The 144,179-nt window shown below is 42.2% G+C and overlaps 4 protein-coding genes across 14 annotated transcripts; 2 read left to right on the top strand and 2 right to left on the bottom strand.

The window, feature by feature from the left end:
* Nucleotides 1-16,767: 16,767 nt before the first annotated feature.
* On the bottom strand, nucleotides 16,768-42,968 carry KEL (Kell metallo-endopeptidase (Kell blood group)). 5 transcript variants are annotated; one of them, XM_051643284.1, is made up of 20 exons: nucleotides 42,764-42,968; nucleotides 42,512-42,664; nucleotides 36,947-37,296; nucleotides 34,724-34,865; nucleotides 33,751-33,954; nucleotides 33,009-33,133; nucleotides 31,959-32,105; nucleotides 30,854-30,916; nucleotides 29,720-29,908; nucleotides 29,164-29,309; nucleotides 27,874-27,997; nucleotides 26,854-26,964; nucleotides 25,706-25,804; nucleotides 25,170-25,247; nucleotides 24,680-24,783; nucleotides 23,199-23,309; nucleotides 21,083-21,150; nucleotides 20,686-20,843; nucleotides 19,743-19,835; nucleotides 16,768-18,482 (listed from the first exon to the last, which is right to left on the bottom strand). In XM_051643284.1, the coding sequence occupies exons 4-20, from the start codon at nucleotides 34,740-34,742 to the stop codon at nucleotides 18,306-18,308; spliced, it is 2,016 nt and encodes a 671-aa protein (XP_051499244.1). In that variant the 5' UTR covers nucleotides 34,743-34,865; nucleotides 36,947-37,296; nucleotides 42,512-42,664; nucleotides 42,764-42,968; the 3' UTR covers nucleotides 16,768-18,305. The 5 variants fall into 5 exon arrangements, with proteins under 5 accessions (XP_051499244.1, XP_051499235.1, XP_051499252.1 ...); XM_051643275.1 differs by lacking the exon at nucleotides 36,947-37,296; XM_051643292.1 differs by lacking the exons at nucleotides 36,947-37,296; nucleotides 42,512-42,664; nucleotides 42,764-42,968 and adding an exon at nucleotides 39,369-39,466.
* An 18,957-nt stretch (nucleotides 42,969-61,925) lies between these two features.
* Nucleotides 61,926-87,400, top strand: LOC127383458 (antigen WC1.1-like). Its single transcript, XM_051616416.1, is given in 16 exon segments — nucleotides 61,926-61,995; nucleotides 67,461-67,775; nucleotides 70,191-70,499; nucleotides 72,061-72,372; nucleotides 73,180-73,491; nucleotides 73,916-74,233; nucleotides 74,954-75,268; nucleotides 77,608-77,922; nucleotides 78,659-78,721; nucleotides 78,808-79,122; nucleotides 79,323-79,358; nucleotides 79,651-79,792; nucleotides 80,265-80,361; nucleotides 80,933-81,002; nucleotides 83,284-83,514; nucleotides 87,294-87,400. Coding segments are annotated over 16 exon segments (3,327 nt in total).
* A 6,072-nt stretch (nucleotides 87,401-93,472) lies between these two features.
* Nucleotides 93,473-100,414, top strand: GSTK1 (glutathione S-transferase kappa 1). The gene is made up of 8 exons (XM_051643694.1): nucleotides 93,473-93,661; nucleotides 94,297-94,378; nucleotides 95,264-95,392; nucleotides 95,782-95,882; nucleotides 96,294-96,329; nucleotides 98,093-98,209; nucleotides 98,718-98,811; nucleotides 100,106-100,414. The coding sequence occupies exons 1-8, from the start codon at nucleotides 93,596-93,598 to the stop codon at nucleotides 100,153-100,155; spliced, it is 675 nt and encodes a 224-aa protein (XP_051499654.1). The 5' UTR covers nucleotides 93,473-93,595; the 3' UTR covers nucleotides 100,156-100,414.
* On the bottom strand, nucleotides 94,152-143,923 carry LOC127395860 (rap1 GTPase-activating protein 1-like). 7 transcript variants are annotated; one of them, XM_051643331.1, is made up of 23 exons: nucleotides 143,817-143,923; nucleotides 142,135-142,228; nucleotides 141,655-141,690; nucleotides 135,037-135,084; nucleotides 133,933-133,971; nucleotides 133,628-133,819; nucleotides 126,872-126,975; nucleotides 125,347-125,425; nucleotides 125,014-125,067; nucleotides 124,839-124,922; nucleotides 124,509-124,609; nucleotides 123,737-123,866; nucleotides 123,327-123,482; nucleotides 120,256-120,327; nucleotides 119,983-120,069; nucleotides 119,217-119,351; nucleotides 117,721-117,867; nucleotides 116,337-116,440; nucleotides 112,674-112,787; nucleotides 108,013-108,136; nucleotides 107,822-107,924; nucleotides 104,020-104,105; nucleotides 94,152-94,176 (listed from the first exon to the last, which is right to left on the bottom strand). In XM_051643331.1, the coding sequence occupies exons 1-23, from the start codon at nucleotides 143,858-143,860 to the stop codon at nucleotides 94,174-94,176; spliced, it is 2,136 nt and encodes a 711-aa protein (XP_051499291.1). In that variant the 5' UTR covers nucleotides 143,861-143,923; the 3' UTR covers nucleotides 94,152-94,173. The 7 variants fall into 7 exon arrangements, 6 of the variants coding, with proteins under 6 accessions (XP_051499291.1, XP_051499284.1, XP_051499303.1 ...); XM_051643324.1 differs by lacking the exon at nucleotides 94,152-94,176 and adding an exon at nucleotides 100,496-101,776; XM_051643343.1 differs by lacking the exons at nucleotides 94,152-94,176; nucleotides 104,020-104,105; nucleotides 107,822-107,924; nucleotides 108,013-108,136 and adding exons at nucleotides 109,127-109,910; nucleotides 110,033-110,101; nucleotides 112,276-112,322 and having other exon boundaries at nucleotides 143,817-143,920.
* Between the last annotated feature and the right edge of the window lie 256 nt (nucleotides 143,924-144,179).

Raw genomic sequence — 144,179 nt, 5'->3', positions numbered from 1 at the left:
GAGATGGTGGAAATTAGGATCTTGTGTAGTAGGAACAGAATACTGAACAGGATCACAACCCTGGACTTCAGAGGGCCACTCTGGCCTTTTCAAGCAAGTGCTTCGGGAAATCCCATGGGACTGGGTGCTAGAAGGTAAAGAGGCCCAAGACAGTTGGTTAACATTCAAGGGCCACTTCTTCCAAGCTCAAGATCAGAGCATCCCAATAGGTAGGAAAACAAGAAAGGGAGCCATGCATGGTTAAAAGGGAACTGCTGGGCAATCTCAAGTGGAAGAAGACAGTCTGGAGATCATGAAAGGGAGGGGCTGGCCACTTGGGAGGAATATAAGACTGTTGTCAGACAATGTAAAGAGGCAACTAGGAAAGCTAAGGCCTCCTTGGAATTAAATTTTGCAAGATAAGCCAAGGACAACAGAAAGGGTTTCTTCAAATACATTGCAGACATAATTAACACTAGAGGCAATATAGGCCCCCTGCTGAATGAGGTGGGTGCCCTAGTGACAGAGGATACAAAGCAGGCAGAATTACTGAATGCCTTCTTTGTCTCCATCTGTACTGCTGGAGACTGTCCTAAGGAACCCTAGACCCCTGAGGCCTCAGAGAAGTCAGGATAAAGGGGGAGTTTGCCTTGGTTGATGAGGGCTGGGTTAGGGATCAGTTTAAGTTAAGCAATCTGGACATCCATAAATCCATGGGTCCTGATGGGATGGATCCGTGGTGCTGAGGTAGCAGGCAGAAGTCATTGCTAGGCCACTCTCCATCATCTTTGATAAGTTTTGGCTACAGGATAGGTGCCTGAGGCCTGGAGGAAAGCAAATGACACTCCAATCTACAAAAAGGGCAAGAAGGAGGACCCAAGTAACTATAGACCAGTCAGCCTCACCTCCACCCCTGGAAGGGTGATGGAACAACTTATCTTTGGTGCTGTCTCCAGGCATATCAAGGATAAGAGGGTCATTAGAAGTCAACATGGTTTTACCAAGGGGAAATCATGTTTAACCAGCCTGATAGCTTTTATGAGGACATAAACAGGTGGATAGATGATGGTAGACGAGTACCAGTGGATGTGGTTTATCTTGATTTCAGTAAAGAATTTCACACCATCTCCCACAGCATCCTCACAGCTAAACTGAGGAAGTGTGGTCTGGATGACTGGGTGTGGATTGTGAACTGGTTGAAGGAAAGAAGTCAGAGACTTGTGGTCAGTGGGACAGAGTCTAGTTGGAGGCCTGTATCTAGGGGAGTCCCTCAGGGGTTGGTACTGGGACCAGCACTATTCAATATATTCATCAACAGTCTGGATGAGGGAACAGAGGGCACTGTCAGCGAGTTTGCTAATGACACAAAACTGGGAGGAGTGGCTGACACACCAGAAGACTGTGCTGCCATTCAGCAAAACCTAGTCAGGCTGGAGAGCTGGTCAGGGAGAAATTTAATTAAATACAAGGGCAAGTGTAGAGTCTTGGCTCTGGGAAAGAACAACTCAGGTACTAGTATAGGTTTGGGACTGACCTGCTGGAGAGCAGCACAGGGGAAAGGGACCTGTGGGTCCTGGTGGACAGAAGGATGACCATGAGCCAGCAATGTGCCCTTGTGCCCAAGAAGGCCAATGGCATCCTGGGGTGTATTAGAAGGGGTGTCGTTAGTAGATCGAGAGAGGTTCTCCTCCCCCTCTACTCTGGCCTGATGCAGCTGCATCTGGAATATTGTGTCCAGGTTTAGGTCCCCCAGATCAGGAAGGAGAGGGAACTGCTTGAAAGAGTCCAGCACAGACCTACAGAGATGATTAAGGGAGTAAAACAAGGAAAGGCTGAGGGAGCTGGGTCTCTTTAGCTTGGAGAAGCAGAGACTGAGGGCCAGCCTCATTAATGTTTACAAATATGTAAAGGACAAGTGTCAGGAGGACAGAGTCAGGCTTTTTTCAGGGATGTCCGATGATAAGACAAGGGGCAACAGGTGCAAGCTGGAGCATAGAAGATTCCACGTAAACATGAAGAAAACCTTTATCACTGTGAGGGTAATAGAACATTGGAACAGGCTGCCCAGAGAGGTTGTGGAGTGTCCTTCTCTGGAGACATTCAAAACCCGCCTGGACACATTCCTATGTAACCTACTCTAGGTGATCCTGCTCTGACAGGATGGTTGCACTAGATGATCTTCAGAAGTCCCTTCCAACCCCTAGCATTCTGAGATTCTGTGATTATTCCCTTACATTTCAGAGGGATTAAGCTGCATATAAGAAACTGCATTCAGGACTGGGTCCCCCAGTGCAGGAGAGATACTAGCAAACTGGAACATGTCAAACAGAGGGCCACTAAGATAGACAACACTAATTAACGACACACAAAGGGAGCTGGGTTTCTTTATTATAGAGACAGCTAAGGGGTGGGTGGGTGAAGGCACAGGTCTCAATTGCAGTGTGTGACTTCAAGGTCATAGAGAAGAAGGAGCCAGATTCTTTTCAGAGGTACCACGGACAAAAATCAACAACTTTCAAACACTGCAGTGACGATGATTCAGCAGTGGACAAGGTTGTCACGAGAGGCCATGAAATCTTCATTCTTTGAACTTTTCAAAAGCTGAACGAGACTGAGCAAGCAGATGTAGTTTTGATGTTGGCACTGCTTGAATAAAGGAGAGTGTACAGCCTTTAAAAAGGCTATGAATCTAGAGAAATTATTTTAAGAACTAAAAATGTAAAAGCTCTTTAAAATTCGTATTTTGTTGATCAACATATGATCTTTCTGTATCTGATCATTACCATGTTAGTCCATGCTAGATCTGTACAGCTATCACAGTTACATCACTGTCATTCTTCTTCAAACATTAGCCAAAGCAGATACTGGAGGTGAACAAATATCCAATAAATGTGACTGCTCTCCTTCAGAGTTTTTTTGTGTGAAGCAGTTCTATTTGTATTTTCATCACTTGCTGAGACATGAATAATGCTTACAAGCACTTCAATTTGTGATATAGTCATGAATTGTAACTAAATCAAGGAATTGTACTTACAAGTAGCAAAGAACTAAAGCTGCATCTCTTATTTCTGCTAAAAAATAATGTTTAAAGGCTGACCTTAGGAAACAAGACAAAATTCACTTTGTAGTATTGATTTTTTAAATTATTTTCTGAACCAAAATGTATTAAGTTTGGAGGATTTGAACTTTGATAACATATACATTCAAGATCTCAATTTGCAGTGAAAGGAGAATTTGCCTTTTATAACACACAGAAACCAACTGTCTTCTCAAGATGACCAAATAATTTTAATCTTGACCTATTTGGAATATATACACACCAAGGGTGAAAACACATCGTAGACATTACGTACATGTACATCTCTGTGTACCAGCAAAAGTATTTTGGATGAGGAAGTGTCACCAAGCAGGCACAGCAGTTGAGAATTCTTTGTAAACTGATATTGCAGTTAGTTAACTTAGAGCTAGCTTGGGTATCTCAACACTACAGACTGCAGGGTAAACCTGCTTCAACAAATACCTTTTAGCTTTCTCTGCTCACTGAGCCATTCTGCTTCTTAATCTGGTATCTCTTGAAACATGAAATAATTTTGCATTTATGGTTAGGAAGAAGAAATTTCACATCTGCTCCTCCCAATTTCAGACTCAAATTGCTGGAGATTCAAAGCCATCATTGTTCAAAACCGTAAAATGGTAATACCACATTTTTTGGGAAAATATCACTTGATGTTTGCAGTGTAACCTCTCACTTAGAGTGGGACCTTCACAAAGACTAAATCAGATCAGCTGAAGCACTGACGTAGATGATTTCCCATTAGTACAGCAGAGTAATAAGCATTAGGGTTCAAGTCTTTGTCCATCTTCTGATTTTAAGCCTGTAAGATCAGAGGTCAAGTCTCTAGAACTGCTGTAAGAACACTGTATCTGAGTGACCTTCATCCAAACCCTGGGGAAATGACCACAAAGTGTTTTTCCATCTGAACATCCCCTGTGCACCCACGGCATTTTTCCATAATTTGCCTTTTGGAGTCACCAAGTTTACTGAAAAAGAAAGGCTAACCAAATAATTATTCCATTTGGCTTCTTCTATATGTGGGATTGACAAGGAAACTTGTTATGCATTAAAGCCTTCTCTGCCTCTTCAGTTCTTTCTGAAGTCAACTATAAATATTGACTCCCAACCTATTTTCAGGTGATGCCATATACAAGCTGTATCTGAACACTGATTATTTATATTCCAGACCAGATTATCAGTTGAATGTTCTGGTTATAGTTTTTAAAAGTGTAATGTCATCTGTTGCTCTTTTCTTCTTTATGCTATGTAGTGTTTTTAATCCTCCCTCATTTGGAAATTTTCTTTTCCCAACAGTTAGAGACATTTTTACTTTGACGATCCAATAACAAAACTCTGATACCTGCTTCTTTTTCAGAAATATTGAAATCAGAACCTGGGGGCATGGGAAATGTTGATTACATAATCAATACAGCAATGTCTATATAATCTGTAGGAAGTATTTTGCCACCTCATTTCCACAGTTCACAGAACACTGCTGATTTGCAGACCCATGAGTGCTCTGCAGCTCTAAGAGTATATCATGGACACTTTTAGTTCCATAACATTTTCTATTAAAAGTGTGTTTGGAAAGGATACATTACTGTCAGGGAGAAGTTGAGGACTGACAGTTACTTATTATTGAAAAAAAATTAAAGATGGAAGCAACAATACTGACAATATACATTGAAACTGTATTATTAAGCTTTTAATCATAAATGGTAGCTCCTTCAGTGACTGCATCTATGTCTGGAACTACCTATACTGATTTATTTGCCATGGTATGATGAAAAAGAACTCTGAGCTGCATTTTTAGTTCACATGCTGACATACAGGGAGTGTTACATAAAGGCATCTTGGTGATGACTATGAATTGGGGCAATCATTCAGCTCCTGGTGCTTTTTTGCATTACCTGTGGGAGACAAATTTTGTAATAACAGAGAAATTATAATCTGATGATAAATTATAATATAATTTAATACTATATAATATATAACATATATTATAATAGTATATAAATACTATGTATTTTAAGCTGTCTGCCCTAGGGGAGTGATATACATTGGAACATTGAAGAAGTAATTTACTATTGGGCTATTAAAAGATAATTTTGCAATTTTAAGAATGCTTCTCAGTACCAGGAGGCAAATAAAATTTCTACTGTTTATCTTTTGTGTCAGTTCTTTAATATTGCTTATGCTCTGTGTAATATCTTTTCCAATTAAGCTATTTAAAATATTATTTGTATTAATAGCATATTAATTATGTTATGTAGAAACAGCAAATATTCCAAGACATGACTCAGAAATCAGGGATAAAACCCTAAGAATATAGTTTTTAACTAAGCCATTTCAAAAGAAAAGGAACTCAGAAGGCACTCACATAAGTTATTAAACATAGGGAATTTGAATTTTCCCACCTTTGAGGTTCATCTTCACAAAAACATGAATCTGCTATCTGTGCAAAGGAGGAACAACAACAAACAACAGCGGCCATCTCACCATGGGCTCCACGGCAACTTCTGTTCGGGAACCTCCTTCCCCTTCCTTCTCACCAACCTCGGGATCTTCACCGAAGCACTGCTATCACTTCTCCAGCACAGCCCTTTCTCCTGCTTGTTCTTCTCAGGTCTTATCTCACTTCTTTCATATGTTAATGGCAGAGGTGCATGTCTTGTCCCTCTAATGGCTCCTTGGCTGGGTTTGGAGCAGGGGCAGCTTCTCAGCTTCTTACCCCAGCCACCCCTGAGGCCCTTCCCCGTGCTACCAAAAAATCTGCCAAATGAAACCAGCACATGATACTAGGGAGTACTCCTGCCACAACCATGCTTGCAGAACATGCTCACCTGCATTATAAGCAGGAAATGTCATTTGTGGCAGTATCATTGTATTTCCATTTTGGAAGGAATATCTGTAAAAGGGAGTGACCCAGGTTTAAAAGAGCTTTATCCAGTAATAAAGAAAAGGTCACACATACAGAATCACCAAGGCTGGAAAAGACCTTTAAGATTATCAAGTCCAGCCTATGACCTAACAGTCATGCACATTACAGAAGCTGTAGATAATACAAAGCATCAGAGATCACAGCTTTGCAGCTGCAGCCATAACTTGCCCAGTGTGTCAAATACTTCTCTCTTCCTCTCTGGACAACTCTTCTTACACAATACAAATAATGTACCAAGACATAACATTGAAACATTCAATTTTGGGTTGACTAATTTTGTTTCAGCACACTGACAGACCAAAAAAAAAACAAAGGCAAAAAAGTGTGCACTAAAACTCCTAGAGTGCTGTGTTGTGTAACTACCTACCTCAGGCTCCTTGAAGACTATTTGTAATACTCCCACTTAGCTAGTATGCATACAGATACTACTAAAGCAAAAACTTGGCTTCAAATAAAGCCATTGTTGTTTTGCTACTGACTTTTCAAAATCAGAATAGAGCTGTATTTAAAGGGGCAGTGCAATCTCTTACATCTGCCGGTTTCATTGCAGCAAGTCAGTATCGCAAATCCGGGGTTAAAAATACCAAAGGAAGAAACAGTGAGACTGGGAAGAGCAAAGCTCCTCTGAACAGAGAGAAACTGGAATAAAATCTATCCCATGGAAAATTCAGAAATGACAGTCACTGAGGTTAATATACAGTGTTCCATGTTTATGTAGAAAACACAACTTCTGAAGAATCACGTTTAATTGTTTAAACACGATTATTCATTTAATTCTTTTAATACTAAACGCTCATCCTTGCTAGTAAGAGTGACTGAAATATATCAGATGACACAGATTGTTCAGCTTCAGGGGTAGTTCATAGTAATACCTCTGACTGCAGTGACCTATCACAGCCTTTCTTACAAACTACCTAATTATCTTGGATTTCCATCTTATCATTGTACTGCCCTCATTTACCCCAAACCAAATTACAGCCTGGAAGGAGACTGCAGCAGTGATTTGTGTACCTTATCTAATGAAGAGTTAGATCATATGGTGAACTCTGGAGCAGGTTCAAGAGAAATTAAGACAGAAATTTGTATAAATGTCCATTCATAAAGAAAACATGTCAGAACAATGTCACTGACATTTTGCCTGGGGAGAAAAGGATTCAAGGCCCTGAGAATGCACCTAATGACTTCTGCATTCCCATGATAGCTAAACCATTCCTCTTCCCTGTACTTTCAACAAGTACATGGAGAGTTGCCTCACATTCTTATTTGTAAGAACCTCGAGTATTTTACCTTTGGGTATTTCCATACAATTGGAAGTCTCACTCTATTGGCATAATGATATGTATTCCTTTACTAAACAATAATGGCTATTTAATTAAGTAATATATAATAAAATGTATATTTTTGCACATAGGCCTTAGAGCACTTCACAAATCAAGAAAAACATTAGTATCTACATCATAAAATTTCAATAACAACCAAAGGGATGCATATATGCAGATGCCATGGGAAATGAACATAAGTGGCATTGTACAAACACTACAACGCCTTCTGCAGAAAGACTTTCAAAGCCTACAGTGCATATCGGACTGAGTCCCTAAATTTTGCCAGCATTTTGAAAAATGACTTCCTAGATTTCACTACTAAAAAAGGAACCCAAAAATATTAAGAAAACATATTCAGAGAGCAGAAGGCAAAAAAAATTTCCTGTATTTTGTTTTTCATTATCTTAAAGATAGATTATTAATTTTCTTATTTTTTAACTTGTTTAATAACTGTGACTTTCTGAACTAATAACTATAAGACATGGAAACTCTTTTGAAGTCATCTGTGTTTTATCTTGTGTCTAAATTTGGCCAGGATAGACTGAAGTAAATTAGAGAAAAAAAAAAAACTTTAAAATGTTTTGAACAAAACATACTAAGACTATTGTAAAGGAGATCCCGACATTTATTGAATACATAGGGAGCTGGTTGATGATTGCCACAAAAAGATATTTGGATAAATCAGGTGAGGCTTTACAGGCCAGACAGAAAGGTGCTTCAACAGTTAAAGCTTCTAAGCTAACTGACACCTCTGCTGTTGCTGAAGGCATCAGGTTCTTCATACATTTAAAAGGGTCCTGGTAATGGAGTAGTCTGATTTAAGAGCTCCCAGCTTCTAACTCACTCCTTTATCTGAATTCACTTTCCTCACAATTACAAGCAGAAATGCTTACCTCACTTAAGGCTAGTAATTTAAAATTAGTTAAGTCTTAGTGTATAATGTAAATTATCACATCAGTTCAGCGGTTTGAGCTGGTTGGGAAGGATTGCCTCCTGGAGGTGACTGTCTTTTACTATTAAGGACGACTAGGTTTAATCCAAGTTTGAACAACTAACAATTAAGCATCTACATTTCAGTGAGATAGCTTAGGCTACAGCCCACCATCTGCTAAAGCATGTACAATTCTAAGTCAAATTATCTTAATATCTTTTAAACATATTTCTAAGTACCCAAGTCACTTTTGACTTAGCATTTCCATAGCCTCCAAACTACTTTTCTTCAGCTCATGTTATAAATGTTATATAAATTTCAAAGTTGCTATAACTCTCAAGAGGCAGACCCAAGACTGAAGCTGTGCAGACAGTCTGATTTCCTTTTCCAAAATCCACACTTTATAACTTGCATATGCTTCCACTTAGTTTTGAAAAACTAATAGCAATTAAGACAAGAATAGATGAAAACAGAAATGGCACAAGAGAGAATGAAAAGAGAAAGTGGCAATTCAGTCCATGCTTCAGTGGAAATCCAAGTCACACTGTTTTTTAAAAAAATCAGCCATTGTAATCATCACTCCCTGCTCAGTAGCTTTTACTTTTTTCTTACTGTGTCATGGTGAGAAATATGAAATATCTGGGATAAGGACATTATCCTCATCTCTTGCATGGGATTATGCCACATGCCTGCTGTTACCTGCTCTTAGAAGAACCAAGATATTTTCATTTCTGGGATCCAGTATTAGTTTTCTGTGTACTGATGACCTTAGAAGCTGTGACTTCTGCATGAGAAAGCAAAGAGGTACAGAGCCTTGCTGTGTAATGCATGTGACAGTCATGAAAAACAGAGTCAATCTGACTACTTACCATTCTGATAATAAGCATGACAGAAAAGTGGAAAGAACTATCTGCCAGCAGAGAACTAGTTTCTCAGAATTTTCAGTGCACTTTTTGACTCCATGCAGCAGCAGATCATCAACAATAATTTAGAACTGTCTGTAGTCACTTCACCACAACTGTGTGTTGTCTTACTTCATTCACTGACATTCATTCACTCCATTCATTCACCTGCTCGCTCACACTCATCTCAAACCTAGAACTTCCAACATCCATTATTCCTGTCTTGCAGCTGCCCACTCATTCCTACCCAATGGTCCCAAAAAGCTCTGCCAATTCCTTCTGTCCCCCCTGCATGGCTCCACTCATTTCTGTTCTGGGATCTTCACATAGTTCTGCTTGTGCCATTCACCTCCACCCTATTCCCTAGCTTTTGTAGTTCTGGTCACTCCCAAGGGGACCTGCTCTGACTCATGTTCTGGAGTCCCTGATTACAGAGTGGAGTATCCCCAACTTCTCCATCTCTATCAGTTTTTTGATCCAGGCATCGAAATTAGCCAGTGGGTGTGCTTTTATTTGCCTGGTACTATCCTGTTCTCTGAGGAATACAGCCTTGGGGTAGGATGCAGAAATTCACTGATTATGATCTTTTGGACCATTTCCTTTCTTCCCTCCATTGGCTTTTTGCCTCAAGGCCCTCACTGCTCCATCTTGGCAATGACTTTACAGTCTCCCTAACCTCCTCATTACAAATCCAATGGGGTTTTGACCTCACATAGGAGAGTCATCTGATGCAGACAGTGATAACCTTTCTGGTGCTGCCAATTGTCCTGTGCTTCACTGGACCGGAGAACTGCTTTACTAGGTTTTGGTGCACCTTTCAACCTGAGAAGGGAGAAAGCATACATTAACTAGTTTGTCTTATCCCCCTCCCCCAGCCCAATCTGAGAGCAGCAGCCAATGTGCTGTACTGGCTTGGATATTTTGATTGTCTTTTCACTTCACACTGGATGATGTTTGAGAATTAGTTAACAGAGGAAAGCATTACATACTGAGTCAAAATCCCTAGAAAGAGAAATTGTTGCTATGACTCTAGTTTATTGAATTTTTTCAGCTTATCTCTCTCATAGGCTGCTAATTCCTCACCACTCTGGTGGTGTTCTTCTGGCAGAGGACTTTGGATCCACTGTGCTTTTCTACCTTGGAGCCTCTACTTCAGAGGAGTCCAGGGGCAGTCCATTGGACTACACCAAGAATCCATTCCATTGGCTACAGACATGCACCTGTTATCTCTTGTTCCTATTAGGAAAGCACAGCTTTAGGCAGGAATCTCTTGTCCTGTGCAGTCAGTGTGACAAAAAGCAGAAACACCGGTGAGGATTCCAGAAAAGGACAAAGACACCTGGAGTCAGATTTTTGAATGGAAGTCTGTCATCTTCAGAAGCAGGAAACGATGTCAATCTACAAGCCAGGGGAGTCCAAGCGCAAAAAGTCTCAGATCAAAATAGGTCCAACTTAGGCACAATATCCAGCAACTTTTTAAACATTTTAATTAACCTATTGAAGATAGATTTGTATAAGGTAGAGCAACCTTTGCCCCCACGTGGGGTGGCAGTGCTGACAAAAGCGTGATGTAATTCTGGGAACAGAGGTAAAGTGGGGAAAAAAGTCAATATTACTTTAATTGTTTAAATATTTTTTTGCTCTTTTTTTCTTGTGCTGAATGCATACAAATACAAATCTTCACACATACTTGTACCTGCCCATGCAAAACACTGTAACAGGGAACACCCAGAGAAATATGCATGCAAGGTCTGAGATGGGCAGCTGAATATCCTACTATTGTCAGCCACACTGAGTAAAATCCCATTTGATAGAAAACCTGGTTCTGTTCTCAATCTTTTTTCATTTTTTAGAAAATAATTTTGCATGTTGATGTTATGGACTCATAACGGAGCTGTGTTTAAGGAGCACTTAAATCTTTTTTGTATCATGTTTCATTTTATGACATCCTTTTCCTATTTTCGTTAGACATATCCTTTGCTGGTGAACATATATAACCACAAATGAAAGAAAAGTCAGAATTCTCTTAACTCAAGCAAGGATTACAGTCACCCTGTCACTTTTTAAAGCTATGGCTTCTATTGAATTTGTAGTGTCCAGCCCTTTACTCTCACTGAAGAGCAGTCTAGACCTCCTCTGTCGCATCCTAGTACTTTGGCCCAGCTGCTGGGCTCCAGACTAGTGTTTGTGTGACAGTTAGCTGGATCCAAAATTCAACCATTAGAAAAGTCATCTAATATGCCTTATTAACTGAGACACCAACACTAGTTGCAGAACACCAGGAAAAATCTTGTGGGCAGGATCCCTTTCTGAGGCAGGAACATGTACTTATGCCAGAATGTCACCATGACCTCAGTAGTCGTATGAGTTTCCACATCTAGCATCTGTTTGCTTCCCTACTTTAGAATTTCAGAGGTGCAGGTGAGGACTTGAAAGTATTCCACATTCCCTGTGAGGAATGCAGAACACCTTTGATATACAATCTTACACTGAATTTTATACAGATTCCTTTAGATCCAGAGACTTCAGTAGGGAACATGCCCCATGAAGCTGCTTTACTAGTTGCACTGCAGGACTGAAAATGCCATGTTCCAATGCCCCTTCCTCTTACTGTCTGATGCACTCTGTCTTCAGATCTTTTGAAGCTTCTGTCCTTTTCCTGTGTTAGAGTACATAGCTACTGATACCTGATAAATTGATCTCACTCTTTATTACATACAATTCAGTAGGAGACAGTATATAAGAAATTCATACAACCATGTATTATTCAAACATTCAACTTAATATTTCTGAAAAAAATTATTTTCTAAGTTTCTGAACTCTGCTTCTAATCAGCACTTTCTGAGCTGAGTGTTAAACCTTTTGAAGACTAGAAATCCTTTGATGTTTTGGACAGCAAACTGATTAACCAAGACCACCACCTGGTGTAGAATTCTCAGTGTCTATAAATCAGGGTATATATATCCTTGCATGTGCTTACTTCTGTAGTGACTTTCATAGGCCTAGGGTAATTATTATCGTGATCTGACAAGCCTAAATTCCAGACATGTTTTTGGAAGAAATGTAAAGATCTTGCATAAGAGGACCATTATTAATAGTAGAAAAACAAACAAACAAACAAACATACAAAAAGAAACCAAAGGAAAAGCCAATGGTAACATAAAACTGTATATAAATTCAAGAAGCGTGGAAGATATTTGCTACAGCAAATGATAGCTGCAGGTAAATGTGAGTTTAAAAATAATTACAAAATTGACTCCCAGACTGCATGGTGGAAAGTCAGCATTTGAGTCCAAATATGTAGTCTGGACAGAGACACAATTAGAGTGGGCGATTTAGTCCAGCAAAGTGAATCTCAAGGGCTAATAAGACATGACTTTTTTGTTGGGATGTTTGTTTTGTTTTTTGTGGGTTTTTTTTTCTGTAGAATAGGTGCTGTTTCTGCATTGATGTTGTTAGATCACCATCTAGAGGACATTAAAAAAAACGTTCTTGCCATTCTACTGCTGATTTTTTAAAATTGTTTCTATTCACAGAGGCTATCTGAGGTAAATTCTTCAGTGTAAGGGTGGTGAAACACTGAAACAAGCTGCACAGAGATGTTGTGGGGGCTCCATTCCTGGAGATGTTAAGGGCAGGTTGGATGGGGCTCTGAGCAGCCTGGTCTAGTGGAAGGTGCTGCTCATGCAGGGGAGTTGGAACCCGATGATTTTTAAGGTCCAAACTTCTAACTCCAAAAATTCTGTGATTCTGTGATTCTGGGAGTTGGTAAAGTCATTACATTTTCCTTTTCCCTCCACTTGCACCAGTCTTATAAAACATTAGTTGTCTATTTTCAGTCAGTGACTTGTGAGCACTACTTGTAAGGGGGAGCTACAAAAACACGATTAAGTGTGATTTTTCACATCAGGTGGTGTCCTATTGTTATGAATGATGCTATCCTTCTCATTTTATTTTTTTTAACTTTGAGCAGAGACATACTCTTGCTGCTTCCCAAAATTTCTCATACTTTTTTCAGGCTTTAAGGTGTTGCTAGCATCCTAGGATGTGAAGTCCACAGTGTTTCTGTGTAATAGCATATGACACCTTGGTATGTCAGAAGAACCCAGTGATGTCACAACGTGCCCCAAGTAACGCTGTGGTCCTCAGGAAGTCCTGACTCCATTAGCTGAAAAGGGGTGAGGAGCAAAAGTGTCTTCTGCTGGACAGGAGAATCAGATGGGGAGTAATCCAACCCTGATAGTTTTCCTGGGACTTACCATCTATCTGATGGCTATGTTCCCAGTCACTTACTCCCTAAGCTTCTTTAATGCTTTCCTGCCACTGAAAAGCCAGACCGTGACTGACACAGCCGAAAATGGACCGCAAGAGGGAAACAGTACACCAACAGGTAAGAGTATGGGTTGAAGTGAGAGGAGAAAGAGGAGGCTTGGAGAGCAAAAAAATGCAGAAAATTAGATGGGGAATGGACACAGGATTATTTATTTATTTATTTATTTATTTATTTATTTATTTTTTATTTGCAAAGACAAAAGCGGAAGAATTAAAAGATAAGTGCCAAGGGGCAGTGGAGGTCAAATGATCCCTAAGGAATAGGGAGCCAGCAACTGAGTGCTATAACAACACCAGCAAGGTAGAGGGCTCACCTGTCAGGGCCCAGACCCCACAGCCCTTAGCAGGATAAGCAGGACAGGGGACGGTAGTCAGGGTCACCAGGGGAGTCCATGGTGATGAGACAGGTATGAGTTCCAGGAGGAATGCAAGTCAGCCTGAGAATCGGACACAGTGACAGTAACCAGGGTCAGACAGACTAGTAACTGCCCAGGCCTCCACTTAGACAAGGCAGAGGATGTGGGAGGAGGCATAAGTGCAAGTTGGTCAGGGCTTCTTAGTGCACTCATGGCCCTGAGTGCAGCGCCTCCTTGCAGGAGGCCCCCCTCACACCCTAGAGAGATCTGGGTTAAGAACAGACATGCTGTAGAGTGATGTAATTGCTATGCCACAGGGTACTTTCCAAGGGTAAAGAGCCAGGAAATGGACAAGAAACTGGGAAATAGGCATGGAATATGGGAGGGCTTGGAGCCTGGGGAAGGGGGGCAGGATGTGCATCACATTGCCCATGAGGAGCTTTGGAGGCTCAGTGGACTTGAGAAAAAAGATCCAGGCCACCCCTGGGGAGCACCAGGGGCTGGGCAGCTGGGAGGGCGGTGGGCTTCACTCAGCATCTCCAGGGCAGCATATAAGGCCAGGCTGGTCTCTCAGAAGGGAGACCCTGCTCAGTGGTGGGCCAAGCTTCATAGTGATCACCTCAGTGCTCAAGAAAGCCCAAGTTAACTTTCCAGGAACAGAGTTCCAGCTCCTTTCTAAGAAACAGGAAAACAGCAGACAAGTGTCCACTCAGCAGGGTTGGCAGGGCAGGGGCTTCACCAGCCAGGGCCCAGTCCCCACGGCCCCTGAGCAAGGCAAGCAAGACAGGCCTGGGGGGAGTTCTAAGTAGGGATAGGTAGTTATTCTCTCAAGAATACAGAATATTGGGGAAATCCATAATCATGAGGCAGGCTCAAAGTCAAGCCAGGAGTAAAAGTCAGCAAGCCACGGTCAGGATCCAGTGCAAGAAACGAGGATCAGACACAGCCCTGTGACTGCCAGGTGAGACCACAGTGATCAAGCCATATCCAAGGCCAAACCAGAAAGTCAATTTGTAGGTCAAGACTAACAGGGTCCATGGCCAGGCACAGCTGTGATGGAGCTGGAGCTGAGAGAGAAGTGGAATCAGGAAGCCAGAAATCCTGTAAGAATCTTGGAGGCAGAAGTTAAAACTTTCTACAGAGAAGATAAATTCTTCAAAGATCCTACCTGCAGTAAGTGGCAAGAGTCTGAAAGTCTCTAAGACTACTGCTTGAGAGAACAGTATCTAAAATAACTTAAATTGCCCTGTGGCAAGTCAGTAATCACTATTCCTAATTCCTGAAAAAATCTTACTGGCCATGCACTGGAAAAGGCAATGGCTTTTGACTTTGATCTGCTGTCTTTGAAGCTGTGGCTCTCTCAAGATCTGACACCTTTTCTGAAGTGATCAGAACCTGGTCAGAACCTGACAGTAGGTTCCTCTGTCACAGTAGGTTCCATGTCACAGCTAGTGACATGCTGGCCACTCAAGTACTGTTTTCTGTGGAGTATCTGAACCATGCTTCTTGTTCCTCTTCCCTCTTTCTCTCTCTTTGCTCTACTGTATGCTTTTCTGTCATGCAGCAATTAAGGAAGAAAAATGAGACATTGTCACATCACACAGCATACTCAGGAAACAACTAAATCAATGGAAGAAAGACACACTTGTAACCAATGGATGGGAAAGACCGTGTTGAGAGAAGAAAAGAAGGGAAAAATCTTGCAAGTGTCAAACCACAAGGTCCAGAGTGGTCCACATTCCAGTCCCTCGTTCTTCTAATGCCTTGCTTCTCTGTACCTCAGTTCCCCTTGAAAAAGAGCAATAATGATGTCTCCTCTTTGTGATTGAAGCTTTATGGATTACCCTGCTGCAATTATATGCACTTGGCATGGTAAAGTGAGAGAAATTTAGGCCAGGTTTGCACACTCACAACCATACACATCAAGAAACTACACTTGGGAATTATGAGAATGCTATGGGGAGCATAGAGGAATATATACTGAATGAGGAAGAGTAGAAAGAAGAAAAGGACAAAGGAGGCAGAGAATGGGAGTGGGCATGAATTCAAAACTGCTTAGTATGAAGGAGAAAATGGACACATAGTAAGAGTGAAATGGAGCTGAAAGTTTAGAAAGCAGGAAGAAAAAAGTGGGAGGGAAGCAGGGGTGAAAAGGATCCAAGTATGAAATAAGGGAACAAGAGAAGGCTTATGTTTTCCCTTCCCACTCCTGTTGCAGGCAAGGAGCAAATGGAGGAAACATTTGTGGCCTCATCAACAGGAGAAGGAATGGAGGTGATCAACATGGTGCAGTACGACGACTCACAGAAACTGAGTAGCTCAGCAGTGAAGAATTTGTTAGATCTGGCTCTTTCCCTGACCACTGGCAGCATTGTGCTCTTCTTTTTTTTTTTTTTTAAATGTGTGACATAAAGCATGAAGCAATTTATGTGGTCATGGATGATAATTTGAACACCTACCTGTCTTTCATGATCAACTACGTGGCAGCATGGCTTCTCTTCAGCATCCACATCCCAGGAACCTTGCAACACAGAGGTCAAAGGCAGAGACCTTGTGCACATTTTGAAAGTGTGTCCTTTTCTCCTTGAGAAACACAGTAAGTTCTCAGTCCAAGACTTGTGACATTTTTTTCTAAGCCAGACCTTCCTGCTTGCACTGCCCATGAAGATTTTTTTGGGGTAAAAACTTCATAGTTAGTAACAAACAGTAATAAACAAATATTGATTCAACTCACCAACTTCACGGGTGATCCTGTCTTTTACCCAGAATATTCATTAATTTGTCACACGTTGTAAGAACAAGAAAAAAATTGCATACTGCAGGAAACTGCATCACTCTATACACTTAACAGGATAGGTACAAGAAAAGTTAAATACTCCTCAAAATGCAGACTGTCATTCATTTTTTCTTTTTCTACACATTATAAAGAAAGAAGCCAAGTAGTCTCAGTACACTAAAATAACTTTTATATTACACACAAGGTCTGGTACAGTGTTAATTGCTATTAGATACTAAAAGAAATTCTGGACATGTTGCTAGGACAAAATTGATTAAACAAGCGGAGGAATACCACGGTTTTTTCTCTGAAGCAAACACTTTATTAATATTGTAGTTAATTAATGAAAACCAAATATCTGAACAGCCTGTTCTTGGAAAATATTTTGCTGCATTGGTCAGTATTTGGAAAGGATTAACAGTTATTAGGATTTTTGCAATTTTTAGAATCCTTGTACTGATGAGGGATTTTTCCTCTTGCTATTATCTATTCTGCAGACAATCCCTAGGCAGCCAATATAATAAGTAAAATAAAAACACTCCCATCATTAAGAACAGTTTGAAGAATATGCAAAATGTAGGAGTATTTTGTATACTTATTATATTTAGTAAATTTTAGAAAAATTGTATACATTTTCTAATTATCAGAACCTGAAATTGATGTAATTAAGTTGTTCTTGAGAATGTGTATTAAACCCTTGTACTCCTACCCTAAAATATATTACTTCTTACTCTCTTTTACCTCTAACGTAAATTAATACATAAATTTCAATTTCAAGTAGAAAGTAAAATCCTACAGGAGCTTTACTACTCTATTTGGATGGTAAATATTCACAAACTTTTTAGGATTGAGTGAACCAGGTTCAGGATCCAGAGAAGTTCTTGGAATTCTAATTGCTGAGTCTTCAGAAACTTCTAGAAACCCTTGTGACAGTCTCATACTCCACCCTCAACCATATCCTCAACTCTAAATAGAGACTAAAAAAAATATAATCTTGTTGGAAAAGAAAGGAAGAAGAAAGATAATCTGTTCTCAGCTCCTAATCTCTCTCCCAGCAATGGGGATGCTTCTCTCTTTCCTCTTTTGCCTTTTAGGAGTTTTGCCGATTAAACAAAAACAGAACAGGGAAGGCCTTCAGTAACCTCTACTATTAAGTGATTTATCTTTCAGCCTAGAAGCTGGAGCCACTGAGTCTTTCCTACTACATCTTTCCATTTCTTGGCAGAAGAAGAGGAGTCTTTGCTCTTGTAAATTACATGTGGTAATTTACAAGTAGTAACCTATAGGATTTGCCTAAGAGCCAATATTATATGAACAAGTATTAGAGCTCCACCTTATTGCCCTGACCCTTCAACATGACTGCAAGTCTGTTGGAGTAGACAGGGAAATCCACTGAACAGAAGGACTTCTAATGTAGCAGTCCTGTTGACAGCTCCTCAGAAGTTGTTGCCTAATAGAGACTTACTACCTTGGGACATGCTAAACTCCAGAGTTGTCACATCTGGGACAGACTGCTGAAAACAGTAAAACAGTAGAAGAAGACCCTTATGAGCTCAGTTTAAGAACTTTGCTACCATCAACTGCTGAGGAAAGGATAACAAGAAAAGGATGGCAGAGGAGTGAATAAGAGCACCCTGGGGGCCCTCAGAAGGTGGTCATACTTTCATAGGTCAGACTTTCCACTCCCTGGGGTCATATCTCTCAATGTAGATTACCAGATGTGGCACTTTTTGTCTGGGTTCATTGGGGATCCACTGGAACAGTGGAAGTGCTTGGCAAAGTCCTGACTATTGCTGACAGGCCCACAGACACGAAGTGGCAAGGGACTGTGTGGATCTCTGTTCAGGGAAGACTGTAGTCTCTCAGGATCCTGGTATCCACACATTGCCTGAAGGGAAGCAAAACAGAAAAGTCAGTTTGGCTGAAAGTCCTCGTGTGAACAAGAGTTAAGGCTCTTCATGCCTCTACATGTGACTGAGGCTGCTGGAGTAAACTAGGACATACACAAGGGTGCCAACAATGTTCAGATCTTTACCTTCACCAGCACTATTTCTGACTGTTTTCCCTAAACATCTCTGTTCCAATTTCCTTACCTGGCAAGCCATCTCCTCTTTTTTCTATATTGCATAGTCCAGAACATAGGGAATTTAGACTACCTTGGAGTTTAAGCTCATGCAACCTTAGACTTAATCTAATTTAATGGTATAGATGTAGTCTCTGTGTCTAGATTCAGCTTCTTTAGCGAAAAGAAAGAAGAGCACTTACACAACATCCCATTACTACTCAAGAGACTGGGGGGAAGGTTAGGTTACTTCAATGGTGTTAGACTGGCAATTCAAGTCTTCACTCTTGTAATTAGTCTTTATTCATTGACAAAGGAAGCAGTAGCAGGCAGATAGCCTCCGAAATGCAAATCTTGCCACTAAAACCAAATAATCTGATTTCAGAACTACTTTTCTACACACTGCTCTGACCTAATGTCGATACACGCACAAAAATTTTCCCTTTGCACAATTACAGTGACTTATAAGGATGTGACTTCTCTGAGCATAGAAATCCATTCTCTGTCATGAGGAGCTCAACTGCACAGATTTACACAAATCCTTAAACCAAATTCCCACAGAAATTTTAAACTATGTGTGTGTGTACTTCTAGTCCTTTATCTCTAAATAAAATTCTAAACTTTTTTTCATTATCAGTCACTCAGAATGACATGACATCTAGTTATTCACCAGGACAGAGAGGCAGATAATGAAGAGATGGACAGATATGCTCCTTTTTGAATAAAATGCCACTTTTGGTGTGTGAGGTTGCTCACAACAGCAAAGAAGTACTCAGAAGTCCTCGCAATGAAGCATGCTTTCCCTAACACTACTTGCCTGCTACAGCTTAATTTTGGTAGATTTCAGAGCTTTGTAAAAGCCACATTTTCAGAGGTCTTTTGTTTGCTTTGAGATCCATAACAGATTAGGGTCCCTATATGTGAATCTTAGCGTTCTAAATTAGAATCTGGATCTCCCTAAAAAATTGGTCATGCCCAGTTCTGTGAAGAGGGGGAAAAGTGATTCAACATTGAAAAAGACAAACTGAATAATGTGGAAGACAATGGAGAGTGAGAAACACACATAACTAGCCTAGAATCCATTACATGAGCAAAACTGAGGTAGAAAAGCTGGTCATGTGAAAGTCCAATCTCAGGTAAATCCTCTTCTTTGTGTTTTTTCATCCAATTCTTATAGGCCTATGGAGAGAATAAATTACTAAGAATAATAATAAATCCCCCTTCAGATGTCCCAAACCCATGTCTTCTGTCCATGAAATATATCAATATAATATGTACTTAATAAATTAGCATGCCTGTATCTCTCTCTCCTCACTCTGAGGCTTCCTGCTGCTGGCCATGACCCGGCTAACTCTTAAGATGGGAGAATCACAACATAACTCCTTTGCTTCCCATTTCAAACACTACCACCCACACTTAGTCATCATAAGAGGAGATGTGGTGACTGCACTATGAAATAATAAAAAATATTTTCAAAGGAAGTCACACATAATTGAATAAAAATATTCAAAACCTCCCAACATTCTTTGTGTAAAAATGTAGCACGTACAATCTGAGACCTAGACATCTCAGAGCACCCTGCACTCAGTAATTCAATAAACTGTTGAACTACTGCATGAGGAAATAAAAAATTCTTTCTAGACTAAAGTATTGCTGAAAACATTAATATGGAGTAATTTTACCACTACACAGAATTCTGCTTCATGTCTCAGCTTAGTTCCCCAGGTATAACATACACATATACATAATAACATGCTTTTTGTATGCATGACATAAATGGAGAAATACAGGTCCACCCCAGAACTGGTGAAGGGAAGAAGTGTTCTCACGTGGAAGTAGTGAGGTTATGAGCAAAGCTTTATGAGGATCCTATGTCTGGAATAGCAGACAACTGCACTGACACAGATATGCAAGAAATCTGGAACTGAAGCAGCATGTAGGAGAGGGCTGCAGCAGAGCAGCCTTTCAACATGGAGGTTGTGTTTTATGGTGAGACTATGAGATTAGAGAAGTAAGTAGAACACAGTACCTGGTAAGCAATGGTGAGCCCTCCAGTGTCAGCCGTATTCTCCAACAGTGTAAAAGTGCCATTGACATTGAAGCCATAGCTTTCATACTGTTCAACCAAGCAGTCTACAGATTTCTGTAGTGCACTCCTGTTACATGTCGGACAGCCCCCAGGCAGCACTGTAGGGAAAAAAAATACCCTAGAAAGTAAACATATTTCTGGCATTCACCTGTATTCCTCACATTAATCACTGAATCTTCTTAGTAGTCAGTACGGCATGGAATGGGTTTTCCCTTAGCTTCATTTTATTAATAATATATGTATACAGCAATATAGGAACCAGGATTTAAGATCCTCTGAGGGAAAGTACTGCTGAGGACCTATAAGAGTAAAAAAAGACATCACAGTCGGTACCCACCATAGCCATAGAACATATGAAGAAGTTCATGTGCCATGAAGACCCCAATAGCTCCAAAGTTCACAGCACTGAAAAAAACCAAAACAACATTAAAAAAGTGTTTTTGAAAAGAAAAAGAGGGCAGGTGAGCATTCATTATATCCACTGAGTGCAACTGTGGGCTGAATAGGAGCATTCTACTCTGAAAGCATACAGAGGACTTTCTTTTTTATTGTTTCTCATGTGGTACACGCTGTGAAAATGAAAATACAAATGTAAATTACTGATGCTTAAAATTTTGCTATGGGTTTGTGTTAAGTATTCATACCTAATAAGCCATCATATTCATGAAGAGACTGTGATTGAGATTTGGCCTCTATTAACTCTAATGACAGGTACTGTTGTTGAGATTTACCTACTCATTTAACCTTATTTACCCACTACTGGCTAAACCGCACAAACATTTAGTGCAATGGTAATCATACAAAAGCAATCTTGAAACAGTTGTCCAGCAAAAAATTACACACAAAACTGGCAAGGTATATTAAAATTGTGACGGTTTGACTACAATTACTCTGTTCTAGCATTGGTTATCTCCCTATATAATCAAGAGGTTCTACCAGGTAACTCCAGTAGTTCTTTCCAATTACAATTTCTATGATTCTATGCAATGAATGTACAAATAGTACCCAAGTAAGACTACACTCAAAGTGCATTTCCACAATATTAAATGATGGGCTCGTTCTTTCTTTACATGCACAGATTAACGCTGCTGAAGCATGAAATAATTGTGTTAGAACATCATTACACCACTGAACTAGGTAGGAAGTGACAGGAATAGAACAACTCAACTTCTCTTAGAACTGCTCTTTCAGAATTTCTGTAGCTGGTAATTTCTGATTGCTGCCCACAGAAATTGTGGATGCCTCCTAATCGGAAATGGTCAAGATCAGGTAGGATGGGGCTTTGAGCAATCTGATCTACTGAAAGATATCCCAGCCCATGGCAAGAGGTTGGCCTAGATATCTTTAGAGGTCCCTTTCAACCCAAGCCGTTCTATGATTCTATAACAATTGTACTGCTTTTCTGACTTCTTATTTTAAAAATTATCCTCAGTCATCTGAATTGGCTTTTGTCCAAGTTTAAACTTTGGAACATCATCTGAGAAAATGCTATTGTGCTAACCCACAAAAGGTCATTGAGTTTGACTTACCAGTCTACTCAACTGGGATAACAGTAAGAAAAATGTATTTTACCAACACTGAATACAAGAGGAAGAAGAAGCTGTAGACACTTTTTCAGATAGGAGGACTATGGTGACTGCCCATACCACTGGAAAAAATATTTATCTTTTCTTCTTTTTGAGGTGTCCTTCATATCATAATGAATTCATCAAATATTGCAAGCACTAGAAGATATCATGCCACTAGTGCTAGAACACCATGAAGAAAATAAATACTTTTAACTAAAATATACTTCAGCCTATTGCCACTGCGTGAGCTTATCATCCAGTAATTAGGAAAACTATCTCCACATTATCATGTAAAAAATGACATAAAGTAATATTTTGAGAGTCAACCGTTTTAAGTGCTTTTAATGGCATAAAAACATTACTTAACAGATCCGTTCCATATGATTAAAGAACCAAAGTATAACAGTATGGTCTACAGAAGCGTCATCATTGGAGGGGAAGACTCAGCTTTAAAAATGCTTATTTGAGAAGTGTTCTTTTAAAAAAAGGAAGAGAAGAACTGTGTTTGATCCATTTGAAAAAGACTTCTCACAAGAAGTTGCTCTCTGAGGGTCCATTTTTTCTGGGTTAGATTTCAGGAATTCTTGGAATCTAGAAAATGTGAGGCAAAGGTGAAATGTCTTCTTTGCCTTTTTGCTCTGGAGTAATATACTTGGCTAACTCAGTTTCTCCTAGATTCTGATTTTGCGGAGTTGATGATCACACTCTTTCAGAATTTATAAGGCAGTATCCATCTGGTTTTAGAGAAAGCTATCTCCCTCCCTTTACTGTGTCACTCCAGAATGAAGTAAGAAAAAGATGTTGAAGAGACCCATTCAGATTCTTCCTGAAAACATGGTGCAGCCAAGGGACTACACAGATTCCACCTTTGCAGCCCCTCCATACCTGGGAAAATTCATATGGAAAAAAGGGCTGCGAAACATTCCAGCTGGAAAGACCACCACGTGATGCCTTATTGAGTAGTATGAATGCACAGTCCAGGGGGAGACATGCCAGCTAGAAGCAGAAAAAGAGAAATGAGAGGATGTATTGATTCCTTATGTCTTGCTCCTTTTCTCCACTGAAATGCAGTGCAGAAATGGTCTACTCAGTACCTAACTGTTCATACAACGGCAGCGAATGATGAAACACACATTAGTAAATAGCGTTAGCTAAAGGTGTTTGAAACAAATCTTCACTGGTTTACAGATTGTCAGAGCTAGTAGCTTACCTTTCATACACATGAAGGGATTGACCCTCACAACTTCCCTGTCAAGTGAGTCACAATTAGTAACCTCCTGTAAAGTCCTGCACAGAATACTCTTCAGGCAGTGTCAGGTCCCAAGCATGCCTGTCAATGCTCTGCCTTCTGAAGGATCCTATGTCCTGCCTTTGAGGTGACTCTGCCAACAATCATGTCATCACAGTGCCTTGCTGTTTGCTTTACTGCTAAGTCTGGGAGAGTCAGCTGTCTCCTTTACTAAAGGGCTCATGGGAAAAAAGGTTCTTTTTTCAGATGTCTGGAGCTCCCTTCACAGTGGTGATTTGTTTTGGTAGCATGAGCTTATGCTGAATACAAAATAGGCTGCGAGATTCAAGGCTTTTTTAAGCAGGATGCAGCAATTGCAGCCTTGCAGCAAGGAAGGACAGCAGCATCTTGCCTTGAATTAGAAAAACTGTCACCAGCAGAGAGGTGCTTATGCCCCTCTATTTGGGACTGGTGAAACCACATCTGGAAGTATTATGTCCATCTCTACCCTTTCAGGTAGTTGTAGAGAGCAGTAAGGTCTCCTCTCAGCTTCCTCATCTTCAAACTAAAAAATTCCAGTTCCCTCAGCTGCTTGTGCTCTAGACCCTCCACCAGCTTCATTACCCTTCTCTGAACACACTCCAGCACACAGTCTTTGAGGGGCAGCCTCACCAGTGCCAAGTACAGGGGACACTCACTTCTCTACTCCTGCTGGCCACACTATTTCTGATGCAGGCCAGGATGTTGTTGGCCTTCTTGGTCACCTGGGCACACTGCTGGCTCATATTCAGCCAACTGTTGATCAACACCCCCAGGTCCTTTTCTCTGGGTAGCCTTCCAGCCACTTTTCCCCAGCCTATAGCGTTGCATGGGGTTATTGTGACCCAAGTGCAGGACATGGTGTCGGCCTTGTTTAACCTCATACAATTGACCTCATCCCATCAATCCAGCCTGTCCAGATCCTGTTATAGAGCCTTCCTACCCTTAGGCAGATCAACACTCCCTCCAACTTGCTCTAGCTGATCCTGCTTTGAGCAGGAGAGTTGCACTAGGTGGTCTCCACAGGTCCCTTCCAACTTCAGTTAGTACATGAGTGTGTGATTCTGTTATATTTTTCAGATCAGTACCTGACACTTACTTATCCTGTGTGCGATGCTGAAGGAGTTTCAAGTAGGAATTTTCCCTCAGTACATTCAAGCAAGCCACCACATTGAGGAAAAAAGTGTCTTCATTTATCTCCAACTGAGGGAAAAGAGAGGTAATGTGACAGGGCAGTTCCAGGGTTCATCAAAAGGCAAACCAATGGAATGTTTGTGGTTTTTTTTCCTTTCCCAGTTCTAAAGACCTTAAGTTTAAGATATGACAGGAATGTTATCTGCAAGCCAAACAGAATGTACAAGCAGGTCACAATCAGTGTCTATCAGGCCAGCCACTTTAAATAGGAGACAGCACAGGCAACAATGTAGGAGCAACAAATAAAGGTTCTCTGGGTCCATATGTTCCTAGAAAATTAGCAGTAGGAAATGTGCTCTGCTCTAGAGGTCACAGCCTCTTTTAGCAGCAGGCAAGATAGCAGTTGGTACAGGTAAACTGCTAATAATGAGTCAGGATTGTTTACATTAGCTCACATTCTGGTATTCCAGATTCACTTTGGCAGTCTGGAGTATATGAACTGGATAGCCGATCTCCACTTGTAATTTGGAAACCTAAAATAATAACAAAGAAACAATCAGACAGAAACATGACCAATAGGAGGCTTTACATTCTACAAGTCTTTTTTAAACTCTATTTCTAAACAATCTAAATATGATCTGTGAATCAGCCCTTCAAAATGTCAGCTACTCTGTTTCAACAAGGCATCTTCTTCATAGATTTTTAACCTCTCTAGGTATATACAACTGAATTGTATATCAATACAACTAACTCAGAGTATCCATGGACAAACACTGAGCCTTTCTATGCCTGCATATCAACATCTGATTACATATTCATGATGGCCCTTATTTGCCATCATATTGATGGCCACCTACCATTTTCAATGTCTATTGAATATTGTGTGCCTGTAGAGAAGGTATGAATACATGAGGGTGCAGGCCCCTTCCACTCCTTCTCAAAAGGTTTCAGCAAAAGGAAGGCCTCAGTAACTACTGCCTTCTGCACTCACCAAGACTTTAGCCCCTTGGCGGGTCTGTTCATCCATCCACTCCAACTGATTCAGTTGGCCATAAAGGGCATCTCGGATCTCAGAGAACATCTGATCAGCCTGCCATGGAGAGCAGAAGGTACAGTCAGAACTGCAGAAAAACGATTTTCAGGCTTAGCTACCATCTTTCTATGTTCCAGCAATTAAACTACAAATAATTGGAAGAAAATTCCTCTTCTTGTGATGAGAGAGGAGATTTCAGTTTCTACAATTATTTGGGTTTAAGATATTTGGCATCCAGTGGTTCTTCACAGGTCTCACCATTCTCTCCCACACACCTTTCCAACTTGTCTCTCACGGTAACTAAACAAGGAACAATTCTATTTCATTCAATCCCTGTTAGGATAGGAATGGACCAAATGATTGCCACACATCTTCATTTAAATGAAAATTCAGTATCCGCAAGTATTTCATGCTGGTGTCTTCCTTTCTGAAGTTATGGCAATCTGAGTCTCTTCACAAAATTATGTTTTGTTCAGCTTTGTGCTTTACTACACACAGTCTTAGGTTTTTCCGTAACTTTTATTGGGGTTATTTACTCTTGTCACTTTATACATTACAATTTAGTTCTAAACCTGGCAAAAAGGAACTCTCATCATCAAAGGAAAAAAAATTAAAACTTTTCCACACTGCAGGCAGGTGTTATTTTACTGTGAATCTGCTCAGAATCTGATTTATAATCTGATGACACTGATTTATTTCTTCACAGCTGGTCATATGTTGGCTTAATAGCTTGGCAATTGAAAAATATTATTTAAATATGTCAGATTGGTGATGAGTATTTTTAACACTAACTCTCATTCCAGGATGAACACAGGGTTTGCATGCATTTGTAGGGCTGTCTTAGGTATTGGTGCTGCACATGTGATTTTGCTAACAGATAATAACTGGTATTTTATCATTAATTATTCTAGCAGTGACAGCAGTGCCTTGTTCTGACATCTTTCCCCAAAAAGGAGAGGAAGTGCATAAGTACAGGAACATGTAACCTACCACGATTTTGCTGCTTTGAAGTGGTCTTAATCTGGCAAGTAAAAAAAAAAAAAAATAAAAAAAAAAAATTAGAAGAAGCTAAGCTCTTCTTGGGTGTTGAGAGAATGAATACCTACACGTTTTTTGGTCTGCCGAGGGAAAAATTCTTGCACAAACATCTGCCCTAGAACTGGTTCAAAGAAAGAGCTAGTATCAGTCAAGCACTTCTTCCAGCGCTCAGGTGGGAACTGTAAGAACAGAGAAAGAGAGACACATGAGAGTGAGGACAAAGAGATAGGAAGACAGTAAAAAGATATGTCAGTGTGCAGTCAGTAGAGTATACCCTGCTATCTAAAAATTACATCACTTAATGATATCTAGCCCCATTTAAGTTACCTCAGAAAATGTTAATGAAGTAAAACACTGAATATCTTTTTTTACTTCAGTAACTTTCACACAAGATGAGGATTTATGTTCTAGCTGAGACAAATGCACAGAAGGTCACCATCTTATGAGGAAAGGCTGAGGGAGCTGGGTCTCTTTAGTTTGGAGAAAAGGAGACTGAGGGGGGACCTCATCAATGTTTACAAATATGTAAAGGGTGAGTGTCAAGACGATGGAGTTAAGCTTTTTTCAGTGAAGACCAGTGATAGGATAAGGAGTAATGGATACAAGTTGGAGCATAGGAGGTTTAAGATGAATATCAGGAAAAATTTTTTTACTGTAAGAGTGACAGAGCACTGGAACAGGCTGCCCAGAGAGGTTGTGGAGTCTCCTTCGCTGGAGACATTCAAAACCCGCCTGGACACCTTCCTGTGTGATGTACTCTAGGTGACCCTGCTCTGGCAGGGGGGTTGGACTAGATGATCTTTCGAGGTCCCTTCCAACCCCTAGGATTCTATGATTCTATGATTCTATGATCTACCTGTTGTTCCCTACCCCATGATACAGTGCACTTGGATCTCTAAAGGTGTGTCATATCCACTCCTGTATTTATTTGAGAAAAAGGAAACATTTAATGGCCTAGTGAGAGTGGTTTTCCTCCCCAAATCTAAGAAACTCCATCTAGACAAGGCATCCAGAGAGCATCCAGAAGGCATGGCCTAGGGTGTTCAGATGCTAGGGAGGCTGAAGAAGATGGCTGAAGACTAACTCACCATTCTAGATCCCATTTTTCCATGAAGAATCCTAGATAGCTCCTGGCGTGCATCTTGGAATCGACTGTCAAGGGCTGGGGAGAGATTCCCAATCAGACAAACAATCATATAAATGTGAAGAACCCTGTAGGAAAATGACATTTTAAAAGACTGAAGACTGAAGTCTGGTCATTATAAACACAGAGGTGTGGCAAATGTCAGAGGAATAATTTGAGGTAGAGGAATCCTAGAAACCTGAAGAATGACAACAAAGTATTCTGAACAGGCTATACCTGGGGCTATCAAAGGAGGATGATCCAAAGAGTCAGAGTCAGCCATGATTTGACACAAGACAGTCAGTCTCTCCCCAGAACACTGTTAAGACTTAAGGGATAATTGCCTGGTAGAGAACATGATTCTTTATGGAAGGTAGGAGAAAAAGCATTTTAGGACTGGATGAAATTATAGAATATTTTGAGGGGTCTGTGGAATTCTGTGACACTTATTATGGGTTGTTTATAAGAAGAAGCAAAGGCAGGGAAAGGGAAAGATCATGGTGTGTTGGTGGGACCATGCAAGGGAAAATGGAGAGGAAAGGTGGCAAGAGGGAATGGCTGAGCATAAACTTGTGGCTTGCCAAGACATCTGTCTGATTGACACGGTCACCACAATCTGTTGTATCTTATTAAATTCTGTTCATATATCACATTCTACTGTCTGTGTGTGAAGATGAGACTGAATACTGGAGAGACAAGGAGTCTGACTACTGGAGAGTCTTCAGTTCAAGCTAGCTGCCAGAAAGACCAGGGATCTCACAGTTGTGTCCTGGAGAGACTAACGGTTTGGACTTGCTGCTAGGGAGATCTGCTTACATATGTGTTTTTAACAGAGAGAGAGCTGAGCACCAACAATTTAAGTAGAGTTGCAAGACTCTTGGTCTTATCCAGGTTGCCAGCACCTGTGGACAGCAGGGGATCTGGGGCCACCTTCTGGACAGACTGAATATATAAGATCAGCTATTTTGTGTGTATGTATAAAGGTTTCACTAGTATAGACCAATCCTGATCAGCTGGAGAGAAGGAATAGGATCCAGCTGCCTGAGCTGTTCATGTTTGTATGAGTGCTTAGGATGAGTGGGTTCCAGTAAAGGAATTGTGTTCCATGTCTCATGATCTGTGTGACACACACATATTTATAGGTCATATTTATTGGATTCAGCAGCCTCTAAACACAGACCCCTTTAATTTATGGTACCTAAAGTTAGTATTTCTTGAGTTGTTGACAACTACAACCATAGATATTGACTCCTACCTTCCCTTTTGCCATTGCTGGATAAGCTGTGACATGCCTCTTAAGTAATCCATGTCATGCACTGCAATTGGCTGAGAGAGGTTCATTGGCATAGGATGGAAGACAGCCTGGAGACACGACAGCCAGTCAATAGCAGGTGCCTTTTCCTAGAAGTAAAACAAAGCTTGCATGCTGAACTATGAATCTAGAGTGACTGGTAAGAAATCATAGGCAAACTGGGATAGTCTCTCTAATACTGTTAGGATATAATTTCAACACATTAAGCTGTTTTAATGATATGGATATAGATTATAGGAGTAAAGGAGAACTGACTTTTTAAAACTTGAATCAGCACTGGGGAGGGGAGAGAGTTGTAGGCCTGAAAAAATTTCCAACTGCTGCCAATAAAAAACTGTAAGTTAATGGGTTGTTTAAAGCTCAACAGACTCCAAGTGTAAGTTGCAAGAAAATGGTGTCTAAACAGTGTGACTCATATCTCTTTCAATCTGGATCTTCAGAAAGAGAATGTTACATGTAATTACGTTGCTCAAATTCTAAGGCATAGATGGATAGATACCTGTAGCTCCCTAATGGTAGTACGAAAGAACAGCAACCCCCTCTGCTGTCTTTCCTGCAGTGGGGTGACAACTCGCTGGAGGTTAGAGATGAAGGACAAAGTAAGGGAAAAAGAGTCAGGGGAACCATCCTGTGGGCCTCCAAGTAGGCCCTCCAGTTTCTTCAAATATGAGAGATACACACGGAGAACCTGGAATACAGGAGCATATGACCAGTGGGAGAAACATGACTGAAAAATAGTCACATCTGTTCATCCATCCAACCATCCATCTTGATCATGTAAGTTTCAGTCTTTCAAAACCACTGCAGCCTTGTCCTTAAAACTGCCTTCTTCACTGCAACATCCTTCATGTGGAATACAGTTTGCCAAGTACAGCTGTTCTCTCAGTGAAGAACACTGAATTCCCAAAATGACTTTTTTTGTCCCAGCTTACAATTATTTTAGATACCAGAATCAGTCATAGATCTGCCATCTCTGGACTCAAAGGAGAGAGATGTAGTGACATAAGTAGATAGCATGGAGAGAAAATACCAGCTTCTTGCTTCAATGTTCATGACGTATCAAAGGAATTCTTGTGATGGGTAGACAGACTTATTGAGGACTACTCTAAAAAAGTCAGACTGAGAAACTGAAATCTATTTAGTTTTTATAAAATTCAGACAAATAACAGAGTCGTGATGAAATTAACTTTTTGCAGTAACTCCCAAGGTCAAAGAGCTTGTTTCCTCAGCTTACATTAGAACATTTAAAAATAACTTTTAAAATGTTAGCTACCCTCACCCCAACACATGGATTTTAAGTTATAAACCTTTACTTTGGAAAAGAGTATTTTTTTTTAATATATCATTTAAATATTCATTCAAGGTGAAACCGATAGAGAAGCCTGGGTTCGTATTACTTTGCAAATACAAATTAAAACTATAATATTCTGTTTCTATACTAGATGTTTTAAATCTGGCATCTGACATTTTGCAAACTGTCTTTTTGGAAAAGTAGAGAGATTTGTAAATAATTCTTTCTGGACACATGTTCAGAGGTCACTTACTGTAACCCATGGAAACAGACCACTCTGAATCAAGGAGATCCCTACACCAAATAGCTATTTTTACCTTTCATCAGCCTCTGATATGTTACCTCAAGATAATTTTTCTCTTTGAATTTACTCTCAGGTGGCATCTCAAACTCAGGATGGTCAATCTGCAAAAAGGAGTAAAGGAAAAATATTGTTATTTCCAGAAACACTGGAAATGTGTCAATATACTCAACAGGCTTTGTTAATTTCTGTATCACAAAATTTGAAATGTTAATAAACTGCTTTTACTTTGGAAAAATGTGTGCTAAGTAATTGTTGTGGATCCATCATATCCTGCAGCTTATTTACAAACCGATTACAAATCTGCAGTGAGTGATACTGAAATGGAAACCATGTTAAATACTTCTACATGGTTTTGGCTGGGATAGAGATAAATTTCTTTGTAATAGCTAGTATGGGGCTATATTTTGCATTTGTATTGAAAACTGTGCTGGTAACACAGGGATGTTTTAATTATTGCTGAGCAGTGCTTACACAGAGTCAAGGCTACTCCTGACATTGTCCCACCAGCAAGAAGCCTGGGGGTGCATGGGAAGCTGGGAAGGGACACAGCTGGGACAGCTGGCCCCAACTCACTAAAGGGATATTCCATACCATATGACAACCTATTTAACAATAAAAGTGAGGGTGAAGGAGGTTGGCCAGGGTTGCCATTGCTTAGGAACTGGTTTCTCCCTCCTTTTCTGTCTTTCTACTTTATTTTTCTCAATCCATGAATATTCACACTTTTACCACTGAATTTTTCTCCCCATCCCATGGGGATGCTTACCAGATCTCAACCACAGCACAGAAGTGCAAAATTCATTGTACACTACACACATCAGACACTTAGCACTTAAAGTCCATTATTGTGCTAGCTATACCCATGAACATAGGAAGAATCAGACCCTTCCACCATGAAGTACAATCTACACTGTCAAGTAGAAGAGATGAGAGAAAGTAAGCAATTTATTCTTTCTTATCTGCTCATTTTCCAGAAATAAGTGCTTTTTATTAAATAAAATCAAGAAGTTTGCTGAAATGTAGGAAAATTTTCTTCAGAGAAGAACACAGGCTTAACGTGGGCAAGCCTGGGTCTCATGGGCTGTTTAACTGACTCTTTATTCCTAGTGCTTCAGGATAATTTTCTTTCTTTAGTCTACTCACCTGAATAATGTTGGTCTCATGGTCAAAAGGACCAGGTCCCACCTGAACTCTGAAAAAGGGAAAGGTGCTGTATCTGCCCATGAGAGTCTGAAGAGTTTCATTAAAATTTTTTGCTTTCCCCTCACCTGTGATATTCCATCCACCAACCTAGAGAGGGAGAGAGACAGCATGACAGCAGGGAAAAACACAAATTTTATTCATATTTACAAAATCTTTTTTTCATTCCTATGAACTCGGTCATTATGACAACTAAGAAGCAACAAAACAAATAGCAACAGGAGAAACGCTTGAAGATTTTTATATACCCTGTTGACTTTAAAATGACCTGTCACTTTCACATAAGCAAAGACACGAAATGCAAAATTACACAGAGAAAAGAGATTATAATTATCGAGAGAACAAGGTGTCCAGGAAGACAGCAGGAGGAGGAGAGACAAAAGAAGTCTCCGTTTTCTAAAGCTGTTCAGAAGGACAACTAGGGATTGGGGATTACAGGTCTCACCTCCCTGGCAAGCAGATTCATGGGTGGGTCTACAGTCACTATTCCTTCTGGTGGAAGGTTCTTCATCATCCTTGAAGGCATGGCATAAATGCTCTTTGCTGGCAGGAAGAAATACAATCCTCCCTGGCACTGAGAAGAGTCTCCCACAATGGACAGAGAAGCATTTTCCTCTTTAAAAGAGCCCCCTTGAAGCCTGAAGTAGTGGATTGCCATCTGATCTTAGACAAAAAATTCACCCGTTTTGCAAGATCTTCCCTGATATCCTATTGAACCTAGATTAAAGTGTTCCCTCTTTGCATTTTTGGTTGTTTGACAGTCTTAGCGTAATATGTAAAGCCATGAGGAAAGATTCAACTACCTGATGTCAGAAAATAAAATCTTGAAACAACATTTAAAGCTAGAAGATTTACACTTAGAAGTTGTGCTGTGAACCATGCTTATCTGAGTGCCAGATGCTAGCAAAATTCCATCATGACCCTAACTTCACACTTTCCTTTCACCTGCAGGAATTATCTTCTGGAGGGAGAGGAAATAGCACAAACATTCACCTGATTTAGGAGATCCTTCAATGGTTGAGTTCCTTGGGATTCTATCTGTTGGGTATCCATGCAGGAGCGATAGAACCGGATTGCTTTCTCTTTAGCTGAGCCTCTTAACCCAAACTGGGGGCTCTCTGAGGAAAACAAACAAACAAACAAAAACCAAAAATATTTAAAACTACAAAAGTAGTTAAAAAAAAAAAAAAGGTGGGGGCAGTATTAAACCAGACAAAAGTTGTAAGAAAATATTTGACTGCATTTTGATTCATAACAATTTAGTAAACACATCCATACTTCCTAAAACCATTCAAAGCAAGAGATCTTCTAGTGCCATGACTATTCCTGAGGCTAAATAGGTGAGTTTCTTTGGAGGGAAACAGCAGCACAATGGGAAGGTGGTGCATATCTAGGCTTCAGTCCCTCATGAAGTCAGGACACATGACCAGAGTGCCTATTCAGACAAGCATACCAAAAAAGGATCTACTTCTACAAGGCAACAGAAAAAGATTTTGGGTTTCTGTCAGAATTTTAAAGTGTGACTTTGATCTGTTATACTTGGCAAGGGGAACTGAAACGTTTAAAATGCAGCTATTGTAATATGATATGCTCAAGAATAAATCTGTACCTGCAATAGGAGAAGGAAGAAACTGGGCTCAGTCCCTATTAGGAATGATTGTGCTCTCAGGCCTTGATATCCTCAGCTCTGACTGAGGAAATTGCTTAAGTTAACACACCAATCATATGTCCCTACCTAAAAGCCTTTTCAGGATCAGCTGGTTTTCTTCCAACAGCACATCAAATACATTCAGTGATTCTTCTGTGGTTCTGCTTGACTGTTTGCCTTTCCAGCTGCCACAGGCATACTTGTAGAAATCCACACAGGGGTCTACAGTGTCATTCCTAGAATTCAGGAGTCTGGCCAACAGTGTAAGACTCGGCTCAACATCACAGGATCCTGGGTGGGAAGTAATAGGAGAGAACTGAGCAGTGACAGTGGAGAGTGAGAACAACTCCAAACAAAACAAAACTAAACTAAACTAAACTAAAACAAAGTAAACTAAACTAAGCTAAACAAAATGTCAGGTTAAGAGTCAATAATGTTTCTTTTGGGGCAGAGAATGTCTGTATCCACCAGTATAAATGTACCTTCTGTACTGAGTGCATTCAGTATGTGTTCCATAAGCATAAACATTTACACTTATCATTTTGCAGACAATTTAAACAATTTTGAAAGGCAAATAAATATTTTTGGTTTATGCTGACAGCCGCCCCATTAGAAAGACTGTGTCTTTTATCTACAGTATGACTGCACTGCTCTGTGCTAGAAAAGTAGGACTAGACGTAGTGAGTCAGAGATGGAAAGGTGGAAGAGGAGCTCCAAATCTCAGATTCAGTCCAGTTTCTTGGAGGTGACTACAGTCAGAGCATGACACGATAAGATGCAAGACGATATAATGATGCTCTTCCTCAAAACTGGGGCCAGGCATATTAAATAGCAGGCAGAGGAGGAGGACAGGTGTGGGGATCTCTCCCCACTATGACCCAAGGAAGAGGCAGAACTGTGTACCTTTTTTACTACTGATGTTATGATTCTTTGAGATTCTGAAAGTCTGATTCTTAACACAGATACTAAGCATAATACACAATGGAGGCAGATAGGAGAGAAAGGCATCTTACAAATAGGGTGGATAAAGAAGCAAGGAAAATTATATACTGTATTATACCTAGACTACAAGTCATCATGATGTAGGTGATAAGTAGTGTAAATCCAAGGAGAGTACTGAGAAGCAGTATACACAGAAGTAGGCTTTTCCCCTGAAGACATCGTTTTTTCTTTGCACCTGTTCTCAGCTCCTGGTCACAGGTCTGAAGAGAGAAAAATGAGATGAAAAGAAAAAAAAAGTTACCTGTCTGTTTGTCCATTGACTGCAAAGGAAGCTAGATGACTATGCTACTTTTTGTGTCCACTGCTTCTACCTACTTTGATGTACATAAGACTGGAGAACAGAAGAGAACAGACATGGGAATTGATGCTGATAATATTAAAAAGGGAAAGAACTGAAAAAATGAGAAGTGGAATAACTTAGTAAGAATATACAGTGAGAAAAAGGAGGTAAAAGGGAAAAGAAGAGGAATAGAGAAGAAACAGTATAGCAAAGCAAGGAGTGAATCTCATAGGTGTGAAAGCTGATGGAAGTGTTACTTGAGAGACTGACGTGCCAGTGTCAGGGCCTGGACTATACTGTCCCCACAGCCTCAAGTTAAGCTCCCTGTGCTCTAGGCTGGTTCTCTACTAAAAGAAAGCTTTTTAGGAAACCTTGACAGGCCTTAGAGCTCCTTGAGAAAGAGCTAGAAACAGTGTTGGTTAAGGTGTCCATTCTTCACTTTGCAACTGCTTTTTTGCAGCTCTCATGCTTAACCTCCATCTAAGCTATGCTGCAGCAGTAGCCATGCCTATGGCTGGCCATGTACCCCAGTAATCTGGATCCTGACCTTAAACCTACAGGCTTGCTTCTGCAGGTTTGACCTTGGACCTGCCTCATCACAATGGACTTTCCTGGCAATTTATACTCTTGGTTGGCCATAGCTGCTCTCACCAAATCAGCCTTACACCCCTCATACTGTGGGGGTGCACACCTTGCTGGTAAACTCATTACTTCTTGTCTGCCTATCATGACTCTCAGGTTTTAGCTTTTCTTCCCTTGTCTGCCCTTGTTGCTTCCTTACACGCAGCAGCTAAACTGCATTTGTCACCACATTCACTATCTTCTTTGCTACAAATCCAGAAAAACACATCTTTACAAAAATCACAAGAATAAATGAAGCAAAATCCTACAAGAATTAAATACATCACAGCATATAAATTTTCACCTGAGGAAAGGTGAAGAAAATGAAAGAGCCAGAAGAAGGACCCAGGGAACTATAGGCCTGTCAGCCTGACCTCAGTGCCTGGCAAGGTTATGGAGCAGATCATCCTGAGTGCCATCGAGTGGCATGTAGAAGACAACCAGGGGATCAGGTCCAGCCAACATGGGTTTAGGAAAGGAAGGTCTTGGCTGACCAATCTATGCCTGGGTGACCCACCTAGCAGATGAGGGGAAGGCTGTGGATGTGGTCTACCTAGACTTCAGCAAGGCCTCTGACACTGTCTCCCACAGCATCCTCCTGGAGAAGCTGACAGTCCATGGCTTGGACAGATGAACCCTTCACTGGGTTAAAAACTGGCGGGATGACCAGGCCCAGAGAGTGATGGTGAATGGAGCTGCATCCAGCTGGTGTCTGGTTATCAGAGGTGTCCCTCAGGGATCAGTGCTGGGCCCAGTCCTGTTCAACATCTTTATTGCCGACCTGAATGAGGGGATCAAGTCTACCCTTAGTAAATTTGTGGATGACACCAAGCTGGGGAGACTGTTTATCTGCTGGAGGGTAGGAAGACACTGCAGAGGGATCTGGACAGGCTGGGTCGATGGGCCGAGGTCAATGGCATGAAATTCAACAAGACCAAGTGGAGGGTCTTACACTTTGGCCACAACAACCCCAGGCAGCACCACAGGCTGGAGGAAGAGAGGCTGGAGAGCTGCCCAGCAGAGAGGGACCTGGGGGTGCTGGGTGACAGCCGGATGAACATGAGCCAGCAGGGTGCCCAGGTGGCCAAGAAGGCCAACACCATCCTGGCTTGTATCAGGAATGGTGTGGCCAGCAGAAGCAGGGATGTGATTCTCCCCCTGTGCTCAGCACTGGTGAGACCTCACCTTGAGCACTGTGAGCAGTTCTGGGCCCCTCACTGCAAGAAGGACATTGAGGTGCTGGAGCAGGTCCAGAGGAGAGCAATGAGGCTGGTGAGGGGACTAGAGGGAAAGTCCTATAGAGACAGGCTGAGGGAGCTGGGGTTGTTTAGTCTGGAGGAGAAGAGACTCAGGGGGGACCTTCTCACTCTCTACAACTACCTGAAGGGAGGTTGCAGTCAGGTGGGGCTGGGCTCTTCTCCCAGGCAACTAGTGGCAGGGTGAGAGGGTGAAGCTGCTCCAGGGGAGGTTTAGGTTGGATGTTAGGAAGCACTTCCTCACAGGTGGGGTGATTAGACATTGGAATGGACTTCCCAGGGCAGTGGTGGAGGCACCATCCCTGGATGTGTTCAAGGACAGGCTGGATGTGGCACTTAGTGTCGTGGTCTGGAGATGTGGTGGTGTTGGCCATAGGCTGGACTTGATGGTCTCAGAGGTCTCTTCCAGCCTTGGTGATTCTCTGATTCTTTGATTCTGTGTAATCATCTGTCCTAATATACTATGTACAATTCCTGCACAAAAACATGACCAAAACAGAAAACATAGAAATAGAAAAACAGACCTCATAATTTTATATCTTTCAAATGTGTATTTTATAAAATCATTAACAGAAGCCTCTCAAAAGCATGTGTCAGCCTACTTGACTCATGGAAACTGCTAACAAGGGTTAAATACCTAAGTGCATTTCTCCCTTTAAAATCCTGTTCTCCAGAATTCTTTAGGCAGGATACAGGATAACTAAGTGAAGAGCAAGTACATACAAGTTAATCCTGGCATTAAAAGCTGCTGATTACAGAACATGATCATACTGGCAAAATAAAGTGTAGAAAATACAAAGAAGGAAATGTAAATTCCTTTCACATGTCCCTGTAGTTAAACACTTTAGCTTTTACTCCTCAGGTAGAAAATCAGTGTCATGACCTAACAGTAAGACAGGGAAGGGAGTTAAAAATAATTGGCTGAAAAGGGAAGAAATAAAAATATTCTTCAACATGCAAGCCCTCATCTCTCAACATTTAGGAGAGAGTGAATGAATGACATTCACGATGCTCCTGACTTCTCTGTTGCAGTACACTTCTTGTTTTTCTCATTGATAATCTGACCTATCCCTACTTTTTGTGCCCCATGGAGCATGAGGAATAAATAAGAGGAGTCAAGAGGCACATGCATGTCTGCAAGGCTATGATATTATTGGCATCACAGAGACATGGTGGGTGGAGTCCTATGACTAGAGTGTTGGAATGGAAGGATACAGGCAGGGAAGACATGGAGGGGAGGTCACCCTCTATGTCAGTGACCCAGCTGGAGAGCATGGAGCTCCACCTGGGAATGGAGCCAACTGAGAGCTTAGGAGAGCAGGGACAGGGGACATTGTAGTGGGGGTTTGCTACAGGCTACTGGACCAGGAAGACCAAATGTAAAAGGCCCTTTTTAGACAGATAGGGGTAGCCTCATGTTCATAAGTCTGATATCTTTTGGAGGGGTAACACAGCACGGCATAAGCAATCCAGGAGGTCCCTGGAATGTGTGGATGATAAATTCCTTCTCCAAATGATAAAGAAGCCAATGAGGAAAGGTGTTATGCTGGACCTTGTTCTCACCAACAAAGAAGGGCTGGTGGGGAATATGAAGCTCAAGGGCAGCCTTGGCTGCAGCAACCATAAAATGGTGTAATTCAGGATCCTTAGGGCAACAAGGAGGGTGCACAGCAAGCTCACTACCCTTTACTTCAGGAAAGAAGACTTTGACTTCTTCAGGGATCTGCTTGGTAGGGTACCATGGGACAAAGCCCTGGAGGGGAGAGGAGCCCAAGAAGGCTGGTCAATATTCAAGGATCACCTCCTCCAACCTCAGAGGCAATGCATTCCAACAAAGAGGAAGTCAGGCAAAAGTGCCAGGAAGCCTGGATGGATAAAAAAGGAGCTCCTGGAGAAATTAAGACACAAAAAGGAAAACTACAGAGGGTGGAGGCAAGGACAGGGTAGCCTGGGAAAAGTACATGGGAACTGTCCAAGCAACCACGGATCAGGTTAGGAAAGTAAGAAGTAAGGGTTTAAAATGGAAGAGGGTGGATTTAGGTCTAATCATTAGGAATAAATGAGAGTGTGATTCTATGATTCTGTGAAATCTAGCCAGGGACATCAAGCGCAAAAAGAAAAGCTTCTATAGGTATGTCGGTGATAGATGGAAAGTGTGGGCCCTCTCCAGAAGGAAACAGAAGACCTATTTAGCTGGGATATGGAGAATGCTGAGGTACTCAAGCCACAAGTGCTCAAGCCACACCACCCAAGTCACAGAAGGCAAAGACAGGGACTGGGAGAATGAAGAACAGCCACAGTACGGTGGATCAGGTTTGAGACCATCTAAGGAACCTGAAGGTACAGAAGTCCATGGGAACTGATGAGATACATCTGCAGGTCCTGATAGAACTTGCACATGAAGTTGCTGAGCCACTATCCCTCATATCTAAGAAGTTGTGGCAATCTGGTGAAGTCCCGCTGACTGGAAAAGGGGAAACATAATCCCCATTTTCAAAAAAGGGAAAAAAGGAAGACTCGGGGAACAACAGGCCAGTCAGTCTTACCTCTGTTACTGTCAAGTGTTGCCTGGAGAAGAGAAGGCTCCTTAAGGAGAGAGACCTTAGTGCAGCCTTTCAGTACCTGAAGCTGGAGAGGGACTTTCTACAAGGACATGTAGTGATAGAATGAGGGGTATCAGTTTAAAGCTGAAAAAGCTTAAGTTTAGGTTAGACATTAGGAAGAAATTCTGTAGTGTGAGGGTGTTGAGACACTGGAATAGGTTGCCCAGGGAAGTTGTGGAAGCAACACCCCTAGAAGTATTCAAGGCCAGGTTGAATGGGGCTCTAAGCAACCCGGTCTGGTGGGAGGTGTCCCTGCCCATGGCAGAGGGTTGATGAACTTTAAGGTCCTTTCCAACCCAAACCATCCTATGATTCTATGATTCTATGAAAAATTTGCAATTTTGCAGTTCTTCAGTCTCATGTTATCAGAGGACATCTGTTTCTCTCAAAAAAAGAGTGCTAAACAGACATGGCTATGGAGATACTAATAAAAAACTAGTATTTCAAGTCTATAACTGCAATTTCTGCCAAACTTCATGTTAACAGTAGGTCTGTATCAGGACTATACATTATGTTCCTTTTGAAATAGAAAATGCATCTAATTTTATTTTTAAAAAAATTTGTAAGAGAACTAGACTTTCCCCTCAAGGCTCCAATAACTACAGAAATTCCTTGCTGAGAACCACATACTTCAAAAGAATAGCATAATCCAAAAAGAAAAGATGGAGGAATGGAAATTGGTTGTGTACCTTTACTTAGAAATTTAATTAAGGTCTGTATTATGTGAGTCATAATGATAAAAAGTGTTCTTCAAACACTTCATTTTCCATAAAAAATATCTTTCTAATCTTGCCTCTGTTACTGGGGCTGGATTTGAGAGAACTTGTGGACCTACACAAAGAGAGAAAAAAGAGGAGGCCAGTTTTACTTAGTTGTCTTGTATATCTTTTTCATGACAACAGCTTAAAGAAATCTAGAAAAACACCTGCTCTATCAGTAACCTTATAAAATTACTAACCTTGGCAATATCCCTGTCAGATTCTTTATCTAGTATGAATTTAATTTTTTTGCCACAAATGGACTAAGTGGTTCTCAGAACTCAGGCACTGAAATACAGAGCCCTTCCAAATTCAGTGAACATTGGCCAAGGAAGTGTGTATTTAACTAGATGGAACTGGAGGTGGAATAGAACAACTTCCAGGGCACTGGATGCAGAAACACTACCTAGCTTGCAGGAACCCAAATCACTGTATTGTTTTATGTCTTGAGTCTTGGTTGCCTCATCTAGCATGCTTCATATAAAAAGACAGGTTAATAGTTTGAGCAAGCCTGTGGGAAAGGATAAAGAGCCTTTTATCTCCAAAGAGCTTTTTCATATGGACCCCACTTAGGAGTAAGAAAAATCATTAGTATTTGTATGAGATTGAAGATGAATGCGTATTGCATTAGTTTCAGTTCTTTCATGCTTTTAAGAATGTGCAGGTGCTCAAATGTAAATGGCTTTGCTGTAGCTGAGATCAAATGTCTGTAAAATCACTGACTTCTAATTTTTACTGACTGTAAACTGTCACTTCTCATTTACACTGAATGTAAAAATTGACTTCCAATTGTCCTCAATTATAAAATGAATAATTCTGAATTTGTGTACTACATAAATAATCCGATTCAAATGCAAGCATGACCTAGGTTAGCAGAACCTTTAGTTAGCACTAAAGCAGGAATCATTCAATGCAACTAAATCAGCCAAAGAATTTTATTTTCCTTCATAACCTCCTTCCTTCTGTTTGCGAGCCATTCCTGAATTCTGCATGGAGGTTGAAGTTCCTTTGCCTAATACTTCCTCACCTTGCATTTTTCCAGTGTTTAGTGCTGTTCCAGATAAAGAAGCTTCTAACTTTTAGGAAAATTAAGTAAAATAAACTAAAGAGATCAAAGGTAGGGCAAGCTTGTTTTATTTTTCATAACTATTTACTAGAAAATTTAGGGGTATTATTTCTTAGCCAGCAGACCATTAATGAATTACTGACTTTGGCTGTTACCCAAATTGTGTTTATCACATTAGTCATGTGGATGACATGTTTTCAGACTAATGCCCCGATACTCACATAAATTTCAACATATTCTTACATTTATCGTTTGTCAGCAAAACACTTAGGTACATAAATTGAGCACATTAAATGCCATTTGAGAAATAATACTTTAGCCAGTGTTCAAAATACAGTCCCTGCTAACGTGAGACACTCTACAGAAAGTTTGCTGAATGATACTGTAGACTACTAAAAGTCTGAAGTTTAACCATGGCCAACAAGTATTTAAAATTATTTTGTTGTCTGATCTTTATCACACAGAAATATGAGAATGAATATATAAATCAAACATTTATTTAAATTCTTCAGCCAGAAAAAGTCAGACAAGGCAAATATAGTGGCTATCTGCATTACCACCCACAGCTCTTGCAACACTCAACAGCTCTCAATATAATAAAAGATATACATTTCTTTTTAAATAATATTTATTTACATAGAAAATTTTACTTATCACTATTGTTATTGAATTTTTTGTACATTTGAGTAATCCTGAGCTAACAGTTCAGTCAATGCAATTTGTCCGCATATAAGAAATTAACACTTTAGTAGTTATTTCTATAAGGCATCAAATTAGGAAAAGAACACCACGCTACACTGGGAGCAATTAGGCTTACTGTGTCATTCTCACGTTCAGAAAACTATGCCGTGTTTACCCACAATTGCCTGTGGAGAAACAATTTGCATGTTTCCACGTAAGTCCTTTATTAAAATAATTTGTTGAAAAAATGGGGATACAATAAAAGATACAAATAATGAGATTATTACTGTTGTTGTTGTTATTATTGCTACTTGTTGGTCAGTGCTTAAACAGATCTGAATACAGCCTCAAAATGGCCATTAGGATGACTAACAGGATGGGGAAGGACTAAATAATCACACATCCCATGTAATTAACCCTGAGACCTGGAGGAGCCTCTTCTGGATACAAACTGTCAAAAACTCCACTGATCCAGTCCCCTAAGGCAATAAGCAGCAGTTGCGTCAGGGGAAAAACAAAACAAAACAGAGGGGTGCAACAAAGGTACCTCAGCAGACTGCAAGACAGACCCACTTCCTTACCTCTGGAAGAGTTGTCATCCTTGTCACTGAGCAGGCTTTGCTCCTGTGGTTACCAGAGTTGTCAGCTCTGTTTACTTGTTTACTATCAGTCTGCTGTGCCAAGCCTCCCTCCTAAGTTCAGAGACAATCTCTTCTTCCCAGCTTGGCTGTTTGCTGCGGGGAGGGGAAAAGAGAGGAAAAGCTCTGAGAAAAACGCCCTTAAAGAAACTGGGAGGGAGGGAAATTGATACATTTTTGCAACTCTCCACCCACCTTCTCTTCCTAACACCTTTACTGCTCATAAAACTTGCATTTTTTGTTCCCTTCTGACACTTCCTGAGACTAATGTGTCTTTCTGTCTCTTGGAGCTGCACTGAAATATTTTTGAACAGAAGTATGATTCTCTATCTCCCCATGCCTCTTCTCAACTATTTGCTTCTTTTCTCTCCAATAGCTTTGCTGTCCTGCCCACCCAACAAGCCTGTGCTTCTCTGATATTCTCACTGCTGCTAGCCTGTTTCAACCTGCTGCTCTGGGGCCTGGAGGCCTCTGCCTTTTGAAAGATAACATGTATTATGGATCTAGTGCTCCTCCTCCTGCAAAAGAAAGGACAACATGCTAACTTCCTTTCTCTTATCTTCTCCAAAAGTCCATTCACAGGGTAACACAAATTCAATTCTGATTGTTTTTCTTTTGCATTAAGACGCATAAAAGAAATAATTCACTATTGATTCTACTTAAAATTGCTTGCTGCTTCCCAGGTAAATGCCAGCCTGTGTGTCTTTGCTTTCTTAAGGATGCACATTGAAGGATTTTGGGAGGCAAGTTTCTCTGCTTTGAGGACTGGGAACCAGGATCACTTCCCCAAGACATAAAAAAATGAGTAGTGGATGTTGGAAGCTGAGAACCTTCTCAAGTGGCAGCTAGGAGCTGAGAGGGATGGTGGAGACCAGTTTGGTGTCAGCTTCCAAAATGCCTGAAATAAGCAGAATATCAAAAATGGTTTACCTCACCACTTTGCTAGTTTCTCAGGGGAATATGATATCTTGATTCAGTAATCTGAAGATAATTAGATATCTGTTCAGTTGTCCCAAATCTTTGATCTCTGTCCTCAAGTCAAAATCTTCTTACAGTCTTCATCAGTCTGATTTTTTTCACTCTTCCTGTAATGCTTGCATAATTTCTTAATATCTTTGATTATACTATGACATCAGATTTTTAATATGTAACTAGTTATTCCCAGTTCTTTCTGCCGCTCGGGTTAGTAGTAGCTATGTATGTATGTATGTATGTATGTATGTATGTATGTATGCTTACCAGACATCTCTAAATACTGTAAAAATGTCCTTGTGTCCTACAAAAACAGTCCTTGCTGACCTTTCTTTCCTTGGCCTCTTCCTTTCAGTTTAATATCAGAATCCAATTTGCAAATACTTGTTGCAGAAATTATTGAGATTTGATTTAGTGGAAGTAACAAGACACAGTTTTGGCAGTCACAAGTCTTGCATCAATGGGAAGAGCATTACTGTGATCCATACCATCCAAAAGATACATAGGTGCTTTGTTCATTGTGTCCTAAATTAATTTACAGCTGGTAAAATCCCAAATCTTTGTGCAAACTGCCACCTTTACCCTTGAGCCTTTCCCACTTTTCCTTACTTTACACCTTTTCTCAGAACAGCTACCATTCTAGAACTCTGTCACAAACACTTTTCAGTAGTTGTGCTGAGTTAGAAATGGCACTCAAATGTGTGCAGCAACCTGACTAGGTTTAACCAGAAGTGATCATACAGTGGAGTCATCTTTGTAAACTGACTGGACACATTTGTTCATGAGAACTTGCAGCTTATTAATCTATCTTATCTATATGTCTGAACTCTTCCATCTTTCTAATTACAGCATCTAACAGCTCCCAAGCTCTACATAATGAAGTTAATTTTACTTCTGTTTCCTCTAGTAAACACTATCTAGGTTTGCTCTGGACAAGGAGTTTATTGCTTTTCAGATTATAAAATGGCTATGATCATTCTGAACACAATGTGATTTAAATTAAAGCAAGTAATAAACTGAAGTATTCAGTTTTTAAAATAAACTCAAGAAGACCAAAAAAAGCCTTTTGGTCATGTTGTGGTTTGGGCCCAACATGACAAGAAAGAACCAGCCACGTGGCCGCTCACTCAACTCCTGACCTTATGCACACACTGGGATGAGGAGGACAAAGCCCAACTAGAAGCTCATCGGTCAAGACAAAGGACAAGGAGGGATCTTCACCGATTAAGGTCCCAGGCAAAACAGACTCAACTTGGGGAAAAATAATAATGTAATTTCACACCAATCAAACACACCCAGGACACAGACAACACAGAGCAGGGCTTGCATATGTTACCCCACCCCTCCCTTCTTCCCGGGCCCAAATCCCTTTGTTCCCGGTTTCTCTCCCTCCTTCCCCCCAGCGGCACAGGGGGACAGGGGATGGGGTTTAGAGTCACTTCACAGGCTGGTGGTTCCTGCTGCTCCTTCCTCCTCAGGAAGAAGGATTCCTCACAGTCCTGCCCTGCTTCCCCACTGGTCCCTCCCATGGCAGAGAGTCCTCCACCAACCTCTCCTTCATGAGTCCTTCCCACGAGGTCCAGAGCTGCTCCAGCCTGGGCTTCCCACAGAGTCAGGGGCTGCTTCGGGAGCAGCCACCTCCCCTGGCCCCGGGGTCTTCCACAGCTGAGTAATCAGAGTCCACTGGCAGCAAATCCACTGGCCACAAAATCCAGGACCACTGGCCAAGTTCAGCCCTCCTGGCACCTTCAGGGAATGTTCCACCACGTTCCTCCATGAGTGCAGGGGGACAGCTGCCATCTCGCCATGGGCTGCAGGGAAACTTCTGCTTGGGCACCTTCTTCCTCACCAACCACCAGCACCGCTCTGCCTCTCCAGCTCAGCTCTTCTCCTGTCAGTGCTTCTCTGCTCAGGTCTCATCTCTGTTCTTTTGTTTGTTGATCTCAGAGGTGCATCTCTTGTCCTTCTAATGGCTTCTTGGCTGAGTTTGGAGCAGGTGAAGCTTCTCAGCTTCTCACTGGAGCCACTTCTGTGGCCCTTCCCTTGCTACCAAAAAACCCAACAAACCAAACCAGCACAGGTCAATATACCAAAGGGATATGGTTGGAGTTAACATGGTTTCATGAGCCAGTATCTTTTAAACAGGTCCTCTTCCTTCTCCCGATTAAATGTAATTTTACTGCATAATTTTACAATATATTATTACATTGATATCTCTAAGTCATATGGATTGTCCCACATACACTCTCTTAGAACACTTTTGATGTGTATATATGGATGATTTTTTCCAGACCTTGTAAACAAATCAGGACACATCTTTAAAAGTAGGGGAATCACAACCTCATTAAAAGTGTGTATAGAATGTTTCAGGAAATGAAATGCAGAACGCTTTCTCAGTGAAGAGCATGGGTCTCCGAATTAGTACATGTTTCATGTTATGCTGACAAATCTGTCTTGCAAGATCTGGCATGGAGGTGATATTGCTTCTCCTAAGTCAGTGCAGGCCATAATGACATTATATGCTGGATCTAACAAACACTACTGTTGGTTTCCATTGGAAAAGTATGCTCCTGCGTAGCAAACTCTGCTGCAACATAATTTATTAAATAATTCAATAGGAAGTTTTAACTGTTAAGGAGAGAATAAAGTTGTTAAATGTTTTACTTATTCCAAAATTCATGTATCTCTTTAGAGAGAATGTGGATTTATTTCACACAGATGATTTCTCTGGCCTTGTGTTCTGAGATATACAGGTATGAGACATATTTTATCCAAAATCATATGACCCACACTTCAGAAAAATCTGTTTGGTTGTGGTCATTAGCTGCAGCTGAGTAATTCAGATGCTGTAGTTATGTAACTTTTCAAGCAGTTTCTTACATTTATCAGAGTAAGGACAGAGTACATTTGGATCTGGCAGCAATAAGCCAGGGAAGCAAATAACATTTTCCACACTACCAATTGGTTATGGAAGTCTGTTTCAGTTTAGGTGCAAAAGGACAGTGTAGGGCCTATATATGCATCTAAACTTCGAAAAAGGTCTACCTTGGAGGGGATTGCATGAAGGCAGTGTGCAGTCCAGTGGCTTTATCAAATATGCAACCCGTAGAAATTTGGTGATCTTGTGAACTGAATGCATGAAGTATTCACATGTACAAAAATATAGTGTGGTGGGTGTGCAGGTTGTTGTGGTTTTTTCCTGCTAGCTCCTGAGTTTCCTGCTAGCTCCTAAGTTTCTCTAAAGACGCCTCTATCAACTACCAAAAGTGAAGACAAAAATTTTCCCTGTAAACTTCTTCCAACTACAGAAGCAGAAAGAGGGGTTGTGGTCTGTGTGGAGAAGACATCACAAGTAATCCTTATCAACTAATTCGCTTCTTATCTATAAGGCACAGACGACAGCTCTGCTCTCTTGAGTCAAAAAATTGTGAGAGGACCTCTGGCTTTTTTTCTGTGACAGACACCTTCTCTTCTTCATACAGTGGATTAATTTTTTTACATATAACCCTGACCAGCACACTGAAAAGAATACAGTGTTGGACATGCCTTCCAGCTGTCACACATTAGAATGTTTATTGGCAATTGTCTATTACGTGTCTTGGATTTAAATAGATGTATGATTCAAAGAAAAGTGGAAATAGTAAGTACATTGATATGTTTGACAGATGATATTGCAAGCATTTCTTATACATTCAAGATGGTTAGAAATCTAGGCAGATTCCAGAACATTATTTTCTTAATATCTGTCCCGAAGTGAAATTTAATTGAGACCTCAACCTTCTACATTGTACGAATAGTAAATTCCCCTGCAACAGTTTGGTAATGTGAAATTTTGCTTTAAATATTTGTATTCCAGACTCAAGCTTCAAATATTTGTATTCCAGATTCAACCTTCCAAAAGTATGTATGTATATATCACATACTGTGCAAAAAAAAAAAAAAAAAAAAGCCAGTTTTATGTAATTAAATGAAAAAAATTGCAGTAGAAAAGCATAATGCAGCAATGTTAATGTCACTGGCCATCTTAAAAATTCATGTGGAAAGGTTATCACAAAGACACTGTAGGTAGTTTTAAAAAGAAACTTGTCTAACTCAAGCTAGAAGGTAGAAGAAAGGTAGAAACCTCAAATGGTCACTGATAGTACTACCAGTGACCAGCATGATTTGAAGATTAAAAGAACACGAAAGAGATTCTCATTTATATGAAAGACTGTCTGCCAAATGTTAATACTAATTTTGGTAACTATCAAAAGCTCAAGTTTGTTTTGAAAACATCAGAACAATGTAGCACTGTGAGAGCTTGCTGCTTCCCTAGAGTTCAGAAACCTGGAGACAGGATAACATGAGGGCCATTTGATCACTCCCTAGGCATCTATAGATGACATTAAAGCATTTGTAAATTCAAACTGCAGAAAGAAACAGCACTGAAAAATTATTTTAAAATTTCTCCCTTGGTAACTGACCACACCTTCTACTTTACAACTGACAGCAATTTGTATCACTTAATTTCTATAAAGTCTTTGTCCTTTTTTCTTTGGTGTTGTATCCAAACTGTGTGGTGAGGTTGACACACTGGAGGGAAGGGATGCCATCCAGAGGGACCTTGACATGCTTGAGTAGTGGGCTCGTGCAAACTGCATGAAGTTCAACAAGGCCAAGTGCAAGGTTCTGCACCTGGGTTGGGGTAATCCCAAACACAAATACAGGTTGGGTGGAGAATGGATTAAAAACAGTCTAGAGGAGAAGGACTTGGGGGTGATGGTGGACAAGAAACTCAATATGGGCCAGCAATGTGTGCTGCAGCCCAGAAAGCCAACCATGTTCTGCGCTGCATCAAGTGTGGCCAGCAGGGCCAGGGAGATGATTGTCCCCTTTAACTTGGCTCTTGTGAGACCCCACTAGGAGTACTGTGTCTAGTTCTGGAGACCCCAAGATAAGAAGGAGATGGAGATGTTGGAGGGCCACAAAGATGATCAGAGCACCTGTCCTGTGAGGACAGGCTGAGAGAATTGGTGTTGTTCAGCCTGGAGAAGAGAAGGCTCTGGGGAGATGTCATAGTATCTGAAGGGTGCCTACAAGAAAGCTGACGAAGGACATTTTACAAGAGCATTCTATGATTCTGTTCTATGACGCTATATTTGTATACAGTCTTTGTATAGAACAGCTGTTGTCTCCTCGGCTGTGTTCTGAGCTATTCAACCTGCTGTTGAGGCCAGTGTGTGGTTTTGGTTGTGCACCTATTCAGCATTCTTCTCATGTTTTGATTTTATTCATTCCTGTGGATTCAACAGCACCACAGGTCTCTGGAGCGTATCTGTTTTTGGGAGACTTTCTTCTGATACCTCCAAGCATGTAGTTCTCAGTTTTTTCACCTGCTGTTTTCTGGTAACCAATTCTCCACCCACACCCTACACAAACTCACACAGAACAGTTATATGGTGTAGAGATGATAATTTTTGAAATCTTCCTTCCTATTACTTGGACTTCCTTTAAATATATTTTCTTTCCTACATTACGAGATATGATTGTGGTTTTTTCCTGTATTTCTCCTGTATGAGTAGGATTTACTCACACACTCTTCCTGTAGCTACAAAAGGAAAACAGCTTTAAAACATTAGCAGTAATCAATCAGTAGCACTGAAATATGCAAACATTGTGAGTGTCACAGTTTGACTCCAGATCAACAACTACCCCAGTGACAATATTCCTCTCCATCTCCTCCCATCCCACCCGGGTGGGGAAGGGAGAGAGAGAATGAAGAGAGAGAGACTTTCTGGATTAAAAACCAAACCAGACAGCTTTAATTAAATACTAATGATAAAAGAAATATGTACAATTATAACAATTATATACAAGTATGTTTAGGAATGTGCAAAGCCCTATTGCCTCCTCCTACCCCCACCAATTCCCAGGGCATCTCCTGAGCTGTGAGCAGTTCCCAAATGTCCCGGAGCTGCCGGAGAGACCAGCAGAGCAGACAGGAGCTGAGGGAGAGTGAGGAGGGTCAGGAATGCACGGGCCTGGGGATCAGTGGTGATGGACAGATGGAGTCTCCCTGGGCACTGGCCATGGATGGAAGAGAAGGGAAGAAAAAGAAGGAAGGGGCTTGACGTCCATGATCCCCGACTTTACACCGAGAGCTACACAGATTTTATGAGATGGTTTGGCCAGGTTTGCCATCTGCCTAGTCCACTTCCCTACGGGAGGGTTGCAGATACAACTCTTCTGCTCCTTTAGTATCCAAAGCAGAACCAAATGTCCTTGGTGTCTCAGCAGTAACATAAACATTCCAGCGTTATCTGTTCACTAGCTGGAAAACTTGTATGCTTAAAAGAGTTCATTGAAAAAAAAACCACACAAAAAATCCCACAAAACAAACAAACAAAACAAAAAAATCACAAACCAAAACCAAAAACAGGTCAACAGTAAATCATATTGATTTCCACTTGAGCCCTCCATTGAAACAAATTTTGTCAAATAAATATATATTTAAAGTACACTTTCCTCAAGTCATACTTTTGTGGGGAAATCTCTGACTGCCACTTCTCCAAAAGCATTTGGCCAACAAGAGAGTAACAAAATGTATGACTTGCTTTTGGAAGGCTTCATAGGGATTCGCAAAGATAAATATCACTCCAGTTGTCTTCATTTCAAATGTTTATTTAAAACATTGTCAGTTTGAGATACAGAGATTAATCCTTCTCAAAGCTCAGGTCTAACTTTACCACATGGTACATCTCATTTCTCTGAAACTCATTATCCCTCCAGCACAGCCCAAGGAAGGAAGGAAGGAAGTGGTTTCCTTCCTAACTGCTTGTCTTCCTTGAGATACCCCCATCTTTATCTTAGCATTAAGTGTATTAGCTCCATCTCTTAGCTCTATCTGTGTTTTGTTTCGAGTTAACAGCAGTTCAAAGATACATATACTTAGATAGCCCCAAAATAAGGTTTGAAGCAGTCGGTATTAACTTTGGACCACAAGACCCATTTCTGTGTGGCTGTTTATCTTCCTCTCTCGCTTTCGTAGACATATAGGACTGAAGGTCTTCAGATCTAGAGGAGGCTTTTAGAAATGTATACAGCCTCCTGTACAATAGTATTCATATTCCAATAAAATCTATTTAATAGCACTGTAGGGCAAATGCTAAATAATTTGGTTTTACTTGTAAGCCTAATAGTTTACCCTTACTGATTTTGCCCTTACTAACAGCACTGTCTGGTGAGCAGGGAGTACAGTAGCTCTTCCTGAACACTACAGAGCAACAGTTGCCACGGTGTCAGGACAGTAGCTCCTTCATCTGTGTACCTTTAGTATGCTAGAGAGGCTGACAGGGATAAGCAGCCTTCAAGGGGCAGCAAAAGCAGCTGCAGAAGGACAGTCAGTGGAATGCTATGCTGGGTATATCAGCTGAGACCGACTAACTACATGCAAAGATTTGCTGTGCTCTGCCAATCGTAATTGGAAGAGTGTGTGCCCCTAAAGTAAAAAGTGTGGAAAACAGAGCTTTCTAGGAATTCAATTCCTGTCACTGGAGGAGAAACACTGTGTCAGCATGTGGTAGAGAGAATTAAAGCGATCAGACAAGAGCTGTTTGCCTCTCAGTTATGTTGCAGTGAGTGACACATTTTAGAATTCTAAGTTTTAATGTGCAGCAGCTGTAAGGTATAAATTTCACACAGGTACAAGGGAACTGCGTCTGAAAGGACTGAAGGTAAAGATTACTGTTGCAAGCTGAAATCATGGGATAGGAGAGTGCCTTGTGGGACACATACAGGCTTACGAATCAGCTCCACAATTGCTCTTCTGTCAGAAAAGCCTGTATTGGGTGAATTCACATGAATGAGCATTGCTTATGTACATAAATGGAAAAACAGTTATGTAACTTAGACCACATCCTAGAATGCAGCAACTTCTGTGTACAAAGATAACAGAATCATACACACACCTGCTGAAAAAGGACCTTTCTGAGGTCAGTTAGAAGGCCATGGCATGACAACGCTCTGCTTCTGGGGTGGGCCTCCCAGGTCTTGCTCTAAACAGGTAACTGTCAGTGAGTGTCTCAGAGTCAGGCAATAATTGAGCATACTGTGTGAATAACTGCATTTAATAATAGCTTGCTTCTATTAACAGTTCAGCTAGTAAAAGGTGATCTAAAAAACATTGTGATCTTTTCTCCCCTGACTCAAACACCTATCAGGAAAATTTATAATTCTACTCACTAAACCATCCTGTCCTTGCTTGACTCTATAGGATTAGCACAGGCTTATCAGCAGTTGTCTGCCTGAGTCCCATCTGTACTTCGCATGACCAATAAATATTCCATTAATACTGCTCATTCCCCTTTCACTGACCTGCCTCCCTTCTCTTTTTTTAGTCATGGTCTAGGGAAATCTGAGATTTGGCATGTCCACAAGGGAAAGTCCATTGTCAGGTAGCGGGTCAAAATGCTATGCCCTGGCTATGGATCAAAGTCTTTTTGCCGACTCTACAGCAATACCCTCATGTTCATACTAAGTTTTACTTCTCTGGATAGTTCCAGGAAACAGAGGAGCTCATAGATCTACTACATCTTGCAATATGTGTTCTCTATGTTTTTATAGCAAAGGTATAATTTATACAGAAGGCCTGTTGTAGTAATTCCTGAATTATGGGGCAATGGATTTACATGGACCTTCATCCTTGAGTACTTTTCTTCTGTATGGAATAGTAACAGGTTTGCTTTTAAATATATTTCCCCAGAAGAACAATCTGAGAGATAACACAACAGGCTGCTGGGATCACAAGTATGTCTTTCTCATGAGAAGAAGAAGAAGAAAAAAACCCAGTCTCATAACTACAAAAGATTTTTGAGTTAAACTCAAAAATTTCAAGTCCTAAAATCCATAGTGTTGCTGCAGAACTGTAGTATGATGTGACCTAGAAAACAGACGTAAAATGTGAAATTCCGAATGGACAAAAAGTACAATCCAGAAATTGCAGTGGGGAAAAGGAAAGGAGCTGTAAGGGAAAAGGGGAAATACAGCTCATTGTAGAAGAAGGAGCTACTAAAAAATAAAAAAGTTCTCTCTAACAGAGAGAACAGAGATCCTCTTGAATGCTTAAAGCATGCCTTCCATCTCTGCTATACATACAAGCAGAAATAACAGACATCATATTAAAACCAGCATAGCTTTCTCTATCCCTACTTCAAATAAACTCATTTTTTTCAAGAGAAAAGGACATTCAGAAGAACTAGGACAAAAGAGATACTGTAGATGTAAAGACCTGTCATAAGATCTTTCTAAGAAAGAAAGGAACTAAATGAGATTCACTATTTGTTTAAGAAAGCAAAAGTAGAAAGGAGATGGATCTTGCTTTTCGAAAGTCTCTTTGCTATCAAGAAAAGAAAAAAAACCCCACAACCACAATACAAAATAAAAGTTAAAAAAAATAAACACTTCAATTCTGAGAAACTGAAAAATTTATTCTCTAGACCCTTCACCAGCTCTCCTCTGGACCTGCTCCAGCACCTCAATGTCCTTCTTGCAGTGAGGGGCCCAGAACTGCACACAGTGCTCGAGGTGAGGCCTCACCAGTGCTGAGCACAGGGACAGAATCACATCCCTGCTCCTGCTGGCCACACCATTCCTGATACAAGCCAGGATGCCCTTGGCCTTCTTGGCCACCTGGGCACCCTGCTGGCTCATGTTCAGCCGGTTGTCAACCAGCACCCTCAGGTCCTTTTCCTCTGGGCAGCTCTCCAGCCACTCTGCCCCAAGTCTGCAGCGCTGCATGGGGTTGTTGTGACTCAAGTGCAGAACCCAACACTTGGCCTTGTTAAACCTCATACAACTGGCCTGAGCCCATCAATCCAGCCATTCCAGATCCCTCTGCAGTCTTCTTACCCTCAAGCAGATCAACACTCCTGTCCAACTTAGTGTCATCTGCAAACTAACTGCTGGTGCACTACCTGTTAAGACAGGTAGTGTCTTAACCTGCTTTGGCACCCTTCACAGATATATGAGGGTCCTTTTGCTGTATTGCAGCAGTTAATGACACCTCAAGGAAGTCAGTGTGCATCTATCTTTCATACTGCTCTGTTTCTGCAGTGGTGCCATACCACTCCTCGTGTCAGCCACTATGATTGTGTTGGATCTTTCCATCAATCCCTGAATTGGGTTCACTTACTATTTCCTTCAGTGCATATCAGATTGGTTATGGTAAGGCTGTAGGGTGGCACAGGCAAAAAAGGTGGCAACCCTGCCTCCTTGCCCTCTCTTATCTTCTAGATACCAGTGACCTAAGCCACTGCCTGGAGGAGCAACTTTTCTCTCACCCCATTGCAATCCACCAAATGTGTGGCAGCTGACATGATTCCAGGTACTGCAAGAGAGACCAGACACTTTCCAAGGAAATTATGTCTGTCTGTTCTCTCTTGTTACCACATGCTGCCATCCCTGTGCCTTGAGCCACCCTCAGGCTATCCCCTTTGGCTATGGAAAGCCTGGCAAGACCTAAGTGCTCCTCTGCAGCTATAGTTAGGAAATTGCAAAGAGAAGGCCTAGCAACTCAACTTTGCTTTTGAGAGAAAGTTCTTCTGAATTTCTGCTGAGACTTTCACTGGATCTGCTGCCTGAAGGGTTCAGCAAGGTCTAGTGCATACAGTTGAGGAAGAAGATGGCATCTTTGTTGCTCCATCACTACCAAAGCCTCTGGCAGCAGAAGCCTCAGAAACAGTGTACATCAACATCCCTGTTTTAGTCCTCTTGAAAAGCCCTGAGGCAAGAGCTTGAAGCAGTTTCTGGCATGAGGGCTTCTTGGCATTCAGAGATCAAACCTGCCAGTGGTGAAGATGGAGCCACCAAGATTTCTGTGACCTGGAGATTTGCTGATGTCCTGGATCTCCCGTCCCTGTGGATTCCCTGTGTCTACCTGCTGAACAGTGATACCAGAGTCCTGTGTCAGTACAACTGAGGTACTTTATTCACACTGGCTTCCATCCTTTTCTCTGCTTCACTTCTGTTTCTCAGAAGATGGTCTTTAACAAATGTTTTCTGTGTTTCCTTTCCCATCCTCTAAAAGGGGCTGTACTGCCTCCTTGGTTGCTTATCCTGCACCAATGTGCCTGCCTGGAATCCTGCAAAGGTTCTTTTGCAGTCCAGATGATCCAGCACAGAGCTTACTAATGGGTCATCTTAGCCATCTCGGCTACAACTACTCCCTATGGGATCTGCCACTAGACAGCTCTGTGCTGCCAGGTCTTGAAGAAAGAAAGTAATTTACAAACTACAAGGAAGGACTTTCTGACTTCCTACTCTATATACCTCATCTTCATGTGCATGGGGAGGGATCCTCCATGCTGCCATGGGGATGAATCCTGGCAGCTGTTAGGATCAGGGAGCTCTTCAGCTGCAGAGAGAGAGAGATGGGAGGGACCATGTTGGTACCCCTACACTGCACAGTGAGCAAGCAAACCCAGCACCCAAGTCCATGGCTCAGGTGCTGGTTCAGCCTCTAGCATTGTTTTCATGCACTTCAGGGGAAATATGCTTTAGAGGGCATTAATCCTACACAGTGTGGGCGCAAGTCAGTCTGTGCCACTTGACATCAGACCAGGACCCTGACCAACTTTTACTTGCCACTGTAGACAATGCCCGTGCTGATTGCTTCAAAAATGAAATGAGCCTCTAACCACATCCTTCGTTGTTTGCTCCAGGAGATGAAAGCCACAGTGTCTCCATGGTACTTGCTGCCTTAGCTGAATCTGTGTGAAAACAGTCCCTACACACCTCTCAGCTGTGGGGTTGTGCCACAGGAGGCTTCTGACTAGTCTCACTGCACAACCCATGGGTAGTACCCTGCTTCAAAGTCATGCTGCAAGATAGTTCCCCATGCCACATTTCTTTGCAAATGCCAAGTGGCAGAACTGAGGATCACTAAAAGAGAAGAGAGAATCTTTTCTTCTACCACACTAATCTCTCACTAGATGTATTATTGTGAGGGACTAGCCCTCAGGACCCACACTTTCAGGAAGTAGTGTCAAAACCCCATTGTAACCTCTTGAACAAGGTCTCATTTGCATCCCAAAAGGTCGGCCTGAGAGGATGGAGATGATGATGGCCAGCATATGGCCTCTGGCCTGCATCTAGTAAAGACTGCTATAGCAACAGACAGCAAGGATCTGAGGGATGGAGGGGGCAGAGGTCCACTCCAGCTGCTCAGTCTTATGACTCAGTCACACTTACTCATCCTCATGAAACAAGGAAACTAGGCCTATAAAACAGGGGCTGCAATGGTGGGCTTCAATGGCCCTCAATGGGCCTCAATGACACCAGCTCGCCCACGCTGGCTCACCCAACACTGGACCCAGTGTGAGAAACGTCTGTCGTGCCAATGAACAGGCCCACACAGATCCTTCAGTGAAGCACAGTTTATTTACATTCTTGCAAGAATGGGTGACCTAAACAAGTAGGCACATCCGTAGTAAGGTGAATAACGGTTTATATTCCCTATTCCCAATGCAAAGTTCCCTCCCCCGTTTCCCCACTGCCTGGGCAGTCCAGGGTTCACAGACGATCCGACACTTCAAATTATCCTGTAAGCTTCCCACCCCTGTTCACACATTCCATTCTAGCAGTTTACTTTTTACCTTTTAAGGTAAAATTTTGACCTTTCTTGCCCCCTTGGCTGTCTTCCCAATTAACAGAATGATCTATACCTACTAGTGCCATCCTGCTCCTAGGAGCAAGATAGAAGTGGCTTTGTTGGGTCTTATCTTGGGCCGTAAATCGTGCTCCATGTTCAGATCCCCCAGATGGAGCCCAATTAAGTCCCTCAGTTTCTTGGGCTGTCAACTGCTCTTGGTGTAATTGGAATGTGCAGATATCTCACTTATCTCAAGCAAACTATATATTCCTAACACTAGGGAATATATACATATATATATATATACACATATATACATATATATACACATATATACATATATACACATATATATACATTTTATATATATATATATATATATGAACCAAACTCGACACTATGTTTTTAACACTAGAATGCAAAATCAACACTATATTTCATTTCTAACACCAGGACTGGTGATTTTCTGTTATCTCTCTGACTTTTCTTTCTTTCTCTCTCTCACTTCCTTCCTGAAGTCACTAAGTAACACAAGGCCTAACCACAATTTTTTTCTGAGGTTGTGCAGCTTGAACATATATGTATTGTGACTTGTGTTGTGACTTATATTGTGACTTTTTAATCAGCCTTTATGTTCACATGCAGCCTGAGATAATAGTTGAAGTATCAGTATTCCTTACATAGTTTTAATTAAACTTCATATTCAAATACAGACCTTGAGTGTTGTTTCACCTTAATCCTATCAAGGGGTATCAGACAGTTGAGCACTTCCTTGGACCGTGACATTTTAATCACTCTCCCTGGGTTGCCCTATCTGGGTTGTGACATGTAATTGGCATAGTTGGCAGGATCCCACCAGACAAAAGGATGCAGCTGCTGCATGACTTGCAACAGGAATGGGAAGACAGAATCCAGCTGCACCTAGGCTCCTCACCAGAGTGAAGGAATTTAGAAAGCAAGGGGGGGTTCTACCCCATCTTTTGTAAGCCATACACCATTCTCAGTGGTCATTTTAGGATAAAAGTCAATAGAAGGGCCAAAAACCACTTTGGGGGCCTAGATTTGTTGTTGTGGGTGTCTCAATACTAAGTGGAGCCACGCAGAAGTGAGAAGGAGGAGAGGAAATAAGGGGTACCGTCCTGCACTGTTAAGCTTCTTCAAGTTGAGAGTGGACATCATGGATAATCCCCCTTCACTGGAGGAATATTTGGAGAAGGTTAAGGCCAAACCCTCTTCTGGGGGAAAACAATGGGCTTGAGAATACTGGTCAGACACTTCTCCCCTGGTGGAAAGGATGATCCTGTTGCAAACCCACTTGAAGTGTAAACCTGGTAAGGGTAAAGCTATAGTTTGTGCAGTCTTGGGAGTGGCAGCAGGGAAAGGAAAAATACAAGCTTATGACAAATACAGAGTTGTAGCTCTTACCAGCTGATCTGTACCCAAATAAAAGCTTGTTTGTAGACTGGATATTGTATTATCTTTGCTTTGCCCTGGCAGGATCCCAAAGAATCTTCACATATCTGATTATCAGGTCGTGACAGTGACATAAACTGGAGATTTCTTAATGAAACAGTGCCTATTTATAGTGCTTCTCCCATTATGTATGCCCGTTTTGTGGGAAGGTATCTATCTCCTATATTTGGACAGATCCCAAGAACTACAAAGCTAATTAAAACATCTGCAGTGTTATTTTTCCCCACTCTAACCAGATTTCCAATGGAGTTGCAGTGACTTCCTGTTTTTCAGAACTGTATGTCAGGGAGCAGAAGCAGGCTGCTCTGCAAGCGAAGACCAGCCTGGAACTGAAGTTGACAGCAAGCCAAGCATGAGGCTGGATCCTCACCCAAGGGAGAAGAGTCCCATAGTACCTGAACAAGAAGAACAGAATAGGTCCAGTGACTGCAGGCAGGTTAAATCTGCTGTCAAGATAATCCAAACAAGTCCATAGCAAGGTGGTAGGTTCAAGATCAAGCCTTAAAGTCAAGTCAGCAGATCAGGGTCAATATCAGTAAAGTTTATGGCCAGACCCAGGGGGAACAAACAGGAAGAACTAGAGATATGTCTGTGGTCACATGTGATCTCATTGCAGTTATTGAGACCTGGTGGGATAGCTTGAATGACTGGAATGCTGTCACGGTGGCTATGTACTGCTCTGGAAAGACAGGCCAGTAAGATGGAGTGGTGGAGTGACTCCATGTGAAAGTGCACCTGGAATGTATCAAGCTCTGCCTAGGAGAGGATGAAGAATCAATTGAGAGCTTATGGGTAAGAATTAAGGGGCAGGCTAACAAGGGTGACACTGTTGGTGTTTATTACAGGCCACCTGATCCTGATGAGGAAGTTGATTATGCCCTCTACAGACAGCTGAAAGTAGCCTCACAATCAAAGGCCCTGATCTTCCTTCAATGACCCTGATATTTGCTGGGAAGGCAGTACAGCTAGACACACTCAGTCCAGGAGACTCCTGCAGAGCGTTGAGGATAACTTTTTAACACAGGTGGTGGAGGAACCTATAAGAAGAGGTGTACTGCTGGACCTTATATTAACAAAAAAAGAAGGAGTTGTTGGGGATGTCAAGGTTGAGGGCAACCTTGGCTGTAGTGATCACCAGATGGTGGAATTCAATGTCCAGCATGGAAGAAGTAAAGACACAAGTAGGATTACAGCCCTGGACGTCAGAAGAGCTAAGTTTAGCCTCCTCAAAGATCTGCCTAGGGAAATACCATGCATTAGGTCTCTAGAAAGTAGGGATGTCCATGAGAGCTGATTATTATTCAAACACTACTTCCTCCAAGCTCAAAATTGCTGCGTCCCTATAAGTTAGAAACCAAGCAGAGGAGGCAGGAGACCTGCATGAATGAGTAAGGATCTTCTGGAAAAACTCCGATGGTAGAAGGAAATTTACAGAATGTGGAAAAGAAGACTGGCCACTTGGGAGGTATATAGGAATGTTGTCAGATAATGGAGGGATGCAACAAGGAAAGCTAAGGTCCACCTGGAATTATATCTGGCAAGAGGTATTATAGACCCCCAAAAAAGTGATTTTTTTTCACTGTATCAGTAAAAAAAGGTAGACAAGAGAAAATGTAGTCCTGATGATGAATGAGGTGGGCACCCTAATGGCAGAAGACACGAAGAAGGCGGAGTAATTTTATGCCTTCTTTGCTTCAGTATTAATTGCAAAAGCCAGCCCTCATTAATCCTGGACCCTGGAGATAAGATAAAAGGTGTGGAGAGAGGAAGACTTTCTCTCAGTAGAGGAGAACCAGGTTAGAGACCACTTAGCCAAACCTGACATCCATATATTCATGGGCCCCCACAGGATGCACCCACTAGTTCTGAGAGAGCCGGCAGATGTTGTTGCTGGGCCAATCTCCATCATCTTTGAAAGGTCATGAAGAACAAGAGAAGTGCCTGAGGACTGGAGGGAGGCCAATGTCACTCCAGTCTTTAAAAAGGCCAAGAACTATGACCCAGTAAACTACAGGCCAGTTAGTCTCACCTCCATGCCTGGAAAGGTATTGGGACAAATAATTTTGGATGTCATCTCTAAACTAGTGGAAGAAAAGAAGTTTATTGGGAGAGGTCAACACGTATTCACCAAGGGGAAATCATGCTTATAGGCTTCTATGATAACTGTCTGGTTAGATGAGAGGAGAGCAATGGATGTAATCTACCTTGACTTCAGCAAAACGTTTGACACTGTCTCAAATAACATCCTCATTAAGGAAGGATGGGTTAGATGAGTGGACAGTGAGGTGGATTGAGAACTGGTTGAGTGACAGAGCTCAGAGGGTTGTGATCAGTGGAGCAGGGTCGAGTTGGAGGCCTGTAACCAGTGGTGTCCCCCAGGGGTCAGTACTCGGTCCGGTCTTGTTCAACATACCCATCAATGACCTGGACGAGGGGACAGAGTGTATCCTCAGCAAGTTTGCTGATGATACCAAACTGGGAGGAGTGGCTGACACTCCAGAGGGCTGTGCTGCCATCCAGTGGGACCTGGGCAGGATGGAGAGCTGGGCAGAGAGGAACCTAATGAAGTTCAACAATGGCAAATATAAGGTCCTGCACCTGAGGTGGAACAACCCCATGCATCGGTATAGATTAGGGGCTGACCTGCCATGAGTCAGCATTGTGCCCTTGTGACCAAGAAGGCAAATGGTACCCTGGGATGCATTAGGAAGAGTATGACCAGTCAGTCAAGGGAGGTCATCCTCCCCCTCTATTCTGCCCTAGTGAGGCCACATCTGGAGTATTGTGTCCAGTTATGGACTTCCCCTTTCATGAAGGATACTCTTTTCAGTAGTGCCCAGTGACAGGACAAGGGGCAATGGGCACAAGCCAAAACACAGTAAGTTCCATCTAAACACAAGGAAAACCTTCTTTACTGTGAGGGTGGCAGAGGACTGGAACAGGCTGCCCAAGGAGGTTGTGGAGTCCCCTTCTCTGGAGATATTAAAAACCCACCTGGATGCAGCCCTGAGTAATGTGCTCTAAGGGATCCTGCTTTAGCAGAGAGGGTGGACTTAGATGATCTCTAGAGGTCTCATCTGACTCCGATTATTCTGAGGTTCTGAGACCCTAGTCTGGCTGCCATACAGCTCTAGCAGAGACCACAGGCAAGTGTCTAAGCTCCTGAGCAAAGAATGCACAGCCTCTGGCCAGATTTCTCTCTGCTTTCCCTTATGCAACTCTTCACACAGCAGTATGATCCAAGGTTACACTGCTGCAAGGTTGTACAGCCCTTGAACAGGCAGTCAAAGCCCAATGAGAGGAGGAAGAGGTTTCAGAGATTTTTGGTGTGTTAAGGACCCAACAGCTTGGATGTCACTGAAATTGGGAGTCTAGACAAAGACCAAATATGTGCTATCAGACAAAAAGTGCGTGCGTGTCAGTGTCATAAAGAGGACTGGGCCTTCAGACTGGTGTAAACAGTGCTCTACAACTTATTCCAGCTGCAAATAATTAATCAAGTAGCCACAATTTTATTAACAGCAGCTTTTATTTCCCTAAATTCATCATTCTGGAGTGAAGGAGAGAGTGAACTACCAGCAGTGGTCATACATAACCTGAAACAGAAAGAAACTCAGCAGAGGAAACCAGAAGTCCTGTACTTCACATCCTAATGAAGATGGTCTTTTAAGATCTTCTGCCCATAAAGTTCTCAAGTTTTGACTGAATAAGGAAGCCCTGAGCAGCTCTTGCTTCAGAGGCAGAGTGAGTGTCATTTTTCACTCAGAGTACTACCGCTGGTGATAAACAACACTTCTGTTGATTTTATAGTGAGAGTACAACTGCTCCTAAGGAGATGGATGAGCTGCAAATTTGGGGATTTTCTTTGTGTTTTTCTCTTCCAAAATGATTCCTAAAATGACCGATATTCTGCACTCTCACATCACTTTATCAGGTGAGAAATAACCATCTTGCGTACCCCTCTGCCTGTACCACCAATGTTGATCCCATAGTAAAACAAGACAATAAAATTATGACATCAGAAGCACAGTCATCCTTCATATATGGTCACAGGCACAATTTTCAAATGTTATTGGAGGTTTTGGTTCTTTCAGATTTGAGATTATTCTGGTGATAATGTCTAAAAAGGTGAACAATATTTCTATTGGTTCTTTTATGTAGTTCATGCTAGCACGTGAATCTATATATTTCCTCCTGTGTAGTCATTTGTGAGACTCAGAGAAGCCCATGCAGAGTTTGGTCTAGGCAGCGCCTAACAGAGTCAAGTTTCATCTGTCCATAATCAGGATGGCAACAAAAGGACATCTTTCTGCTTCAGTGTTGTTCCTGCTTCTCCTCTCCATTCAGGTCTCCTTAGGTAAGTACGTACTTTATTTCACATGAGATAGGAAAATAATATAAATTCAATATAAATTGGTTGTACCTCCATCAAACTGTAAGGAAAAGTGTCAAGAAGGTCCTTAAATACATTTCTGTCTTTGATTCAATCTCCTTCGTCATCCTGAGGGAAAGAAGGATAAGCCGTTTCTAATAGGTTTGTATTGTACACAGACTGGCCATTCTCATAGGAATTCAGGTCCAAGTTTAGTAAGCAGCCAAGCTGAACAGCTAGGTATTCTTCACTACTGTCTTGCCTCCCCTGTTGAGCTCTGTAGACACAATAAATAATGCCGGGTCTTTATTCAACACCAGTTAAGACGACGTTGCTGTGCTCTGTGTGTCCAGTGGAGTTTGACTGGGCAATCCCCTCAGTTGTTTCTGTATATCTGAAGCTGATCATTATTTGTCTCTCTGCTCTTCTTGGGCTATGTGTACACACTTGAATATGAAAATGGCAGCCAGATTTTGTAATCCCCATTTTTGTCTTTATACACATGGAGGCGGAACTACGGTGTTATGGCTGATGATCGCATATAACGAGAACAAGACTTTGTGATTGATACTTTGATGTACTATGGCCCTAGCCTTCCATTGTGTAGATGCAGTCACAGTTCAAGTGGATGGGAAGAGGAGGCACGGGTCTTTCTGTGCAAAGGAGTGTGAAGAACAATATTAAACATTTGTATTTGTAAACATCTTCGTAGCAATGTTTGAGTGTCAGCTGAGCGGTACTGTAGCAATGAGTGAGTTTTCTTCCATCTTCTTTTCAATAACAGGGAATACTACCAGAGGGGCTCACTAGTAGACAAGAGTAGCTTTACCTTGACACTATCATTAGCACGTACAATCCACATCTCTGCTCTGATGGTACATGCACCCTGCACACTGCTGCAGCCCCCTGCTGCTCCCCAGAGGAGTGCAGCAGGCAGGCAGTGCAGGAAGTATGGCCATCAGGGAAGTGAGTGAGCCCTCTGTGACCAAGGCAGCAGATGTGTGCTGAAAGCTTCCACCTTAGGGTCTGGATACAGGATTGTATGGCTCATTCTCATCCCAGGCCTACAAGGGGAACCAGGTCTTCAGCTGGACTAAGCCAAAATCTGATGCCTTCATATCCAAGCAGAATCTCACTCTGACTAGTACCGCTGAAGGCACCTGTGGGGCATGCTGTGGAATACAAGGAAATACAAAAGAGTGGGTATATACCTGTAGGTATCATTCAAAATTCACATAAGATTTATTACAACAAATTATAGTTTTGATTAGGGAATATTTAAATCTGATTACTGTGTTATGCCTACCTCTGCATCCAGCCTTGCATGCTAGCATCTGTTGAAAACATCAGGTGTTTGATTATTTGAAAATTTAAGAGCAAAGAGGTCAATCAGTCAAGTGAGGGGATGTTTTTATTTTACTCCTGGATATGGCTAATGGAAATAGGTTATCTGGTTCCTTTAATAATGTATTTTGAATTTAACTTTTCTTATAATTTATCTTTTAAATTTAAATATTAGCTGAGAAAACTCTTTTTTGACTGTTCTTCAGAACATATTTTAGATGAGTCTTAAAGTATGTAATGTAGAAATCCTCCTTCTGAGATAGCATGTTACAAGTCATATGTATGTGAAGACTTTCTTACTTGGGAAATGTTATAGGAGAGGACAGCTTGCAGAAAAAATAGGTTTTGCCAGTTACTAGTTGTCAGTTGCTTCAATAATCTCCCTTAAACTTTTTCTGTTTCCAATCTAAATGATGGGCAGAAAATTGTGAGGAAGTCCAACAGTGTTAGCAAAGAGGTAAAACCTTTGCCTGTGCTTAAGAGCTATATACAGCCAAAGCTATATTTACCATGTGTCAAGGTTTAAGGCTGGGCTGGCTACTAAATGGGTGACAGATGCTCTCTCATAACCCTTTTCTCTTCCCAGGGGGCAAAGGGAAAGAGAAAAAGGGAGAAAGACTTTCAGGTTGGAAAGGAAATTAAAACAGCTTTAATGAAACAATAACAATGAAAAGGTATAATAATGCTAATGGAAAAATAACTAAATGTAGATAGAAATATATACAAAGCCAATATCAAGCTCCCCCCATGACAACAGCATCACCAGATACGGCAGGGCAGGCACTGGGAAAGTCCCAGACTGGACTTAGTGGCAGACAGGAACTGGATTCAGGAATGCAAAGATGGGGATCAAAGGCAGAAGAATGGATAGAGTCCCCCTTGGACTCCAGCCATGGAATAAGAGAGCCTGACTCTTGCTTAACCTTTGCAATCCCTCAACTTTAAACTGAGTAACCTGTGTGGAATGGAATACTCCATTGGTCAGTTTTGGGCCACCTGTCCTGTCTGCTCACCCCCTCAGGTGCTCCCCTTTTACTCCCAGCACATAGAAAATTTAGCAGTGGTTGGTTTCTATAGGATGAAGTAAACAGATTTTTATTAATCTACCAGACAAAGATAATGGCTTCTGGAGCCAGCAGTCTGCAGGGGATACTGGCTGCATAATGGCCCTTTAGATCTTTCTAGGCACCTGTCCTGCCTGCCTGGTGCTCTCCCTTTGACCTAAGGGTGCTGTTCCCAGCATTCATCAGGCCTTAGCATGAGCTGGCTTTGCCAAAATCTGAGCAGGAGTTGAGTGAATAGTCATAGAGCATGGAAAGAATTGGAAGGGTAAAAGTGACAAAAAAGCACCTCATGGGTTGAGATAAGGACAGTTGAATAGATAAAGAAAAATCTGCAAGCAGAAGCAAAGCAAATGAGGAATTCATTCACTACTTCCCATTCGCAGGCAGATGTCCAGCCATCCCCAAAACATCAAGGTGGGACACATTATAGTTACCTGGGAAGACAAATATCATAACTCTGAACATTCACCCTTCCTACTCCTTCCTCCAGCTGCTGTTGCTCTGCATGATGTCATATAATACAGACTATCCCTTCGTTCAGTTGGGATCAGCTGTCCTGGCTGTGTCCCCTCCTAACTCTTTGTGAACTCCCAGCCTACTTGCTGGTGGGGTGTTGTGAGAAGCAGAAAAGGCCTTGACTCTATGTGAGGGTTGCACATCAATAGCTAAAATATGAAAGTGTTATCAACACTTCTCAGCACAAACACAAAGCACAGCCCCATTCTGACTAGTATGAAAAAATATAACTCCAGTCCAGCCAAAACCAGTAACAGCACCAAAGTCACATACTTCTGTGACCTCTAGTCCTGACATTTAGAACTCCACATACACACATGCATCCTGAATAGAGTAACCTCACCCAGGAAAACAGTTGGAAACAGATACAGATGTTAATAAGAAGACATAATGGACTGTGCTGATTAGTGCAGTGCAGAGCCAGAAAAGCATACTGGCCAGCAGCCTGCTTACCCACTGCTGGTTGCTTTTTGCAGAATCACAGAAGGGTTGATGTTGGAAGGGACATCTGGATGTCATCTGGTGCAGCCTCCATGCTCAAGCAGGGCCACCTAGAGCTAGCTGTCAGGGCCATGTCCAAATGGATTTGGAATATCTCCAAGGAAGCCAGGTCTACAACCTCCCTGGGTAACCTATTCCAGTGCTCAGTTACCCTCATGGTAAAAAAGTGTTTCCTGATGTTCAGATGGAAATGCCAGTGTTTCATTTTGTGTCCACCACCTCTGGTCCTTTTATCTACTTATGCTGCTGTTTTCCTGTACTTGCTACCCAAACAAACATCCTTGATCACTCCCTTTCCTCATCTTTGATTCATCTCTTAAACATTCCATAATAAGCCTTGTGCAATTTTTTGCATCCCATAGAGTGTCCCATACCCTCTAGGCAGTAGTCCCCATCTGTCTCTAAGATGACACCAAAAGCCCTCATGCTGATTCATCTGATTGGTTTCACAAGTGAACATGGGGCTGATGGTTCTGCTGGGAGAGCCCTAGAAAGGGTCAGGGCAGGGTTCTGACTGGAGAGTTCCCCCACCTGCCATTGTTCCTCTGTTCTTCTTTGCATACGGAGACAAGATTTTTATCATATAACCCAACAAATTAATGCCATCCATAATCTTGTCTAATTACAACAGTGACTGTTTCTGATGGAATTTGGCAGAAGGTTTGGGGTTTTTTTGTTTCAACTTTTCTTTTCACAAACATCTACAGAAAAACACTGCCTACATCGATTAATGCAACATGTTCTATGATTCTGTGTGTGCTTTTTATTCAAGCAGAGATGAACCTTTCAACAAGTAAAGAAACTTTTTTATGAAAACATGTTCCAAAACTTTTCCTTTAAAATTCCTGACTGGTAAAAAAAACCAAAAAACAACCTTAGACAATTCCTGAACAAGTCCACTTCTTTTCTTTTTTTTTTTTCATGTGTTATTACATCTTAGGCTACACACTGTAGTTGTTCCAGTGTTTACTCTATCTGTATAAGATGCAGACTCAGAAATGTTCCCCTGTATTTCTTAGGTCCTAGCAGCCCTTTGTGCAGCTTCACTTCCTAACAACTGCTTTTCTGTCCCATCATCATTCCTGCATTTGAATTCTCCCTGTGTTTCCTAGCTCTTAAGTCCCTGTGCTAAGCTACTGTATAATCTTTGAAGCATCTATAGTAGCAGTTCAACACTGTAAAGCAAGAAACCAACATATGCATCTTCCCTCTTCTGTCAGGCTCTTTATCAAGTGCTCTGTGATGACTGTAATGTTCTTTTGGGAGTCCACAGGTAAAAGGACCAGGAAATGTATATCCATATCAAAGGAAAGAGGCAGACCTGGGATCAGAGCAGGAAAAGAGGGTTCTTTGGGCATCAGCCCCACCCCAAGAGATGGTGGGCATGAGAAATAACATGAAAACATACTTGTCTGCTTCTGCTTATGCTGCTGCGTCTCCTGAGATAGCTTGCCACCTTTCATGACTAATTATCTATTCTCATTGGGTACCTCTGACTAGGGGACCCCCTGGCTAGGGCAAGTGAAGAGGGAAAGGGTAACAAGTATTGGGACACTGAGTTGCAAGTTATAGTTTTCTGAGACTACAAAGTTGAGGCAGACAAGGCAAATTGCTTCTTGACACACACACAATATATATGTATGTATATATGAACATTTTCAGCTGGCTATCATCATGGCAGAACAAGGGAAAACAGAGTTTCTGTTGAAGCCTTTGTGAATCACACAGCAGGGACATTACTCAGCATTTCCCAGCCCTGATAGATCAGAAGAAGAGAAAGCTTGCCTGTCATTATAAATAACTTACATTTTAGCAGCGTGGGTAGCTCAGACGTGTAACTACAGACACAGCTCCCTGAAAAAAAAACCCTAAAATTATGTTCTACTATTTAGGAAGGTGAACCAAATAAGTCTGATTTAAGAGTACCTTAAGAGTAATAATAGTCTCATTAACTCTATATAGTAGATAAGCATGATTAGGCACTGTCTAACTGCCCATAACCTTGCTCTCACTCTGTGTATGAAGGTGCTGATGAATTGAGGCTGTCAAATGGAACTGGTCCCTGTTCTGGTAGAGTGGAAGTAAAACATGACGAGCAGTGGGGAACTGTGTGTGATGGTGATTGGACCATAGAAGATGCTGAGGTTGTTTGTAAGCAACTACAATGTGGGTCTGCTGTTCAGGCCCTTAATCGAGCTCCTTTTGGAGAAGGATCTGGACCAACATGGTTGTATCGAGTTGATTGCCGTGGTGATGAATCCATTCTCTGGAACTGCTCACATACAGGATGGGGTTCTTTTACCTGCCCTCATTACTTTGATACTGGAGTGATCTGCTCAGGTAAGAAGTCATCCAACCTTGTATAATAGAAAAATGCTATGAGGCTGAGATAAAACTCTGACCTAGCTGGATAAAGCCAAGTACTGCACAGAGTTAACACTTTCTCCATGCCCTCTGCTCAGCCAAAGCAAGCTGCACCAGCATGGACTTCTGCTGACTACAAGAGTATGTCTCCTTTGCCTGGGCATAGCAATGACATAAAATGGAAGTAGACATAATAGATTACATAGAACAGAAAGGGAAATACTATTTCTAGCACAGCTCTCCCAGGCAACAGGAGAGCAGTACTAAAATTGGTTTTGAACAGGAATGGAGGCTAAAAAAGCAGGTGTAGAGGGAGAAGCAAGCTAATGCTGTGTTATGCCATACAACTGCCCTATTCTTCAGATCTTTGTGTAAGCTAAGACAGGAGAGTCTGCAATGGCAAAAAAATCCAATGTCAATGGCAAAAAAATCCAATGTCTGTTTGGCTGTCTTTCTCTACAAGATATGCTTTGTTCTGCTCTTTAGATAAAGTACCATTGCAAAACGTTTTTGCTTCCCAGCTTCAAGACTTGACATTTGTTTTTTTGGTTTTCATAAGGTCAGCCCATTAATCCAGCCTCCCTAACAAGCCTCTCTGAGTGTAAGCTCTGCCCTTGGTCTTATGTCCACCTGCCCCCCAAATACACTCCATCACCTCCTTCAGCTTGTTGGTAAAGATGCTGAACACAACAAGTCCCAGGAAAGATACAACGAGGGGTACTCCACTTGTTGCCAGCCTCCAGGCAGAGTGTAATCCACTAGTCACCACTTTCTGAGCCTGACCATCCAATCATCTTTTTAACTCACCCGCACTCTAACATCCTAGTTTGGACCAAGAACATTGTGCAAGACGATGTCAAAGGCCTTGCTAAATGTGTGGTAAATGACATGTGCTGATCTCCCCTCATCCACAAATCCAGTTACCTTTATCAGAGAAAGTAATAAGGTCACAGGGGCTTAATTTACCCATGGTAAATGCATGCTGACTCTTCCCATTCAACTTATTGTGCCCAGAAATGTGTTCCAGGAGGACTCACTCCGTGTTTTTCCCAGGTGAGGCTGACAGCCTGTAGACCTCCAGACTGTCTTTTTAGCCTTGTCTGAAGATGGGTACAAGACTTCCTCTTTCTTCTTTATGGAGTGCTTCAGCTTCCTGCTCATTTGAATAATGAAGTCTTGAGGACATACACTAGTAAATGGCTATTTATTTGGGGATTGAAACTTCTCAAGCATTTGGCAAATGTTGAAAACTTCCCTCCTTCTGTAGTTTCCCCAGGATTTAGTATTTTCACATACTAAGAAATAAACAATCTCACACACCATTTTCTTTCTTGTCAGTGGCATAGAAGAATGGCCACAATGGTTATTGAAAAGTGCCACTGGTCCTCAGAGAAGGTGTCATGGTTTGGGCCTAACGCTACAAGACAGAACCAGCCACGTGGCTGCTCCCTCACCTGCCCCCTCCCTGTGCACACACACACTCTGGGATGGGGAGGACAAAGGCCAACTAAAGCTCATGGGTTGAGACAAAGGACTAGGAATGTTTCACTCACTGATTTTGGTCACAGGCAAAACAGACTCAACTAAGGGAAAAAATATCACTTTCATATATTTCTGATTTCTCTCCCTCCTTTCCCCCAGCGGCACAGGGGGACAGGGGATGGGGTTTAGAGTCACTTCACAGGCTGGTGGTTCCTGCTGCTCCTTCCTCCTCAGGAAGAAGGATTCCTTACAGTCCTGCCCTGCTTCCCCACAGGGTCCCTCTCGTGGCAGAGTCCTCCACCAACCTCTCCTTCATGAGTCCTTCCCATGAGATGCAGTCCTTCAGGAGCAGACTGCTCCAGCACAGGCTTCTTTGGGAACAGTCCCCTCCCCTGGCCCTGGGTCCTCCACAGCTGCACATCCAAGTCAATGAGCTGCAGCTCCACATTCACCCCTCCTGGCACCTGCAGGGGATGCCCCGCCATCTTTCTTCTCTATGGGGCACATGGAGATGGCCTGCCGTCTCACCATGGGCAGCTGGGAAACTTCTGCTCGAGCACCTCCTTCTCCTGCTTCCTCAGCAACCTTGGGATCTCTGCTCTGTCACTGCTCTCCCCTCTCCATCTCAGCTCTTCTTGCTCCAAGCTCTAAGGTGTTATCTCAGTTCCTTCATATGTTAATCACAGAGATGCATCTCTAGTGGCTCAGCCTTGGCCACCTGAGCTGGGAGAGCTTTTATTAGTAGCTTCTTACAGGAGCCACCCTGAGGCCCCTCCCCCACTACCAAAACCATGCCAGAACCAAACCAGCAGTGATTTGTGTCTTGCCTATGAAGGTATGGGAGTTATTAAATTAGGTCAGTACAACCAACCTTTGATGCTGGATTTTTTGTGTTGGTTTTTTTTCCAGGTTTCTCTGCGCTGTCTCTGACTGGAGGTAACACTGCTTGCTCAGGACATGTGAAAGTAAAGCAAGAAGAAACCTGGGCTACAGTCTGTTTTTCACACATTGATTTCAAAACTGCCTCTGTTATATGTAATGAGCTAGAGTGTGGCCAGGCTGTGGATATCTTGAGAGGAACTCACTTTGGAAAGAGACATGAACTGATTTGGCAAGAAGAGTTTCACTGTGTAGGGAATGAGACTCACCTTGCACACTGTCCCAGGATGCGGCACTATAGTAAGACATGCACTCATGATGCCACTGTTGTATGTTCAGGTGAGACTTTGGACTCGTGGATGTAATTTACATTGCCCTGTATGTCTTCTTCCTGTCAACTTCCAGCTCAAAGCCTCTGTACATTTTTGTGGTTCTTGGCTGCTTCCCCTTTCACACCTTGAGCCACCCAGGGAAGGCCAGGAATTAACAGAGAAGAACTCCACAATCTCTCATTCACTCTGCTGAGAGTCTGCACTTAACATGGGCAGCTGCAAGCACTTTGCTTCTGCATCAGAGATGCAATTCTCTAAAGGGCTGTAATTTCTTCTATGCTACTAGAGATATGCACTCAGTAGTGCTGAGAATCCTTTCCATGTCTTTCTGGAAAAATGGCCAGAGCAGACAAGTAGGAACATGGAGAAACAAATTTATTTTCTGTGCTGCTAGCATTAATGTTAATCCCTGGCACTTCAGTTTAATAAAAAACTCGGATTGGTACTATATCTCCATAAGGTCAAAGGAGGCATAAGTTACAAATCTTAAGTTATTTTTTTTTAAATTAAATAAATTCTGAGGTCTGGATGTTGTGACTGCCATTTTTTAAGAACCACATACAGTCATGGCTGCTGGGGGCTCTGAATACAGCTGATTTATTGCCATCCATGACAGAAATTATTATTAGACCTAGCAAGCACAAGTTTTTCCTGAGGGCACAAATCAAGAGATAAACTGAACATGGGGCAGAGCTGCTGGCAACACATGATCACAAAACAAGCTGGGGAAGGACTGTCTTGTCCAATGTTCCTGTCTATTTCCTAGCCACAGGGCTGCAGTCTGTTTCAAGAGTGCCTTGGGCATTGTCTAGCTGTGGTGATCTGGAGTTCTGGCTGGGGACCTGTGGCAGCTAAACAGCCCAGTTAAGGTATCAGTAACTGACAGATCTTATCTCCTGCCTCCATCTTACAGAAGTCACAGCTCACATAAAAAATCCAGGTCTCATTAGGCAGGGGAATAATGCAAGCACTAGGCAAGGGTTAGAAGCAACAGTGTGAGAAGACAGATGAACTGCATAGGGCTGGCAGTAGGACACCACAGTCCTATTCATGCTGCATGTTGAATCTTTTGGAATATGCTGATGGGCATGGCCTGTTGTGTTCCAAGCCTGATGCTGCAACATGAATGAAAGCTGAGAATTGCAAACTGCAGTTACTGTTACTGGGTGATATGAGATGACCAGCTACTGAGAGACTGATGCTAGCAGCTCCTACTCTGAGTTTCTTACAGGTTCCAAATGCAAGGCAATGCTGGAAATGCCTCTGCAAGAAAAGATGTTGCAAGGTAGCACCAGTACTGTGGGGGGGAGGAGAGAGCAGAGCAGGGGAGGAGAGACTGAACTTTAAAGGGCTTTTAGTCATGTAGTACAGGCTACAACATGGACAATAAAGATGTTTTTTTTAAGCTGATCTGTGAGCATCCTGATCCAACATACTTCCTGATAACAGGAGGCAGTGAGTGCTAGTTCCTTACAGCTAGTTCCTTGCAGCTAGAGCTCTCTTACAATTTTCAATGCAACAGCACACACACACAAAGTAACTGTTAATTTCCTTTATTCTTCCTGCAGGCTATGGTGGGTACAGGCTGGCAAATGGCAGTACCACATGTTCAGGGAGAGTAGAGCTTCTTCATGGAGGTGTCTGGGGAACCCTGTGTGACTACCTCTGGGATTTACCAGCTGCCAATGCCCTCTGCCAGGAGCTGGACTGTGGAGTTGCCTTACTGATACCAGGACAGTCCTTTGGGAAAGGAAATGGACCTGTCTGGAATGGCACATTCAGCTGCAAGAAGAACGGCTCACACCTGAGAGACTGTCCTGTGAATGTGCTAGGTCATGAAGAATGCCCTGCTGGAAAAGATGCTGGAGTGGTATGTTCAGGTGAGTGGCAGAAAGGTCTAAGAGGAGAACTGAAAAACTCCTTCTTTGAGGAAAAATATGGACCCAAAATCCAGAGAGTGTCTGTGGAGCCAAGCTCTGCCTTTTGCCTGCTGCTACAGGCATTTTCAGGATTTGAGGCTGCACTTCACCTGTACCACAAGGCTGGTCTCTGTGAAATGCTCCTAGTGCCAAGGAACAGCAAGAAGAGGGGTGCTCCACTAGGTAGCATGAGCTCAAGGCAGAGGGTGAGGACAACACAGGCAGTGTCCTTACCCATCAATACATAATCCAAAGCATCTGCACAGAGGATGGAGAAAGGTATTGATAACAAAGTCTATGGACAGTCCCAAATAAGGCAAAGTAATCAATTAAATGTAGGGTCCAGTTGTAGAGCACAGTCAGGAGTAGCAGCAGAGAAGACTGGAGACAGTTATACCAGTCACAGACTGAAGGATTGATCCAGGTTTAAGTGAGGCCTGGGACCAGTAGCTAGATGATGCACATCTGGAGGCCCTAGGTGAGGCTGCTCAGAACAATTAAGGTCTGTTGTTACACCCCGAGCCCTGAAACCTAGCGCACTAGGTTTAAAAATTGCAAAGGGGACCAGATCCTGATTTCTAGCAATTCTCAGTAAAATAGGGTGGGCTGATGTCTAGTTATAAGTATGGAAGTTCCAGTGGCCCAATGGAGCCATTTTTACCACTGAATGCTAAGGAAAACTCATTCCCATTTCCCAGTCACTTTCAGGTCATGCCCATGAGCAGTTATGAACATGATATCTCAGTACTCACTTTCTCTCCTATTCAGGGTGCCCAGGGGGCAGGTTGGTGAATGGCACCACATGCTCTGGCAGAGTGGAGATCCGCCATGGAGATACATGGGGAAGAATCTGCCACTCCCACTGGAATTTGCAAGCTGCCAGCGTTCTCTGTCATCAGCTGAATTGTGGCTATGCCATGACAATCCAGACAGGAGACCGTTTTGTGGGTGGGAATGGGCCTGTATGGAGAGATGCTTTTCACTGTGAAGGAACAGAGTCCTGCCTGTGGGATTGTCCTCAAGTGACTTTGGGCAATCCAACTTGTTCAGCGAGAGAAGCAGCCACTGTTATTTGCTCAGGTAAATCAGGCCTTTTATGTGTAGTGCAACTTCAGACCTAAGCAGCATTGATGATCTCACTCTGCCAAGTACATCTGGTATGTCAGCCTGTCTTTAATGCTCTTTCCTTTCCCCTTCACCCACTTAACCTTGGTTTCAGCATAAAGACTTCAAACAGTAGAGGGATCTACATTGTTCATCTGTGCCTGACTCTGCACAGGATCTAGTCTTTGAGCTGGGGAAGCCTTTCTCACTTATTTTTGCAGATCCCTATGTGCATGAAAGCAAACAAAGCCTTAACAGAGTCTGTGTCCCTAATAACTGGCGAGAATTATTTTTTTACCAACATAGAAATTTGTCTTTCATCTCTCTTCTGCATGCTGTTTCTACTGCAGTAAGAACAGTGGATGTTATTCAATACGTTTTCCAACTCTCTTGAGCCCAGGTCTTCCTAAATCACTCAGACTCTCAGGTGGTGAGAGCCGCTGTGATGGGCGAGTTGAGATCTCTCTCCATGGCATGTGGAGCAGAGTGCTGGATGATGACTGGGACATCAAGGATGCTCACGTAGTATGCAGACAACTCCAGTGTGGAATTGCTGAGAAAGCCTATTATCTTCCAAGGTCTGAGCGAGGCAGAGGTCCTGTGGGCTTAAGAAGTGTCCAGTGTGTTGGAAATGAGACTCAGCTGATGGTTTGTAAAACCTCCCATTCTCAGACAGTGCCAGTAGGAGTTGCTGAAGATGTTGGTGTGATTTGCTCAGGTGAGTTACTGTGTGAAAGGAACAGAATGCTTCCTGAGTTGCCTCTAGCCCACCTTGTCCTGTGGTGCTGCTAGATCTGAAATAGGCATTGGTCTGAGCTTGTATAGTCTAAGGGACAAATGATAGTTAAGGAAGCAAGTTTAATTCACATAATGCTTTCCTAATCTGAATTTATTAAAGAATTTATCTCACAGAATCAAACAGAAATAACAGAATACAGAAGTGATAAGAACAATTATTTCACCATGACTGCCACACACTGTGACTGTCACTTGGAATTAAATAGATTTTACTTTGTGACATTTCTGTGTTTGTAGAAATATAAATATGCAGGCTTCGTAAAATACATTTAAACTGTTTCTACTCTTCTTTCTTTTATAAAACATACGTAACAGAAATTGTCTCTGTCTAATTAAATGAGTTTAGGTGGAAAACAGCCTTTCAGGCTTTCTAAGCTAAAGTGATCTCCACATATACTTTGTATGACTGGACACTCCTTATTTGCCACATCTCACAGGAATGATGCAAACATTTATCCAATGCAGGAGCAGCCCTTGCCCTTTCTGTGGTTTAGCATCACAAGAGTTCTGCCCAAAAAACCTTAACAAAAGAACTGGAATATAACAAGAACATTATGCCTTAAAAGTGCTTTAAACATACAGCACTGACCTGTGCCTTAACATTGTATCGCATGTTGACAGCTGGGTTTTCTTCCTGCAGGCAGCAGACGGATCAGGCTGGTGAACGGAACAAATCGCTGTGCTGGGAGAGTAGAGCTTTATCATCATGGCATCTGGGGCACCATCTGTGATGATAACTGGGATCTGTCAGATGCTAATGTTGTTTGCAAACAGCTGGGATGTGGACATGCCATCAAGGCATTTGTCTCTGCTCATTATGGCAAAGGCTCAGGACAGATCTGGCTAGATGATGTGAACTGCACTGGGGCTGAACCTGATCTCTGGACATGTCCCTCTAAGCCATGGGGCCAGCACAACTGCCAACACAAAGAAGATGCTGGGGTCCTGTGCTCAGGTATGTTCAGAGAATCCTCTTCTGAACCTGTGGGTTGAAGGGAAAGGGTTACATGAAGGGCAAGTGGAGAATGGAAACTTCTTTGGACAGGCTCTTGCTCTCTCTTGACTACAAGCATAGTTGGTCAGCACATCACCTTGGTGCCATCAAGCTGCAAAGGGTCTACAGAAGTCCTTATATTGTGTTAATACACACACACCAAACACGTGAGTCGGAGTAGGATTTTGGGGCATAAATTGGAGGGTTTCAGTAATGGTTTCCACCAGGACTGTGGATGTTCCTTGTGCAGGAGGAGGTCATCCTCTGCCATTTGCCCATTACAGTCAGTTACAACTGACTCTGAAACCAATGGAAACAACTCACTATGCACCAAAGCATCAGCCAATCAGAGGAGCACATGGTGGGTCAGCTCCTGCATATTTAAGACAGAGCGGCAGCTGCAAGAGAGTAGAGAAGGGAAAAAGTGGAAAAAGACATTGCTGGGCACATGGTTGGAGACACAGTTTCCATGCCAGAGGATTTATGCCTCTGAGAGGGCTGTGGCTTGTGGATAAGACACACTGGAACAGATACACTTCTGAAGGTATTGCAGCCTGTGGAGGACTCACAATGGAGCAAATACAGCCTGAGGAGCTCCCATGCTGGTGTAGTGGAAAATGAATAAGAAGCAAGCAGCAGCAGAAAAATACCCACAACCTTATTCACTGCTACCCTCACTGAAGGAACTGGGACTAATGGAGTGGACCAAAGCTATTTCCCTCAGTGTTTGTTTAATTGTTAATGTTTTCCTTTTTTTTTTTTTTTTTTTTTTTTCCTCATTACCCAAAGCAATAATTAAGATTATGTTAAGAGCAAAAAATAAAATTAAGTTACAGTTCCCAAGTGGCGACTGTGTTGCCCATGATAGCAGACTGTAAATGTGGAAGATACTCTGGTGACACTAGTACCTCACTGGAATAACTGCCTTGGGACTAGAATAATTGTAGTGTCTTCAAAACTCCAGAAATGCCTTGATTCTGATACTGGAAATTTGTTGTGTTGTGGTGTAAAGTAATACACTCATTGTCAGGGACGACTGGGGGTAGCTGGTGGGGAATGGTATGAACTATATGTCAACAGGTGGAAAATAGAGACCTTGCTGGAGGGGAAGATGATTGGGAAGAAATCCAGTGGACTGGAGCCTGGATATTTTTCTGTCCAAGAATATCATCCCAGGAGAGATGAAGGTGTTATGTTGCCATTGAAAGCCCAAGAGAGTGGTGTGTTGCTTTGCTGTCAGGTGCACTAGAGCCTTCCATGTGCTCACAGCAGGGCTTCCTGAAGCACTGGGACAGCTTAGCAGAGTTGGAGATTCTGGTTCATAGTCTGTCAGAGTAACGGTTTGGGTAAAGTGGTGTTAACTAGTGTTCAGCACAAAAGACAGGATTCTGGTCAGAGGTTAGCAGCCAGTAGCACTAAAATGGTCAAATTTCAAGCTTCAGGCTGCTTGTGGGAGCACCTAAAGCTTAAATTGACTGGCCTAGAGAGGGATGCTGACACCTTGGGAGGAGAAACTAGGGGCTCGTGATGAATTTGAAAAAGTCCTTTCAGGCAGCCCTCATTACAGCAATGAAAGAGCCCTATACAAAAGTGTGCTGCTCCCCAGACTGTGATCACTGAATGTGTCTTTACTCTGAGTGTAAATGAATGGAGAAATATGGAGAAACCTACAGTCACTGCTCTGTGGAAGCTATAGCATTGCTAAGACACCAAGGCAGATGAAATAGAACTGAAAGCTTGACACAGCAGAACTTTTGGGAGTAAACACTGTCCTAAACAATGTAGGAGGTCTTTAGGATCAGTTTATGGAGAGATACATTGAGTGTTGCCTAACTGTGCTGATCCTACAAACAAAATACCCCTTTGAAAGGACTGGAAAGAAGGGGATGCTCAACTGCAGTTTCCTGGACTGCTGGAGAGTAGTTACACGCAAAAGGAGAGGAACTGAAAAGCTTGTGATTTATAAAAATAATTACTTTAAACAAGCACATCAAAACTTCAATAAATCAGAGGAACACATGGCACCTATGCTTCAACATACCGAAGAAAGATGCAGCTGTGGGGTGTGGCCATCACTGTTGCTTGTTTATGTAAATGCTGGTGAATGTTGACTAATCAGAGAGGATCATTGTACAATTTTTGCTTTTAAGGGTTTGTCTCTTTTTTGAGTGCTTTTCTCTGGCACTTTCTCATTCAAAGTGATGAACAGGACTGTTAGCAGAGACTGGATTTCACTCATCACAGTTAAGTCCTGAGCAGAATCCATTCTTCTAAATCCATTTTTATGTCTTCACTTCTAGAGTTCCTAGCTTTGAGGCTGGTGAATGGCAATGAATGTGCTGGACGGCTAGAAGTTTTCTACAATGGGACCTGGGGAAGCATTTGCTCCAATCGCATGTCTCAGCTGACAGCTCTAACTGTGTGCAAACACCTGAACTGTGGGGACGGCGGGGAAATCGCAGGAGACTTCAAATACGGCAGAGGTTCTGGGCCCACGTGGCTGGACCACATTGAGTGCACCGAGCAACACAGCTCTCTCTGGCAATGTCAGTCAGACACCTGGGATCCTCAGTCATGTGATAACCGAGCAGAAGAGACTCATATTTCTTGCACTGGTAATTAGAAATGTGTCTGTACGGGACTCTCCAGACATGTACATAGCCCTGTGCATGGACACTGCAGTAATTACCTCATGTTCATTTGATATCTGCTATATACTATTTCTGGTTCAATGCAAGTGGCACAGACATTTTTCTTTATCCCTGATGTAAATGAGTGACTTAAAATTACATGAATGTCACCAAGTGCAGTTACCCAGAGGAAATGTCAGGGAAGTCCCTGATAGGATGGTGCCACTGCATTGTTTTTAAAGCAAAAATCTGTGATTCACAGTCAGTCTGAGAGATCTGAATAAAGCTCAGACTTTCTAAGAAGTCTAGAGGCATGTATCTGTTTCTAGATGTAGGGAGGCATATCAGTGCATATGTACATGTACACACGTGCATGCACATAGCCATGGACAAGTGTATGGACTTTTCAGTTCTAAAGGCCCATTTATTACAGTATTTCATACCTGTTGGTTCTCACTCTAATATAAATTAATTATAGATAGCATTCAGATCTCCTGAAAGGGATTGCAGCTGCCACACACAAGAAGAAAGAAAGTACAGTCATCAGGAAGAATATTTAATTCACAGCAACAGCCAAACAATGATCCACCAAGTACTAAATAGGCCATATATACATATTATAGGGAAAAGTAAACTGATTATTAATTATCAGGCATTTTATATTCACTCGCTTTTTTCAGAGAATAATCAGGTTATTTACTTCAGTGATTAAATTCTGCAGGAAGAAAAGAGGCAATGTCTCCAGCTCCATTTGCTGAGTGTCCAAACTCTACAAGTTGTTCAGGTACCTCTACCTCTTTCTTTCTCCTTATTTGACCCAATGGACCTTCCTACTGTTTCAGTAACAGAGGAAGTTTCTGTGCTTTGCAGACAGGGAGAAGTTACGAGTCACAGGAGGAGAGGATGGATGTTCAGGCAGACTGGAGATCTGGCACCAAGGCTCTTGGGGAACAGTTTGTGACGATTCCTGGGACATGGCAGATGCTGAAGTTGTATGCAGGCAGCTGGGTTGTGGATCTGCTGTGTCTGCTCTGAGTGAAGCTGCCTTTGGGGAAGGGACTGGTCCCATATGGTTGGAGAAGGTGCACTGTAAAGGAACAGAACTGTCTCTTTGGGACTGCCCAGCCAATCCCTTGTTTGGCAAAAACTGTGATCACAAGGAAGATGCTGCTGTGAATTGCTCTGGTTAGTGAATGGTCCTTTTGTTCATTACACAGATCCGGGATCCACAGTAGGTGGGTAGAAGAACGTTATGTCAGTCATACACCCCAGTGACTAGCCCCTTCATAATTTGATCTGCAAGAACCTCATAAGTAATGTGAAGATGTTCTCCCTACTTTGCACAATTGCCTCTTCTCTAATCTGGACTCATTTTTGTTTGGCAGGTGTGACAGAACCAACAACATCACCCACTAGAGCAGGTAAAATACTCCTCCTCCCCCCTTTCTTTATTCCATCAAATGAAGATTTCATGTCCCTGATACTGCACAGCAGGTAAATCAGCAGTATGTTCCAGCTCATCAGACAGCACCTCCTGCAGCCTTCTGTAAAGGAGAACCAAGTGGCACTATCCCCAGCTTCATGAACAGGACCCACAGATGAGCAGCTGGTGATCTGCCTCATCCTGCTGTCATGGGCACAGCAGGAGGCTACAGAAAAGCAGCCCTTTGGGTCACCTGATTCTCTACCTGTTACTTCTTCCTTTCCATCTAGATTCTCCTCGCCAGCCTACAACAGACACAATGAGAATTTCAATGCCTGTCATCCTCTGCATTGTCCTGGGGGCTCTTCTCTGCCTGGTCCTTGCCATTCTTGCTGGACAGATCCTAAGTGCCAGGACACAGCAGAGAGGTGGGTACCTGGTACAAAATGCCTCCTCCACATGGCTGGCCACTGTTTGGTTGGCTAAGGAGGCCAGGGGGATGGATGACTGAGGTGAATGGCATCTGCTGCCACAATGAGATGTTCACATACCAACAGGCAGTGAAAGAGCCCAGCAGTGCTTATCCTCAGTCAGCACCTCTCAGTGAATTTCTGAGTACCAACCAGGCCATGCAAACTCCTTTAGGTTATTTTTTTCTATAGATCACAGAATGGATCATAGAATGGTTGGAGTTGGAAGGCACCTTCAAAGATCATTTAATTCTGACCCCCCTGCTGAGGGCAGGGACACCTGATGCCATCTTCTAACACACCTCTGTAAAAATCAACCATTGTTCTGAAGCCCAGTTTCAGATACAAAGCCCAGCATGAAATTTTAATGATCCCAGCCTGAGTACTGACAGAAACTGTGTGAATAATCATTGCCTTTTACTTTCAGGCTCCAGACTATCCTACGACCCCTTCTCTGAGGCCGTCTATGAAGACATTGACTATAACCTCATGAGGAAAAAGCAGGAAATGATTGGCATCTCAGGTCTGTGTGTCTTGCTCTTGTCAATGGAAATATCCTCCTGGTAGGCCAGATCCCAGTCAGATACTTTGAATCTCACAAATCTGCTGGGAAACTGAAAATCCCTAGATTTGAGGAGAGGGGTTTCCAGCCCACTGGACTTCTCTCCTAGGGATGATAAATTTTGTGCTGTTCTCACTGCAGCCATAGAGCATAGAGCAGTACAGGTCAAATCAACACCTTCTTAGGGAGGAAAAAAAAAGGCTTTCACTGCAATTATTTAAAGCAGCTACAATTAAAGGAATACTTTGTATTCCCTCCCAGCAGACAGATGTTTCCTCCTGTTGACTGCTTTACTGCTTTCCTCCCTTCATGGCTCACCTCCCTCATGAGCAATAAGAGGTGTCATGGGGCCCCTGAGGGATTCTTGGCTATTCCACTGTAGGCCCTTTACCTTGCAGGAGTAATACTGACTGTCCCAAGAATCTGCTTGACTTGGGTGTTAGTACTGTAGCCTGCTCTTTTCCTCATGAAGCCGTCTGAGCAGCTAAGGAGAGTTTAATCTGGTATCACACTCTCATTTGCCTAGATTCTCATTCAGAGAGTTAAAAAACAAAGGCCCGGTTTTATAATGGGGACAGTGATAAAGAAAATGGTCCTGAAGCAACTCAAGGTAATTTAAGATAGGGGTCCTGCAAAGAAAGACACCCAAAAATCAGGGTAGCTTTTAATTTTCAAAGCATTATTGGTAATAAAATTTTTTTCTTGCTACGCTCCATCTCCATCAGTGATGTTTTGATGTGAACCAAAAACTTTTGTCTAGCTCATGGTCAAAGAATGTCAGACAATCTCATGTGCAAGTACTAGTTTTCTCTTCCATATGAAAAGTTTAAAATAAATGTTTGCTCATAATATTGTACTCTTCACAGGATACAGTCTCTTGAATCCAACAATTTGACAATGGCTTCTCCCAGAAATTGCAACTATAACAGCTTGTAAGCTGTTCCTTCATTTCTGAGATAAATTGGGAGAATTAAGACAGAAAAATCAAAAAACATGCTCCAAATAAGAACACTGGCACACGGTTGGAGTCGATGAGAGAGTTTTAATCCAAGCGATCTGAAGAAAATGCAGATTGTCAGATGTGCTTGCTTTTTGTGGCTTTTTTATTATTTTGTTAAATTATTTTTATATTTTATTTTATTATTTGAAAAAGCTGAGGAAGAGCAAGTCTTTGAAGAACTGCATTTTCCTGGAGCTGATCAAAAAGCTCTCTTAGCTATTTGCATGGCCTCAAAGAGGCAACCTGCCAAAGGCAAGAACAGTTTTGGACCTCAACTGCCAATATCCCTGCCTCCTTGCTGTGCTATGTCTTCAATTTTATTTTCTATTATTTTTCTTATGTCAAGGTTTTAAAATTATTATTATTTAAAATTAAACTAAAACTTTTCTTTTCCTTGCTTGCTTTCAAATGCCCATTGAGAAGGCAATTATTCCAAGTAAGATGTGTTTTTCTTCTTCAGATTGAATATTGAGTAGTAGGTAAAAAGTGAAACAGGAGTGTTTGGATTTGCTGTTATTTTATACATGCATTATTTGTATTTCCATGTGTGTATGTACACGCTGTAAAACAGTGACAATTAATACTCTCTGAGGCATGGCTTCCAGGGAAGTACAGACCAGAAGGCAAACTACCCCTGAGGAATTAGAGAGCTGGTTACTCACAGAACTGAGTTTGATGGATAGACCCTTTGATAAGGAATTGGCTGGATGGCTGCATCCAAAGTGTTGCAGCTCAATGTCCAAATGGAGATCAGTAAGAAGTGATGTACCTCAGTGGTCTGTACTGGGACTGGTACTGTTCAATGTCCTTATTAATGACAGAGTGGGAGCAAGTGCACCCTCAGCAGTTTGCAGATGCAACCAAGCTCAGTGGTGCAGTTGATACATTTGAGGGAAGAGATGACATTCAGAGGGACCTTGAGAGGTTGGAGAAATGGGTGAATATGAACCTCACCTCATGAAGTTAAACAACGCCAAGAGCAAGGTCCTGCACCTGGCTCATGGCAATTGCCAGGATCAGCACAGGCTGGAGGAAGAAGGGATTGAGAGCAGCCCTGTGAAGGATTTGGGGATATTGATGGGTAAAAAATAGAACGTGAGCTGGCAATGTGTACTCACGGCCCAGAAAACCAACCATATCCTGGAAATGCACCAAAAGAAGCATGGCCAGCTGGTTAAGGGAGACAATTCTGACCCTCTGCTCTGCCCTGGTGAGACTCTTCACCTGGAGTACTGTGTCAGCTCTGGAGCCCTCAGGACAAAAAAGACCTGTTGGAGAGGGTCCAGAGGAAAGCCATGAAAATTATCAGAGGGCTGATAGCACTTCTGATGTGAAGAAGGTCTGGGAAAGCTGGAGTTGTTCAGCCTGAAGAAGAGATGCAGAACTGCAGATTATTTTGTCCAGAGATTTGGCCCAAGTTCATAGCCACATGTCGACAGGCAAATGGCCAAGAGTGGCTACTCTAGCAAGACCATTACAGAGAGATTTAACACAAGGTGGTTACAGCAATGAAAAGACAAGGAAGCAAGTGCTAGATGGAGATAAACAAGTAGTAATTTGTCATTGTGCAATTATGAAATGCAATAGGAAAGCTTACTTTAAAAAAAAACCTGTCACTAACAGCTCCCTTCTCCAGATTTTGTTCCCCCTCCTGCCCCTCCTCCATTTTGATTTCCACTTTGTACTTGCTACAGCACTGTGTAACAATTTTTGAAGCTATATCATTGTTGTCTGGAATACCTTAGAGTCCTCAGGAGGATTCCAGATATATGATTGTTCACTATCATCATTATAATGTCAGTATTACAGGCTCTTATCACTAGATCATCAACCACTTCACTCCCTAGTGGAGGATCTCTCCCTGTTATAGTTAACACCTGTACCATTCCAGAGGTTTCTCCACTGCCTGGAAACACCCTGGAAGATAATTATGATGATGTGACAGAAGCTCCTGGACCTAGAGATGCTTCTCTTTCTGAGCAGAATGAAGAGGAAATAATAGGAATCCCTGAAGAAAGTGACAGAAATGATTCACAGACAGGTGAGGCCAGAAGAGCAGTAGGCCTGTATCTTTCAAAAAGTGTTTCAAAACCAAAATTTTTAAGTATTTTTGCCCAGCATGGTACTAAGACCTTACTATTGTCAGGTAGAGCTGAAGGACCACTTCACATGTCTTACAGGATATCCTTTGGTTCATGCATACCAGTGGGATGTCTCCCTTTTTTGCAACAGTATGACACTCCTGTCAGTGTTCCATGTCTGGTCTTATGCTAATCCAAATCCTGCTCTGTAAAATACCACATACCATTAGACATTAGACTTTCCAATTATGAAGTTGAATTTTTCTCCCTTTAACTGTAGTAATGTAAATGTCCTTGTTGGAGTTCTTTCTATTTTCATCGAAACTTGGCCAAGATAATTTAAATTCTAATATAGTATGGTATTGTCTTGAAAATATAATAAGAACATGTGTATTTTATCTGAAGACTTAATAAAAAGATATAGTTGTTTGTAGGGCTGTCAAGGAATCTAACCTGTGAGCTACACTGAAAATGCCTCTACAGAGATTCGAGTTAGACCATATTTCTCTAGTTTACTAATAAAAATATAATGTGGAGTGGCAATTTGCTCTACTCGCTTATAAATGCACTTCTAGGTAATTTAAAAAAAAATCTGATTTATCTGATGTGATTTATTTTTTATAAATCCATGTTATCTGTTATCTATCAGTCTTCTATCTTCCTACAAGTAGTTTATTTGTTTTTATATTTTTCTGAAGTTCAACTTTCTGTAACTCCTAATCTAGTTTCTTTTCCCATACATGCCATCCTAAAAATAAGCATATGTTGTTCATGTTTTCCCAGTCCTTCAGAGCCTGTTCTCTGTGAGTTCTCAAAGACAGTGGATAGTGGCTGGAGGATGGAATTTGCTAAGTTGTTATTCTAGCACTAAATTTTGTCAGGCACATCTAATTTAAAAAGAATTAACAAAAAATATTTAAAATAGACTTTTCTTTCTCTGTGCACTTTAATATAGTTGTGGAACACTTACTGATCAGCAGCTGAACTCCACCTTTTGCGGTAGTGATAAATATATCTGACTGACTGAAGGCATGAAAGAATAGTAAAAATATTTTAAGACTTAAAGTGATTAGATTTTTTTAACAGTCCATGAGATTAATTTTAACATTATGTATAAAGTTGTATATATTTCTACCTTACTTAAATTAATTCTCAGTGTCTTTGTGAACCTCGCTTAATGTTGACTTCATATAAAGCTGCTCAGTTTATTGACAGACTTTCCTGTTTACAGAAACTGTGTATAATTAAGGTGTATTCATCTCTCTCATCATTTGTTTGTCTTTTAAAAATCAGAATATATTAGATGTTGCTAATTCTGGCTGTCTGATGGCAGTTCCATGTCCCTAGATCCAGCCAGTAGTAAGGCTGAGCGTGTGTAGACATGCACACTGATGCACACACATATAATACACAGATGCAGATACACAAGGCTGGCTTGAGCCAGCACAGACAGAAAACAGCATCCAAACAGTAGCAGCTCCAATGGTCTCATCCTGTCCCCCTCTGGCTGCCCAGGATGAAAGCCATTTGGTGGAAAATGCATATGTACATGCACAGTATGGATCCCTCCAGTAGTTGGCCCTAGATCCTTAGTCTCTCAAGTTGCCATTACCTGCATATACTAACCGTGGAGGCCCAGAGGCACACTCCAGTTTCTGGTAATCAGACCTGCATACACACAAGCACGCATGCACATTGTCGCTGTTCTTTGTCTCTCTCCTGCCTGGCTCCCCATGAATGTCCTGGTTTGGGCCCAACACAACAACAAAGGAACAGCCCCGTGGCCACTCACTCAACTCCTGCCCTCATGCACACATTGGAATGAGGAGGACAAAGCTCCTGGGTCGAGACAAAGGACAAGGAGCGTTCTTCACTGATTAAGGACCTGGGCAAAACAGACTCAACCTGGGGAAAAATAATAATGTAATTTCACACTAATCACACACACAGAGGACACAGACACACACAGAGCAGGGCTTGCATGTTACCCCACCCCTCCCTTCTTCCCGGGCCCAAATCCCTTTGTTCCCGGTTTCTCTCCCTCCTTCCCCCCAGCGGCACAGGGGGACAGGGGATGGGGTTTAGAGTCACTTCACAGGCTGGTGGTTCCTGCTGCTCCTTCCTCCTCAGGAAGAAGGATTCCTCACAGTCCTGCCCTGCTTCCCCACGGGGTCCCTCCCATGGCAGAGAGTCCTCCACCAACCTCTCCTTCATGAGTCCTGCCCACGAGGTCCGGAGCTGCTCCAGCCTGGGCTTCCCACAGAGTCAGGGGCTGCTTTGGGAACAGCCACCTCCCCTGGCCCCGGGGTCTTCCACAGCTGAGTAATCAGAGTCCACAGGCAGCAAATCCACTGGCCACAACATCCAAGTCCAGTGGCCAAGTTCCCCCCTCCTGGCGCCTTCAGGGAATGTTCCACCACGTTCTTCCACGAGTGCAGAGGCACAGCTGCCATCTCGCCATGGGTTGCAGGGAAACTTCTGCTTGGGCACCTTCTTCCCCTTCTTCCTCACCAACCACCAGCACGGCTCTGCCTCTCCAGCACAGCTCTTCCCCTCTCCTCTGCTCGGGTGTTTTAGCCGTTCTTTCATATGTTAATCTCAGAGGTGCATCTACTGTCCCTCTAATGGCTCCTTGGCTGGGTTTGGAGCAGGGGCAGCTTCTCAGCTTCTTCCCAGAGCCACACCTGGGGCCCTTCCCCCACTACCAAAAAACCCACCAAACCAAACCAGGACACACATGAACACTATACTTCCACCAGTAACTGGCCTTAGATGCTAATTCTATCCATTTACTGGTCCTGGAACTGCCTGGATTTCCAGTTAGTTACTTCACACACCTACATGCACACTAACACCCACACGTATACACAATGGGTCCCCCAGTAACTGGGCTTACATATGCAGTCTACCAAATAACTGAGCAGGCGAGCCCCTGACACCCAGAGTCCCACCCCAGATGGTGGTACTTCGAGGTCTAGCCTCTCCAGTCTCTCCAGCTACTGGCACCACAGACTCACAGCCCCTGTTGGCTCATAGTCCAGCTCTGATGGCTGGCACTTAGACCTCCTCTACACATACACACAGAATGGAGAGCCCTCTTACTCAGGAAATGGTTGGAAATAGAGTTTAATAAGAATACAGGACAGATGCTGCTGATCAGATGCAGGGCATCGCCAAACACACTTACTGGCCTGTTCCCTTTTATCCCCTCATCATTCTATTTTCTCATGTCTGTTCCCACCCAAAATTTGATCTCTCCTTCTCTGTGCTTTTGTTTCCTCCCCTAAGCATCCCATAGTAAGTTTTCTATGATTCCAAGGTGCTTTTCCCCTGTATCTCATAGTAAGTCTCCTAACTTTGTGGGCAACAACACTCCTCAGTCAGTAAGGCGGGTTGCACGCTCTTAATGGTTTTCAAACACAGGCAAAAGGCTGAGCACTCTCCTGTGGTAGCTCGGGAAAGGCTCTGACCGAGGCACACTTGTGGGATGGACAAGGACAGATGTACTAAATTTGCAGTGTGTCAGATAACACCTGGGGCAGTAAAACAGAGTTGGGTTATTTATGGATATTGAAGAATTTCCTTTATTTCCTTTATTGCCTGTTTTCCGAGTACAGTTAGCTTGGTCCTTGTACATGTGCACCTGCAGCAGAAAGCAGGATGAAACAAGCATTTCTCAGGTCTTTCAACAGACACACACACATACGGTTCTAATTTCTGGAGAAGACAACAGACAGCCCATGCTGCCAGGTGCACAACCATGGGAAGGTAAAATGTACAGGATGTACTCTTATCTGTGTTCTTCCCTTGATGTTTTCAGGCTGGAGTCCTAATGTGTCAGAAATCAGGACCTCCAAGGCTGAGAGAGATTCATCCTCTGCTCTCGAAGATACAGGCTATGATGACATTGAAGAGCTGGGACACTGATAGAGACTGCTGAGCTGTACTGACCACTGTTGGAAATACACCTCTGTTGATAAAATGCTGATTGGGTACAAGTAGAATCAGAACAACCTCCATTTAGGATTAGTTTACCTAAGTTTGGTTTATTTGCACAGAAGTGATTACATGCTTAGAAGAAATGCATGACTGTCAAGAAAACCTTTCTAATTTCTCATCTACTTTCTTGTTGACTAGACTGCCTGAATAGTTTTTGCTTTTTATTTCTAAATATTTTCATTGTAATTTTTTTTTTCTGCTGAGTTAGATTTTCAACTTTGATTGATATTTTCTTATTAAAACCTGTTTAAAGATTTCTCTTCAAATTTATACTTCTCCCAGATACACTGGCAAGATTTTTTTACATTATTAGGAATGTGGACTGAACTGCAAAAAAAAAAAAAAATCAAAAGTTCTGTTTCATCTTTTGCTTGTCACATAGAATGTAAGGACTATAATTAATTTTCTGGATAGTGACTTGTGAGATTTGTAAGAAACTATTCTTGTCCTCACTTTAGAAGCAGGTCTGGCATTTGAATGATGTACCAGTGAATCACACATTTGTTTGGAGGGAAAAACTCTTTTCTCCCTCTATACCATGACTTACTGTCTCCTAAAGTCATACCAATAACACAGTAAGAGAAAGTTTAATTTCTTAATTAAGATGGCAAGTGGTAGTCATACCTAGAGGTGTCTGTCATGTAATTTCTTCTAATCATATGAAGGCAGACTGAAAAGTCTGCATGTTGATGGAAAAGGTGAAGTATTGTTGTCTTGGCTCCTAATGAAATTTCTTTCAGGTCTTGAAACAAAAAGCCGTCCTTGAATTCTGTAATTTATTTTGGCCTTGATTTATCCCTCTAAATCTGAGCCCAACCCTTCCAGTAGGAACTACCTCTCCCCCAAAAAAGCTGCTAATTTATTCAATAATGTGGAGGAACTTTTTATGAGCCTTATTCAGTTTAACTAAATATCTCAAAACAAAAAGGTCTGAAATTTCAACATAGATATGGCCTTTTGGATCAGAAGATAAATGTAACGGAGACACAGACTGTTGAGAATTTGCCTCGAGCATGCCAGTGTAATGATGTGTCTAAAAGAAATACCTGAGTCACCATAGTCTAAATGCAACTCTCATTTGTACACATGCCACCCAGAGAGCGATTCCAAACACAAATACACGCTAAGTGGAGAATGCATTGCATGCAGACCTGAGGAGAAGGACTCGGGAGTGACGGTGAAGGAGAAGCTCAACATGCGCCAGCAATGTGCACTTGCAGCCCAGAAAGCTAACCATGTCCTGGGCTGCATCAAAATAAGTGTGGCCAGCAGGTCAAGGGACGTGATTCTCCCCTTCTACTCAGCTCTTGTGAGACTCCATCTGGAGTACTGTGTCCAGGTCTGGAGTCCCCAGTAGTAGAAGGACATGGAGATGTTGGAGTGAGTCAGAGGAGAGCCACAAAGATGACCAGAGGGCTGGAGCACCTCTGCTATGAAGACAGGCTGAGAGAGTTGGGGTTGTTCAGTCTGGAGAAGAGAAGGCTCCAGGGAGACCTTATAGCAGCCTCCCAGTATCTGAAGGGGCTACAGGAAAGCTGGGGAGGGACTTTTTACAAGGACTTGTAGTGATAGGACAAGGGGTACTGGAAGAGGGGAGATTTAGGTTGGACATTAGGAAGAAATTCTTTAGTGTGAGGATGGTGAGACACTGGAACAGGTTGCCCAGGGAAGTCGTGGGTGCCCCATCCCTGGAAGTGTTCAAGGTTGGATGGAGCTCTGAGCAAGGCCAATTCAGGAAAGGGGTCCATGGCTCCTCACAGCACCCAATGGAGTTGGATTCTGGAGAGCATGTGGCAAACTGAAGAGTCTCTGAGCAGAAGCAGCCACAAGGAAGAAGGTGCAGGAGGAAAAGGGGCTAAGCTTCCAGTTCTCCTGGCTTTTATAGAGCATGGCCGGAAGGGGGGGGAGAATACTGGCCTCTCCCTGTTCTGAAATTCTCAGGTGTTTCAGGGCCCTCTAGTTCCTCTTATATGTGCCCAACACCATGCCAGGGTCACTAAAACTGTAACAAGTGGCTTAGTATAAGATCTATCAGGCAAAATTTCTACTCGGATGAAAACAGATGCTTACAGAAGTATGTATAAAACCTCCTATAAGTAAAAGATCACTTCAAATTATTGAATCAGAAACAATATTGGCTAATGAGCAGTATGAAAACCATGAGAATCAGGCTAAGGCTGAGCTAATAACAAACTAATCTTTAAAAATTATGAAAAAATCAAGTACAGAACAAAAACACACGATTGCACAGGAGGGGTTTCAACTCAGTGCTCCAGTGGGCAAGGCCATGTCTTGCACCTATCCTCTTATTAAAGTATTTCCTAACTCTTTTCTGGGTCAGGGCTCTCTACTCTGTGTCCATGTGTGTGTATGTGGGTCTGAATGCAGCAGCAAATGGACTCAAGCCACATGTCCCAGTGCAGGCTTGCACGTAAGTGTGTGATTGCTAGTGAAGACCCAGACAAATGAGCTCGTGAGTAGGTGAGGGCACTTGAGAGAGGGTACATTGAGTGGGTCTCTAAGGAAAGCTCTCAGTGTGAGAGTGCCTGGGTGTCTCATCTTCATCTGTCCTTAAAAGAAACAAGATGCAAAGAGAGAATAAACACTCCACAGTAGATTGCTTTCATATTTAAGTGTCAACTCAAAGTAGCAGTATTTGTTATTTAGAGGACATTCTCTTTATCAAAGCTGATGTATTCTCATGCATACAACTTTTCACACCACTTTTTAATAAGCTTGCCTTCTTTAAAGAACTCCAAACTTAGTTTGTTAATAAAGGATAAGTCATTTGTGATCTTAAATTTCTGATCTTAAATTATACTCTGCAATTATTTCTAACAGGACAATTGCTAGCCCTAACATCTACATATAAAGACAGTTGTCTTGACTCTACCTGGATTTCTAGCAAGGTCTCTCAGTGCTATCACATAACAAGTAATAAATTAGAGGACAAATAGAGTCCTTTTTTCTGCTTCCTTCTTTCTGTTTGCATTCAATTTCTTTACCTTACAGACATAATGCACAGACAGACAGCACTAAATGGTTTAAGTGATCTTAGAGAAGAGCTGACTCAAACATCTTTAATACAAAGAGGAACATCTTATGCTCCACTCAAAGGTAGCCAGTCTGACTGTCTCAGCCAATTTCTTTCTCATAAATACGTATATGTAATATGAGTAGTAATTTTAAACCTGTTTGGCTTTTCCGAGGGAACACTAAACCTCGGGAATAAAGAACTGAATAGAATAAGCCAAGCAGATGTGTCGTGGTTCAGACCCAGCCAGCATCAAAGAACCACACATCTGCTTGCTCACCCCTACCCCCACTATGGGATGAGGAGAAGAAAATCCAACTCCAGGCTCACGGGCTGAGGCAAAGACAAGGGAGGGTTCACTCACTCTGGCAAAACAGACTCAACTTGAGGAAAAAATAAATGTAATTGAATCAAAACAGGACAGATAGAAAACAAAAAACAGAGCTGAAGTATCTCATCCCAACCCCTCCCTTCTTCCAGGGTCCAAAATACATTGTTGCAGATTTCTCTACCTCCTCCCCCCGGCAGCACAGGGGGACAGGAATGGGTTCATGGTCAGTTCATCACCCATTGTTTTCTGCCACACCTTCGTCCCTCCCAGGGAAAAGAGTCCTTCATGAACCTCTCTGACATGAGTCCCTCCCATGAGGTGCAGTCCATCAGAAACAGACTGCTCCAGCATAGGCTTCCCACAGAATCATGGCCTACTTCAGGGACAGTCATCTCCCCTGGCCTGGGGTCCTCCACAGCTGCAGGTCCACCTCTACTCCACCGTGCTCCTCCAAAGGCTGCAGGAGGACAGCTGCCATCTCACCACGGGATGCAGGGGAAACTGCTCAGGCACCTCTTCCCCTCCTTCCTCACCCACCTTGGTACCTGCTCCAGCCTTGCTCTCACCTCCCCTCTCCTCTGCCCTGAGGTCTCACAGCAGCTCCTTTCCCCTTCTGGAACTTGTTAATGGCAGAGGTGCCTCCATTGCTGCTGGGGCCGGATTTTGGAGCCAAGGGGGACCTTCCAGCAGCTTCTCACAGGACCCACCCCTGGGCCCCCCATCCCATGCTACCAAAACCCCACTACATCAACCCAACACAGGATGAAATTCCTAGAAACACTCAAAATAATTTAGAAAAATATTTCTATTACATTGATTATAGCTATTAATGTTAGTCCATCCTTAAAATGTCATTTTGGAACTACATGTGAAACAGCACATTTCTTTTCCAAGGGTAGATATATAATGATCAATCAATATAGTTTCATAGATGAACCATTAACATAAAGACAGTTGATCTATAATGAACATCTTATTTTTCTAAGATGTAATATTTGTCAGCAACCATAGCTTTATGATGGAAACTGTTATAACCTCAACATTTGTATCTATTGTCTAAAGTTAGACGCATTCGTGTTCTAACTTCTGAAGAGGAACAGGGCCATTTTCAGAGCTCCTGAGTGGCTGGAAACCTAGAAAATCTGGTGGGAGATGCCTATCCAAGAGCTTAATTAAGCCCAGGAAAATCATAGAACCACAGAACTATGCAGGCTGGAAAAGCCCCTTGGGATCACCAAGTCCAACCATCATCCCTACTCTACAAAGTTCTCCCCTAAACCATCTCCACCAGCACCACATCCAAAAGACCCTTAAACACCTCCAGGGACAGTGACTCAACCACCTCCCTGGGCAGCCTATTCCAGTGTCTAACCACTCTTTCTGTGGAAACACTTTTCCTACTGTACAGTCTAAACCTGCCCTGTTGCAGCTTGAAGCCATTCCCTCTTGTTCTGTTGGTAATTGTTAGAAATGAATGGTAGTGTTGATTTTGCATTCTAGTGTTAGAAATGTAGTGTTTGGTTTGGTTCACATATATATATTTTAGTGTTAGGAACATATAGTTTGTTTGACCACATTTATCACATTTATATTAGGACCACATATAGGAATATATAGTTTGAGGTATATTTTAGTGTTAGGAATATAATTGTTTGTTTGAGAGATATCTACACATTCCAGTGACACCTGGAGTGGTTTATGGGCCAAGAAACTGAGGGACTTAATTGGGCTCCATCTGGGGGATCTGAACATGGAGAAGGATTTATGGCCCAAGATAAGGCCAAACAAAGCTACTTCTATGTTGCTCTTCAGGGCAGGATGACACCAGTAGATTGTTAATTGGGAAGACAGCCAAGGGGGCAAGAAAGGTCAAAATTTTACCTTAAAAGGTAAAAAGTAAACTGCTAAAATGGAACGTGTAAACAGGGGCGGGAAACTTATAGGATAATTAGAAGCGTCGGATAGGCTGTAAACCCTGGAGTACTCAGCCAGTGGGGAAACAGGAGAGGGAATTTTGCGTCGGGAACAGGGAATATAAACCGTTATTCACCTTGCTATAGGTGTGCCTACTTGCTTAGGTCACCCATTCTTGCAAGGATGTAAATAAACTGTGCTTCGCTGAAGGATCCGTGTGGGCCTGTTCATTGGCGCGACAAACGTTTCTCACAGTAATTACCTGTGAGCAGAGACCAGCACAAACCTCTCTACAATGACCTTTCAGGCAGTTGTAGAGACTGATGAGGTCTCCCCTCAGCCTCCTCTTCCCCAAACTAAACATTCCCAGCTCCTTCAAGCGTTCTTCATCAGATTTATTCTCTAGGCCCTTCACCAGCTTCCTTGCCCTCCTCTGTACTCGCTCCAGCACCTCGAGATCTCTCTTGAACTGAGGTGCCCAAAACTGGACACAACACTCCAGGTCTGGCCTCACCAGTGCTGGGGACAGGGGGACAACCCCCTCTCTGCTGCTGCTGGTCACACCATCGCTAATACAGGCCAGGATGCCACTGGCTTTCTCCAATCTGTTTTTTTTCTTCTCTACCAGCGCTCCCTCCCAGCTCCCTGCCAAGGCCCCGTGTCCCGCCCCTCCTCTTCCTCCCTCCCAAGCAGACAGCACAGGGCGGCTCCCGGCGGCAGGAGCGCCCGGCGGGGCAGGGGCCGGACGGAGCCCCGAGCGGGGCGGGCCGCTCTCCCCGCCCCCGTCCCGCCGGCCGCCGGGAGGGCGCGGGCTGCTGGCGTCAGAGGCCGGGACGGGGCGAGCATGGGGCGGACGGTGGTGGAACTTTTTTACGACGTGGTGTCCCCTTACTCCTGGCTGGGGTTTGAGGTGAGGGGGAGAGCAGGCAGCGGGAGGTGGTTCCCGGGCCCTCAGCGGCGGGTGTCCCGCGGTGCCGCGGCTGCTGGCGCCGGGCCGGCCGAGCCCGGGCGCTGTCGCCGCCTCGTCCTTCAGGAGCTGCCAGAAGGACAGCTCGTCCGGCCCAGCCGCCGCGCCTTGCCGCCCTGCTGCCGCAGCGCCCACCCCCCTTACCTCTCGGTTGGATGCAGTCACGCTCGTGGGGTGTATTCTGGGCTCCCTCTCAGGCGCGGAATGCGCAGGGCGCTCCGGAGGCGTGTCCGGGTGGCAGCGTGGCCTGTGCTTACTTGGGGGTTACCTCTGTGCGTTTTGGCTTAGGGATGGTTTTTGGTTTGGTGTTAGGGTGAGCGTGCACTCATCATCTTGACTGGTCTGTTACTTACTTACCCCTGCTTAGGCTCGTGTAGGCATCATACCAATGCGCTCCTGTTGCTCTGGGTTCAAAGTTCTCCGGCAGCCTCCGGAAAAGGATTTTAGGCCTAGCACTACTAAAATAGAAAAGGATTAATCTCTATTGCCTTATTTCATGCCTTAGCTTATGTCCTAGCTACACACAGCTCTACAGACATCTCCAGCTGTTAATACATCTCTCCTTTTTTGTATTGCAGGTGCTCTGTCGGTATCGGCACATCTGGAATATTGATCTGCGCTTTCGTCCAGCTTTCCTTGGTGGCATAATGCAAGAAACGGGTAGGCAGTGCAGGGAAATTAGCTCTGTAAGGAAATGCCTCCTTCACTGGTAGGACACTAGCAGGCAAGCTCTTGGTGAGTGCAGAGCCCACAGAGCCAGCTTTAAACTAAGTTTATGCACCAGTAGCAAATTAACCGCAGGGTCGTGGAGCTCAGTAGTGACTGAGAAATCAGCCATGAGGAATGTCATACCATCACAACTACACAGACCCAGACGGTTATACTGTTTGTGGGACAGACAGTCTATGCCAAAGTTTGTCAGTTCTAAAATAGGATCATAATCATAGAGTGGTTTGGCTTAGAAAGGACCTTAAAGATCATCTAGATCCAGACCCCACTAGATCAGGTTGCTCAGACCCCAACCAAGTGGCCCTATTAATACTTTGATATGGAGTGTTTTTCTAAAAGTTTTGTGTTGAATTCAAACCTGAATTAATTTGTGGAATGCTTGTAGTTTGTAACATACATGATGGGTCCCAGTATGCCGTAAAGTAGTACTTGTGGCCTTACTAGAACAAGTTAATCACTGAGTTTTATAACTCATAAATCGTAGCATTAAGAAGTCTCTACATTTCATTACCCATGCATTAGTAGTTGTTTAGCTTAAAAGTCTGATTGGAATCAATATAAATCCCTGATGGACATTTGTACTTTGGTTAAAACTGGTTCTGCTAACTTAAAGGATTGCTCTGTGCAAAACCAAAATAAATTATGTTTAAATCTTAGCATTATCTTTAAAAAGCTGTGTGTGTTTCAGGAAGCCAATATGAAATTAAACTCGTCCTTAGGCACATGTATGCATGAGGTCTAATTTGTCCAGTTTTCTTTTGCCCAGTGCTACTATAATAGAGTTTTAATATTCATAATGGAACTTCTCCCTGAAAGGTAACAAGCCCCCAGCAATGTTGCCAAAGCGTGGAGAATACATGCTGAAGGATATGAAAAGGATGGCAAAATACTACCAAGTACCTATACAAGTTTCAGGAGATGACTTCAAACGTATCTTTGGTACAAGTAAGTAAGAGTCTTTACTTAGCTGGTATCTTTCAACTCTAGCACTTCTGGTTAAAGTTCTCCTTAACAGTGAGGTGTCAAGGTGGAGATTAATTCCCTGTCCACAGCCTCTTCCTACATCTGTAAGCAAGATAAAGTTTGTGCATTTTTAACCGTAAAAGGAACCTCTGGAGAAATATGCTTGTGAATGACATTAGCATGGAAGATACTGTGAATCAGCATAAGCTTTGCTGCTTGGGGACTGTTACTGAGAAGATCATACTCTTAAGTAGCACTTCTACAGACCATATCTGATTCCTGATCCCATTCCTTGATCCTGTGGATCCCTGATTCCATTCCTGATCCCTTGCCTTGTTTCTTCATGTTTCTCTGTCTCCCACTAATACCAGGCACTCTTGGGGCCATGCGTTTCCTCACAGCCATTGATATGACACAACCACGACACCTGGAAACCGTATCTAGAGAGTTCTGGACACGTTTTTGGTCACAGGTCAGTATCTTACGAAGCCAACTTCTTGATCCTTTCTCTGTCTCCTTCCTGTCTCAATGTGGAATTTGAGCATGAGAAAGGAAATATCTTCTAATGTAAAGTCATAGCAGGAAACATGTATGTCATGGTGGTTCAGGAGCCATTAGAATTAAAAAAAAATTGCTTATTGTCAGCTTAATTTTCCACCTTTTAGGTATGTATGGTGAGTCCTATGGGCTGAGTGGATCAGTAGTTTATACAAGAAAGCACTTAGTACATTCCTACATTAGGTGACTTAAAACTGTCTTTGAGAAAGTTTCTCCAGCAACTAGTATTGATTTTTATTTCTGATTTCTTAGAAAAATTGCTTTCAAGTCCAGAGATGAGCTTTTGTTCTTAAGTACTGAATTACTTGTTTTATTCTTTTATCAGCATGAAGATATCAGTGAGCCGGACAGTATAGTGGCTGTAAGTGTTTCCTTTTTGTTGGTGCTTCTGCATCTCTGATATTAAATCTTACTGGTGGCTTGGATCTGAATATACATGAGGACAGCTTAGTCAAATGGTCATTTGGAGTTTTAAAAAATTTCAGCTAGAAAAAATGGGATTTAATTTCCTTAGCAGCTCCGTTTGGAGTTTTTTATCGTCATGCTTAGAATAATATTGAGAACTAGAATATCCTTTTATCTTAATTCATGTGGTTAGATACCCAAGATGAACAATGAATTATTTGTTAGTACTGTTTTATTAACAGTAGTGAAAGTAGAATCATAGAATTGTTTTGGCTGGAAAAGTCCAACCCTTAACCTGGCACAGCCAAGTCCACCACTAAACCATGGCCCCTAAGCACCACATCTACAACTCTAATTTTAAATACCTCCAGGGATGATGTCTCCACCACTTCCCTAGGCAGCCTGTCCCAGTGCCTGACAACCCTTTTGGTGTCATTTTTTTTTCCTAATATGCAATGGAAGCCTTCTCTGGTGCAACTTGAGGCCATTTCTTCATCCTGTCGCTTGTTCCTAGGGAGAAGAGACCAACCCCCACCTTGTTACAAGCTCCTTTCAGGTAGTTCTAGAGAGCAATGAGGTTTCCCCTCAGCCTTCTCTTTAGACTAAACACTCCCAGTTCTCTTAGCCACTCCTCATAAGGGTTGTTTCTCAGACTTTTCTCCAGGTTGGTTGCCCTTGTTTGGACCCGCTCCAGCCTGTATTGAGGTGCCCAAAACTGGACACACTACTCAGGGTGTGGTTTCACCAGTGCCAAGTACAGGGCTACAATCCCTGCCCCATTCCTGCTGGCCACGCTATTCGTGATGCAGGCCAGGATGCTGTTTGACACACTGTTGGCTTATATTCAGCTAGCTGTCAACCAGCACCCCCAGGTCCTTTTCCTCTTGGCAGCTTTCTAGCCCCTCTGCCCCACACCTGCAGCGCTGCATGGGGTTGTTGTGACCCAAGTACAGGACCAGACACTTAACCTTGTTAAACCTCATACAGTAGGCCTTAGTCCATCCATCCAGCCTATTTTGATCCCTCTGTAGAGCCTTTCTACTCCCTTAGGCAGATAAACGCTTCTGCCCAACTAGGTGTCAATCTGCTAAGAGTTGAGGGAGCACTCAATCCCCACATCTAGATCATTGATATTAAACAGAACTGGCCTCAACACTGATTCCTGGGGAACACCAGCTGTGACCCACTACCAGCTGTATTTAACTCCCCTTACCCACAACTCTTTGGGCCCAGCCAGCCAGCTGATTTTTCACTCAGTGAAGAGTACACTGGCCTAAGCTGTATATAGCCAGTTTCTCCAGGAGAATGCTGTGAGAAAGTGTTGAAGACTTCACTGAAGTCCAGGTAGACTACATCCACAGACTTCCCCTCATCCACTAAATGGGTCACCTTCTCATAGAAGAAGATTAGGTTCATCAAGCAGGACCTGCCCTTCATGGACACATCTGCTTGTGCCTTCCTTCCCTTCCCTTCCTTTCCTTTTTCTCTGTTTCTGAACTCCTGAAAAGTCCAGATTTGAGAAAATATTCCTTTTGCTTTGTATCTGAGAGTCAATAAATCATGAATGGGTTGGACATGCAGCATGACAATGATGCCAGAAGTGCTTCAAGGGTGTTTTGTAAATTTTTTGGGTAATAGACCTTGAGTGACAACACTGACCATAGTAGGAACTGGAATATTTAATATCAGAGTACTCTTAATTATATTATCTCTTCTCAGGTTGCAAGACAAGCTGGGCTGTCATCGGAGGTCACCCAGAAGCTACTTGAAATGATTTCATCCCCTGCAGTGAAGAACCGACTGAGAGAGACAACAACGGAAGCAATAAAATACGGGGTGAGATGCTCCCAATGCCATGTAGCATCACAGCTAAGCATTCCTTCCCTATTAAGAATACTGCAGAGCAATGAAGGGGATGATTAGAAAGCACCACATAGACCATCTCTCTTTGATGGTCTTTGGTTTCTGAACACGTGAAAGCTAACTCACTGTTGTGGGTTAGTTTATTGCATTGTCATCTGGGAAAACAAGGTTGACACATTCAGCTCATTCCAGCTGGACTGCAAGGATGGGGAGCTACAGGACCAGTACTAAGAGATAGTTGACATATAACTGTGGATTTATCAGGTTGCTTTTTTTGCTCCTTCAAAAGGAATATACAGGCTCTGCAGAGTTCCCTACTTTGTGATGGCTCCGTTAGACTCATGTTTAAGAATGAAGATGCTGAAAAGAAAGGAATGAAATAAAGCCAAACTTTTTGCTTTTTATTCTTGAAGATTGACCATATGTTAGGAAAATTTTCTCTTATTATAACATTCTTTGTTTTCATCTATGGCGTCAATAGGCATTTGGGATGCCTGCTGTTGTGGCACATTATAATGGGGAACCTCATCTCTTTTTTGGCTCTGATCGTGTAGAGCTGCTAGGCAGCATTATAGGTGAGTGTATCTAACATGACTTCTGGTTTCATGCTTTCACCCTCTTTTAATAAAATATGCAATACAGTAAAATAAAACACTCCCAGTATCTTTCAAATATTAAATAATGTTGGATATACTTCTCATTGGATGAAACTGCTGACTAGAATGTATCTCAGTACACTCAGAGTGACCAAAGATGTAGTCCTTTTCCAAACATGAAGTAATTTCAGTTCACCATTCTCTCTTGATATGTTTCAAGGCTTTGTGCTACACATGCTATACTGCACTTACTGCTGAAACTCTTTTAGTTCTCAAAATGTTCATATTTAACCTTTTGGTACTGGGCATTAGATTTTGGATAAGATTAACACTATGGCTGATACTGCTTTTTTTTTTTTTTTTTTTTGTAGTTTTAACTTTTTCATTTTATACCTGTTCCTTCCTAATAATAATCACATTATCACAACTCCCTGATCCATAACATTTAAATACTTAACTACACAGCTTTATAACAGAAATTCCTATGTCGATCATCCTCCTTTTCATTTTTCTATTAATAGAAAAAGAATTTTAAATTTTTAAGATAAATGGAATAGTTTGTGATAACTAGTAAAATTTAGTCACCTGCTTTTACATGAGTTAGGGGGCATCTGACTATTGCTCTCAAGATTTGGCACCTGGGGGAGTTTGTCACTAGAAAGTTATGCACAGGTCTGATCTATTTGTTGGAAAATTTCAGCAGAAAATCTTAATTAATGTAAATTAAAATTAGTCATAGGCTTAAACAGGAGGGATTTTTTTAAGGTTTATTTTATTTTCTGGATTGGTTTCTGATTCTATAAAAAGATTCTTGATGAAAATGAAAGTGAGGAAGATGAATACCCAAAACCAAACCCACTATGATAGTAATCCTACTTGGAATGTTATTGTCTGGTTTCTAGTCTCAACTCCAAGGGCTTCAATAAATATTCTCTTTTTCTCTGAGTTCCACATCTCTTCCTTACCCCCAGCCCCTCAGAAAAGGAGTCCTAAAATAATTGGTTTCATCATGTGGAGTGCCCCAGACCTGCAGAATCTCTCATCTGTGACAGAGGAAGATAAATTTTCTGTACAGTTTCAGTTGTGACCAGACAGTGAAGGATTTTTGGAGCTGGCTAAAGCATGAAAAGCAGGAGAGAGATAAAAATAAATTTGTATACCATCCCCTTGAAAATAAGAGCAGGAACAGTCATCCTACTGCAGAAATGTGACTGGACCATCACTTCTATGTATTAAATTTAAACTTTCTCTGTTGTGCTGGTTTGTTTTGCAGGTGAAAAATGGGTGGGACCTGTTCCATCAGTTCCAAGTGCCAAGATGTGAAAAGTCACAGGGAAGTATATAGGAGTGAAAATATGTCTGTACATGGTCAATCTTAAGAGATTATCTGAATGTATCCAATTTTATGAAGAGATAGCTTTCTCATCTTTAATAGCTAACTTTACAGCTCAGTATCATCTCTAATTATGAAGAAGGGGAAGGTTTGCCAGTATTACCAGTCTGGTGAGGTCTTTACCAATACCAATGTGCCTCTTTCTTTGAACAAATTAATGATTAACATTAAAGATTGCTGTTCCTTGGACTGTGATCTCTGGATTTCTATCTTCCTGCTTGTCCTTTAGAAACACACAAACGTACAGCCTAAGAGAAGCTGGCCACATTCTCCTTTTACTTTAAGTCCAAGATACTACACAGACAATAGAAGCACAGGACAAGTTATTCACACTTCTTTTACTCTGCAGGATGGCAATTGGAGGGGACACGAGAGAAGAGTGGAAGAGAGGAGAGTTGAATCCCAGAGTGAAATGTGGGGAACCAATCAACTGTTTCAAAAGGAACTGTCCTCCTCCTGGACAGTAGTTTATACACCTTGCTTTGCAGTGACTTGACATTTGAGGACATGACCACACACGTGTTCTCAGACACTAGCCCCAGACCTTGCAGTATTTTTAATTAATGTTAGTTTTACAGTGATGTCTTCAGAGGACAGTGGTGAATCACAGAATCTTAGGGGTTGGAAGGGACCTCAGAAGATCACCCAGTCCAACTCCCCTGCCAGAGCAGGTTCACCCAGAGCACATCACACAAGAACGCATCCAGGCGGGTTTTGAATGTCTCCAGAGAAGGAGACTCCACAACCTCTCTGGGCAGCCTCTTCCAGGGCTCTGTCACTCTCACAGGAAAGAAGTTCTTCCTGATATTCACATGGAACCTCCTAGGCTCCAGTTTGCACCCATTGCCCCTTGTCCTATCACTGGACAGGACTGAAAAAAGCCTGGCTCCATCCTCCTGACACTCGCCTTTAACATATCTGTAAACACTGATGAGGTCGCCCCTCAGCCTCCTCCAAGCTAAAGAGACCCAGCTCCCTCAGCCTCTCCTCATCAGGGAGATGTTCAACTCCATCATCTTTGTGGCTCTGCCCTGGACTCTTTCAAGCAGTTCCCTGTCCTGGAACTGTGGGCCCAGAACTGGACACAATATTCCAGATGCAGCCTCACCAAGGCAGAATAGAGGGGCAGGAATACCATGGAAGTTCAGCTGGCAGTTGAACCAGACTGTTTTGCTTCCTCAGGGGTGGCCTAATTGCTGCCTATCCAGAGGTGATTTGGTTACGGCTGTGTGGGATTTCCCATCATGTAGTCAGCAGAGGGAAGGATTGAGAAACAATAAAAAACAAACCTCTTCATTTTTCACTCTCCCTTCTGATTTCAGGATTTAGAAATTTCATATTGAAATAGTTTGAACCTAGTCCTATATTAGCTGAACTGGAATAACACACATGAATTCATTTGATTTGTATGAGACTTGATTTCTTAGCAATTGGCTGTGATGCATTGCTGAAGGAATCAGAAGATCTAGCAGCAGCTGGAATTCCATTTTTTGTCTCTTTCTGAACTTTAAGGTAAAGCATATTCACGCTTGTTCACTTGAACAGCAAATCCTGGAACAAAGCATCAGAAAAAAAAAATCTATTCTTCATGTTCTTACAGCTGTAAGTGTGCAAGTATCATTTGTTCCCCCATCCGCAATTTTTCCTTCTTAAAACTCGCTCAACTCTTCAGGAAATATCCTATAATTTTACAATACCTTCCTCCTTTCCACTAATGCACCTATTAGACTTTGGGCAAATCCAGCCTGGGATTTAAGGAAATCTTTGTGAGATGTAAGAGGCTACATTCATTTAAGAGTTAGAATAACAAGGAAGTTATCATGTACATGGTTTCTTTGAGTCCCCTGAAGCCATGTTAAACAGATTTTTTACCATTTCCCCCCTGACATTTTCTAGTGTCCAGTTTGTGCTATCAAACTGATTTTGAGGTTGTGATAAAAATGGGATGCCTGAAATATCATTTAAAGCCAGATCACCTCAGTGACAGAAGACCACTTGCATAGGCAGTACTATCTCAGAAATGACTAAAATGCTGTTTTGTGGAAGTAAATAAACTGGTGGAGAGAATGCAAAGAACATCTTGAAATAACATTGTGGTGATAGCCAGGGTTTCAAGAAACTGTCCTTTTAACCAGCTTGACTGAAAAAAAAACAACCTCTGTGACAGAATGTTATTGATTTGTCAGACAGACCAAATGAATTGGATCTTACAGACTGCCATATATTTTCCAAAATTATCTTAAAGGCCCTTAGATGTGCTTGAAATCGGTGGAAATGAAATTATCAAAGCCTTAGGTATTAAATAGTACTTGAAAACTACTGAGATAAGGAAAATCCAAACTTGGGATTTTCCTTACATTGCTTATTGCCTGTAATAACCACTAGTAAGTGGTCACGTCCTTTGCATTTATATCATATTGTTGCAATTCTGACTGTATACCTATTTTGAGAAAAAAAAATTGCTTGTTTGGGGAGCAGAGTTTTGAAGAGGTTCTGCCTCTTGTTTAGGCAACTTCCTGTGTTGCAGAGACCTGGTGGAGAGCACAAGCTGACACTGGTGAATTCCCCAGCGGCACAACTGGCTGGCACCCATACTGTCATTCCCAGTACTTATCTTAGGCATAGCATGCATTTAAGTAGTCTCAGTGCTGAGTGCCAACTTCTCTAGCTGGCTTCCCTGTCTGGTGTGCTTTCTGTAAATGTCACTCTGTTGCGACACCAGTGGCCGCCACCGCATGGAGCTGAACTGTTGATCTGACTTCCCGGGATCCCACCAGGTGGCAGGGCAACTGAAAGCTGAGCATTACTTGAAAAAACATTGAGGCTTTTTAAACTGTCGTGTCTTTTTACCAGGCATGGGGGTATATTCTAAGCACTAACAAGAACTGTCAGTTATTTAGGAATAGCTAGAAGATTCCATAAAGATGATGCTGCTTCTTCTTAGCTATACACCAAACTAGTTCCTGGGAGCCTGACATGTACATCACTTTTAAGGTAGCATGCTGTTTAGCTGTCAAGATACTGGATAAGGAGAGTGACTTTGAACTGAAGGAGAGACTAAGATGCGGGCTAAACTGGACTATGAGCTCCAGGGAATAACCCTGCAATTGTGTTCCCCTTTGCTTTATTATAGACCTCTCACCAGGAGGTCCAGCCCCACTTTCCCATTTCTGGAAAATTCATGAAGCAGGCATGGAGAAGTAAGTCCCACCAATACTAGGCTGAAAGCAAACAAGCATAAAGATAGGCACGAAGTCACAAGATGAGAAAAAAAAAAAAGTGGTTCATTAAGATAATGAAACCATAGGAAGCAGAGGGCAGGTGCAGAGAAAGCCAGGTGGCATCTGAGCAAAGGAAACTGAATAATGAAAGAAAAAGAAGAGAATAAAACTGAGCTTTGATTAGGGCAGAGAGAAGTGTCTCAATGGAAAATACTGTTCCCTGAGAGGGAGCAGGCAACCAAGAAAGGCAGATTTTATGTAGATGAAACAGGCCAGAGTCAGCTGGCTATGGAAGATCATCTGGAGAAGAAGGTACAGGATTAGCTGTATTCACTGTGAAGCTGTACAGTATTTGCTGCCATCTTTCAGTGAGGTCAGATGGCCCAGGGCCTGCCTTCAGTGACCTCACGCACAGCACAAAATGGAGGCCTGCAGAACAAGGCAGTTCTCTAACCTTATTGCCCTTTCTTGTCTTTTCAGCCCTCAGCAAGCAAAGCCTTCTAAATGAAGTCTCTTTCCTCCCATCCTTATCTCTGTGCAAGCGCGAAGGAAACATACTCTTAAAGCACTTACTGGCTTATGGTGCCGAGCATCTGCTTTACTGCCTTTTCCTTTTCCAGTGGAGCCAGCTACACTGCTGGAAGGAAGCAACCTTCTTCCTAGAAGGGAACCAAGCACAGAACAATAAAGAAATAATCAAAAGAGCTCCCAGGAGCTGCACACACAGGTATTTTCACCCCAGACTTCACAGATAAGAGTGAAAAGAATGGATCAATACCCTACTTGACTAATGTTACCGTGACCTACCTCCCATTCTAGCTCAAAAAAAAAATAAATAGGAAAGTGGCTACTTGGCTTTCATTTCATTCAAGAAAAGTTACTGAATTTGACCACTAATTCCACCTGTGTGTCAGCAGGTCAAAGGCAGACAATCCCTTTCGCCAGTTTCATGATGTAACTTAAAACTCTGAGGTTTAAAAATGAAACTGGTAAATCACTGCCATTTGTTTCTGAACTGTGGCTTTAAACAACATGAGTTTGCAATACCAGGGCTCTTCTCCATTTTGTTTATATCCCAGCTCCAGTACTTTGAAATTGAATTATGATGTATGTCTGTAGGTAGTGACTAAAAGACTAAGCAACTGAAAGAAAACCATGTCTAAAACAACTATGTATATTAACTAACCTAGAAGTGTCTTGAAGAAAGTTTGAAGGGCAGTTATAGTTCAATTTATATCCTGGCCTTGGGGCTAAGGGGGCATATCACATATCACCTCTGCCTCATGTGATATGCACTGGCATATGAGACATTTTGGTGCTTTAAAGCCAACTCAGAAAATAGGAGCTTTGGCAATGGTAGTTGTCTATGTTTTGATCTAGCTCTGGTAGCATAATGACCACAGAGTGCTGCCATGTATTTTTTTATTTTCTGTAACTTTGCTCTCACAATCTAAGTGACAATTGGATTATCCAAGAATGGGTAAATGGGTTAGGAATTCTAGAATCATTCAGAATAAGGGGCATCCAAAATGTTCAGTCTGATTGTACACAGTACATTAATGTTTTACACCCAGATGCCTCTCTGTGCTAAGGTGTTTTCTTTGATTTTAGTTAAGCTCAACTCTGGTATTTCTTCAGTTAACCAGTTATGGTTGGTTATGGATAATTACAGATCTTCCCTGTTGCATAGATAACCCAAATTAGCAATGTTCATTTAAATGTAATTTTGTCTAGGAACATTATCATGTATTGCCACTCTTGATATTTTGTTAATTAGTCTTCTGTCGGGCCTGGCTGTAATACATGAATAGAAAAATTAAAAGTATTCACAAAAATCAAAATAAATATACCATCCCTGTTTTTTTCCTATTTTTTTTTAGTACAAACTGCTCTTAATCATATCCTTTTTCTAGCTCAAGAACTGTCAGAATTTCTGGAAAATAACATTTCAAAATCTTTGAAATTCCTGAGAATAAGATTTCACTTCATGCTTAGAAAATGCAGGATCAAATCTACTGCCTCATGTAACTCACACACAGACATAACCTTTTAATTCCTTCTTCTCTACCCATTTATATATTACCACAAACACATCCTAAATGGTGTGGATGGTTCCATCATCAAGCTTTCTTACTGCAATCAGCAATGGCACTCAACAGTGCATCTCTACAGTCTCCTGATTAGGTAGGTTGGTTTCAACTAGTCAGAAAAGCATCCACTACGTTTATCCCTTTTAACTATAGCTCTCTTGGCATAAATCAGAAGTCCATATACAAACCTGCATGCTTGTTGGTGTACCTTTGTATAATTATTTAAAAAAAAACCAAATCTCTGCACTGAAGATGTAAGAGTAATTATGGTGCAGAATTATACATTAATGATGCATATATCTGTGAGACAGTAAGGAGTCAGCAGATAGGGAAACTATCTGGAATGAGTAGCAGAGGCCACTGGAAAGCATCCTACTTCCAATATCCATAACAAAAGGGGAACAGCTATACTGAATAACCTAGCACTCTTCTACTGGAGCTAATACTGAGTTAGCAGCTTTTCCCTAACAAGGAAAGCTGGGAGCTCAGAACAAGCTGGGCCTGTACTATAAACCTAGCACTTGGATATGGATCTGAACTTTCATAGCTCAGTTACAGCACTAGGTTCCGGTGGGATTTTCTGGCAAGAAAAAGAATACAAGAATAAAATTTTGCACAATTGAATAGACGGGTAAAAGGAGAGAGAACCTGAGCCAGCTTCCAGTGGATCACTTCCATGGGGCTTTATGTGGTGCAGGTAGATGGGAGTGAGAAGTGGATTCGTGGAAAGATCACACTTGGAATAAGCTACAGGCCATGGCAAGGGAGGCATAACAGCACTGTTGAAAACAACACTTTATGATGTCTGTGCCCAGGAGCACTCTTGGAAAAATGAGAGGGGAACCAAGGTCAAAAGGGAAATGGTTTCTTTTACTTGATGACAGTAGACAATATCTGACACTCAAGCAAAACAAATCAAGTTTGCATTTACAATAATTTTCTGCTCCCATTACTATTTCTCATCACAAATAAACACAAGCTGTTCATTCACTTTTGACAGGAAATCACATTTCACACCTGCTTGGTCTCAGTGCAGTGCCACAAAGGCAACAGGAGTGAATAAGGCTCAAATATTTTTGAGGGGAGCTGTGGCCTGCTCAGAATAATCACAGACCTGTGGAAGAGGTAGTCTGGACAATGCTACGGTGATACAGTGAAAACCCTCACACCACGAGGCACAATTGCATGGTGTTGGGCCTCCTGGCCTTACAGTATTTATTTATCACTCTTGCTCTGAGCTGATGACACTGAACTCTCCTTCTAGCCTTCAAAAAAATGATCTACATAAGCTCATTCTCAACTTCTGCCTCTTAATAGCTGCTCATTAGTTACCTTCTGCTGTAAAGGTTCCTGACATGCTGCTTTTTCATGTCACCCCATTTAACATCTTTATGTCTCTCCCCCAGGACAGGTAGGTTCTGTTTATAGCACCTCACTTCCTAATTATGGCATATGGCATGGCTCTCTTCTTCCTCTGCACAACCAATAACTCCACTGACTTTTCCTGTTCTTCCAGCATTTAAATACCAGCCCCTTAGGTTTTCTGGTACCTCAAAGTATACAAACATGCATGCTTGTTCTGAACAACTCAGAGTTGTTCTGCAGAAGTGGAGAAATCTTACAGAACCTCTAACAGAACAGAGGTCTCTGCAGAACATCTCACAGTTTTGCATCTTTATTGCTATTGCTAAGATACAGGCAATTTTAAGCAAGGATCTGATGGCCACTCTTTATATCTCAGACAGGGCTCCTCCAGATACTGAGACCTAACTCTGTCTTCAAAGAAAATAGGCTCCACTTTCTGACCCTTGTAATCTTTTTCAAAAATCCCTTTTCACCCAATTCCTGTAAAGACTTCACTGCTCCTTCCAACCAACTCTCTTCCTTGCCATCTATGTAATCTCTAGTACCTCTTACCATCTCAACCTGCTCCTATTCCATAATCTCTTAGAGACAAATGTTAAATTTTGCCCTCCACAGTCTCCAGTGACTTCCCAGTCTCCAAAGCTTAGTCCTTTCAATCACGATTTCCCAAAACTTACCTATCCCCTTCATCCTTGTTCCCAGAAACAGACTGAAACAGATATAAATTTTCCATAATTGTAGCTTTAGACAGATGTTCAACAAGAAATGCTTCCATTCAAACCAGTTAATTTTAACAAAGTGAAACACAACTGCAAACAGGGCCTGAGATCAGGGCAGCTAACAGGGCATCTCAACAACAGATACTTCTCATATGCTTCTAGAAGCACGGAGGATTTTTTCTTTTTTTCTTTCTTTTTTACCTGGCGAGCTGGAAGTACTGGGTGTGCAGTCACTGTCATCTAGCCACATACTCTGAACCACTGAATCCTGCTTTGGAGGGCCCTTGAGAGAGCACATCAGCTCCTGGGGAGGGCAAAGAAGAGGTGTTTTAATAATGCACTTGGTAAAATCAGGGATTTTAGCCTCTGTTTGTTAAAGATCATACACCCACCCTGTCATTGTCCTCTTCCTCAGATGTTTCATTTTCCCTCAAACCACTACAAGTGCTTACACTGGATGAAGAACATGAGAATGGCTGCATCACACAATACCCTGAGGTCTGACTCCTGATCATTCTGTGAAAGGCAAGCATTCAACATGATCATGCTTTTATTACACGTTTATAAGTTTTGTGACATAGCTTTATTACATAGCAGTCAGAAAGCAGAGTGAGTCAAACCACCTGTATTTAAGCACTGTTTACCTCTTGACATTCATTAAAATAAACAGATGCCTTCATTTTGGAGATCTGAGATTTTAGGAGCCTACATAAAACACTATGAGGTGTTAAACTGAGTATAAAGGGAAGGCACTACCCAGCCTAGGCCACCCATTACCCCAGCCACTCTCATCATGTTTGGTTTTATGGGAAATTCCAGCCAGTACAAGGGACTATAAAAGCTTATTTTTTCATGTCATAGAACTTATAAACTGTTGCCACTGTGTTTCTGGAGAGTTGTAACAGGAGGAGTCAGGAAAGCATATAGACATTAACCAGCATTATAGAATAGTTAAGGAAGCTTAAGGAAGCAACAGGGAGGTTGTCTCAGTGCCCAACTATTGAGGATCAAGTGCCAAGCTCTTGCATGGATAGGTCAGAATCCTCCTACTTCCAGATAGGAACACACCTAGGTCTGGATACCCATTCTGGTGATTTTGTATGTGCCAGTAGACTGGCTCCTGTAGGTCCATCCCTCTAGACTTGTAGTTCCCACAGGATCATTAAAAACAGAACATTCAAAGCAAACTGTACTGGGCCACTGGACCACCACTCTCTGAAACGTCACAGACACTGAGGTAGCCTGGTGCATGTTTCATATCCAGACCCTTAAGGTCAGCTTCTTCCAGCTCAGAATTTGAGATCCACTGCTTGCAGTCATCTAGGAGAAAGAACAGTCCATGAGGTTGATGTGCTTACATAGTGGAAGGTGTGCTGTGCATGTAAGGCTAACATGTATGTTGAAATACTGCCTGCACAGGAGACCAGCTAGTAAGAGAGAGATTAAGTGCTTAACAATGTTAAGAAAACCTAAAAAAACTAAGAGAGGCAAGAAAGATAAGACATCTTTAACATACTAAATATATTTATTCCTTCAGAAACACTGCAAAATGTGGCCAGTCTTGACCTACAAGCAGTAATGAAACCTAAAATCCCAGGCACATTACATGCCAGCATGCAACAGGGAGAACAGTGAAGATAGGACCAATGTAGGCCAAGATATTCCTCAAGAGATAAGAAATATAACTTGGAGGAAAAGAATGCAAACATGCTTCTCCCTTGGCAGAGCAAACCAATAAGCTGGATTCAAATGAGCTGGGACCTAGATTTCCGCAAAATGTCTCCTTCTCAGCATCCTTCCTCAGCAAGTTTCTCCATCCTGATTCTCTGCACTGCACTTCCTGACCTATGTCATCCAAAGGCACTAGAGATAGAGATGGAAATGTGTTCTTCTCTTGCCTTCTGTGCACCAAGCTGTTCTCTTCTCACTCATCTGAAGGGAGAGGAAGAGAAGGAGGCACACTCTAGGTGGCCTCCTTCCCCCCCTCAGTAGAGGCTGGTTCAGTGGCTGCTGACTGGGCAATGGGAAGGACACAGAGCTAAAATGCTCCACTAGGAGCTATCTGTCCATCTCCCTTTCCGAGGATTCCTGCTCCAGGAACTGCCAGAGGAGCGTTGCTTGGTACCACTTCGCCTCTCCACAGTCCTTGAGGTCCTCTATGTTCATGATCCACTTAGCCAGGATTCTCACTTCACCCCAAAAGTCTTGTCAGTATCTTCAGTGAGGTAACCAATGACTGAGTAGCATCCGGTCCATTCCTGATTGGCTCGATGTCCCCACTCAGATGTGTCTGAGGAGGGAAAACACACAAAAAACCTAAGTACTTTTCCTAGGATTTGGACATACACAGTATAGTGCTTGAATTTCCAGATGCAACCCAGAAAGGCATCTGATCCTGAGAAGTTTTGCTACCTTGTTACTCAGGCTGGGTTCATTCTTTTGAGCCTGTCCCTTGGGAAGATGGATTATTTGGAAGGCTACCTGGACAGTAGAGCAGAAAAAACTAAGGACAATTGTCCCTGAATGTGGGAGAGAAGACACTGTTAGCTCAAGTGAACAATGCAGTTGCATTAATTGCAGGCTGATCACTACAGAAGGGCATGTTGGAAATCAGTGTGCAAGGACAGAAATTAAATGCTGGTTTGTCTCTACTATAAAATAATTTCTCTATTCTTTATGCAGTCCCTTTGCATTTATTTCCAAGTTGATTTTAGTAGAACATAGATGAAGAGTTTGATCATTCAGGTCTGGAATCTGAAATGCTTATTTAAGACCAGCAGCAACATGCTAGACATTTTTGCAACAGAAAAATTTCCTGTGACTCTCCTCCCCTGAGAGAAACAGGAGGGGATTGATGACATACTACCAGGGAAAACATTTTTAATATAGGCTGTGTAAATTACTCTAAAACCACCTGGAACACTTTTTGCATTAGAAATATGCCTGTATCATGATCCTGACTTGTGGTTCCTCAATTAATGAACAACAAATAGACTATTTCTGTAAAACAGTCTGAGACAGACTGTTAGAATTGCTCTCCTATCCTAGTCCTGCAATACTGTGCTAATACTGTCTTGGTGAAAATGGTGTGTTTGCATGGTGGAATTACATGTCCTTGATTCCCTGTCCCAGATATGATGCAGAAGGTATGACTGCACATGGGCTGATCCCTTACTTTGAAATCCCAACTCTAACTCTGGCTATAGACCAATTGTGCAAAGCTCCATGCTACATCCCACCATCCAGGAATGGGCTAAACCACCACAACTGTGAAGAGACATTTTCTGATGATCATAAAAGTGGGTTTGGGTCCATGACTGGAAAAAGATGCACAGAGAGAATCCTGGGAACAGAAGGAGACTGACTGCCAAATCATACAGCTCATGCCTCGTGTATAAGCCATGCTCATACAAGCACTGTTAAGGAAATCTCACGCTACACTTGCTCTCTGAAAACATGTGATACTAACTGGAAACAGCCACTGAAGCTGGCTCATCCACCTGGAAAATGGGGGGTTGGGAAGTAAGGGGAAGCCTGCAGTCAAATACTTCATTTTTTTTTTTTTTTCCAGGACATACACACATTCTACAGTAGGATAATCAGGACTAGCTTAGCCATGAGATGTTTCCTTACTATGCAGAATTCTTGCTGATTATGCAAGGTTCCTTCAGCTGCCTAATCAGAGAAAGAGTCCCTCACACAAATCTAGCCAGGAAATTCTAGTTCACTAACAAGGTCCCAGGCAGGATGAGGAAGGGGAGGTGGAATGATGTAGTAATGCCAGATAGGTGGTTCCATGTTCTGCACTCTCTTGTCGTTGGCTGCCAGAGCTAGCACTGTAAATGGTCTGTACCTCCTACCTGTGCCCCCATCCTCCTCATCATAAAAATTTTGGACACCCACCCAACCCAAAAACTAGTATCACAAAAGCATACTTACCAGAACTCTGCACCTTGGCTGTGACAAAATTCTGGGCAGTCCTCCAGAATACAGTTAGGTAGCTGAACTACTGCAAATAGTCACCAGCCTGTAATTCTTAGGAAGCATTTGGTTTAATTGAAAGGAAGGCCCTTCCTTGTCCGATTTGGCACCTGGAGCAACTACAACAGCAGAGGCTGTAGCTCTAGGGCACCTCCTGGAATTTTCTTAGAGCAGCCCCAGTTCTGAGAAAGGTACATGCCCTACTACAAATTTCTCAGGGGCTTTTTTGCCATAGGTCGTACCCAAGTTCTCATGAAAAAAAAAAATCAAGGGTGGCAAACCGTTCCAGAAATTCAGCTGTAGCCTTGGATTTACAGACAGGCTGCTCTGGAATCTTGGACATGTAAATGTGTGGTTTCTGTGAAGTCCTGAATTACTCTAGATAGGATCACACAACAGCATAATACATCTTGGCAACAGCAAAGCTGCACTACCATGAAAGTGCATTCTTCCAGTTGTTGACCACTAGAAACTGTAGAACTATTTTGCAGACCACTGCATGAAGTGTTTTGCAAAACACTGTATAATATGATGTGCTTTAGCAGTGAAACACAGGTACAGCACATGAGACCCTGCTGTAATACTTTGAGAGGACTGGAGACAGTTCTCATTGGTTGGGAGCAGCCACATGAATCCTGCTTAATGGGGCAGAACTTGAGTATAACCCAACATACCCTTGTTCAAGCTTCTCCATGAAGCTCCAAAATCACTCCAGAGCAAACTACAGAGGAATATATAGAGAGGAACATATACATGAGTAAGCATGGATAATGGGACAGCTGGGGCTATGTGTATCCTGTTGGATGCAAGCTAACAATACAGTAAAGATACAGTAAAAAAACTCCTTTAAGTGGTCCAATCTTTTTTCACTGGCTGTTTAAAGAAGCTGAGTTCCTTACTTACGTGTTCTGAATTACTGTGCCATGGCCAGACATTTAACTTTTCAGATGCTGCAATGCCTGATGTGGACAATCTTAGTAGTGCCTCCAACACAGCAAGACACAGCACCATACTTAAGCCAATACCAGACACAGTGAGCATCTCTTAAATATTAAAATAATTTTCAACTCACTTGCTCTTCCTGCTGGGAAACTCTGGGGAGCTAGGACTAGATGATCCATCAGACTTCAGGTCAAACAAAGTTCCTGGACTGTCCAGCACCTTCTGTATCCTCTCTGCAGCATCTCTGCTGAGACAAAAGAGAAGCATGCTATGCCCCGGAGCCAGAGTTAACCACTATGTATTCTAAAACCTCATAACCTACAATACAAAGCTGGAACTCTTCTATACACATGAAAGGCAAGCAAATACAGTGTGTTGGAAAGGGCAGACTCCTTGGATGTGTTGAACGCAATATATTAGAAATGGCCAACTTTAAGCTCCTTTTGAATTGATATAAAAGGCTAAATTAACTTCAGTATTCTCCTTTAATTCTTCAACTTTTTCTTCCACATTCCCCATTTCATTGGTCTAGGAAGCTTTAGAGGTTAGAGAGCTTATATATTTATTGTATAAAGAGGAAGCATTCAGCAAATTTCCCTGTTTCAGGATGGTTACAGTAGTTTTGCTGCTACTAGTACTTGTCAAGATACTTCCGAAGAAAGCTTTCTGTGTGAGTTCTGAGAAGTGGAGTATGTTTCATTAAGGACTGCAAAACTCACATTTTTGTTGGGGTTTTTTTTTGTGGCTTCAGTGATGGGGTTCACAAAGTTCCTCCTGGGCTCTCTTGGTCAATTGATCCTGCCTGTACCACTCACATCACAATTCCTACTGCCCTCAATGGTGCTAATACAACTGTTGGCGAGACTGGAAATTATCCTGAAAAAAAACAATCTTGAAACTAGAATAACCCAGCAACTCCTATGACACATGAACAAGTGGGATGGACAAGGTCAGCTCTGTCATCAAGGCCTGCACTCCATTAAACTACAGCTTCCAAGTGAGGTCACACATGTCACTTTTGGCCAGAGAGCACCTGCTCCAGCCTCCTCCACTCTGAGTGTTCTTTCTATCAGTCCTGGTACCCATTAGACATCTCCATGAGCCAGTTAATGGCAGAACCTGGCAGATAATTAATCCAATTAAAGAAAGTTGATACTTTGTTCTGTTCTATTGATGGGCTGAATCATTTCCATGAAGCGTCCACTAGGCATCTGAGACATCAGAAGGAATGGGACAGGACTGGGTAGCTGAAAGAGCCACTGGAAGAGAGTAAGTATGACACCTGCTTTTCAGTAGCAATGAAATGTTAGAACAAATCCCTCCAGGGAACTACAGACCTGTCAGTCTGACCTCGGTGCCAGGGAAGGTTATGGAACAGCTAATCGTGAGTGCCATTACGCACGATTTACAGGACAACCAGGTGATCAGGCCCAGTCAACATGGGTTCATGAAATGAAAGTTCTGCCTGATTAACCTGATCTCCTTCTAAGACAAGATGATCTACCTACTGGATGAGGCAAAGTCTGTGGATGTAGTCTACCTGGACTTCAGAACAGCCTTTGACAATGCTCCCCACAACATGCTCCTGAAAAAACTGGCTGTCCAAGGCTTGGATGGGTATACACTCTGCTGGGTCAAACACGGGCTGGCTGGCTGGGCCCAAAGAGCGGTGATGAATGGAGTTCAGCCTAATTGGTCACTGGTCACAACTGGTGTTCCCCAGGAATCATTACTGTAGTCATTCCAGTTTAATATCTTTTATCAATTATCTTGACAACGGGATAGAGTGCACCCTCAGTAAGTTTGCAGATGACAGCAAGTTCGGCAGGCGTGCTGATCTGTGTGAGGGATCCAAACAGGATCAACGAACCAAGGCCTGCTGTATCATCTTCAAAAAGAACAAGTGTCAGGTCCTGCACTTGGGTTGAAATAATCTCGTACAGCACTACAGGCTTGGGGAAGAGTGGCTGGAGAGCTGCCCAGAGGAAAAGGACCTGAGGGTGCTGACTGACAGCCAGCTTAAAACGAGCCAGCAGTGTGTCCAGGTGGCCAAGGTAGCCAGTGGCATCCTGGCTTGTATTAGAAATAGTGTGGCCAGCAGGAGTAGGGAAGGGATTGGTGCCCTGTACTTGGCACTGGTGAAACCACACCTTGAGTAGTGTGTCCAGTTTTGGGCACCTCAATACAGGCTGGAGTGGGTCCAAACAAGGGCAACCAACCTGGAGAAAAGTCTGAGAAACAACCCTAATGACTAGTGGCTAAAAGAACCGGGAGTGTTTTGTCTAAAGAAGAGGAGGCTGAGGGGAAATCTCATTGCTCTCTAAAACTACCTGAAAGGAGCCTGTAACAAGGTGGGGGTTTGTCTCTTCTCCCTAGGAACAAGTGACAGGATGAGGAAATGGCTTCAAGTTACACCAGTGGAGGTTTAGGTTAGATGTTAGGAAAAACTTATTTACAGAAGGGGTTATTAAGCACTGGAATGGGCTACCTAGGGAAGTGTGTGAATCACCATTCCTCAGTGTGTTTAGATACAGTACTCAGGGACACAGTTTAGCAGTGCGCTGGTAGAGCCATGTTAGTAAAATGAGGAAATGAGGGTAAAGGTTGGACTGGATGATCTTACAGGTCTTTTCCAACCTGAACCATTCTATGACTCCATTATTCTGTGACTCAAGAATCACTCAAAAAGTCTTTCACAAAACACAAGGCTCACTGTACCTCCTAAGGTTGCAAAATGAAAACTAAATACACCAAATAGCTTACTGATTCCCTCCCAGGAAAGAGCAGGAACAAAACAAATAAGTAGTGAAGGATATTGTACACAGAGTAATGGGTTGAGTGGCACAGTAACATAAGATACAGTGAGGAGCTGTGGCTACTGTGCTGGCTTATACTGGTACAGGAAAGCTGTCTCAGGCAATTTTATTTTTCTCAAATAAAGTTCTATACCATTTTTTTCAGATTAAATCATAGGCTCCTCATTAAGGAAAGGTCCAAAAAGAATAACTGGAAAGAAGGGTCAATGTAGTAATTCTTCCTGTTGTGAAATCACTAGTTTTACATTAAAGACGTCTTTTCCCCATTACACTGAGTCTTTAAGCCATTTTCTGGAATTCTTGCAACTGGGAAAACTGTACATTAGATGCAGAGCACTCACCTGACTTTTGAGACCCTGTACAATCTTCAAAGAGATGTCTCAGCTAAAGCTGAAACAAATGTATTGATCTAACTAAATAACCTCTCATGACCAGTAGACAACCTTTGAATGGTTCTAGTTTGTCAAATATGCCAAATCACTCCTTGAAGCTGTATACTACCCCTTATTTGTAATTATTTCTCATACCACTTAACTTAAACAAGACTCATTTTTACTTAAAGTTGTTTTGTTTTTTTTAAAGTCAGAATTTTTGTCTAATTGAGCTTTTTAACATGAAAGCAAATAAACAGATGATCAAGTACCCAATCCCCCTGTCCCAAGTAAAAGCCTTTCAACTGACTCTTATCTAAAGTGGTAATACAGAACAGAAGACCCAAGAGTCCTGGATCATACTGCATAACGTTAAGAGTGATCTCACCGTGTTCCTCCCTTTTTCTTCAAATACTGATTCTTCCCATTTCCAAATGTCTTTTTTTGTTTTGTTATTGTCATTTGTCAGTTTCTCCAATAAACAGGTTTTTCTCCCTTTTCCAGCCATTTCCATTTCAGATGTCATTCATGTTGATTCCTGTTCTACCTCCCTTTTCTCAGCTCCTCCTGTTTTCTTCCTCTGTCTCATCTTCACTTGGCTCTTACCCTTTCTCCTCCTGTATGTTCTCAATGCCAATGGCACTGCTCCGTCGCCCATGGAAGCGGCTGCCTCGAGTACGTGATGGGCTCCTGCCAGGCAAGGCAAAAGACTAGAAAAAAGGAAAGTGTGACAGAAAGGAGGGAGGGGAACAAGACAGGAAAAATCTGTGGAGAACTGGAAGCACTGGAGAGGGAGTTTGCAACATAGATCCAGATCCTCTCCTTTACTCTGCAAAACAATAGCAGGGGCCAGCTTCACCAGCGCAAAAAGGAGTCCTTTCTGTGTGTGAGAAAGAGAAGCTAGGGCTTACAAAGGTTGGATGAGGAGACAGAGAGATATAGGAACAAACAGCATACAAAGAATGAAGCTCAGGAAGGGAGGTATCCCCATATGATGACAGAAGCAGAGGCAGAATCAGAAAGGTAGGGAAAACTGGAATTTAAAGGAGAGAAGGAGACAGCCAGCCAAGACATTGGCTGTAACTTTGTTGTGCTGACATAAATAATGGATACACCTAGGTAAACTGCCACCAAGAATTTCCACACTGAAAGGCACTTTCTTGGCTTACTCAAGAGATGTTTTTTACAGTCTGCCTCTACTGACATCAATAGTGCAGAGACCACAACCAGCTGGATGAACTCTGGCCAGGTTAAACATATTTCCAATATCAGAAACATGGATCCTTTTCTGGAATTTATCATGCTTATACTGATCATGTATTTTTAATATCCCTATAAAAGAAGAAAATCTTTTATAGTGACTAGAAGCATTCACTCTTTTTCTCACCTTTCTCAGCTTTATTAATTCTGCTGCTTGTTCCCAACATGCAAATTCTATTTATAGCAAAATGGCACACCTTGAACAAACACTGTATACCTGTTTGTATTACAGAAAAATAATCTGATCCGTGAAATTGAAGAAAATTGAACAGATCTAGTGTTCTTATGTTCTCAGTTCTTGCCATATAGTACCATTTGTTCCAACCACACTGCATGCATTTTTTAAGGTATGAACGATACAGGATCTAGTCAAAGATAGCAGAGATAAATGTGTGGAGTCACATTTATCTTTCTTCTCCTAGTTCTGGACCCATCTCAGCTGTAGTTTACAGATGAACTAGGGCTAGAGATAGACCCAGACAAAACAGACTGCAACACACAGAATCTTGGAATGGTTTGGGTTGGAAGGGACCTTAAGGATCATCTAGTCCCAACCCCCCTGCATGGGCAGAGACGCCTTCTACATGCTGTCACCACTTGTAAAATGGGATGATACAACAAGAAGAGATTCACAGAAGGACAAAAGCACAGACTAACAGGGAAAGAAAACGTAGGGGTGGGTCACACAGGTATGCAGGGTTTCTTCTGACAGCCCACCCAAACCCCTTACCGCAGCAATGGCCTTGGGGCCCTCGGCGACACTCTGGCTGAGGGCAAGGCCAGCTGTAGCAGGGCGGCTGGGCAAGGCGGGCGGCTGCTGCTTTCTCATGGATATCCCCATGGTATCCAGGCTCTGGCTGCGGCCTCTGATCACCCGCTGGACAGGAGGGAGGCAGGGAAACAGACAAAGACAGATACGTATGGACATGCACACGGTAGGGCAGTATGAGAAGCACCACAGATTGGGGGGAAAGGTGTGACAGACCAACACCCAGAACCACAGAAATCCTAACTCCTTACAAGGCTGCATCTTAGGTATTACCCATTTTTGGTCTTAGCTGATTCATGGAACTCATTGCCACTGAAGAACTCTTTCTCAAGTATATTCTCTACTTCCACCTCCCTTGTCCTGTTGCAACGTACCTAGCCTTTTCCAAATGTCATCTGTGCACGACATGCAAATCAGACTGCTAGAAGTCAGAAAAGGACATTTTTGGATAATTAGTGTAAGACATGGATGGGTATGAAATGCCTGGTTAGCAGCAAAGGCATGATAGACTGCTTGTACATAAAAATACACCTCAACAAAGCATCCCAGCTCTGACCAAAACTACACATATAGCTACCAAACTTGTGAATACGTGTGAATGTTATTAGCTTCACAGCCCTTAATTACTCTAAACAGCCCACTATACATAGCAGGTGGAGGTGATCTGAAGAAATGCTACCTAAAATATATCTTTCTGTCCAGAGAGATAATATACACAAAAGAACTGGTGAGGCACTTCCCACAGAAGTGGGAAAGGGGAAGCAGATAGGAAAGTTTTATAAAATTCTGTCTATATAAGCTGCTCAAAACTCAGTTTGCCTGTTTTTACAAAACCTTTGCTTTCTCATATCATCTTTATCACTTTTAAAAGTAAGTTCTGTCACCTGGTCCTGATTTATTTAGAAAAAAAAAAGTGTCACTACTGAACAAAGATAAACTACCTCTGGCTTTTAGAAGCCAAGCATCACTTTTTCTAGACAGTACATTCATAGGTATCTTTGAAACTCTCTTGCAGTGACGCTTGCAACTCTTTCAGTTATAATGAAAATTAATTTGAAGAGATCTGCTGTAGGAACTGAGAGCTGCTTGTTACTAGTGATTGCAATTCTTCTTGCAAACACTCCTTTTTCTGTAAGTCATGGAGTGAAACCCCATCTGACACTAGACACCAGCATGAAGCATAAAGAGTTTGACTTTTCAGGGACAGAATGGAATTCCACCCTGCACCATGCTGTAGCTCCCCAGAAAGGAGCACAGGAAGGGGAAAAAAGTCTTTTTTTGAGAGATGTGGTAAAGCACCACTGAAGGTGCTCTAAAGGAAGGCTGCTGGAAAGAGGTTTTTTTCAGTTTCTCCCAAGCACAGCTGATCAGCAGGGTCAAAATTCCTTGGATGGACACAAAATGAGCTTGAGAAAAGTGTGAGCCCCTGGGTAAGGAATCAATCCACTACGGCTCACCTTGAAATTCTCAAGGAAGCCACCGCTGCCGTTCTCTATCTTGTCATCCTCCCCTAAAGGCAATCCCATCATACTGCGGCTGCGAAGCTGCAGCTCCTCAAAAAGGCTCTCCAAGAGGGCACTCCGGGTTCTTTCCTGCATCAACATAAAGAATGAAAACACAGCTACTAAAGGGAGTGGAGGGATTTTATTTCCCCCCCGTTTTTGCAGTGTTTCACATCTTCCTTAAAAAAAAAAAAAAATCACCACTGAAATTAATTTAAATAGTATGAAGTGGTTTTATCTGTATAGTTATGGAATGCATTACAGTAACACCCAGCCCTTTAAAGATCTTTCTAAAGCAAGATATAAAGGACATCAGTACTTTTTTTACAGGTGGTGAAACAGAAACATGGATTGAGGGCAGTTTCTTCTTGTTCAGGCAAGCAGCAGAGTCTGAAACAGAATTTTGGTACATTGCACCAAAATCTGTGATATCCTGTAGCATGATACTGAGTTTCAGCTAATACAGGGTTTCCTCCAGCAAAAGGATTATATTCCCATCAGGTCCCCATTCTTACTTGAGGATTAGATCATTACATTAGAATGTACCTGTTCATATTCTATCACTCCTCCAGTGACATATAAAGGAAGCATCACATAGCTTCTTTCATTTCATCTTTTTTAAGAAACACAAAATCAGAGGCAGAAGTAAAAAATTATACTCTGTTTACTTAATCTGGCAGTATTAAAGTTTCATAATTTTCATACAACACAGTAGACCCACCTCTAATTTAGCAAATTTCTCAGCTCGATAGCAGCTGTACTCAGCATTTATGAGCTTGACCAGGAGGAATTCACGAAACTCTGCACTCTACAAGAGAAGATGAAGACTAGACTGGAGAACAAAACAGTAATAAAAAGACCACATGAGAACAGCTCTGCCTTAGTACTCTTTAGACCTGCAAAGTCATCTCACCAGACTGACAATACTGACTGAGAATACAAGGGTGTGCATCATATCCCCCCTGCCATCTAACACTGGACAAGAGAAACAAACCTTTCTAAATATGGCTGGATTTGGCAGAGGGGGTCCAAAAAAGGGGACATCATCTCTGGCTGTGACAGAAACCTGAAACAATAAAAGTGGAAAAAAATAAGTACCATAACACAAATCAGACTACCAAAGCCTTCAAATTACTATGGTGCACCTGATCCCTCCTGAATCACTTACATATCCAAAAGAGATCTAATATGCTGTCCCAATAATCCGTCTGTTTCTGAACCCAGTAAACAGATTTACTGATTTACCTCCCAGAAACTCGGTTAGATGTGCACACAGTAAGAGCAACAAAAACACCTGAACGAATTGCTCTTTTAAAAATATTTGTAATAAATATTTTTAGTAATAACCAGTGTATTTAGAGCAAAAAATTAAGATGCTTCTATTCAGCCTGCAAGATTAACATCCACTAGAAGAACCTTTGTCAATATGGTTGTATTGACCTATTTTTTTTGACAGTGGATATATACTGCACACTAAGGAGAGCATCTCGGTGACATCACTTTTCCAAGTCACATGTGGTAAACATGAATATACTTTTCCACTAAGAGATAATGAAATCCATGCTGATTTGTTGTTGTTTTGTGGGGTTTTTTAACATGCTCCTGCCTGATACACCAATGCCAAAACACATAACTGTAATGCAGCCTAGTTTTTACATACTTCTCAGCTCTTCACAGAACTTACCTATAATTATATGCAGCTATCTTACTGGATACATACAGCACTTCATGAAAAAAATGACTGTTAAATATTCTCATGTTTGAGATGGAGGAATACCATTATTTGCCATTTCATACAATGGGAAACAATGCCAGAACAACTTAACAGCAACTGCCTCAAAATACAATACAGTGTGAATGTCACGGAGCCAATGAGAGAGGCAGGAGTTTAATGAGATGAAGAAGGAAAGGGGCCTTTGATTTAATTTGGATTTCTCACACTGTAGGCCACCTCCCCTAATTACAAGCCCTCCTTCTCCCTTCCAAGAGAATCATAGAATACGCTGAGTTGGAAGGACCCATCAGGATCATCGACTCCTGTCCCTGTGTAGGGCATCCCAAGAATCACACCATGGGCCTAAGAGCATCATCCAGACACTTGAACTCAGGCAGCCTTGGTGCTGTGACCTCTTCCCTGGGGAGCTTGTTCCAGTGCTTGATGGCCCTCTAGGTGAAAAACCTTTTCCTGATATCTAACCTAAACCTCCCCTGATTCAGCTTCCTGGCACTTCCCCGAGTGCTGTCATTGGTCACAGGAGTGAAGAGATCAGTACCTGCCTCATCTCTTCCCCTCGTGAGGAAGCCGTAGACTGCAATGAGGTCACCCCTCAGCCTCCTCTTCTCCAAGTTGAATAATCCTGCTTTTCCATTTTTAATTTTCTGATTGGAAAAACTGATTCAAAGAAATAAATGCCATTAATAATTCAATTTAATGACTAGTCACTAAAGCTTAGTAAAGTATATGGAACAACAGGCAGAAAAAAATCTTAGGTACTAGAATGCTCTCAAGGCAGAAGGAGTTAAAACCTCTTTGGAAAAGCCTTCACAGAAAAACCTGCATTGGCTCTAGGGTCCTGACTGGGACTCTTTCTTTTTCATGAAATTAGAGGCAACCCCATTACACTGACAAAAACAATGCCACTGCAGACAGGCAAAGAGTAAAAAAAATAGTAGGAAGAGACAAGACAAATGGCAAGCTTCCTCAGCTTGTCATTAAAAAAAAAATCCAGTAAATTTCTGTGCTCTACAAAACAGATTGCTGAAGGAGAACTGGAAACCCGTGGCCCTGACCAACCTGAGGCTATTGTGTCACTACAGACCTGGCTACCCATAACATAAGGAACAATGGAAGGCAGTTGTTCCACCCCCAGCACCCTCTTTGGTGGGAAAGGAGATGGGGATCCTGTCCTGTTTTTTATATCCTTGGTGTTCTTGCAGACCTCCAAGGCATAAGGACTCATCACCACCAAATTAGAATTTCAACATAATACAAGACACAGTACTGATTAAAATGTTTCTGTGATGGAAAATCCATCACAGAATGCAAGCTTCTATATATTTTCTGCTCTCTCAGCATGACTGAAAGTTGAACATAAAGTTATACTGACATCTGTAGAGTCATGTGACAGGCAATCTGTGTTCTAGCAGGGCTTCTTTCAGCTGGAGGGCCCTAGCAGATAGCACTTCCATGCCATCAGTTCTGGGATCCCCAAAGCAGATATAGCTGGTTCAGATTCCATAGATTAGGCCAATCAGGTGTATCTAACCTGCAGTCTCATGCAGTGCAAGCTCTCAGCACTGTGCTCTGCAGCATAAGTAACAGAGATGGGGCTGTAAGTCAGCTGAATGAATTTTATCTGACTTAAATAATGCAGGTGAAACATCCCCCAAAATGGCATCAGTTGCTCCTCCTGGTCTTTGATGTAAACAGATTTTTTAAATCTAAATTCATCCTGCTTCAATTCCCAAGCTTTAAGTTTCAGAAATTCATTAGCTACTTTGAAAAACATCCAAGTACATTCCAGTTTCATGTGCAGATACTTAACAAATTGGTCAAATTATTCTTTACCCTTCTATTTGCTAGGTAGAGGCAGTAAGGAGTCTTGGATGCCTTTCAGGGAAACACTTGTGCTCCAGAATGTTAATCATTCTCAGTCTTACCCCCTAGCCCCATCCAGCTTCTCAATATCTTTATGAAAACTGGATACTCAACAAACATGAAGACAGATTGCTAAATAGTAGCAATCACACCAAACAGAGAAGACCTCTGAAAACCCACAGAACAGAGAACACCACAGTAGGAAGGAGACTCCTGGTTAGAGATCAAAGAGTGGGTAAAGGGGGAGGACAGCTGGTGGCAGCTACTGTATTTATAGGTTTACAGGTAACAGATCTAATTATTGGCCTTTACTGAAAATGCTGATCAAGTTTACTAACAGAGCAAACAGAGCTGTTAGGATGACAGCTGGCTGAACCTGCACCTCTTCCAAAGGCCCAAGAGCATATTTCCATCTCAAGGATCAGCATCAGTAAATTAGTACAGAGGAATCTGTTGCCTCTGTTTACCTTGTAGAAAGTGTCTCCTGTGGTGCCATGAGTGAGTTGAACTACAACATAAGCATGTAGGAAATTAGAAGCAATCATATCAGGGACAAAAGGTGTGCTTTCATCCTGGAAGATGATGGCTACTATGTCATTCCCAATGTGACGCTTCCGCTGAAGCTGGAGAGGAAAGAAATAATAAAGTGAGAAGGCAGATGAAAAAGAGTAGAACAGGACAAGGAGGCCTCAAACACCAGTCTGCCTAGTACCTCCAAACCGTCCATTCAACCAAACCCCTCACTACTTTCACCATTACTCCAGCTAGAATTCCCAACAATAGGCAGTTAGGCATTCTCCCCCTCTAACTAGTCACTCATCAAATACCCTTCCCCTCTTAGCCACATTGTTGACTTCCTTAGTTCTCCTTACAATACCTGTTGGGAATCTCCCTCTGTGAAGGGCAGCTTTGTAGACACATGAAACATGATCTCCTTGCCCCGGAAATTTGTATAGACCGACTCAGTGCCCGTTTGACCTCTAGTGACATCCAAGCCTCCCCGGAACCTGAGCAAATCCATACCATGCCATAGGTCAGGTGGGGCAGAGATGAGAAAGTAGAGAGAGGAAATAAGACATCAGTAACAGTAGCTTGGTATATCTATATTATCAAAGGTGATTTTTAAGAAACCACCAACAGCGGGGCACTGAGTCTTCCCAAAACAAATGCATTGAGTGAAGCTGCACAACGTTTCTGCTAATGAATATACTTGCTTGCTAAGAGCTATGAAACTTAACCAGGGATCCTCAAAGGAGCTACTTTATTTGGCATTCTTCTGAGAAACTCAATCCATATTTTAGAGCTACAGAAAGGATAGGCTGCCCCACAGAAAGGGACTGAAACAATACTGATCCCTACCATTGTGAAACAAACTTACGTTCACAAAGTCAAATAAAATTATTCTTTACTGATACTGTGGATCAGACTGAGATACCAGGAGACCTTTAAACTAAAATACCAGCAGAGACCTAAGCTCCAACTGGTTCCCAGACAGGATAGTTAACACAAGTATTCTGGGCTTCTCCACCTGCACTGAGATTCAGAGGACACAGCACTTTCCTAAAAGCCGGGCTCTAACAGAGCTGCAGCCTCCAAACACTTAGTGTTCCCTAACTCAGTCTGGCTTTCCAGCCACACTGGGTACACACCCACGGAAATCTTGCAGCTGAATCTTGTCACCAAGGAAATCCAGAAACTCCAGGAAACCCAGACTTTCTTCTACATTACTGAAGACTTCTTCTTCAGTTGTCTTCAAAAGGAAAGGAGAAGTCAAAAGGAGCACAAGCAGTACAAAGAACAGGCATTCATTTCTATACAGAGTTCAACCAGCTTTGAGGACAAACAGATTGATCAAGATAAGGCAAGCTTCTACCCTGCCTTTTTTTCACAGGATAGTACAGACCTTGTTATATATTTAAGCTAAGAGAACTGACTCTTTGTGTTTTGCCTCAAGTCTTGTGGGATCTGAGGGAGCTTACCTGTCCAGGTTTCTGGTAGATGACCCCGAATTTGAAGTTATTGCTTATGACATGTTCATCAAATGCAACAATAAGCTGTGAAGCCTGAGGTGATGAAAACATAAATTATCAGTTGGATGTCATTAGACAGACCTCAATGGAAAAGGTATGGTAGAGACATATCAGAATGCTATACCTTGGGGTAGAGGACAGGAAAGAAGCGTTCAACATTCACATCCTCACACAGTAGCTGTTGAGTGACAGAGAGAGGAAACAGAATTGTGATTATCACATGCCATAGCTAGCTGTGAACATGAAAGTATAGGGACAGTTTATCATTATCTGATAGGAGTCCCTTCAGGCAAAAATTCTGAGGCAATAATCAAATAGAAAGAAGAGAAGCTAAATGGAAGTAAAAAAGGGAAGTATATGACAGTTCTACTGGAGAATAGTAGAAAAGAAGGAAATGGGAAGACAGATTAAAATATCTTGAAGAGTGAGGCTGTAAGAGTGAACAGGCAAGCCTCACCTTTGCCATCTGGACAGCATTGGGAAACTCATTCAGACAGGAAATGGGGATAAGGTCATGTTTGGTACCAGTCCGAGACCTGACACAAAACAAAAAAGGCTGAAGGGAGACAAAAGCAACACTGTCTTTTTAAAGAAAGAGCAGCCATTCTTTCAGATTATCCTTAAAGCAGTAAATTTTAGAAATTAATTTTAAGTCTGGTCCATAAAATCACTGGAAAAAGGAGATAATTACACTTCTCACTTCTTATAACTTGTTGTGGGAAGCAGAGGAAGACAAAACTGGGAGGCTTAGTCTCTTGCTCCTTTGGATTCTTTGCTTGCTTGAAGAAATATTTCACTTCCCCCCCTCAAGATTCTCCCCCTTTTCTTTCACAGAAATATAAATGTTGAAATACAATCTATGGATACCGTAGTGTAATTGATTCAGAAGATCATACAATGAGGGTTTGAAAGACAGGCAAAATGCCTGCTAGAAACAGCCTAGCAAAGCAGATCTGTGCAAATTATAGGAGGTAGAAACTGGCGTAGCATTTTTCCAGAAAGCTGATGAAGAAAATTTTCATTTCTCTCTCTTACATAATATATATATTGAAGGAGAGATGTCTTTTTAGAGGAGAAGAAATATTGGGCGGTCAGAGTCCTCTTCAAACCATTATACACAAACTACTGAGCAAAAGGTCTGGTATTCTAATGGAGAAATTCCTACCCTTTTGTTCTTCACTGGTCTCTTCCATGTAGGAAGCTTTCTGGGCTCAGATAAACATTCCCTGCACAGCTCACAAATAAACCCTCTCTTTCCACCTCCCAGATTATTAGGAGCCTGGGAACTCTGAACTGTTCTCTGTAAACAATGGAGGAAAACTACCAGTGGTTCTCTTGTAGCTGACTCCTACACAACCAGTATTTTCCCTCAGTCCTGGATGAGTCCTTGTCAGCAGCAACTGCACATCAGTTGGTTTCAGTAGCATATTGCCTACTGAACAGGCACTCAGCCCACAGTGTGGTAAAATGTTTTCTGCAGCATACCTCTCACCTATGCAAGACTCATCTCCATTCTTCCTCTAGTTCATTCAGCAGCTCCCTCTGGGTAATGGCTCTCTGTGGAAGCCCTGAAGACTATGGCACTACATAGACTATTCTGGAAAGCTAAGGATTGTTCTACCTCACCTTCGAGGGAGTCTTATTCTCAAGTACAAAGTCCAAAGACAAGCTAGGATGCCCTCCATCAAGGAACCAATACTCTCCTATACAGTACTCGCATGTCTCTAAGTAAACAGAAAAACTTTTTTATGGAAGAACAGATGTTTTTCACACAGGAAGTATAAAGATGTGCCTGCAAACACCACTTCAGCTTCCTGAGAGAAAATCAGAAGGGAAGACAAGAAAAGAAGGCTGAAAGGTTTCTTTGCAGTCCTCTACAGGAAAAAGACATGAGATTCATACCTGTTTCTATGCAGAGGAAGCTGAAGGCAAGATGAGAGAAACAGCACAGTAACATACATTTCAAGAACAGGCACTGGTACCTCAGCAACAGGCGTAGATTTTCCTGTTTCTCAATCAGCTCATACTTCACAGAAAGTATCAGGTAGCCCAAGGACATGTCACTGGAGTAAAAGTTCTGGTGCTCCTGAAAACAGGTCATTAAAATGCATTATTCCCAAGACACTTCCCAGAGAAGTTTACCACATTTTTGCATACAATCTGGGACTCAAGATTAGCTGGGTTTTTTTCTTTAAATAGCAATGACATGCTTGAAGGCATGCATATGCTGTCTCCTAGCCCTTTGGTGCGTATCAGTCAAAATTCATCCACTGTCAGTTCAGTTCCCCCTCAGCTGTCCAAGATCAGAAGGGCTCCTGAGAAGAAAGAGGATGAGGACATTCAGCAACACATTTTGGAGAAATGGAGTTTCTTCTAAATAAATGCATCTCTTTCATGGATTTTCCCTTTCCATTCAGACTATGCCTGACTAAGTAGTGGTCTCCAGCACATTCAACTGGATGTGGTCATCAGAATTTTCTATACCAACAGTAATAATGGCAGGATCATTATATGAAATGGTTGATCTCAAAGAACACTCTCATCTCAGTGAGGATGCAGTCAGAGCTCCAGGTAACTACTCTGCAGATGGAGACTGTTCTCAGCAGTACCACCATCACTGCTTGAGTTTAATGGTGTGTACCTCAAACAGAAAAAGTAATTTAGTCAAATAAAGAAGCACAATGCAAACATTTTCACAGGCTATAAACAGAAGTAGCCACACATTTCACCTGGGTATAGAGCCATGTTCCCATGCCCTGGATATATCAATACATATATATATCAATACATAAAGTTTATATAACACATATTGATATACATAATTTCTAACCTCAAAAAAAGTTAAGGATTTTTGACAATGAAGGTGAATGGAAACCTCTAGCACAAGGAGAATACTATATAGGTGGAATCATCAAGAAATGCTTAGATTGCTCCCACTCACATCTCCCTAATGGAAAACCACTTTATGGCCAGTTTTTGGTGGTGGCTGCTACATAAACTCTGACCAAAGAGCTGAGGCAGGTCTCATGCTTTCAGCAAGTGGTCCAAAATGACTGGGTTTGAGGTATAAGCAGGGCAGAGAGACTCACAAGAATGTCATGCAGAGGATCCAATTCTCTTTGGATTGTATTTTATTGGATTAGTACCTTAATCTCTTGCTGCTAATGAGAACTTCCATTGAAAGGTGCAGTAGCACATTCCAGTATTTAGCCTCCAAGACAGGACAATACAGTGAGATTGGTATGGTACTTCTGAGCTAGTAACAATTGAAATTGAGGTAAGACTCCTTCTGAACAAAGCAAAATAATAATAAATAAAACAAAATAAAGAACCCCAAAACCAAAATCATCTCAGCTACCCTAAAGCAGGCAGAATTATCAGTGCCTCCTTATGGCCTGGGACCACAAAAATCAGGAGACAGTCAAATAGCCATCTGCTGACTATGAAATCAATGATGTGTCCACAGAGATCCTTCAGTGCAGAACAGCTTCGGCAACAGGGAAAAAAAAAAAAATAGGGGAAAAAAAATAAATCAAGGCTACATTTTGCAGACAAATCTTGGGATTTTCCAAATCCCAGATGATGTACCTCAAGGTATACAGCTGGATTTCCTAATTGTGGTTCTGTAGGAAAAAAAGGCTCTGTCCAGGCACTGAGAAGTCAGATGCTCCCAAGAGAAAAAATGCACACACTTCATTAGGGAGCTTGATTCCCATAATTCCACTTACCAGCTTTCACAGAGAAGAGGTGCCAACTGCCATCTTGTTTGTTGTTTTATTTTCTAATGATAGTGTTGCCCATCACTGACTTTCTTGAAAGATATCCAAGTACTCTGCATACACTTTAGTCTGTACAGATTCTGTTCTGATGCACACCAGTGTTTTTATGCTGTTTGGCTGTAGATGTGATCTCCTCAGCCTAAATGCCGAGTGTGTGTCATGGTCAAATTAAATGGAGACAGATTAAAAACCCATTCACCTGCAAATAATGAATGGGCTGTTCTACCACCAGAATAGCAGCCATCTCAAATCAAAGACAGAGTCAGTGACAACCTGAGAAGACAACCAGGGAGCATGAAGCAAGTAACCAGGAGTGTAAGACTCAGAGGGAGTATCACAGAAAGCATTGCCTAAGTGCATCCTCATGCATGACATAGAAGTCATGAGACAGGAAAGTGTCCAGTCATATAGTCAGAACTTGCACAATTTGGAATGCGTTCTGTGAAAGGAATACTCTGGACACAATTAATTAGTAATAAGGATTCAATGGAAGAAAAGTCTTTGATTAAAAAGTTGCTAGTCTTTCAGTTCTTTTCTCAGCCTTTTGCCTAGGACAGACTGAAGGTCTGTTCTATCCCTGATGGATTGCAACCTCGCTAACCATACCAGTGAGATTGTGTTTTGCTATGGAAAAAAATCTAAACATTTTTTTGTATTAGTCACAGTTCTGACTCAATGTGAAATAAAGATACATCTACTGAAATACTCTGATATCTATGTAGACATAGGCATCATCTTGAAGCCAGACATAAACAAAGCCCCCTCTGAAAAAAAAAAAAAAAGGAATAACTAAAACTATGGTCACTACCTTGAACCTGGATGTGAAGATGAAACTATTGAACTTCTTCTAGTGTTACAGATATCACTGTCCTCACTTCCTCTTTGAAACAGAAATAAACCTCAACACTCAGAACTGCCCTGCTTCTGGTGCTAGCATAGTCTACCTCCTGCTGAAGCAGAACAAATGACTGGGTCCTGAAAAAGACAAGGAGTAAGTAAAAAGCAGCAACCAGGCAAACAGAATTATGGGGCCTCTAGGTTAAGTGCTCAAATCAGAAGCCCAGTGTGATCCATCACACAAGTCAACAGTAGTACATGGGGAGAAAAGTTGAGATCAAAGGAAGCCACAAAGGCTGGAAGGATAGTTTATTTCTCCTGACCATGACTTTCAGGATACTAACAGATTTTTGGATGTGAATAACAATGAAGTGCAGTAGTCATTGTGGCATAATACCAACAAAAGTAATGACAGAACAAAGGAACAGCAGACAAAGCCTGAGGCTGGCTGCAGCCAAAAGTAGCACTGAGCTGCAAAGACCTGAAAATAGGACACCTTCTGATAAGACTTCTGAGCTAGACCCCAGCAGGTCTGACACATTGGGATCTCAGTTGCTTTGGAGACTGGGCTATCAGCTCTGCAGCCAGAATAACTGAGCAGAGCTGCACAAAGGAGTGCAGTCTTCACGGGGGAACAGGCAACAGAATTAGAGGAGGTCTTAAAATAATTGAATTCTTGTCAAAGCTACTCTGGCTGCCTAGCTTGACTCTGAATGTAAGCCTGGGGTTTAAACTGAGATCTGAGCAACTGTATGTATGAAAAACCCTAGAATTTTCTTGCTATTACTTTTTTTCCCCCCTTCTGTGATTTTCATTCTCTGTGAAAACACATAGGCAACAGAAGGCAGATTCAGAATCCTCCAACATACAACAGCTGTCCTGAAGTTAGAAATGAACCATCAAAAGGCTTTAGGGTTAATACTGAAGATTGCAAAACTGAATGCCAACTGCAAGACCTTGAGCTAAGATGACCTATGTGCAGATGCACATTTCTTCAGCCAGAGAGGCAGTTTCTGTAACATTTAAGGCAGTCTCAAAAGAAGTTCTGGTTTTCAAGTGTATCTCGTAAAAGCAATTAAGTATCTTCTGTGGGGCCAAGGGAAAAGACTAACAGAATATGCAATGAGTGTTGACACTTTGCTTGAGAAGTTAGAAAGCTATTAATACATTTGCTATAAAGACATGCTCTTAGCCTCTTGGGCTATTCACTACTGAATAGCAGCAATTGTGCCAAATATGAACAAAGCAGACAAAAGTCAAAGATATCTTCTCCATGGGGCCTGGAATATTTCATCAGTTCTTTTAGCAATAAGAGCAAAGGAAGCCAGATAACACTAACAGATCTTTACAGGATTCAAAATGGGTTCAGTAGCCCATTATTTTCCTCAAAGACAACTGAAAACAAAACAAACAACTTTGAAAACACTTGGCAACCTATGGTCATCTGGTAAAACACTGGGATTATTTCAGCCCTGACGAAGGAAGAAAAGCAACTTTGGTGGCCAAAGGATTACATGATGACCTACAGGAAGAAAATGATACCTGAACATCCAAACCTATGTGATAGGTAACTAATGAACTTACAGTACTGAGTAGACAGCATCATTATTACAGCAAGCCTTCCTGCTGGAAAAGTGTCATTTGCCAGTCAGCTGATAACAAGGAGCTAGAAGCAACAGCAGAACACAGAAACATTGAGGCTTGGTTGGTACTGAAATAATACCTAATAAGTTTGTCTCCTTGCAGGCCCTCTCTCCTTGGAAATAAATTTTTAAAAATAAAATATAAAAAATATATCTTGGGCTGATGTCAGCTTGTGATGACAGGAAAACAATAACAAGCTCCAAAACACATATATTTGCATACCAGAGGAAATTATCCTGAGTATGAGAAAACATGCCATCTCAGGAAGTCAGAGAACATGTTTACTAAAAGTACAGACTTGTAGTAATTAAACAAAATCAGAGAGACTTTAAAATAACAAAAGAGATCATTACAATAATTCTTCATAATTAAAAGTCCTCTGACTGTTTCAAATAGTTTCCACTTCTTTGTCCTAGGTGAAGCTAGAATTTCAGAGCAATAATGTAAGACATAGGTCTTTCCACTGAGAAGACTCCACATAGTCAGTTCCTCAACATTTCACAACACTGCAGCAACAACACTTGACCAGCACAAAGGAAGGACAGTATAGTGGAGAAACACATGACCACATATGGCATGAAAGCTTCTCTCATTAGCACTGCCAGCTTCAAGTGCTTGTGAAACTGCACCCTAAGATTCTTTGACTGGCATTTCCAATGCATACTTCTATTAAAAATTTCCTGGCTTTAGGCTACTTCTCTATTATAGCCTTGAATCAAAACAACATAGACATTTAATAATTTCCACAGTATAAAACATAAGGTTTTACAGCCTTCTTCCTACAGGCAAAACGAATCTTACTGTGTAGGCGTCATATAAAATATAGACCACAAAACAAAGAAAAGGAACTGAGCTATGGCTTGTATGTCCTAGTACTTTTTTGTGGTTGATTTATAGAATCTGCTGTAAAGTGTTCTGCAAAAAATGTCAAAGGAATTGCCCAAATTTGAGTGACCTAGTATACACACACCCACATGACAGATATGCATAATAAGTTTGTAACACAACACACATTCCAATGTCCCATCTTGCTTAAAGGATATTCCCTAAAGTACTGACTATGCCTCTCCCACCACGTGATGCTTATAGACTCTTTACTTTGGCCAAGAATGTTCACTTACTCAAGCATGCAATAAAGGTTTCTTTACCTTTCTGAAATGTCCTTCCCATGTTATGAGCAAGAAAAAGATCCAGATCTACACAGCACCAAAATAACTGGTCTCTCTTAACTTTGAACTGAAGAAATATTCTCCTTGTGGAAGAGCTCCAAAGCCTTTAAGACATGGGTGAAGTTTTTTACCCACTGGTAGAGTCTTCTGTGAGTCCCATTTACCTTGTCCTTTTCTGACACTTTCTTGCTCAAAGCCTCGCACATTTCATTGAACACAGACACACATTAATGTCAATTAAGACAAAGAATAAAACACTGGACACAGTAGAAAAGGAAGAATATAGGTAAGAGGAGTTTTTCTGTAGTAATAAAGCACTGATGGTTGGGCACTTTGCAAATGTGTAATTCAAATAAGTATGGGAATTCCTGGATCTCACTTCTACGGAAGAATAATATGGCTCTGCTTGAGCAGGAGTACAGACAAGACAAGCTCCAGAGGCCCCTTCCAACTTCAACCATTCTGTGATTTTGTGATCAGGTCAGCACTGAATCCTACAATCAGACTCAAAAAATTATATCCCAGTTTGCCTCTCATCCTAGCTGGCTCTGGAAACCTTCAAACACAACCCTAATTTACTGTGACTGAAAATGGTATGAACTGAATCTCAGAAAAGATGGTAGGTTTGTTTTCACTTGGTTTTGATGGTTAATATAATCCTGAGATTCAGTCTGGGAATCAATCAATTCCCTAAATGGGCCAACCCAGACAGAACTTAACAGCCAGCCAATAAACATCCATGTAATGAAGCCAAGCTCTGTCACCTCATTTGTCAGACTGAAATTTTTCAAGTCAGGCCACACTTAGCACCAAAGTTACTTAAATCAAACAATGATAAAATGCATTATCCAGTTTCTTCACACACATTCTGTGGTGACCATACTATTTATCTACACTGAGGAAAATGGGCCATTTTTTTTACTACTGGGGAGGTTTTGCACTGTCAGCGCTGAAGTCCTCTGTAAAAACAATACCATCTTCATTTCCAATATCGTTACATGTTTTTTCCCCTTGTCAACCCAAGGCTGGTATCTGTCCAGGAGCCTCAAGACCAATGACAGGCATTTCCTGTGCAAACCTTTCTCTTCTGTTGATGCACAGGATGATGCAAATACCACAAGGGGACAGGACCAATCTAACACATGCCTAGCTATATGGTAATACGTACTTTATTTGCATTAGTTCAAGGCATCATGAGGAAATGAAACTGAGTGGCTGTGCAGTTATTTCTAAGCCCATCAGAAAAGTCTGAGATACGTTTCAGTGTTGGTCCTGGGTGGGCAGAGAAGGCTCTGTAGGTCACCCTTACCTTCCCCAGGAAATGTTTGCGGTACAGGTTGGCTGTAGGGTCACTCTCCAGTTTCACTTTACCACTCCGGGGAAAGGGTACGTCTGACAGAGCTGGACTCAAGCTGGAGAGGTTGTGGCTAGTCCCTTCAATCCAGTAGCCCCCAAACTGGGGTAAGATAATGAGAGGATATGGCCACCCTTTCTGTAATACCTATTCAGAAGGGCAGAGAACATGAGAGCTGGAAGACCAATAAGCTGAAAGGCAAATATGCTGAAAGGCAAATAAAGTCCAAGGAAAAATGGAGGAGAGCAGTGCTAACTCACTTCGTGGATGCTGGGGTAAGGTATATACTCCTCTTCTGTCTGAAATCAGAAGAGACAATTAGCAAAAACGCATGGCATTGTTTAAAGTGTTATATGCTCTCATAAAGGTGCAAGCTGTGCCCTAACCTTAAGGCTAGACTCTGTTTCCCAGGTCTCAACATTATAATATACAACTTTGAGAACAATAAATTTAGGAGACAGAGCTCACCCACCTTCCTCCTTGAAACTACACAAAATACAGGTATGCAAAATGAGGAGGGAGCCAAACTATAGGCAAATTGGCTGAGGTTAGGAGTGAGAGCCTCTCTCCTTTCCTTCCACAGTGTTGAACAGAGGCTGAGCAGATGTTTTTCTGCAGAGATGACAGGAGGGACAATAGAAATAGCACTGTGCTTACAGCAGGATCAAGGTTGTGTCATCATAGCTAGACCTGTGGTATACAACTGAGCAGCAGTGAGACAGCTGCAGGAACATGAGGAGTATCTGAGTGCCTTTATGGCAGTTGGATGACCCTATCATCACCACAAAGACCACTGACTATCTCTTTCAGAATTGAGCTATATAATTTCTTTATCTGGGTTTTTATTTTCTTTTTTTTAAGGTTATTCCAAGATTAAATGCAAGGTTAAGTTTTATTTCAAGGTTACTGTGCCTAAGCTGAGAATGAAAGAATGAAGAGGAAGAATCTAGAATTTAAAGATGGGAATCTGTTCTTTTTGGCCTAATATTGAGGAAAACAGACCAGCTTTCAGTAGCACCTATGAGTCCTCAAGCAGACTAATAAAATAGATAAAGTTGTATTATAGCTCTTAAATTGAAAAAAATCTAAGATATTTCTTAGTCAAAACTGAGGTTGTTAATGATATTAAACACTTTCTGGAACCACTTAAATTTGAAAAAGGGAAGCATTAATTCTGTTTTCACTGCATAGTTTTATCCTCTTGTGTCACAATATAAAATAAAAAAGGCAAGTATCTGTGTGTTGGCTGTTTGTAGGCCTTTGTAGGCTCCCTGTTCACTTCAAGATTAAAATACTCCACAAGCCAGGTCAGTTATTATCTGCCATTCTCAGCTACTTAGGAGGCAACAACGACTTGGTCTGACCTTCAGAGGAGCTGGAAGGGAACATCTTTGTTCATCCAGACGACTGCCCTGGAAACAGAAAGTCACAGACAGTGAATCTTATGCTTTTGCCAGCCTGTTTCACTTACCTTCTGTGTCCTTCTCCATATTCCCAATATGATTGTTTTGTATCTCTCTGTAATCTTCTATCTTACACAAGTTTAGAAGTTTGGAATAAACAGGAATAAAGCTAGAACTTGGCTTGTCTCTCCTATTTGGCACAAAAACTGAAAAGCCTCTTTACCTTACATGTCTTAAAAAGCAGAAAGCGGGCAGAAATCAAAAGCAATCTCCCTCCCAAACTGATTTTCTCATTTAATTCTCTAATCTCTTCTAGCTACTTTACTTCCTATCGAAAGCAATAAAAAAGGAAGAGGTAAAGATGGAACACAAAAGAACAGTATTTTTGGATGATTCATTCCTCTTCTACTCTTTCCTCTCCCTTAAAGATATTGTCAGGCAGAGCACAGAGAACTTCAGAGTAGGGTTAAGAGAAATAACAAACACTTGTTTTAAGGATAAAGGGTAGGCAAGAAGATTTTAAAGCAGTTCATGGGGCTTGCTGCCGTCCACATAAGTGAACAAATCTGCCTCCTAGAGGTAAGACAGAAAATCAAATACGCTTTTCAGCCAAACATCTGTATAGTGCAACATAAAGCAAAGCCCTGCACGTCTGCTTTCCCAGGCATCATTCTGTGAGGTGGGTCACAACGGCAGGGCAAATGACTACTGGATGCTTAGTTCATTCCAGAATCAGCAGCTGGCACCCAGACTTCTTGTTCTTAAGGCTATTCCACCTTCTGCCTTCTCACCATGACAAAAGCTCACTTCCACTGCACTGTTGCAGCAGAAGCATACAGGATTAAGAAAATTTTAGCGAAGACAGCCTCAATGTGGAATGAGCAGAAGTCAGAAACATATGAGGGGCAAAAGGCTGCATAAAATGCTGGCCATAGTCCAAGTGGGCCTCTATACAGACATAATAAGAGGCAAAATTTGCATTGTCAGGCAGGAAGCGGAAGATCAGGATTGAACTTGATGCTCTCTCTTATACAATACATGAGTATTCAACTACTGCCACCTAAGTCTTGTAACTCTCATACCAGAACACAGGATCATAGAATAGTTTGGGCTGGAAGGGACCTTAAAGATCCAAAATCCCTGCATGGCCAGGGATACATCCAACCAGATCAGGTTGCTCAAAGCCCCATCCAACCTGGCCTTGAACACTTCCAGGACAGGGGCAGCAAAAACTTCCCTGGACAACCTGTTCCTGTATCTCACCACCTTCACACTGAAGAATTTCCTCCTAATGTCTAACCCAAAGCCCCCTTGCCCTATTGCTACAAGCCCTTATAAGGAGCCCCTCCCCAGCTTTTCTGTAGCCCCTTCAGGTACTGGAAGGCTGCTATAAGGTCTCCCAAGAGCCTTCTCCTCTCCCCAACTCTCTCAGCCTGTCTTCATAGGAGAGGTGCTCCAGCCCTCTGATCATCTTTGTGGCCCCTACTCTGGACTTGCTCCACGAGCTCTATGTCCTTATGCTGGGGGCTCCAGAACTGGACACAGTGCTCCACGTGGGGTCTCATGAGAGCAGCATAGAGAGGGAGAATCACCTCCCTTGACCTATTGGCCATGCAACTCTATTTTATACACCATTAGTGGCTGCTTAATGGAGTGGCTAATCAAAGATTTTAGACAGGACAAGCAGCTCTCAACTTGTTCAGAAAATAAGCAGGATCTGATTAATAAGAGCTATGTCTATGCAAGTATTCTACAGTGCAACTAGCTTGTAGACTAGTATCTGGTAGAAATATGTAAATCTGAGTGGAGCTTTACAGTGGTGATGTAAGACGTGAAAGAGCAAAATTTAGGGCCAAAGCACGAGCCATATAGGGTGAAAAAAACTGCTAGTATAGCAACAATATTAACATTAAGCAATACTAACATTCCATCAAGGATGGGTGGAGGCAAGAAGGAAAAAAAAGACATCTACTACACATAAAAACAAGGTTATAGGAAAATGAGAAAACTTATTCAAAGAACCTGAAAATGAGCCATAAAAAAGCTAAACTGTTAGGAAATTATGATAAGCCAGACCTTGGGCTCACAAAAAATGCACAGTACCTTCAAAAAACTCTAGACACTTAGATGAAAACCGATATGGGTAAACTCCAGGGCAAGAGAGACTAGTCGAAGATGCATGAGGGCATTGTTTGTAAGTTTGAAGTTGAGTTCAAACACACAAAATAGGAAGAACAACAAATTTTAATTGGCTAAATATAGAAACACAGTAAAGCAAGTGAGGAACAGCCTTCAGATAACATAAAACCAGCAAAATAATTATTCTCACAGAATCACACATGGAATCACAGAGTGGTCAGGGTTGGAAGGGACCTCTGAAGACCATCTAGTCCAACCGCCCTGCCAGAGCAGGGTCACCCAGAGCACATCACACAGGAACGTGTCCAGGTGGGTTTTGAATGTCTCCAGAGAAGGAGACTCCACAGCCTCTCTGGGCAGCCTGTTCCAGGGCTCTGGCACTCTCACAGTAACTCTCTCTTTATGTTTAACTTGAACCTCCTATGCTCCAGCTTCTGTCCGTTGCCCCTTGTCCTGTCATTGAACACTGCTGAAAAGAGACTGGTTCCATCCTCCTGACACCCACCCTTTAGGTATTTATAAGCATTTGAGATCTCCCCTAAGTTTCCTCCAGGCTAAACAGACTCAGCTCTTTCAGCTTTTCCTCAAATGGTAGATGTCCCAGTTCCCTAATCACCTTTGTGGCCCTGTGCTGGATTGCTGCCAGTAGTTCCTTATCCTTCATGAACTGGGGAGCCCATAATTAGATGCAATACTCCAGGTGGGGCCTCACCAGGGCAGGATAGAGTGGCAGTATAACCTCCTTTGACCTACTGACCACACTCTTCTTAATGCACCCCAGGATGTCACTGGCCTTCTTGCCTGCAACGGACCATTGTTGGCTAATTTCCTTTACTATATTAGAAGAAAGAAGTTTGCCAAAATTTCTATAGGGTGACGCAGGAACAAACTATAAAAGCTGAACTATGAGAAGTTTACCTCCCCCAAAAAAATAATTTTTTTTCATCTGTATTTTTAACAGAGGAGCCTGAAGAAATACCACCTTTGATCTATTCTTCATAAGGGAAACTTGAGGATATCTGTTTCAAATTGCCGTGTCAGTAGACAGCACTGACAAAAGGAACAACAAAATACCAGGACATGGTGGATTGTGAAATTCAGATGGAACAAAGGCTGACAAGTGATCTTTACCTTTTGTGGAGGTAGCAGTACTCATTTTGCATTTTGGCAAGTCATAAGGCTGAGAAAACAAAGTGCATTAAATGTAAGTGCAAATGAATGTTTTACTGATGTGACCTGCATTTTCACTTGTCAACCTAGAGTGTTGGGGGCTCATGAAGAAGGCTAGGTCTTGAAACAGGGGTGTCCGAAACAGTTCTTTGGGACAAGAAAGCCCTATGCTCCATCAAAACAGGGGGAACATGTAGGTACAAAGCAGTCTCAGCCTTCTGAAACAAACTGTGGATACTTACAGGGCAAAATTACTTTGCACCAGAGGATTTCTGCACATGGAAATGGAGATTGGGAAACTGCTATTTTTTTTAACATCTATCTCCCCTTCCCTGGCATTTTTTACAGATCTGATAACTGCAAAACGTTTCCAGTTTCAGAGGAGGTCTTGGTAGGAGACCAGTGTCTCTCAGAGGCCTGAGGGAAAACTTCTGGGCTGCTGTAAATGAGTTGCATTTGTATTGAAGTCTCTACAGAAAGCAGAGGAATGTGCCAGAATGTTCCATGACTCTGTACTGTTAAAGGAGCTCCTGGTAGCCTGCAAGCAGAAGATGTAGGCCTAAATCTACCAACCTCTCCTCTCGAGTGAAGCTTAAGATAATGGCAAAGATCTCAAGCAGGCCTGGCTGTATAGTCCATAGCTTTATTTCAGAGGGTAACCAGGATTGCACGGAATTTACAGCATAAGTTGTTGAAGTGTCAAAGCATGGGCAGAACAACTGGCTAATGATCACTGTCGTTCCTCAGAAGGGAGAGGCACAAACTATAGCAGTCTCAACCACCTATTGAGACACCCTTCTCATTCAGTCCAATCTGGCTTGCAGCACTGCCTTTAAGGAAACACTTTCCTTCACTGTCTCCCTGGGTAGCTTACTGGAGACAGCATCAGCCTGGGAATCTGACATTCCCAGGGTGTTGTACAGGGGAAACACCTGGCCTGAGGAGGATGAAAAAATGGACAGCAGAAGAAAAAGCTGTTCAGGATCTCAGTTGGGCCCAACATGACATAGCAATGCTATGACAGCATGTTTTTTATGGGGAAAGAGCAATGCCTTGAGAGGACTAGTTCAAAACAGACAACTTAGATTAAAAGGGAACACAGGGAAAAAAAACAAACCTTGAAGGTAGTTGTAAGAAAATAAGACTGAAGGGTATCTTGAAACTTGTACAAATGCAAAATAGAGGTAGTGAACATCACATCATAAAACACAAAAGCATGTAAATGAAGAGGGATCGATTATGCAAGTATGTGAAGACCTAAAGCACATGGATTTATTGGCTGAAATAAGATTTGCTTGTTTTTCAACTGCTTGCACTGCAAAGCAATCTAAGAACAATGTATTCCTATGTGTCCTTACCAATTTACTGTGACTTCACTACATCTGTATGCATAGAACAATGTGGCCAGTGGCACATTTATTTCAAGTAATGATTACTGAGGTTAAAAAGCCAAAAAAAAAAAAAAGGGGGTAATTTCATTCCCAGATCTTGGACACAGGTTTCAACTTAAAAAGAGAGCACAATTTTACCTGTTAATTTATCACACATAATGTGAAACAGCTATGTTAATTTTCAGGCCAATAATTATACTCCTATCCTATTATTAAAGTACTCAAAAACTAATCCAATACTGTGGCTTTGTTTTTATTTTACAGGGAAACGTCCAAGTCTCCCACTTTGCCTTTCACACAGTCGATTGCTAACAAAAATCCCAAATATAATTTTCAAGAATGATTCAACAAATCTAAAGGATAGCCAGTGTCAAATGGAATGAAAGAAAAAGCAAAAACAAATGAAAAAAGAATAAATAAATACAGTAAAAATATTAAGAACAATCACAATGGTATTTTGGGGGAGACTTTTTTTCTTTTGGAAAACATCTTTCTTCCATTCTTTCAAAAAATTGCTGTCACGCTTAACCAGCAGTTATTAATTCTCTTAGTGCAAGTCAGGTGAAAAAACAGGCTAAATGAAAAAATAAATAGAATATGTTATACAGTCTTAACAATATTGGAAATGCTTATCAGCTCTCTCTGTTACATCTCTGAGAAATACTGCGAACCTTAAGCAACCCAGTCTTCCAGTAAGGGACTTCTGACAATGGTTCTTCCTTATAGAGATTTCAAAAGGCCTGGAAAGGATTGTCATACCTTTTAACATGTGCTTGAACGGAAAAAGCAGCTCTGCACACTCAAGCTTACTTTCTACACAGAGCTAAATAAGCCAGGCACATCTACAGAGTTTGTTATTCTAAAGCACAAATAATATATCCCAAACATAGTTTGGGTGTCAGTTTCAAGACAGACACGTGACTGTCTACACATAAGTATATAAAAGATATACCCTTCAGCTTCTCCTTGCCCCACTTCTCCCTTCTACTCTGCCAAATAGTTCTTCAGTCTCACAACTTTATACTCAGCATTTTGCTGCTACCTTCCAACTCCTCACCTTTACAGTCCCACCAAAGTCTTGCATTTTCCTCATATCCATAAGTTGATCACCTTTTAATTCCAGCAAAACAAAAGGCAGACTTGGTGTGTCATGTTGCATGTTATGTTAGGCCAAAGTTAACCACAGTGTTACAAAGAAGGCGCACCAGTCAGAAAATACTGGCAGTCTTTGAGGATGCTTTGAGTAAGAATGCTTTGAGATGCTTTAAAAACAGATCCTATGAAAAATTTAGTTTTAAGGATGTTGTTGTTAGATTTATCACATTATTATATTACTACCTCCTTATTTGATAGGGCAGGGTTTGGGTAACCTTTTACTCTATTTTACTCTGTAATATATGAAACTAAATGTATGTATTTTCATAAGAAAATTAAGCCAGAGTCTTTCTTTCCTGAGCAAGAAGGTCTACATTAGTTATTTATTAAACTGTTTGGCCTTGCTAAATGCAGTTGTGTTAACACCCCATTAATCACTTGTCATTAGCAGCTGCTCCCCAGCAGAAAGAGTTTCTTGAAGAAGATGCTAGAGATACCTTAATGCAATCATGATTTTCTCTCAGAATGACACTTCTGCAAAGGACAGATATATAATAATTTGTGACTATTCCTTCCACTGTGCTGGTTGGAAAAATGAACACATGAAAACGCTTTTGAAACCCCATTTAAGACTAGATATTGAAATTTTGGCCTACAAGAGCTAAGTGATCTGCAAATCCAAATTAAAGGGTACTCAGAGTGACATGATAAAATAGAAGCTGATCAGTTGTTTGGCTATAAAAATCAAGAGATGTCAAGGTTTGACAAAATAACCTCTGCTTACCTGCATTTTTTCAATCATCTCAAACAAGTCCACAGTCTGCGAAAAAGACAACAGGGAAAAGATTTGCAGAAGCTAACGTTATGTCCCGTGGTAATCCAGATATTCAAGGAGCCAACAGCTCATTCCATGTTTTGGCACAGAAACTACTTGCTCGCTGAAAGACAAGATGGAATCATTCTTTCTTAACTGACAGCATGGACAATAAAACTGGCCAAACTGTCTGCAGCTTGGGTGACAAAAGCTTGACCTGGAACCTTATCAGAGAGGTATTAGGAATTTCTCTTTCTCAACCAGTCAGACTACTGACTTGATACAGTGCAGCATAAGAAATTCTTAAATGAACAATTTTAGGATTCTCACAGAAGTGGGCAACTAAAGCTGCAAAACATGCATGCACACGAGCTTCCTTTCAGTTATATCTTCTGCTCAAGAAGGTGGCACATTCCAACCCCAAGCCAGAGAAATATGGACTGCCTTTACCTTGTTGAGGAGAGCAGGAACAAGAGTACATGGAAAGCCTTGGGTGGTAGCGTCTATAGCATCACTAAAGCAGCACACCCTCTCCTCAGAACTCCTGCAAGAGACACAGGCAGAAGGGAAGAAAGAAAAAAAAATAAATTAAAAAATAATAATTATATATATAATAGAAACTTATCTTGAAGAACTCAAGATGCCAGTGCTTCCCTACGGTGCCTCCTTTGCCTTCTGCTGTCTTCTGCTTACTCTTCCTGTCCCCAGACCATTTCTTGACTATGAGCAAGCTATCATTCCCTGTGGGACTCCCTGAGCTGTCTTAACTTATCATTTGCCACTTGTAAACATCCTGAAAATAATGGCAAAACTCTTCTGGCCCTGACTGCTCTGTGTTTACACACTATTTTCTTCACAACTGTCGTGTAAGTGCTGAATGATTTTTGCCAAGTTCCTCCTGTATCACAGATTTGCAGCAAAATAAACACAAGTCTCACAAGAAGCTTAGGATTCAGATCTCAAAACTGAACCATAATAAAAGAGCTGAAAGTTCTGAAATACTGATAAAATCTGCACCTAGAGGTCAGCCTCAGTTGCCACAGCCTGCACATTAGTCTCCAGGACAGGAACATAACAAGAGATGATAACTGGCATCCCAAGCTGATGAGTAATTCTTGCAACAAGAGGCTTATGTGTTTATTAAATCACTCACTAGAAGGGATAGGTAATTAAAAATAAACAAAACAAACAAACAAACAAAAAAACCACCACAACTACAGGCACTTTGAGACAAGAATAGGCTTGAAATGCTCATGTGGAAAAACCTGGGCAACCGCTTCACTTGGGGCAACAACTTGTGCTCTTCCACTCCCTTGTTTCTCCCTTAGAGGCACCTATGTGCTCTATCAAACACGTTACCTAGGTATTCAGTGAAGACAGCTGAAAACATGACACAAATAGCTGTACTCTACTAACACCTACAGCTTCGAATTTTACTCACAGATTCCTAACGCTCAAGAGGAGGAACTATGAAAAAAAGTAACTGCTACAGATGAGAAGAGGTTTGCTCTCGGGTGGTCACAAACTCCCCTGCCTGCAGACTGGTTTCCCAGTTAAGGAACCACACTTGAGCTGCACTCCCCTTCCCGGCTGCTGGGGAGCAGCTCCTGCCTCTCCCATGAGGAATGCTGCTCCAACACAGGGGCAACCCCAGCTCTCCACTCAGAGCTCCCTCAGTCTCTTCCGGCACCCACAAACAAGGTGGGCAGGGCGCCGAAAAGACCCAGAGAACCCAGCTAACTCTCACTTCCTGCCGCGGACTGCTCCACAGGACAGGAGAAAGGAGAACTCCCGAGGGAAACTCATCCCGCCAGGCATCCTCACTCCCACCTCCCGAGAAGTCGAAACAGGAGAACTCTTCGGCGCCAGGAAGGCAGGAGAAAAGGAAGCCGGCCTCCCTCACGCCCTGCTCTTCCCCGCAGCAAGCGCGGCCCCGGCCCACCGCCCTCGCCCGCCTCCGCCAGCCCACAGCGGGCGCGGGGAGGGACCGCGGGGCCGGAACGCGGCCACCGCCTGCCCCCGCCCCGGCTCCCCGCCCTCCCAGGCAGCCCGCGGCAGCTCTCCCTCCCGGCGCGGAAGCCGCTCCCGCGCTGGGCCCGGGGCCGGGCGGCGCGGCCTGCTCCGCTACGTACCCGCCAGAGGCGCCGGCCGGGCAGCCGCGCTCCCGGGAAAACATGCCGCACTGCTCCGCTGAGTCAGCTCCCGTCCTCCCTCCTCCTCCTCCTGCCTCCCCATAGAGAGAGAGAAAGACAGGATGCCTCCCGGCCCCCACCCCTCCTCCTCCTCCCCAGCTGAGCTTCAAAGGAGAGACAGCAAAGGGCACCTCGCAGCTGGGGCCGGGCCCCTGCGGGCTGGCGTGGGGAGATGCGGGGAGAAGGAAGAAGAGATGGAGAAAGACCAGACAGTGGGGGATGGGGTGATGGTTTCTGCCCCTCTTCCGCTGTGGAAGATCAGTTCCCCCTAGATTTTTCCTTTCTGGGGGATGCATGGATGGT

This window comes from Apus apus, chromosome 1 (genome assembly GCF_020740795.1).
Source record: "Apus apus isolate bApuApu2 chromosome 1, bApuApu2.pri.cur, whole genome shotgun sequence".
NCBI classification, from domain to species: domain Eukaryota; kingdom Metazoa; phylum Chordata; class Aves; order Apodiformes; family Apodidae; genus Apus; species Apus apus.
The sequence above is the reverse complement of the archived record's forward strand: the minus strand, read 5'-3'. Positions and strand labels throughout refer to the sequence as shown.

What these genes read in the sequence shown, in the direction of transcription:
- LOC127395860 (XM_051643324.1), bottom strand. Translation starts at nt 143,860, where the DNA reads ATGTTTTCCCGGGAGCGCGGCTGCCCGGCCGGCGCCTCTGGCGG. An exon ending in CTTACCCCAGCATCCACGAA is followed by an intron (nt 133,820 to 133,932) that starts GTGAGTTAGCAC and finishes CCTTCTGAATAG; the next exon opens with GTATTACAGAAAGGGTGGCC. An exon ending in CAGCTGCAAGATTTCCGTGG is followed by an intron (nt 123,867 to 124,508) that starts GTGTGTACCCAG and finishes GGATTTGCTCAG; the next exon opens with GTTCCGGGGAGGCTTGGATG.
- GSTK1 (XM_051643694.1), top strand. Translation starts at nt 93,596, where the DNA reads ATGGGGCGGACGGTGGTGGAACTTTTTTACGACGTGGTGTCCCCTTAC. An exon ending in ACTCCTGGCTGGGGTTTGAG is followed by an intron (nt 93,662 to 94,296) that starts GTGAGGGGGAGA and finishes TTTGTATTGCAG; the next exon opens with GTGCTCTGTCGGTATCGGCA. An exon ending in TGGCATAATGCAAGAAACGG is followed by an intron (nt 94,379 to 95,263) that starts GTAGGCAGTGCA and finishes TCTCCCTGAAAG; the next exon opens with GTAACAAGCCCCCAGCAATG.
- KEL (XM_051643275.1), bottom strand. An exon ending in AAGAGAAAAATTATCTTGAG is followed by an intron (nt 29,909 to 30,853) that starts GTAACATATCAG and finishes CCTGTATTCCAG; the next exon opens with GTTCTCCGTGTGTATCTCTC. An exon ending in TTCCATATGAATTTTCCCAG is followed by an intron (nt 21,151 to 23,198) that starts GTATGGAGGGGC and finishes GGTTTTTTTCAG; the next exon opens with TGCTGTGAACTTTGGAGCTA.